The 109,675-nt window shown below is 38.5% G+C and overlaps 4 protein-coding genes and 1 long non-coding RNA gene across 9 annotated transcripts; 1 reads left to right on the top strand and 4 right to left on the bottom strand.

Moving 5' to 3' along the window:
* The first annotated feature begins 19,047 nt into the window (after nt 1-19,047).
* Nucleotides 19,048-84,308, top strand: LOC115753678. Its single transcript, XM_048277929.1, has 8 exons — nt 19,048-19,150; nt 19,644-19,790; nt 20,248-20,301; nt 20,577-20,670; nt 20,761-20,890; nt 82,899-83,093; nt 83,640-83,728; nt 83,894-84,308. Exons 1-8 carry the CDS (start codon nt 19,048-19,050, stop codon nt 84,105-84,107), a joined length of 1,026 nt encoding a protein of 341 aa, XP_048133886.1. The 3' UTR covers nt 84,108-84,308.
* On the bottom strand, nt 32,661-36,772 carry LOC115753680 (disease resistance-like protein DSC2). Of its 2 annotated transcripts, XR_007197247.1 has the most exons (5): nt 36,489-36,772; nt 35,878-35,936; nt 33,917-34,500; nt 33,235-33,379; nt 32,661-32,896 (listed from the first exon to the last, which is right to left on the bottom strand). XR_007197247.1 is itself a non-coding variant. In XM_048273267.1 (3 exons), the coding sequence occupies exons 1-3, from the start codon at nt 36,612-36,614 to the stop codon at nt 34,272-34,274; spliced, it is 414 nt and encodes a 137-aa protein (XP_048129224.1). In that variant the 5' UTR covers nt 36,615-36,772; the 3' UTR covers nt 33,930-34,271. The 2 variants fall into 2 exon arrangements, 1 of the variants encoding a protein (XP_048129224.1); XM_048273267.1 differs by lacking the exons at nt 32,661-32,896; nt 33,235-33,379 and having other exon boundaries at nt 33,930-34,500.
* Nucleotides 37,299-40,373, bottom strand: LOC115753677 (disease resistance protein RUN1-like). 3 transcript variants are annotated; one of them, XR_007197246.1, is made up of 5 exons: nt 40,115-40,373; nt 39,603-40,081; nt 38,138-39,233; nt 37,562-37,902; nt 37,299-37,481 (listed from the first exon to the last, which is right to left on the bottom strand). XR_007197246.1 is itself a non-coding variant. In XM_048273247.1 (3 exons), the coding sequence occupies exons 1-3, from the start codon at nt 40,235-40,237 to the stop codon at nt 37,660-37,662; spliced, it is 1,974 nt and encodes a 657-aa protein (XP_048129204.1). In that variant the 5' UTR covers nt 40,238-40,373; the 3' UTR covers nt 37,488-37,659. The 3 variants fall into 3 exon arrangements, 1 of the variants encoding a protein (XP_048129204.1); XR_007197245.1 differs by having other exon boundaries at nt 37,301-37,481; nt 39,603-40,373; XM_048273247.1 differs by lacking the exon at nt 37,299-37,481 and having other exon boundaries at nt 37,488-37,902; nt 39,603-40,373.
* A 4,222-nt stretch (nt 84,309-88,530) lies between the features above and the next one.
* Nucleotides 88,531-89,431, bottom strand: LOC115730633. Of its 2 annotated transcripts, none has more exons than XR_007197250.1 (2): nt 89,244-89,431; nt 88,531-88,943 (listed from the first exon to the last, which is right to left on the bottom strand). It is a non-coding gene; the product is annotated as an uncharacterized LOC115730633 (long non-coding RNA). The 2 variants fall into 2 exon arrangements; XR_004014163.2 differs by lacking the exon at nt 89,244-89,431 and adding an exon at nt 89,128-89,172.
* Nucleotides 89,432-90,986: 1,555 nt separating this feature from the next.
* LOC115731593 (disease resistance protein L6-like) lies at nt 90,987-94,786 on the bottom strand. Its single transcript, XM_048277924.1, has 4 exons — nt 94,308-94,786; nt 92,827-93,928; nt 91,098-92,065; nt 90,987-91,011 (listed from the first exon to the last, which is right to left on the bottom strand). The coding sequence occupies exons 1-4, from the start codon at nt 94,784-94,786 to the stop codon at nt 90,987-90,989; spliced, it is 2,574 nt and encodes an 857-aa protein (XP_048133881.1).
* Between the last annotated feature and the right edge of the window lie 14,889 nt (nt 94,787-109,675).

Below are 109,675 nucleotides of genomic sequence, written 5' to 3'. Positions count from 1 at the left end.
ACCATGACCCCTGTTCTTTCCTCTGCTCCTCCCTCACCAATCGGTCGCATTTGTCTTTAGCTATGGCCGAAATTACCCAAATGCCCTCGTGAGAGTTGGAATTATTTATCTTTTTTCTCTTTCGGCATTGAGTTTAACGATGAAAGGAGCTGAAGGCCCCTCTCCGTTGCTTAAAAAGAAAAAAAAATCCGAGCGAATTAACTGAGTCGTGCCGCGGCCCATTTACTTTCTACACCCCTCATTGAATGCACCCCCCCCCACCCCCCCGGCCTCTCCTCTCCCTCCCTCACACCTCATGTGAAGAGAAATTCGAACCTCCAATGTAATTAAGATTAATTAATATATTTATGATAAATTTATCTTAAATTATTTTTTTTATCATAAAAAATTTCAAATTAGTGTACATATAATAAATTTATCTCAAACCAATACATCTGTGATGAATTTACCCTTCATCAAATTGTTAAGTTTGATGTTACGTGGCAGTTCGTGGGTGTACCATTCTAGGGTTTTTACCCTTTGTTTGTCACAAATGTATCATTTTGGGATTTTTTATTATAGTAACTCAGTTTAACGTCGGGTAAATTTGTCACATGTGTATCAATTCGAGATTTTTCGTGATAAAAAAATTAATTTGGGGTAAATTTTTTACGGCTATACCAATTTAGGATTTTTTATGATAAAAAAAATCGTTTATGGTAAATTTGTCTTAGGTATACCATTTTGAGATTTTTTGTGATAAAAAAAATGATTTTGGATAAATTTTTTCACGGATGTGCCAGTTTGCGATTTTTCATGGTATTGTGCTGTCTTTGATAGTACCGTAAGTAAATATTTTCTATAAAAAAAAAGGGGGAAAATAGCAGAAGATGCATGGTTCCGAAGTATCCAGGGATATTATGTTATGTTGTTAAAGAGATTAATTAGTAATGCAGGAGGAGGAGGAGGAGACTGGGCGGAAAGTTCATTGTGGCCGTGCGAGGCCAGCGAGCTCCGCCGATCGCAACTCCTATGGACATAATAGGTCCCCGAGCTCCGCGCGGAAAGGAAAAAAGTGATGAAGTCATAGAAGACGACTCTAGCGGTCAAAGTTTAATTTTTTTTGTTTTTTCCTGGAAGACTTGACTCGAGCAAATTTTAGAGATGTAGAAGCGAGATAATCCCGGTGATGGATGGATGAGCAGACCTCCTCAAAGTTGCCGACAAGTGCATGAGCGATGTGAATGCGCCAACACCGGCCAGACTGGACCTTCAGATTTCGATTCGGTACAGATGTTGATTGCACGAACCGATTGATACTTGATAAGGACAGGACAACAACGCGGAAGAGGAAGCACATGGTGGGGCAACTGAGCAGATTAAAAAGAAAACATCTTGCTAGATCCGCAAAAACGTTCCATTCCTTTTTTTTTTTTGGTTTTTTCCTGTAAGACTTGACTTGAGCAAATTTTCGGCACGAACCCAACTCCTCTCTTTTCTCTGCACCATCATAACGCAGTTGCAATTCTTATACTCTTTATTGGTCAAATTTGCGCGGCTACTTCGCACTCAGACTTATCCCAGATTGCAGGGATGACTCTGCACGAGGCACGCTTGCTTCTTTGGCCGTGCATAATTGTACCGTCACTTCCTTCCAGTCGGGCCCGTTTTGGGGAAAACCGCCTTCAATTTGTTCTTTTTTTGCGCAGTCCGATTCTATGAAATTGCCATCCATGCAAGTTTGGAATAATATGGCAATTTCAATCCCGACGTGGGCTGGAAATCCATCCTTCTATTTGGAATAATCTTGTTTAAGTATTTATGTAAATCGATATTTGAAGTGTCGGTAGAGATTTAGGAACTTTGGATTTAAAAAAAAAAAAAGCCAGAATGTACTTGACCATAATGTTTGATGTGCTCAATATAATGACGTCATGACTTTTGATACACGTTCAATGCAATTCATGTACTACATAAAAAGTTTTCAATATTGACTAAATTGATAATGCGTAAATAGTTTAGAAATTATATCGAATCAATTTGAAATTCGGCGATTACATTATATCCCGAATTAAATTTTAAGTAAGTATCATTTAGTTATATCATCACTCTTCTCATCTAACCGACGACGGCTGACCGCTCGCACTGCATCCACCGCCGTAATCACGCGCACCCATCCTTTAGCTTTTATGATACTCCAGTGAACTTTTGTTTTGGTGATCAAAAGTCCAAAAGTCTCGTTGCAGATATTTTGGAATCAGACTTCTTCCATTCGAATTGAAATTGAGCTTTCCTCCATTTACCTCGAAAGCTCCGGTAAAAAATAAAGGGTTAATACCATGAAAAATCCTAAACTGGTACACCTGTGACAAATTTACCCTAAATTATTTTTTTGACCACGAAAAACCCCAAACTGGTACATCTGTGACAAATTTACCCCAAAATATTTTTTTGACCACCAAAAATCCTAAACTGGTATATCTATGACAAATTTACCATAAACTAATTCTTTTGACCACGAAATGCCCTAAACTGCTACACCTGTCACAAATTTACCCAGTTAAATTGATTTAATATAACGAAAAATCTCAAATTGATAAATCCGTGACAAGCAGATGGTCAAAACTCCATACTGGTATACCCGTCAACCGTCACGTGTCACCAAATCAACAGTTTGACAGTTAAATTTAACGAAAATTAACGGAGGGTAAATTTGTCACATATGTACCAGTTTAGGGTAAATTTGTCACAGGTATACCAATTTGGAGTTTTATGTGATCAAAAAAATAATTTGGGGTAAATTTGTCACAAGTGTACCAGTTTGGGGTTTTCCTTGGTATTAACCCAAAAATAAAATAAAGGAAACTAGGTGGAATCCACTGCCTAACTCCTACTCTTTCAAAGGAAAAAAAAAAAAGGCCTTTCGGATTGATGCGGGGCCCACTATCAAGACCTTTGCTCCTCCACCACAGAAACATTAAGGAACCGAAAAAAAAAATCGATGCATCTATTAAGGCTTAAGACCTTTTGTATTGATGTGGGTCCCGCTATCAAGACCTTTGTTCTTTCACCACATAATTTTCATTTTTGGTCTAACACCATAGAAATATTAAAGAACTAAAAAATGCATCTTATTAAAGAATATATATATACTAACCAGCGTATTCATCTATAAGTTTAAGATCTTAAAAGATTATATGGTATTAGAGAACGAGATTCTGAGTTTAAATCTTTTCACCGTTACCAAACAGGCCCTTAGAAGACCTTATTATCTAAGTAAGTCTTTTTTTAATGGTTTGATTTATCTAATTGAAGCAATTGCCAACCATAATCGCACCAATAATGCAAATGCCATATATAAATTGATAAGTCATTGTCCAGGATCAGTATTCACGCGCTTAGAGTCATCCAAGAAACAATAAAAAGAAATGAAAGAAAAAGGACAAGTGCTGTCATAGGTCAGACATTCTGAATCGATCTATTAAAATTATTTGTCAAATCTACCTTATCGACATCCTTCTGTAATATCTAAACTAACTTGAAAAAGTTAAAATGTCATGAGATTTTTAAAGAAAATTAAGATTTCATCACATAATATTAACTGAAAGCTTATATTCTTCGTGATAACATCGAATGTTTAGGACAATTTTAGCAGCAAGCGGAAAGTTCAAGATTCTCTAGAACATTAGGCTAATGCGATCCGGAAAAGTTTCACTTCTTCCAAAAATGATTTTTTTTAAGTATTAATACGATGAAAACCCCAAATTTATATATTTATGATAAATTTATCTCAAATTATTTTTTGATTGTGAAAAATCTCAAACTAGTACATTTATTATAAATTTATCTTAAACTATTTTTTGACCATAAAAAATCCTAAACTGGTACACTTGTAGCAATTTTATCCTAAACTAATTTTTTGACCGTGAAAAATTTCAAACCTGGAATACCTGTGATAAATTTACCATTCGTCAAATTGGGTTAATACTATGAAATCTCAAATTGATATAACCGTGATAAACAGAGGATAAAAAACCTAAATCGGTACACTTATGAGCTGCCACATGCTATCTAACTTAGCAATTTGACTGTTAAATTTAACAAAGACTAACGGAGGGTAAATTTGTCATAAGTGTATCAGTTTAGATAAATTTCTCACAAGTGTATCAATTTAAAGTTTTTATGATAAAAAATAGTTTGGAGTAAATTTATCATAGGTAGTTTAGGATTTTTTGTGGTATTAATCTCTTTTTTTATAAAGAAAAGAAAAATATTCAAATTTTCACGCTTTTATAATATCTAGGTTCATAGATTTGTATATTTACTTGCTAAATTCTAAATTAAGGTTTGATCATATCAATTAATATAACCTATACTTATTTGTCAAACTTCAAATGATGGAGACCGTGTAAAAGTGCACATCTTCTCGAACAAAATTGGAAAAGAAATCCATAATTGTTAGCTTGAAGCCATTTATTGGCAGACCACAACCGTCGTTCACGGCGAAATTGCCCCAGAGAATCCCGAGGAAAGATCTTGTTAAAAGCAAAAGTGGTAGTGGAAAAGGTACAAAGCAATAAAGCAAAGGAAAAAGAAGATGGGACATCCTAACGTGGAAAAGAAGGGCCACCAGTACTTTCGCGTGCCCTTTGTGCTGTCCCCAACATTTTAGTCAAAAGAAAGTTTCTTTAAGAAACGCACAAGTATAAAGATTCATATTTGTTTTTTTGGGTCAGAAAAGGTTCATAATTAAAGTACTGTCACTTTCTTCATTTTTTTTTTATTTTGACTAAATCACCTTCGAACAAGGGAGATTTAATATCACAAAAAATCGGTATATTTATAATAAATTTATCCTTCAATTAATTTTTTGATAAAAAAATAAAAATACAATTACCGGGTAAATAAACTAGTGGGATTCTACAAACATCGTCAATTGGATCTTCTATTTTGCTGTTGTCATATTCGAAGCAAATCATCAAATTATCAATGGTGATAGAAATTTTCCTACTACATTGGTAAATTCGGGGAGGAGTTGCTAATTTACTATTTCATTGGGATGTTACTAAATTTTGAACAAAAATGGTAATATTGTTCTGACTTTTATCAATCATTTCTATTTTTCAGGAGTATCATGATCATTCAATTATAATGCTTTCAAATTATTTTACAATTTATTTAGTAATTTATGACTTCATTGGACTGTTGATAAGTTCTTAATATTGCCAGTAATTTACTTATGACAGTGATAAAATCTTGGAAGATTTGGTAATTTCTTACTTCATCGACACATAGGTAAATATCTACTAGTGTTGGTAATTCACTAGGGATTTGCCCGGCAATTAAGTTATTGCTGACATTTTCTTTATCAATAAGGAAGGCTTCGGACTCCAGCTTGCTTTCACAAGTACTCAAAGCCCAAGTTTTGAAGTTTCTCGAATGTTTTCGAATAAAAGCGACAATCCTCATAATCATACGAAAGAATGTAGATGGTTTTGGCAATAGCCGTCTTTTCAATGCCACCCATCTCACGGAATCCAACCATCCATGTTTCACTTGTCAAAGTGCCTATTGTTTCCATGATCACATCCACATGTCGCTCGACACCGATCAAGTAGCCTGTTACTAGCGAGATAAGCCTGTCTCGAACTTATTGAAATCCTTTTGGGCAAATCTGTTTGTGGACTCGCCTTCTCGCCTAATGTCTGCCTGAGATAAAAGGAAAAAGGAATTAAAAGATTGTGTTGAAACAAACTATGTCCCGACATGACGAAATTAGAAACTGCAAGCCTAGATGAAATGAATTCCCTAGATAAAACAATTTGGTCATGGATGAATTAGCCCTTGTAGCGAGAGTTAATGAATAAGGATATGTACCGGAAAAATGCGGTTTGAATTAAGATCAATCCACGCTTCTTTATCAGTGTGATTTAAGGTGTCTTACTTCAATAAGCAAAACCCAAGAAAAGGTTCAGCTAAAACGCATCAAACTTTAATGAAACAAGGCACACATCGCACGTCATTAAACTTAGGGCCTGTTTGATAATGTGTTTTTTTCCAAAAATGTTATTCTAATTAGAATCAATTTTTTTGATTCTATTCCTTGATAAATTTTAGAGAATCAAAACGTGTTTGTCAACAACATAAAATTTCTTTTCGTGGAACAGAACCCGATTGGTAAATGCACAAAATTTCTATACCGAAAAATAATTTATCTTCCCAATTTATCATTTAAATCGAGTAATTACATAATTATATTTGATGACATTCCTTAGATTCCACAATTGTAACCCTCTTACACCATGACATATTTTTGGCCAAAATAGGGATGGTTCGGATTTATTCTTTGGAAGGATAATACACTAAAATTGTTGTTTTCCCAGACTTCTTATGAGGCTATGCATATACCAAGGATGAAAGATGCGTCTTTGATTATCTTTTATTGCTTAGAATGAATAAAATCCATCTTTTCCACATAGGTGAATTAGTTTTATCCTTGGATACTATGCAGATGATCACTAATGTAGCACGGTACTTTAGCAACAAATCATGTAAAGTTTAGGAAAAATTGAAAGGCAAAATCACAAAAAAAAAAAAAAAAAAAAAGATTGGCCAGTTAAATGGACTCATTTCTTATTTTTTGATAATTTTTTGGAAATTTTTGGAACGATTTTCCCATGAGAGAAAAAATCGTATTTTGGGGGAAATCGGAAGGCAAAATCATCACAATGACCAGTTGAAATGACCCATTTTTGAGAATTTTTTGGGATATTTTTTTTTTATGTTTTCCAATTTTTTAGAATTTTTATGAATTTTCCATTTATGAATTTTTTAATCATTTTTTAATTTATTTTTTATTAATGTTTTAAATTTTTTATTAAAAATTATCCAAACTAGGTCGAGTTGACCTAGGCCACACCTCGTTGGTGCCCAGCAAAAGTGAGAGAAGACTACCGTTATCTTGTTATTCTAAAATGCGTCCTTTTTTTAAAGAAATAATTTTTTTTTGTTTCTTATATTTTGTTCAAAAGTATTTTCGGGAGCATAATCATAATCATAATCAAATGCGTTATCAAATATATTTCTGATTTTTTTTTTTTTTTCGGGAACATAATCAGAGGAACAGAAATTACCTTACAAACCCTTAGAAGCCAGAATTGGCCAAACATGCTGAAAGTCGAATTTGCTACAATTGGTCAATAAAAATGATTAATTGCAACATCACTCCGACCCGTCAAAGTTGACTAATGCACTTTGTTTGACACCTAATGAATGAACTAAGGTTCATCTGTGCAACAATATGGACAGATTCTTCCATGCTTTTCAACACCTAGTGCATATTTGGACAGTCCTAGATTAACATCGTTGGGCATTCCTTTCTAGCGTTTGTTCACATGGCATAAAGTCTTAAGTCTTCAGAAAATCATTAGCAGAAGGCTCCAAGCTCATAGACTTTGATTAAGAAAAGACTTGATTCCTACAGAATGTCATGAAGTTTCCTCTTCCAGATGAAGTTTTCAAAGATGCCGATGAATTGGTCACATAAGAATGATTTATTGCAGCCTGTCAAAGTCAACAAATGCAGGTTTTTCGACAGGAGATTGGGCCCTTTCCAACCCAACTCTTCTCTTTTCCCGGGAAAATTTCAAGTGCTTTTATTTTTTCAAATAAAAATATGAGATAGATTTTATTTCAAATGAAAACATAAAGTGTCGTTATTATCTAAAAAAAAAGGGTCTGAAGTGGCTATGGTTATTTCAAACAAGGACTTGACCTAGCCGAACGGCCAAATTTTCCGGCCGATCAAGGATATTTTTGTAAAAATATAAATTTAATTTTTTGTTAAATCAAATTAAAAAAGAAAAATAGAAAGTAAAAAAAAAAAGAAAGAAAGAACAAAGGCGAGAGGACTGACCTCCCCGCTCATGGCCGTCGGGGTCGCTGGAGCCTCGGTGAGGGCCTACAGGTCGGCGGGATCACCGGCCCTCGTCGAGGCACCGACGACCCCGACAGCCTTGTGTTCTTTCTTTTTTTTTTCAATTTTTTAAATATCCTAAAAATAGAAAAAGGAAAAAATAAAATAACATAGTAAATTATCAAAATGCCCCTCAGTAAAGTAACTCAAGTCCTCTTTTTGATATTAATATAGTCACTTCGAGTCCTTATTTAAAATAATATGTATTTTAGATCCTTTTTTGTGACAGTGATGGTATTTTATGCATTTATTTAAAATAAGGTCTATTTCGTGTTTTTGTTTGAAAATATGAAGGCAGTTAGAACTTTTTTTTTTGGGAATTTTTCCTCTTTTCTCTGCACCATCATAACACAATTGAAATTCTTCTCCTTCTTTCTTATATTTTTGAATTTTGATTATCCTGTCTTTGTCGGGCTACTTTTTTTTTTTTTTATTGGTCAAATTTGTGGGGCTACTTCGCGCTCAAACTTATTGCAGATTGCAGGGATGACTTTACACGAGGCACACTTGCATCTTCGCCCGTTCATAATTGTATTGTCACCTCCTTCCGGTCGGGGCTGTTCTGGGGAAAATCGCCTCCATTTGTTTGTGTTTCTTTTTTTTTGTTTTTTGCGCTGTCCGATTCTATGAAATTGCAATACAAGTTTGGGATAATATGGCAATTTCAATCCCGACGTGGGCTGGAAATCCATCCTTTTAATTTGGAATAATCATGTTTAACTATTTATGTAAATCAATATTTGAGTATTGGGAGAGAGAATTAGGAACTTTGGATTTGGAAAAAAAAATCAGAATGTACTTTACCACAATATTTAATGTGATCCGTAAACTATTAATTTGTTCAATATAATGATGTCTAGACTTTTGATACGTATTTAATGTAATTCATGAACTACATGAAAATATTCAATATTAACTAAATTGATAATGTGTAAATAGTTCGGAGATTATATTGGATAAATTGAGAATTCGACGATTACATTATACCCCGAATTAAATTTTAGGTATCATTTAGTGATATCATCACCCCTCGTCTAACCACCAACGGCTGATAGCGCGCACTCTATCCACCAAAATCACCTACGACTCATCCTTTTCCTCTGCTCCTCTCTTCGCTAACGATTGAATTCTGTCTTTTGCTGCTGCCAAAATACCCAAATGCCCTCATGGCAAGGACTCTTTCCCCCCCTTTTTTGGCATTGATTTTAAATGGTAAACAGGGCTGAGGGCCTCTCTCTGATGTTCAAAAGTTCGAGCGAATGAACTGAGTCGTTTGACCCCAAAAAAAAAAAAACTGAGTCGAGCCTCGACTCGGCGACCACCGTCCGTCGCGACTTCCATGGACATAGGTTACGAGCTCTACACTAGCTCATTTGACTAGATTAAACATGTATAAATAGTACAGGAAGCCAAGGCAGTTTCAGATCTCAAGGAGAAATGAATGGGCAAGTGTTGTGATTGCCCGAGTTGGTCAAATAAGAACGATTTGATTCATTGCAGCCTGTGAAAAGTTGACAAATGCAGGTTTTTTAACGCATCAAAAAAGACACAGTAGGGCCCTTCCCAACCAAGCCTTTTTCTTTTCTCTGCACCATCACAAGTAAAGGAGAGAAAATGACATGGGATTTTTCATAACAAAAATTAATTTAAAATAAATTTATAACAAATACATTAATTTAATTTTTTTTGTAATAAAAATTTAATTTTTAAATAAATTTATATTTAACGTACCGATTTGAAAAATTGCATGGTATATCAATTATTTTAATTATTGTGTGATTAAGTTTACATGCACCGACAGATTAGGTGAATTATCAGTCGGGTCCATCTCATCCACTGATATACGTGAGCCCGGACGGACAACATCATCGGTCATCCCTCAAGTCGCATTTGTCTTTTGCTACGAGAAAATTACCCAAATGCCCTCATGAGAAGAGTTAGTCTATTTTTCTCCTTCGGTATTGAGTTCAACGATAAATAGGGCTGCAAAAAAAAAATCATCGGTCATCCCTCAAGTTAACAAAAAGTTTTTTTTTTCTCTTTCCTTCATTTTAAGGGAGTGCTCCAAATTTTATGTCTCATAGTTTAGAAGAAGCAATTTAGGAACTTACTCAAATCCAAGCTCACACAATTTCTAATTTGGCAGCATACATGAACAACCGCGGATAAATAGAGCTAACGTGGATGTGATGTGAGTTTGGCATAGTCCAAAGTGACTATAGACAAATTATCAAAGTTTAGTTTTTTGTTTTTTCCTGGAAGACTTTTTTTTTTTTTTTGGTCCAATTCCTGGAAGACTTGACTTGAGCAAGTTTTAGAGATGTAGAAGCGAGATAATCCCGGTGACGGATGGATGAGCAGACCTCCTCAAAGTTGCCGGCAAGTGCATGAGCGATGTGAATGCGCCAACACCAGCCAGACTAGACCTTCAGATTTCGAGTCGGTACAGATGTTGATTGCACGAACCGATTGATACTTGATAAGGACAGGACAACAACATGGAAGAGGAAGCACATGGTGGGGCAACCAAGCCAAGGAGATTAAACAAAAAAAAATTTCTTGCAAGATCCGCAAAAATGTTCCGTTCTTCTTCTTTTTTCTTTTTTTTTCACAAATGCACTTTGTTTAACACCTGAGGAATGAACTAAGGTTCATTTGTGCAACAATATGGACGGGTTCTTCCATGCTTTTCAACACCTTATGCATATTTGGACAGTCCTAGATCGACATCGTTGGGCATTTCTTTCTAACGTTTGAGAGGAGAGGGTAATCCCTCCTACCCGGGATGAAAAATATAGGGTGGGAACTGGTGGGGTGCTGATCTAATCCAGTGATGCTGGTCGGCCGCTAGCCTCTGCTTGCACAGCTAGACGCCTTGCCCCTAAAAAAAGGCTTCTTAACAGGGGCTCCTAAAGACAGTGTCACCTAACCAGAATTGACTAAACATGCAGAGAATCGAATTTGCTACAATTGGTCAATAAACATGATTAATGGCAACATCACTGCAGCCTGTCGAAGTTGACAAATGCAGGTTTTTCGCCACGAACCCAACTCCTCTCTTTTCTCTGCACCATCACGACGCAATTGCAATTCTTCTCTTTAGGTCTTATACTTTTTATTGGTCAAATTTGTGCGGCTACTTCGCACTCAAGACTTATCGCAGATTGCAGGGATGACTCTGCGCGAGGCCCGCTTGCTTCTTTGCCCGTGCATAATTGTACTGTCACTTCCTTCCGGTCGGGCCCATTTTGGGGAAAACCACCTTCAATTTGTTCTTTTTTGCGCTGTCCGATTCTATGAAATTGCCATCCATGCAAGTTTGGAATAATATGACAATTTCAATCCCGACTTGGGCTGGAAATCCATCCTTCTATTTGGAATAATCTTGCTTGAGTATTTATGTAAATCAATATTTGAAGTGTTGGTAGAGATTTAGGAACTTTGGATTTGACAAAAAAAAGTCAGAATGTACTTTACCATAATGTTTAATATGCTCAATATAATGATGTCGGGACTTTTGATACATGTTCAATGTAATTCATGAACTACATAAAAATGCTTAATATTAACTAAATTGATAATGCGTAAATAGTTAAGAGATTATATTGAATAAATTTAAATTCGGTCATTATATTATACGCCGAATTAAATTTTAAGGAAGTATCATTTAGTAATATCATCACTCTCCGATCTAACCAACGACGACTGACAGCTCGCACTGCATCCACCGCCGTAATCGTGCGCACCCATCCTTTTCCTCTGCTCTTCTCTTTCCTTATCAATTGCATTCTGTCTTTTGCTGCTGCCAAAATACCCAAATGCCCTCACGGCGAGGACTTCTTTTTTCCTGCCCTTTTTCTGGTATTGATTTTAAATGGTAAACAGAGCTGAGGGCCTCCATCCGTAACCAGTGATCACGACCCCCGTCCGTTCCTCTGCTCCTCCCTCTCGTACCAGTCGCATTTGTCTTTTCCTACAGCCAAAATTACCTAAATGCCCTCATGAGAGGAATTATTCTCTTTTTCTTTTGCGGTATTGAGTTTAACAATGGACAAGGGACTGAAAAAAAATCGTCGGTCATCTCCCAAGCTAAGAAAAAGTATTTTTTTTTCCTTTCATTTTTAAGAGAGTGTTCCGAATTTTACGTTTCATAGTTCAAATGAAAAAGTTTAAAGACTTATTCAGACCTAAGCTATCAAGAAGCATCGTCGATCACAGCTTCAACTAAGAGACTGGGAAAATCTAATGTCTGCGGCATGGCCGAACAACCGCGGATAGATAGAGCTAAAGCGGATGATGTGAGTTTAGCATAGTCCAAGGCTGATGGATGAGCTGACCCCCTCAAAGTTGCTGGCAAGGGCATGAGCGATGTGAATGCTCCGACACTAGCTGGACCAGACCTTCAAATTTCGAACCGATTGATAATTGATAAGGACAAAACAACGCGGAAGAGGAAGCACATGGTGGGGCAGCCAAGAAGAATTTAAAAAAAAAAAACTTTCTAGATCCGTAAAAATGTTCCATCTTTTTTTTTGGGATCGAAAAAAAAAATGTTCCACTTTGGAACTCATAAATTCTTAAGCTGACCCTTTTCTTCAAAATGATATAGAGGTGAGGAGGGAAAAATAGAATAGGGTTGAAATCCAGGTGAAGACATTAGCATGAGCAACCTAACGTTCAACTGGGATTCGGCAGGGGAAAGAAATTCCTCTGCCGAAGATGATGCTCGACAAATGAGACTCACATCACCCAACCAAAGCAGAGAGCTTTTATGATCCCGCAAGTGTCACTATATGCAGAAAAATTCCTTAAAGCTTGTTGATTATGCAGTACAAATCTAAGAAAGAGATTCGCGACTTCTAGAAGTCCTGAGTGTTAGTAAATGTGAGCTTTGGCAAGATTACAGAAGCATCTCTGCAGAAAATGATTCATGACAACCAAAGCAGTCATTGGATTGCAACAGAAGAGCACTATAATAAATCCCCGAGAGAGTGATTATTGGAGATAAAGATCCTAAGGCTAGTTTAACATGGAACACTGTTAGGGCTTCAGTGCAGGCTTCTATGAGACTTGAGTTGAAAATGTCCGCAGGTTGCCTCATTAGAATTGAAAAACTGTTAATCTGTCCGAGCCTTACTTAACGAGTTTAGATCATGTCCGCCAAAAATTGATCCATTTGGATTGTTCCGTAAACAGTCAGGTATTCCGGTTCGGAGACTTGAATTACCGTCTCAGTATGTTGGATGCGGAAGTGAGAAAGCTTGTTGCTAAGGAACAGTGGGATGAACTCATGAACTATGATCGGGCGAGTACAGAAAACTGTATTTCGCGAAAACCAACACGCTTCTTTTCAGCGTTTCTTGTTTCCTTTCCCACTTTATGGAAGGTGTAGCCTTATAATTTCAAAGAAGAACTTGTTTTCCCACCGGCTATCTCAACTGTACAAGGATTAGGCAGTGCCAATGATATATGGAAATGCTGAATGATACATTTCATTTGCAGTTAAGCAGAGAGCTCCGTGGAGGACAACCAGTAAGGAAAAAAAATACCTGTCTCTCTTATTTTATTTATGGGTTTTGCAATTGGTGTTTGTTATGTAAATGTGTTTTTACTTTCTATTATTTTTGTACAATGATGTCGTCTTTAAGAGGGTTTTCGCACAATAAATGAGCTGGGTGTCTGTATTAAGTCGTATGTGATGGATGAGAGGTGCGTGGATGGCCAGTAGACATATTCATATGACCATGGTAGAGTTTAGTTTTGCTTTTGGCCGTGTCTGTCACGTGATAATTATTATGCTTCCTCTTTCTGTCAACCTCATGCTCCAGATGATGCGGGACCACTTTGAATATCAGTCCTCGGTGGGGAATAGTCGTGGGTCAGTACCGTACTGGTCCTATCTGTCCCTTTGTTTTTTGGACGGTGAGGTGGCAATTATTATGTTTCGTCGTTTGTCAACCTTATGGCAGTACGACTTCGTACAAGTGGACCACAATAAGAGGTCTCGGTGAATAGCCGTGGGTCCCCACCCTAACGCTCATCCTGTCCGTCTTTGTATTTGGTTAATCACAGTATGGAAATTTTAAGATTTGAGTTATTAATGACGATGGCGCAACCAGTAAGGAATAAAATACTCACATAAAGTATCAAATTTCTTAAACTGAGACCAGTGAAAGATCAAATTTTTTTCTCCAATAGCTTTAGCTTTGATGATACTCCAGTGAACTTTTGTTTTGGTGATCAAAAGTCCAAAAGTCTCGTTGCAGATATTTTGGAATCAGACTTCTTCCATTCGAATTGAAATTGAGCTTTCCTCCATTTACCTCGAAAGCTCTGGGAAAAAAAATAAAGGAAACTAGGTGGAATCCACTGCCTAACTCCTACTCTTTCAAAGGAAAAAAAAGAAAACTTTCGGATTACCTTTGCTCCTCCACCACAGAAATATTAAGGCATTTATAAAAAATTCAATGCATCTTATTAAGGCTTAAGACCTTTTGTATTGATGTGGGTCCCGCTATCAAGACCTTTGTTCTTTCACCACACAATTTTCTTCTTTGGTCTAACACCATAGAAATATTAAGGAACTAAAAAATGCATCTTATTAAAAAATATATATATTAAACAACGTATCCATATATAAGTTTAAGTTTTTGAAATATTACATGATATCGGATAACGAGATTCCGAGTTTAAATCTTTCTCCCGTTGCCGAATAGGCCCTTAGAAGACCTTATTATCTAAGCAAGTCTTTTTTTAATGGTTTGACCGCAATCGCACCAACAATGCAAATGCTGGATATAAATTGATACCTCATTTTCCAGGATCAGTATCCATGCGTTTAGAGTCATCCTAGAAGCAATAAAAAGAAATGAAAGAAAAAGGACAAGTGCTGTCATAGGTCAGACATTCTAAATGGATCTATTGAAATTATATGTCAAATCTACCTTATGGACATCCTCGTATAATATCTAAACTAACTTGAAAAAGTTAAAATGTCAGGAGATTTTTAAAGAAAATTAAGATTTCATCATATAATATTAACTGAAAGATTATATTATTCTTGATAACATCGAATGTTTAGGACAATTTTAGAAGCAAGTGGAAAGTTCAAGATTCTCTAGAACATTAGGCTAATGCGATCAGGAAAAGTTTCACTTCTTCCAAAAGTGATTTTTCTTTTTTAGGATTAATACGACGAAAATCCTAAATTGGTACATTTATCATAAATTTATCTCAAATTATTTTTTGATCGTGAAAAATCCCAAACTAGTACATTTATTATAAATTTATCTTAAACTATTTTTTTTACCATAAAAAATCCTAAACTTGTACACTTGTAGCAAATTTACATTAAACTAATTTTTTTACCATGAGAAATTTCAAACTAGGACACTTGTGACAAATTTACCGTTCGTTAAATTGGATTAATACCACAAAAATATCAAATTGATACACCTGTGATAAACAGAGGGTAAAAAAACGTAAATCGGTACACTTATGAGCTGCCACGTGCCATCTAACTCTGCAATTTGAGTGTTAAATTTAACGAAAACTAATGGAGGATAAATTTGTCATATGTGTATTAGTTTAGGTAAATTTATCACAAATGTACTAGTTTTAAAATTTTTTATGATAAAAAATAATTTAGAGTAAATTTGTCATAGGTAGTTTAGAATTTTTCGTGGTATTAATCTCTTTTTTTATAAAGAAAAAGAAAACTATTCGGATTTTCACGCTTTTATGATAGCTAGGTTCATAGATTTGTATATTCACTTGCTAAATTCTAAATTAAGGTTTGATCATATCAATTAATATAACCTATACTTATTTGTAAAACTTCAAATAATGGAGAGCGTGTAAAAGTGCACACCTTCTCGAAACAAAATTGGAAAAGAAATCCATAATTGTTTGCTTGAAGCCATTTATTCTGAGACCTCAACCGTCGTTGATGGCGAAATTGCCCAGAGAATCCGAGGAAAGATCTTGTTAAAAGCAAAAGTGACAGTGGAAAGGTACAAAGCAATAAAGCAAAGGAAAAAGAAGATGGGGTCCATCCTAACGTGGAAAAGGAGAGCCCCCAGTGCTTTAGCATGCCTTTTGTGCTGTTCCCAAGATTTTAGTCAACAGAAACGCGCAAAGACAAAGATTCATCATTTAGTTACTGTCGCTATCTTTATTTTTTTTTTACTAAATCACCCTCGAAAAAGGGAGAGTAAATATCACGAAAATTCCGACATATTTATAAAAAATTCATTTCAAATTAATTTTTTAATTACAAAAAATATTAATATACTTATAATAAATTTATCTCAAATTAATTTTTTGAACAATAAAAAAATAAATTAATACACTTGTGACAAATTTATCATATATTAATTATCGTCAAATTGAGTTAATACCATGTAAAAATCTAAAAAAGTACACATATGACGATTGAAAATAAAAACTTCAAACTGGTACCTATCAATTACCACGTGTAATTTAATTTAATAATTTGATAGTAAAATTTAATGAAAGTTAAAAAATAATAAATTTGACACATATGTACTAGTTTGATATTTTTCGGTATTAATCTAAAAAAATAGACCTATGCCCAGGCATTGGTGGAGCCCCTTCTTGCTAACAGGCCTGGTCTAGCATGGCCTCTCACGGGCTCGAGTCCAACCTATGCTGGGTTAGGGCCGGCATGGCCCAATTACCATTCGTAGGTTATAATTTGTTAACGTACATGCTAGGGAAAAGTAAAAATGTCGAGGTTCAAGTCTGTTGCAAACTTTGTTCAAAGCCAAAGAAATGTAATGCACGAGTACGAGGAGTCAAATTCAGATTTTGAGGGAGAAAGAAAATTTCAATGTGCAGTTGCTGGTGTAGTATAAATACTGATAAGTTATGGTCTTGGTAATGAACCACGAATATGTGATGGGATAACTACCAAAAAAATTCTAAACTTATTACAAATGTGTCAATACAATCCTAAAGTTTTTTTTTTAGCATATTGAGTCTTAAACATTTTGCATTTATGCCAATTCATTTTATTCGGCCAAACTTTGCTTGCAAGCGTTGACGTGGATAAATTTTATTAATACTTTTTTTATTAATTTATCTTTTTTCTCTACTTTTTTCTTTCATTCTTTTTTTTGCCTTCCTTATTCCGCTAGCCAGTCACCAAACCTCGCGGTCGGCCAGAGGTGAGGCTTCCCCGGCAACTAGTGGAGCCTCGCCTCGCCCGTCCTCGTCTCTAGCTCGTCGCCGAGGTTCGGCGATCGGAGAGAGGAAGAAGCAAGGGAAGGAAAAAAATAAATAAAAATAAATAAAAAATCACTTGCTGAAGACCAACAATTGCAATGTTGGTCTTCAATAAAGAATTCCTAGTCAACACGAGCTGATGACTCGCGCTTACTAAGCTCTTACTAGGACAGCCTTTGCATTCGTGAAAAGTAAATTTGTGACGGTTGTTGTCTAAGTTACGAAATCTTTCTTCTCCGCACATAGTTGACGAAAAAGTCTAACGATTTTGTTCCACCTTTTCTTTTGGGTTAATACCACGAGAAAACCCAAAACAGTACACCCGTGATAAATTTACCATAAATTAATTTTTTTTAACTACCAAAAACCCTAAACCATTGCACCTTTGATAAATTTACCCAAAACAGGTACATCCGTGATAAATTTACCGCAAACTATTTTTTTTAACTACAAAAAACCCTAAACCGATGCACCTTTGATAAATTTACCCTAAACTGGTATACCTTTAATAAATTTACCCCAAACCGGTACACATATGATAAATTTATCCTTCGCCAGTTTTCGTTAAATTGTATCGTCAAATTACTGAATTGGATGACACATAACAATTGTTAGATGAATACGTTTAGGGTTTTTACCTTTTATTTGTCACATAAGTGTGAATTTGAGGTTTTCGTGATATTAATCCAATTTCGTAGGAACTAACGGAAGGTAAATTTTTTACATGTGTGCCGGTTTGAGATTTTTGATGATCAAAATAATTAGTTTGAGGTAAATTTGTTACAAATGTATTAGTTTAAAATTTTTGGTGGTTGAAAAAATAGTTTTGGGTAAATTTGTCACATGTATATCGCTTTGAGATTTTTGGTGATCAAAATAATTAGTTTTGGATAAATTTATCTCGGATGTACCAGTTTGAAATTTTTGGTGGTCGAAAAAATAATTTGAGATAAATTTATCACGGGTATATCATTTTGAAAATTTTTTTGTAGTTAAAAAAATAGTTTAGGGTAAATTTGTCACTTGTGTACTAGTTTGAGGTTTTTTGTAATATTAACTTTTTTTCTTTTATATCATATTCTTTGCACATACAATATTCAATTCCCGATGATCCAATTCCCGATGATCGTACGGCGCCTACACTCAGATCGAGCAATTATGGGATGACGATGTCGTGATTTTTAAGATAGCCATCAGTTCCAAATGTACTCATATTATAAATATTTCATAAAATTTAGACAAATTGACTCAAGTCAAAATTTGATAAGTATGTTTAACTAAAAGAAAAAACAAAAGCTGTTGCATCCTACACAAGATGAGTATTCTACAAATTATTTGAGACTCGATATGTAATAGTAAGTTGCAATCCAAGCCCTGTCTCAACCACAAAGGAATCGGTTCTATGAATCGCACCTAAGCTCAATTCGCCCGTCACTCAAGTTCAATTAGTTTTGCTTCAAGTTTGAATAACACGAATTATTAAAATTTGAGATTGAATTTGAAAATATTTGACTTCGGAACCTTGCCACTGTAATGGAGTAATTGCACTTTCATATACCTCCACTAATATAAATAAACAAACGAATGATATCAACATTAATTTTAGTGTATAGTTTGAACCAATTAATTGAACCTTAGAACACACATTTGTCCCAAAAGCACGCCTCATTCTCTCGGCGAAAGTACAACGGAAGACATTGCTGTTGCAGCCTTTCTAAACGTCCCTATTTTAAGCAAAACTTCCTTCAGTGCCCTCACGCAAATGACAAAATCAACAAATGTGACGCTGAATATGCTTGACAACAGAATAAGCGCTCGAGGGCCAATCAGGAAAGATCATAAAGAATATGGAGCGGAACAGGTGGTGGTTGGACAGTGAGATTTTTATTGTGAATATGGAGGACTATGTATTTCCAGGTCGGGGCGAATCCTTGACTGGGTTGTGGAGCTGTAGTGCCTGTTTGAATGGGAGGGAAAACTATGGCTGAATGATTCCGGTGGTGTACAATTGGCTGTTTTCAGAGCATACAACTGACGAGCATTGTGTTATGATTGGTTGGACTTGTTAAGCTCTTAAATTCCCTTATATTTGTTCGAAACAAATCTTATTCTGCTGTTTCTAGTTTGGAGATAAAATTTGTTCAGTGTCTCAACGATTGAACATCAACTAAGCAGCTTTTTCTCCAGTCTATTAGCACTGTAGCCTCATGTTGTCTAGTTAATACCCTTTTCTCGCATTGCATTGTGTGTATAGTTCGTTAAGTTCACGAAGAAGGAAGCCAAAAATAGGCTGAAATATTGTTTTGGGTTGATATTTCCTCATGGTGTCCCCGTTACTTGATTTCTCGAATAGTTTGCAAGAGACATAAGAAACTTGCTTCATTGCTTGTAATTCAATGAGCTTGTGACGGCATTTTCAATCTGAAATTTTCTCAACCGGTAGATGCAGAACTTAGAGTGAGGCTCAAGGCTCATGAAGCTGTTTACAATCACATTCTTGCCACAATATTGGGGGATTATGCATCTGCCATAAGTGCTCTTTATGAAGATTTTTTGCCTGTACCTAGAGCTTCTTGTTATTACCCTTCAGGTTTCACCATTTCAATACAAGAACATCTTAACTAGATTCAAAGCTTTTTATTTTGCAGGTTTACATGTCAGATTTGACAGACCTTTTTAGTTGGACATGTCCTAGATGTGAATAGAAAGACTAAGGTAATTTAATATGTTTTAGTATGACATTGTTGCTGAGGTGGCTTGAAGAATAGAAACTCAGTAGTCAGTACTAAATGGGCAGTTCTTGAAATCAGATTTTGTGGTCATATGCTGCCTCCTATTAGTAGCTTCTGAACTAGTTATTAATGCCTTTTGATCTGAAAGGAGGGGTTCAAAGTCGTTGAACTGATAGCTGACATTCAGAACTGCTTATAGTTATATAATTCGTGTAGTAGTTGCCTGGCAATTTGTGATAGTTGTGATGCCTCTTTGTTGAATTGCATCTAATCATTTGTCTCTATTTCTAAACCATATATATGTGTTGTTTGTAGGCATATATGTTGGGGTGGCCAAGGACCTTAATGCTATGGTTACAGCTTTCAGAGGTACTCAAGAACATCAGAATGCATGTTAACCTTAGCAATTCTTTCCCTTACAATTGACATGCAAAGGATTTGATGAAAATTTAAGCTAAGAAGAGCGGCCTCAGTGAATTCGTACACAAGGCACATGGTTCTGCTATCCATACGAATGGAAAAAATGGGTGAATTAGTTCCACCAAGACACCAAAGTAACTTTCTTGTAATTTTAGATACAGTCATGAGAAGATCACATACTCTGAAAAATTCTGTCTTGCCTCTTTATCATTTGAGCTTTTCAGTTGGTGATTACTTCTATTTATGTCTACAACATACAAAATTGGATTCAAGATCTCCACCGGAAATAGCTCGACATAAACTACCCTGGCATGCCTGGTGCGATGGTGAGTTCTAGAGATGATAAACCTCTCTGACTCTATTAATTGTTGCCTAGGTTCATCATGTATTTTATCATGCTTATCACAGTATGACAATTCGACCTGGTATTTTGGATGCTATCATAAGAGCCGATGATTTATATGGAGACAACAACGTCATGGTGACAGGGCATTCTACGGGAGGGGCTATGGCATCCTTTTCCGGACTTGATCTTGTAGTAAGATAAATTACAAAATTATCATGGCTGGGACTTGTGAATTTTATTGGTTTTTTTTTTTTTTTCTTTCTATCGAGTTTTTCCAACCGTTCAGTTTTGGTCTGCTAGGAGTTATTTTGAATTCTCTACCAAACTCTACCTTGAAGAGTCCAGACTCTTTATGTGGATCTTGAACTTTCTATGGCTCTCATATTTATATTTACAACTCGTCATGCGTAGTGTCACGCCCCGACTCTCGAGTACGCGGTATCCCTACCAAAACGCCTCTGGTCACAAAAAATAACGTCCCGTGTACGTTATTGACCGTCCATACTATAGCGCACATGCGGAAACGCGAATTCTCTCAAATCAAGAAAAACAGTAGGGATAGAAATATAGTCAACATCATCAGTCATATACCGGAACAATCGTCAATACAATACTAAAAGCAGATGATCATTAACCCTACAGAGCTATAGTCACATACAATCCCATTCTTAGGGGCGGCTCTCTAAGACCAACAAAAAGATATAAAGGTCGGGTAGGGTTAAATTCTCATCTACTCCCAAAATCCACATCAGTACCTATCCAAAAGACTACGAACCCTCAAAGTCGGGGTGAAGGATCGCGATCGGAGGTCAATGAACGCTCTGAAGAAGGCTCAACGATATCCTCCTCAATCGGGTCGGGGTCGGGATCGGAGTCGTGTTCGGGGTCTCCGACCTCACCGTCCGGCGTATCGAGCTCCATCAGAACCCGGGATGGAACAGGTGGAACCGTATTAGGCAGCCCCTCGAAGCCACGAAGTGGGGCCCAAGTTTTCACCCCATCATCCAAGAACCAGGCTTTGAAGACATGTGCCACACGTTGCGGCAAGCCTTTGTCCACCCGGATCGTGGTGATGTGAAGTTCCCGAGTCCTATTCATACCCGGTTCCGGACGATACACGATATCGTAGGACTAGTCAACTGGGACCCCGAACCCGACGGGTCGCTGCATCACCGTGAACCCGAAATGGTTAACACATGGTGAGAAAAAAATCTCCGTGAGTCAACGCCTAAGCCCGGCTAAGGCATTAATTCGTCCGGAGGGTCCTAACAGTCAATCACATACAATATATATTTATTCCAATCACATGCAACTCACTGCTTGGAAATCACGCGGTATGCAATATTTGACATAATATGCCACATATAACAAACAAAGATTGTCACATCAATCACACACGCAGACACCACACGTGATCCGATTATTAACGGCCATTTGGCCCAATTGCACACTACTGGTGTGACTTTACACTACGACCGGCCGTGTCTACTAGCGGGACCAAGCTTCGTCCCTTACTTCCGGCGACGGCATCTCATAGCCCGTGTGATTCGTACGACCGGCACGACACGGCACTACCAGGAATCCCCGTAGGGGCTTCGGTCTGTCACAAGCTGCGACCGGCATCCGACAACCCGTGTAGTCCGTACGACCGGCACGGCACGAATTGACGTGCATTTGACAAGTCGTATGGTTCCGTACGACCGGCACGGTAACTTGACAGGAATAATCCATCGTGTGACCACTCAAGCATACTCAACAAATAGCCAGTTTATAATCCATATTTAGTCAAATGCTCACGCGATATGCTTACACAACAAAACTCTTGAGTAATCACACAAATGCACATGTTATCCATGCGACCTCGCATCCATAAATCGAGTGATCGAACTCCAACCAATCAATCAATTTGACTAGCCATCCGTCAAGGCGTTTCATCAATTAATCCATATAAATTATAATCGAGCGCAGATAAATAATTCCATGACAAACATTCAATCCAATCGTACGTAATTAAATCCAAATCACCAATCAATCATACACTCACCCTCGACCTATTATTCACTCGCGATCAAGCAAGACCAATCAATTAATCAATTATTCCATCCAAACTAGCCACAATCCAATTAACTTAAGTAATTAGGGCCATTTAACCTAAACCGAGTCTCTAGCCTAAACCGGCCCTAATTAATCTACCTAAACACCCTAATAATCTAATTAAACTAATCCAAACGTAATTAACGACTTAGCCAAGGATTAGAGGTCGACTCACCGTTAATTGCGTGAGATTAGGCCAATGACGATCCTCCGAAAAATCCTTAGCACGAACTTTGGGCTCTAACGGGTTGCGAATCAAAATCCTCGAACTACGGACCCAACTTCTGATTTAATGTGTCCACGGGTCTAATATAAGGCCCAACTTTGTGCCCAAATTAATTGGGCCTCAGCCCAGTTCATGAGCCCACAGATTTGGGCTTAACAAATTCGGCCCAGCCCAAAAACAGAGCACTCACTGCAGAAACAGGGCAGAGCACGGCTGAGGGGGCTGGTCTGGGGAGTCTACGGGCTGTGGTTGGCTTCGGGGTTGGTGGTGGAGGTGCAAGGTGGTCGGAGGAGGATGGTGGTAGCCGGTGGTGGCTCACGGTGGCCAAAGCAGGCATTGGCGACCAGCAAACAGCAGCTGCAGCAACAAAACAGAGCAGGGGAAGCTGAAACAGGGCAGCTGGTCAGGGCTGTTCCGGGGCTCCAGCTGCGTTAGAACTTTGCAAGGCTGGTGGTGATGGTTCGAGAGGGTGTCGGGGAGTCTATGGTGGTCGGATTTGGGCGGAGGAAGGCGGCGTGGTGGCGGATGGGGGCTGAGCATAGAACCAAGTATCACAGGGGTCAAAACAGGGCAGGCCGTGGTTCGGGGCAGTTCCAGCCTTTCCGGTGACTTCACGGTGACTGCAAGCGGTGGAACGGCATCACAGAAGGTCAGTGAAGGTGGTTGGAGGTCGAGGTGGTGGTCGTTGGGGTGGCGGCAGCTCGGAGCAGCCGCACCAGCTCTGCAACCCCAATCCTGACGGAAAACAGAGTATGTTGCTGAAGCTTCTTGCAGCCGGCTTTCCGGCAATTCCGGCCGTACGACGGCGGTCCGGCGGTGTCGAGGGAGTTCTGTAAGTGTCTTAGTATGTGGTGGTAGCTTAGGATGGTGGAAGTTGTCGCTAGAAAATGAAAAAAACGAAGAGAAGAAGAGGGCTGCAGTAAGTTAGTTGTTAAAGAGAGGGGGTGCACGTGTGCACGAAAGGGAGAGAGAGATATAATTCTAGAGAGATGACTAAGGGCTGAGCAGATCAGGTGGGTCCCACTAAATTAATGTCTTTGTCCATTAGTTCATAAAACCATAGGGCATTTTCGTAATTTCACACTTTGGCCGGGGGTATTTTGGTAATTTCACACCCTAGGTAATTCGGGCGTCCGGAAACCTGACGGTGGGTTATTTAATCCGAACTCAAGTCAAAATAGCCCAAACGAGGATCAATATGAAATTTTCTAATTCTAAGACGCAATTACTCATTTAATCGGAATTTATTCCAATTCGAGTAACGGTCCCGGAAATTTCCGATTTCTAATTTCTTAACATCCAACCTTGCGTATCAAATTAAAATTTTCTAGTCGTTCCATAGACCAGATTTCACTATTTTGATCGTCCGATTTTCGGGGTGTTACCTGTAGGATCTTGTTTTCTTACATTTGTGGTAAATCAACCCATGGACAAAACACAAGAAGAATGGGCTGCAAACTGTCACACCCGATTCTCCGAGAAAAAGGGCATGACACAGCCATCCTTTTTAATCAAAGGACGCAGCCTCAAACATAGCTTGAACTAACACCTGATATCGAAATATATACTTTCGTATATATTTGATAAAAAGGTCACATGTCCACAAAATCAGAGCTCATCTACTATAACAAAAAAGATATACATACATATCTTTCCACCTCCAGCTCGAAACTTACCAACTATAAACAACTTATCTCAAAAATATAAATCCCCACTATCCCAAAAGTCCTGCGATTAACGGACGCTCGATCCTACTTACGGCTCGCCGAAGAACCCGAAATGCAAAAGAGATAACGAAGTGAGCAACCACAGCTCGGTGAGAAGTATAATATCTTCTAAGCGGATCGAGAAAGCACTATGCAATCGTCAAAGTAAGTCAAATAGCAATTCATAGTAATAACAAACCATCAATGGCTTAATCCATTGATTAATCTCATAAAACCAACTTTCGATGGTCCATTCATCGGATAATCTCATACTCATCATCAACTATGGCCACGTTTAACGTCGTGACTAGGCGACCAAATTTACCCCTCTTGGTTAGGTCTACCACCCATTTTAGTCGGTGATTCGGCTCAAAGACGTCCCGACAGTATGCATACTACCCCCACCTTAGTGGGTTCTATTCATAGGGACATGAGTATTAATCCCAATACCAAAACTCAGAAAACCACAACAATCTAGTTTCACAAATTGAATACATTGCCTTCCTCAGAAACATATTTGTCAAACAACATTTCGGTAAGACAATCGTCAACAAATCATATCAAATAATCAAAAGGATAGTGAGAGCTCGATCCTGTATATGCAAAAATAATGCTTTAATCATCACCTTTCTTTATCTTGTCAAGAAATCAAACCATCATACACGTGCTTATCTTTAAGGCATGAGTTTTATAAATTTTTAGAAGAGAAAGTACAACTCACCTTAAAATGTCGCAGTCCAAACATATAGTCACTCGAACCGCAAAGCTCGAAATCCTAAAATTAATTGAAAATTAACATTAAAAGCTGGAAAAATGCTATGCTAGTGAAAAACTTGACTAAATGACGTATAAATGTCAATAATCCGACACCTATGGATTAAAAAGCTGCTGGTCGCTCACTTAGACAGCCCGCACGCTGAACTTTAGAAATTTCGTTCGGACAAACTGTAAATCCAATTCACAAACCGTCAAAAGTATTAGCTCCATAACATCCTTAAGTTTATTTCGTACAATAATCATGGCTGACCGACACCAAAATCAGGCCCCACGACATCAAAACCTCCAAAACTCAGATTTTCCAGCCCTAATTGTGAGAACTTACCCAACTCAATCAAACGAAGTCTGATTGATGCAATATTATAGTCAAAACGAAGCTTATTTAACGTGCTACAAAAGTCTCAACAGGCTCAACCTCAACGGACAACCAGAAACTAAAGAAAATAGCCCTCAAAGACTACTGTTCGTGCAGTAAGTTCGCGCACCAGATTTGAATTACTCGCTTCGGGCAAACCACAATGTTAAATCGAGATCCGTTGAATCCTATGGCTTCATAACATCCTAAAGTTTCATTCCCAAGTAAAAACACGGCCAATCACTAATGGGATCGGACACAGCAACTCAGTTTTCCTCAAGATCCGAATTTTTCCCTTAATCTGAAAAATCACTTCAATAGGAGGGAAGAGGGGGCAAGCACTTCCACGCGCTGCGACACGTAGTGAAACGACTTCACCGAGGCGCTCGTGGAGGATGGTGCGTGCACGTTACTATTTTTTTTTCTCTCTTTTTCCCTTTCTCCTTTCTCCTTTTTTCTTCTCTTCTTTCTCTCCTTTTCTTCCTTTCCCCTTTCTGTTTTCTTTTTCCTCTCTTTATGCAATGGAAGACTTCCGATCCCTCTTTTTGGAGAAACCATCTGCTCTCTTTTTTTTTCTTTCTTTTTTTACCAGTGGGTTCTGTCACTTATTTTGACCTAGTAAAAAAAACTCAAATATTACACAAACAGCTCTTTACGCAAACCACCAATTATTGAAGTCTCTAGTTGTGTGAATTAAGTTGTTGGTTGGAGCCAATTCTAAGATGTCCAAATTATGCTTTTTGTCTCTGCTTTAATAAATAGAGTGGTCCAGTGTACTTTTCTAGGGACTTGTTGCGAAATGGGTACCAAAAATGGTAACCTACCCAAAGTCGTCCCATTGCTTCTCTCTCCATGACAAGTGGTAATTCTTTCAGAGCCAGACATTTATGTGGCCCATGATACGATCATAGCTTGCATGAACTTTAGACTATAACTTTTCTCAAAGAATTAGTAGCAAGTAGAACATCTTGTCCTAACACAGATGATCTAGAATTTTACTTTTGTTTTCTGGTTTCTTGATGAAAATTGTTCTTAGCCAATCGTGACATCATGGCCATTCGTCGTGGCCCTCCTTTTTATTTAGTTTCTCATTCGTTATTTATGACAGTAAATTTTGGAGTTCAAGGGTTATTTTCACCATAAACCTGGTATTTTATGTTTAGGGATAAGTGCATTAAAAGTCCTAAAACTTATCAAGTGCAATTGAATCCCAAAACTTTCAAAAAGTGTAATCAAGTCCTAAAACTTGTTACAAAAGTTCAATCAAGTCCTAAAAATTGTCAACATTTTCCGTTAGTCTAGTTGGACGGAGTTAATGAAAAGACTAATTGCACCAACTTGACAAGCTTTGGGACTTGATTGCATTTTTTTAAAGTTTTAAGATTCAATTGTACTTTCTTGACACGTTTTAAAACTTGATTGCACTTTTAAAAAGTTTTAGTACTAAATTGCTCTTTCATGATAAGTTTTATGATTTTCAGTATACTTATCCCGTTTGTTTATGTCATTAGCAGGATGTGACTCACCCACCAACATCCAATGCTTCTTGTGGGAGCCTCGTTTGTAAATTAAACACCTTTTCTTGGGGCTGACGGTGGGGTTGTTTTTTTTGTGGGTGTGTGGTTTGGTGTTAGGGAAATTATGAATGGGGGTATTGACAGAGTAACGCTAGACCTTCAACCCTCATGGAGACAAAGGGCTGTTCTATTGTTCACCATCGTATGCGAAATGCAATATATGGTTATTGATGCAGAGTGTTTTTGTTTTTTCCCCGTCCTGAAAGGGCGATTGCTACATTAACATTCAAGTTATTTCCAGGTCTAATTATGTGTGCTGAAGCTGGTTTTTCCAGACCAGCATTCGCTTGATTTACTTATTGCACTGGGGACACTTCATTTCCAGGTCAATCGTGAAGCACAGAATGTTCAGGTTTTAACATTTGGACAACCGTGTAGTGGCAATGAAGTGTTTGCATCTAACTACAGTGACCGCGCGCCAAATGCAATTCGTATTACTAATGGACATGATATTGTGCCTCATTTGCCTCCGTACTATTCTCGGTTCCCAGATAAGACTTACCATCACTTCCCTAGAAAGGTAGGCTGTCATCTTGACGGAATATCATGTAAATTATGGGGAATTGTTGCTGACTGAATTTGACATCTGCTTTGCATTTCTTTGGACCTATCTAATTGGTGAAGTCTCATTTATTCTAACAATGTATGTACTTTCTCTTTTTGCAGCGTATATAATATAACTGCCTTGTTTGTATCTTCTTAGTAAAGCAGGGAAGTTCATAGTACTTGTATGACTTTTCAGAAATATTTGAGTTACTCTCATTGCTGCAAGAGCCATCATGAGTTTTGTCGTACCAATTCTGAAATTTGAGATGTGTAATTTGGTTTGCTATATACTCTCTCTCTCCCTCTAATGGCTGACAACCTAGTCCTAAGCTCTGTGCAATTATACGCATTTTGATAAATGTATGTCTATCAATGCTTAAACTTACAGGCAACTAGCTCAAAGACATCCACGGGCAAACATATTGATGTGAGAGACTGAAAATGATTTGATTCCACCTGCTTCTTTGGTGACTAATCATAATCTTTTCTATGTCAGGGTTCACATGTAATTGGAATGTTCCCTCCGTTGCAGGCATGGCTGTAAAATATACGATTTGGTAGCCTGGTTTATCGGGTTGAGAAAGTTTGTGATAGCTTTGAGAAGATCCATCATGCAGCAAGTAATGAGGTAGTTTCAGTTGTAGCTACTTGTTTAAGCAATTAGTTTGGGGACCTGTCGTGCTAGATGTAATAAGTCGCGTGATAGATCAGCTTTTTCTATAGAATGTCAGTCCTTTGTCACCAGGATTATATGTGGACGACTGATGAGAGTGTGTCTGCAGATCAGTAACTGGCAATGGCATCGCGCACCATTCAGTCTAGTATGGTGTGGGATTAATGGCTGAAACATGGAGATCGTGCAAAATCGTCATGGACACACAATTGAAGGAATATGGAGGTGAAGATGGCAAAGGAAATCTCATGCTTACCAAGAATCCTTTTGCGTCTGCATTGAGTCTGCCTTCAGTCGACGATGCCAAGAGCAACTTCAGTTAAAATGCTCCTGGGTCAGCACCTGGTTTCTCAGAGATCATCAGGGACCTCTGTGATGGTGGTCATGAAGTGCAGTCAGTCAGTCTGTTGTCCATATCCATCACAAGATGCATAAGAGCTCTACTCAAATTCACTCTGAATGTACATAGCAAGTGTCATACTTGTAAGTACAACTCCGTGATTTCCATCGAATGAATGCGTTTGCAACTTTACCTGTCAATCTAATCTTGCGCCTGTGGCTTTGTTTACCAGATATGATAAAACCTAATAAGGATGCGTGGACGCTTAGCTGAGCTATTTATAGTTTACTCACGCTTTTTTGTCCTTTTTTTTTTGGGTGGGTTCGGAAAAAGGGGGGGAGGATGGGGCGTTGAACTTGGTCGAACTTCGACAACCAAAAAAAAAAAAAAAAAGAACTTGTATCGAACTTCACAAAATTAGCAGACGTGTGAACTTTGGAACTGTGACACTTGCATGTTTAGGCAATTAACCTGCTCTATAAGGTGAACCAAAGAGTGCCTTGGGAGACCACCACTCAATCTGTGACCTTACCTTCTACTATAGGCACATTGTAACAAAAGACTTCTTGGCACAAGTACTTGAACTGTGTCCTGGCAGGGAGTTATGCAGATTAACTGTTCCATAAAGCCATCTTGGAAACAGATGATGACCTTGTCTTGCATCGTTTCCACTGGCAACCTTAGATAAATCTTAACTTTTAGGAGGTAAACAACTTATGTATCATATTGGCTTTTGACATGTAACACTGATCAGCCTTTGGAACGAGAGTTTAAAGCTTTTACCTTCTTTTTTCTCATATGCAGGAATTAACATCAGTGGAAACCCGGAAAACTAAATTTCCTTCATCATTTCAAATGATATTATTGCAAATTATGGCCATTCAAAGCACATTGTGGAACCGAGTCCTTGACATCGTAGGATAAGTTAGAGTTTGTACCTTACGGTAAAAGCCAGGGGTACCACACCAAAGCCTTGGGAAAGATATATTGTCGTCTTGTTTTTACCTTCCTTTACTTGGTGAGCTGGTTGTCAATTTTCCACATCAACTGAGTTAGCCACAGCTTACTTGCACAGAAAGATCCTGTAAATTTCTCTGACTTGTTACCGAGAGAAAAAGCTCAGGCTATATCATATAGGACGTTTGTCAGGGAGCGGTTCCCATTATCAATGTTTAAACCTAAAGCTCCATTCCTAGGATAACTAAGAAGTGGACGACAGAGTTTCTGTCACCGATTAGAGCCTTATGAATATTTCCTACATTGTTTAAGGTGTAACAAAATTAATATTTACAGTGCATGTTCCGAGGATCTCACATAAAAGACCAACATGTAAATTGACAAGATTTTCGACAAAAATTTTTTTGACAAGATTAATGCTCAGCTGTAGGAAACTAGCGCCAATTTGACTTGTCTTTTTCCTAAAAAAGAAATAAAATTGGCCAACCAAAACTGTCAAAAGGGAATATATCTAAGCCAAATCAAACTAATGAAATAGATCGAAAGAAACCATGGTTCCATTTCATGAGGAATTTACAGACATCACATGTTAAAGGTAGAAAGTGGTTGCAAAAACGACCAGTAATTAAATATCCAAGGGTACAAATTGCCAAATTGTGATTCTAATTTAGTATAAAGAACATGACTCCAGGAAAGACAATAACGAATGTCTGCTAGAATGACATAGGGCAATAAGCAATTTGTTCAAGTTTCAAAGCTTCATCGACAATAGATCTGGTTGTCAATGCAGGACCTTTCAGGAATCGCATGCACTTCTTATTGGAAAATGTACTCCTCGGCAGAGCATGTCTTCTAAATTTTCCGAGAAATGGAAGAATCTCCTGAGCAATGCCAGACATCACATCATTTGAAACTCTTCAAGTTGAAACAGTCAGGCCGCACACATGTTATCCCCTCTCTGCAAAGTATACTGACCCGATCAACTTACACCAGGTGTGGCAGGGATCTTCAATCAACAATTCTTCCAGAGATTCTGGTACTTTGCGATGAGCAAAATCCACATTGCAACAATAATCTAGTGCACCTAACTTCAACTTTTTCGAATGAGTTGGATAAGGAAAACTCTCCCCTTTTCAAGATCGAAGAGCTCCAGAGTTCGTAGATTCTCCGGTCAGTCAAAGCCTTTTATCTCTGTTACAGCAGAGTTCTCCATTCTTAGTTCAGACAGTCTCTTCAAATTTGAGTGATCCACCGCTGTTCTCATCCACCAGCAAGATTCAACGGATAAACTCGAGGGAAGCCTTGTGAGGCACAACAAATTAATTAGCACACAGGACTTCTAGTCTTATGAGTTGAGAAAACTGACCAATATCTGTTGATAAGGTGGTTACAACAACAGACAACAAGGTCAAAGACTCCGATTTATTTGTTCTCACAATGCACGGGGTAAGCATCCGGTCGAATGGCCAAATACAAATCGTTCAAACTCGTTGTGTTTGAGAAATCTGGGAATGTTGTCGTGGATGTATCAATGTGTAAACTGACGAGACTTTCTGGAGGCCTTGGTACTTCGGCAAGCTTTAATTAGAGTCAATTTCAAGATCCTCAAAGACGATTGTCTGCAAATGTCATTTGGAATTTCCGGTTGCAAGCTTCCACCTGGCGTCGCAACTATTTCTTCAAGCCTTTATAGCAACCATAAGGCACTAGGTATGTTTCCAATGAAACAATTATTCATCCTCACTACTTTCAAACTTTTCATGCTTCCCATCAAGTCAGGTAGCGCTTTAATGCACGTGTACGAAATATCAAACTCAAGTAGCAATTACAGATTGCCAATCTCTATACACACACGTTCTTTCAAAGGCAAGTATTCAAGGCTTGAAAGAGCTCCGATTGACAGGGAAAGTAGTGCAATTATGGTGCTTCTGGAAGATAGTCTCGATAGAGATGTTGAATGACCAATGGAAGAGATCTTCTTCAATGATGAACAATCCGAAGCACTAAGAATTTCAAGATCCTTTAGTGCTTGATATTTAACGTTGAAGAACTCAGCGATGCCTGAATATCATAGATATTTTCCTATGAGCGCGCATTGACTTGTTTCTTCTGGTCTAAATCATGAAAAAGGAGGAGAACTCTTTTATTGTCTTGATCCCTTCATTTTTTTTGGTCAAATTGGTCCCTTCATTAACATTACTTATTCTGTCAATTTCCTTGGCTAGACGTAGGAGATGAGTTGATTCTGCAAGTACTGAATGCCCTTGCTCTGAAGTATCACAGTTATTAGAAACAAAGCAACAGTGCTCAAAATGTGAAAATTGATTGTAGATAATTTTGGCGATAGTCGACTTTACAACAATTTGTGCTTACTGTGTTGTGAGTGCCTATCATGCTCATGAAGAAGACTATCTTGTAACACCATTTTCCACATGGAAGGTCCATGAACTGGTTTTGGCAGGCGCAACTAATACTACTGTGAATACTTAGCGCACACAATTTTTTCTCCACGTCCAGACAAAACCTTCTAGTGTTTCCACGTAAAAGAAGATTTGGGCGCTGATACGCAGATAAAATGCTGGAAAAAAAGGGCCCACGAAAAAGATTAATAAACAATCAGGTTTGCTTTGAGTTTCACCCCCAAAAACATTACATGATGCCCCAAATTGCACAACGAATCCCTCTGCCCTGCTCTAATGATTTCTCTTCTCTGGAAAAGAAGGGCAAAATATTCAACTGAAACTTCACATTGAGTTCAACAGATTTAACTATTTCATCAATAGGCAACGCCTTCCCTCACTAATATTCAAGTTTCTGTCTCTCAACAGATCAATGCACAGTTTACCACCCGAAGATTGCGAAAGGGAAGTTAGTTGACGTAAAATGTCATCTTCATTTTCCTTTATTCGGTCTTCATTTGTGCAGCTGCCCAATTAGCCACAGCTCCCTGCACAAAATGATTTCTGTAAGTTTCTCAAAGTCTAATTCCTCTCAGCAACATTAGAAACCAACCGGCAAAAAGGCCGGTCATTTGGGATATCTCCCTTAGCACTTCTTGTCAATCTTAAAACCTAAAGAGTCCTCTAGTATAGCTTGATGTGAATGGAAAGGCTTCTATTACAGATAATCTCCGAGGCATAACCATTTCTAGAAAGATGTAGGCCGTAATGGAGATCACACAAGATTCCATTTACATGATTTCGGACCCCAGTGAGACTTATCATATGTCCTACACACCAGTAATACTGAGATATTAGCCTTTGACTATAAGATGATTTATGATACCTCGGAGAAGCTAAATAGCTCCTCTCTCCTGTCACAGATGGAAGTTTTGCCGTGCGAACCCAAGTGAGATTGTCTTTCCTCATTTTATGACTTCTCCCTAACATTTGCAAACCCCAGAAGAAGCACACCTTTCCTGGAAAATAAACTGAACATAAGGTTATCAATACAGAGTGTCTGTTTGCTTCACAATTGCAACAATTGAGTTGATTATGCTGCAAAGTTCCAGGATGAGAACCATAGTTATATGACCTTTCAACACACCTTCCATCTAGTTTACAGCATAACGAAGTTATCTCCAATGCGAAGCGAGGTTATCAACTTCGAAATATGTGAAGCAGAAAATCGACTAGGATCTCTAATAATTTGTTACATATCAAATAACAACGATGCAATCGACATGCATACCTACACCTGGGAAACATAAAAGCAACGAGAAACCATCCAAAGAGAATATAGCTAAAAAAGTCAAATCAAACTAGGTAAAGAGAGCGAATATATGTACATAATTAGGAATCCTCTGGTTGTAAGGAGATATCATAATTTCACTACCTTGATCAGATTTTCAGTCATCAAATCGTGAAAATGTAATTAAAAAGTTCATGCGAAACTTCTCTGTTCATATCTGTGAAACAATTTGATTGCAAAAAGGGGAAAACATTAGTTATCAGATGAAATAAGTTACCTCGATTTGTTTAAAGTTTGAACAAAAGAGAACAATTTATGGTCTTGAATAAAGAAGCTTTCAATAGGAGTGCACTTATTGCTCTTCTCCCTCAGATTCATATTCAGATTCCTTGACTTCTCCCTTAGATTTCATATTGAGATTTGTCTTGTCCTCCCTCCAGTACAGATTCAAATCTGTTGTCTTCTCCCTCCAGTTCAGATTCAGATTCAACGTCTTCTTGCTCAGATTAAGATTCAGATTCGTTGTCTACTCCCGCAAATTCGACTGACTTCTCCGAGCAAAGCGAAGAAATTGCCTCCACCTTTAATTTCCTGCAACGATTTTTCACAACCTTTCGCAGTCCCATTGAGCTTCATAGATCAGGCAACTCCTGTAAAGATTCACAGGAATCAATCTCCAGTTCATACAATTGTTGCGGCAATTCGGCTTGAATTTCAACCAAATTTTCAGGTATGACAACATCTCGCAGTCTCATCAAGCTTGACAGATCAGGCAACTTCCGTAAAGATTTACAGAAAGTAATCTTCAATTTTTCCAAATACTGTGGTAGTTCGCCTTGAATCTCAACCAGATTACCACATCTACTTATGCAAAGATCTCGCAGTCGTATTGAGCTTGACAGATCAGGCAACTTCTGTAAAGATTCACAGGAATTAATCTCCAACTTTTCCATTAATTGTGGTAGCTCACCTTGAATCTCAACCAAATTATGACATCTCCTTATGCAAAGATCTCGAAGTCCTATGGAGCTTGATAGATCATGTAATTTCTGTAAAGATTCACACGAATTAATCTCCAACTTTTCCATTGATTGTGGTAGTTCGCCTTGAATTTGAACTAGATTACCACATCCTCTTATGCAAAGATCTCGCAGTCCTATCGAACTTGATAGATCAGGCAACTTCTGTAAAGATTTACAGTAATAAATCTTCAACTTTTCCAATGATAGTGGTAGCTCGCCATGAATATGAACCAGATTATCACATCCACTTACGCAAAGATCTCGCAGTCCTATCAAGCTTGACAGATCAGACAACTTCTGTAAAGATTCACAGGAATAAGTCTGCAACTTTTCCAATGATAGTGGTAGTTCGCCTTGAATCTCAACCAGATTATCACATCCACTTATCCAATGACCTCGTAGTCCTATCGAGCTTGACAGATCAGGCAACTTCTGCAAAGACTGACAAGAATTAATCTCCAACTTTTGCAATGATTGTGGTAGCTCACCTTGAATCTCAACTAGATTACCACATTCGTTTATGCAAAACTCTCGCAGCCCCATCGAGCTTGATAGATTAGGCAACTTCTGTAAAGACTGACAAGAATTAATCTCCAACTTTTCCAATGATTGTGGTAGCTCACCTTGAATCTCAACCAAATTACCACATTCTTTTATGCAAAACTCTCGCAGCCCCATCGAGCTTGATAGATCAGGCAACTTCTGTAAAGACTGACAAGAATTAATCTTCAATTTTTTCAATGATTGTGGTAGCTCGCCTTGAATCACCACCAGATCACGACATTCTCCTATGACAAAATCTCGCAGTACCATCGAGCTTGATAGGTTGGGCAACTTCTGTAAAGATTCACAGGAAGAAATCGTCAATACTATTAAAGATCGTGGTAGTTTACCTTGAATCTCAACTAGATGACCACACCTCTGCACATTAAGATCTGTAAGCTTGTTTAAATTGCCTAGATCAGGTAGCCTCTCCATCTGTTCAAGGCCCCACATCTGCAAATCTTGCAAGCTCTCCCACAAATTAGGCTGACTTATCCGAGCAGAGCCTAGAATTGCCTCCACCTTTAGTTTTGTGCAATCTTCGAAGATAACCTGATACAGTTCCTTCAAGCTCGACGGATCAGGCAATTTCTCTAAAGATTCACATGATTTAATCCACAATTCTTTCAAAGATTGTGGTAGTTCACCTTGAATCTCAACCAGACTACCACACTTTTCTAATGCAAGACGTCTTAGTTTGTTTGCATTACTTAGATCGGGTAGTATCTTCACCTGTCTAAGACCAAAAAGCCGCAAATGTTGCAGGTTCCTTCGAGCAAAACCAAGAATTGCCTCCCCATTTAATTTTTTGCAATGTCCTATTTCAAAACGTTCTAGTTCCTTCAAGCTCGACAGATCAGGCACCGTCTGTAAAGATCCGCATGAATGAATCTCCAAGCATTTCAAAGACTCTGGCAGTTCTCCTCGTATCTCAACCAGATTATCACACCTTCGTATTTGAAGACTTGTTAGTTCGTCAAAACTACTTAGATCAGGTAGGATATGCAGCTGTCCAAAGCCTTCAAGCCGCAAATCTTGTGGATTCTTCCAAGCAAATGCAAGAATTGCCTCCTCACTTAATTTATCGCAATTGTGCATATCAAGCCGTCCCTTACCCATGAAGCTTGATAGATCAGGCACCTTATGTAACGAACCACAGTCATAAATATGGAAATCATCCAAAAACCGTGGTAGTTCGCCTTGAATCTCAACCAGATTATTACAATTCTCTATTGCAATACGCCTTAGATTGTCTAACTTGCTTAGATCAGGGAGTATCTTCACCTGTCCAAGTCCACGAAGCTCCAATTCTTTTAGGTTCTCCAAACAACCAAGGGCTTCAATCTCTGAAATTGCAGAGGATTCAATCTTTAGAGACGACAGCTCCTTCAATTTCGATAGATCCTCCATCGAGTGAAGTGACTTGCAATTGTACAAATGTAAGGAGGATAAACCAGCGGGAAGCTTCGAGAGGCGACGCAGTTTAGAGCGCCGGAGGCGAAATGACTTGAGTTGAGGAGGGAGGCTAACGTCTGTTGGTGAGGTGGTCACATAATGAGAGTGCAGGCGCAGACCTTCCACGGGCCCATCAGATTCCCCTTCAGAAGCACGTTTGCTGAACGTCAGATCCAACTCCTTTAAATTAGTCAGGTGTGAGACTTCTGGAAACGCGTCCACGTTCAGCTTAGACAACTCTAATTCCACAAGACTTTTAGGAAGCCTCGACAGTGCGCATATATCCGCATTAATCAACCTCAAGATCCTCAAGTGGTTGCAATTGCCAATGTCCACATAGACTCTACAAGAATGTGCACAGAGGGCAACTACTTCTTCGAGATTCTCAATCGTCCAGAGGGCATCAGGTATTTTGCTTATGCGACAATACCACATCCTCAATTTTGCCAACTTTTTCAACTTTCTAATGGAATCGGGCAGTTCTTTGATCGCCGTGATGGATATATCCAACTCAATCGGCGACCGCAAATCTCCAATTGAATCCGGAAGCCTCTTCAGCAATTTGCACCCTCCTAGAGTTAAGCGTTCAAGGCTTGCAAGATTTCTACCCGGCTCATCAGGCGGTTCTTCGATCGCCGTGCCGGATATATCCAACTCAATCGGCGACCGCAAATCTCCGATTGAATTCGGAAGCCTCTTCAGCAATCTGCACCCTCCTAGATTTAAGCATTCAAGGCTTGCAAGATTTCTACCCAACTCGTCTGGCAGCCTTTGAAGATTCCGACAGTGGGACAGATTTAGAACTTTCAAATTCCTCATTACCTGTAAAAGAAAAATCATGCTGAGATTACTTTTGAATCTAATAATACAGAATATTAAGTGTTGTCTAGCATATGACATACCTTCATGTGGCTCCACCCCTTCCAATCATCCGTAATTTCACTCTTAGATAGATTAAGAATAACCACATCTTCCATGGAGAAATTTGTAATGTTAAGTATCAGGGGGATACCAGGCCATGAAATCCATCGTAATTTTGGGAGGAGATTTGAATGCTCACTAGTTGGAAGAACATTTGATGTCGATTCGCGCCAAAGAAGCCCTTTTCTGCATGAAAATTTTCCCTCGAACCGCGCACTTGAAGGAACCTTAGATCTGGTATGCATTCAAAGTCCTCATAGGTAAAATGATACTGCTTCTGACAGTCCAAGTCTAGACGAAGAGCTTCCGCTTCTTTTTTTCCCTGCCCAAAGGAAAAGTTAAAAAAAAAAGAAGAAGAAAAAGTTAAAGAGAAAGGCACTGTTTTAAGTGGTTGAGTTCAGTCCTATGATTCCTTTAATCTTAAAAGAGCAAAAATTTAAGTTGAGGAAGTCGTAATGGTGCTAGACAAAACAGAAAGTAATTGGCTTTTTTTTTTTTTTTTTGTATATAAAAGAAAAGTTCAGAAATACTGTGAATTTATATTGGGGCGATTTTACCTTATGTTTCCTCAGCAAATCCGATCCTACCTTAGGATCCCACACCCTACTTTGCTTCTCTACTTTGGTGCCACCTTTTTGACGAACCATTTCTCTTCCGAGGTCTACGAGTTGATCGTGCATCCATACTTCATTATCCTCACTAATCTTTATCAAAGACATGTTCCGCAAAACTTCCATGGCTACTTCTGGGAAAAAATCAGATTCACTCCAAAAATGAACCAGATTGTCTTTGTCATATCCAACGAAAAGACAAGCTATATCGAGGAACATATGTTGTTGCCGAAAATTTAATGCATCATAGCTTACTTTTAGCTTACTTTGAATTTTATCATGAGGAACACTTTCTAGCATCTTCAATGTGGCATCCCACATTTCCTTTTTAGTGCGACATAAAAGTGAACCTATGACCTCAAGAGCAAGCGGAAGACCCCCAGCAATATCTATCGCCCTGTTGGATTGGTCGATATACTCGTCTAAAGGGGAACATCTTCTGAAGGCATGTTTGCTGAAAAGTTGAAGAGATTGATCGGGATTCATGCCCGTAAGCTCATACTTATAGTCCACTTCCGGAACACAAAGAACATCTATCCTTCTGGTAGTAATAATAATTTTGCTCCCTTTGCCTAAGCAATCACGATTACACACAAGTGCATCAATATGATTCTCGTCTTCCACATCATCGAGAAGCAGGAGGACTCTTTTATTGGACAACCTATCTTTGATGATCTCAATCCCATCATCAGAGTTTCTTATATTTGTATCTTTCGTTTTGAGGATGTCGGAGATGAGCTGATTCTGCAAGAATTCAATGCCCTTGGTTTTTGACATTTCACGGATGTTGGAAAGAAAGCAATGGTCACTGAAATCTTTCGAAAGCTGATTATAGACGATTTTGGCCGTAGTCGTCTTTTCGATGCCACCCATCCCGTGGATTCCTACAATCCGTGTTTCACTTGTCCTAGCACCTATCATTTTCATGATTGCATGTACATGGTTGTCGACACTGACTAAGTAGTCTGATACTACAAGAGAAGCCTTTTTCAACTCATTGAAAACCTTCTGCGTGAATGCTTTCACGAACTCACCTTCTCGCCTAGTGCATGTTGGAGATCAAAAGGGCAATGAGTTAGAAAACTGAGTTGAAACAAACTATGGTCTGACAAGACCACAATGAAAACTACAGACCTATTCTAACCGTGTTCTTCAACGATTTTTTCCATTTTGAGGAATCAGCTGTGGAACTTAGGGTTAACGAATGACCTGAACTGACTTTAAATGTTGCTGGGAATGAAAGGGGACAAACTTGGGATTGCGCCATTATTTAGTGTGATTTTGCAGTACAACTTCAATTGCATACAATTCAATTTCCACAAGACTAACACAAATCCAGAAAAGAAACCAATTGAAATGCAGCGAGTTTAATGTTTAAAGGCACATGAGGTGGAATGCTAAAAGCAGTCACCTGTTGGGCATGCTTTGCAGGTCGCATCCATTTAGAAATGATACTTCTTTGAGAGCAGTCTTCCACTCACGCATAGTCTCTTCATCATATCGCTTCTTGTTTTCATATGAAAGAAAGGCATCCCCATAGCCCCCAGTTTGGTGCCTAACCTCTGCAGGTGCCACGTCGTAAAAAATGGGCATGATCTTTTGTCCCCCTGTTTTCTTACACTTGACCATTTCGGCTAACTCCTCGAGACACCAGGGACTAGAGGCATAATTTTTCGAGAAGATAGGTATTAAGATCTGCGACTGCTTAATTGCTTGGAGAAGTTGTGGTGCAAACTCTCCCCCAATCCGGAGACTTTTGTCGTCCTTAAATGTGCAGATTCCCGCCTCTGTAAGTCTAGTGTAAAGGTGGTCAGTAAAAGTTTCTCGAGTATCCTTTCCATTGAAGCTCAAGAATACTTCATGGTCATATTGTGACGAAGTATCTATTTCAGGTACTTCTGTTGGAGTGTGAGTGCCAGAATCGCCTCTTGCTGTTCCATCATTTGCAGCTGCATTGATCTCCCTTGATCTTCTATACAAGAAGTAAAGGAACAGCAAAGCAGCAAAAGCAGGGGCAGCAAGAGATGAAAAAAGTTGGGAAACCATGATCACAAGGGTGAGTACGAGAATCACAAATGGAGATCTCTGTGGGTCGTAAAACGCAGAAGACAGGATTGGCTCAGTATGCAGAGGGTCGAGGGCCAGTTTTGCTAGAATTGGTCAATGATCCAGTACAGCCTGTCAAAGTCAAAGTTTAACACCAAAAGGGCTCCCTCGCAACCCGATCAATGCTTCTCCTTTATCTTCACCGTCATAACACAATTGCGATGAAAAAAAAAAAAAAACAATTGCGTGCTGGCAAATTATTTACGATACCGGTAATAAGAGCTGGTAATTAACCGCTCAATTGGGATGTTGGTGAATTCAGTACGAAATTGCAAGGTAATTGGACGGTGACAAAATCAACAATGCACCGTACGACCTTCCATTGTTTCCCATTGTACAACTAAACAGTAGTGTGGTTTTGTGTGTTTCAGCATCTAATGCATTATATAAGGTTCAACGGCAATTTCATTGGATGCTTCCTATATAACTTTTTACTCAATAATTCAATCGCGGTGGGTAGGCACATGCCAACTTTGTCAGCCATCTTCACATGGAATGATTCTTAAAAATGCAATTAATCTATCCGGCCAGGAATGGACACGTAAATCCACTTTCTTATAATTAATCTATCAAAATTAGGTCATGCACATGCCCACATTGTCAGGCATCTCAGAAATAAAGATGCACACATGAAATGATCTTTAAAAAAATGATAGCACTAGGCTCCAAACTCATGTGGACTACGGTTAGCAAAAAAAACTACACCATTTCCCTAGACAATTTTCACATTTCAGTAGAAAAGTTAGTATTGGTATTACCAACTTTTCACGTGCTGTGATGCATTAGTTGGTCTCCAAGACCGATCAAGCTCGGCCGCTTCAATAAAAGGGCGACTCTTCTCACATCTCGAGAACGGAAATTACCCCTTTCTAAGGTTGGTTTTGGAGATTCGGCCCTTCACTCTCCTTTCTCATTTGAGAGGAAAAATTAGAATTAGAATCTGCACTATTTGAATTCTTGCCAAGGTTTTCAAATTACCAGAAAATCAATGTACTTAATAGGTACTTCAGCTGTGCTTTCTAGCAAGTGGAAGTATTAAGGTGACAGATTGTTATTGGTGTTAGTGCTAGCGTTATCACCTAGAGGGGAGTTGAATAGGTAATTTCAAGAAATAATAGGAATCAATGCGGACTATAAACAAACACGCTCAAAGCTTCGTTTAAACGATACTAGCTAATAAGATCTGAGATACCCTCACATGCAACGGCATGCACAATTCTACTATCACAATATATAAATAGAGAGATTAAGGGATAGAGAATCTGCATAGAGAGTTAATAGTGGTTCAGCTTTGTTTAAGCCTACGTCCACTTCTTCACGTTGGTAGCCAATCGGCTACATTCCACTAGTGAATAGCTCAAAGATTACAACTCAGTGAATGCATTTCCCGTCTAAAACTCTTACACTCAAATGTTCTCCTTTAAGTATTATAGTTTTTGTATCAAAGGTATGTAAAGACCGTGAAGCTCTCTTGATCTTGGAATTTAGAATTTTTCTCTTTTATCTTCTTCGCTCTTCAACCTTGAGGTCTCCTGTTATACTTCTCCATCTACAACTTCCTGTTGCAAGATCTCCAGAAAATCACTCTTCACACTTCCCATTTGAACGAGATTGTATACAAAGGATTTTGTAACCATTGAGATTGACAAAGGAAAGAATACCACGTTAGATAAAATCGCTCATATAATTATGATCTTAGGTTCCATATATAGAGTTTTTCATTAGGTGAGTCATCATCATCTCCCTTAATCCACGTTCTTGTTTGATCTTCATGATTGGTAATATTTAAGAACGAATCCAGCTTAATTTGCTACCCGTTGTGATGATATAATATATCAATAAAATCATCTTGAATATATCTATTAATAATCTGGTCGTTTGCACGTGAAATACCCTCTCAAAGTTTGAGCTTTATTCCAATGCTCGAGCTCTCTGCTCAACGTATAACGTCTGAGCTACCCGTTCAACGTCCGAGCTCCATACAGCGTTTGAGCCCCTCAGAACATCATCCGAGCCTTTGTTAACAGATTCAATCCCTTGTACCTATTCTTTAATACAATGTATGTTAGAACAATCTGCAAAACAGTATTTAATTGTATTAACTCAGATATTAGAGACCATGGATTGTTTTTTATTATTAATTTTTTGAATTTTAATAATCTTGTCTTTGTGGAGTTTCTTCACACCATAAATATCTCATCCAGTGGACGCATCACGATGAATGCCCACTAGCTTGCTCGTTCGTCCTTGCCTGTACGTAACTGATATAAGAAAAATGATTATGTAACAGTTTTTAATCTGTTGTGAGATTAGCAATCTGTTTTGGATAACAAAGAATCAAATAAAAAAATAATTAGAAATTATTGCGGGATTCACTCTTTCAAGAATTTGTGGTTTGAAAAAACATGATTTGGAATGTAAAGATTTAACGTGGAGTTACGAAGAGCTTGAATTAAGATCAAACCGTGCTGCTTTTTCAGCTTGATTTATGGGGTCCTGCTTCAATGGACAAAAACCCACGGCACACTTTGTAGGTTATTAAACTTAGAAGCCAGAATTGGCTAAGCATAAAATAAGGTTCATCAGTGAAATAATATGGTCGGATTCTTCCAAGTTCAACGTGGACTTATGAAGAACTTGAACTAAGATCAACATCGTTAGGCATTTCTTTCAAACGATTGTTCCCATATTACGATTAAAAAAAGGAAAAAAGACTTAGATTTTGGGGGTTTCTCTTTTCCATGTACTTAACTAGCACGGTGGTAGATTCACTTAGTTATCAATTACGTAAAGCCACTTTTTTCAACTTGTTTTCCAGCGCACAAAAACAATAGAAAATGGTTCCCTTTTTTGAAAAATAAGAAATTGAATTCCTAAAAATATTTTCGGGGACGACAATTTTCCGGTAAAATAAATTAATTTCACTACTGTGCCACACACTCTGATTGTGTGTAAGCCCCCATGATTTTTCTTATGCTCTTATCCATTTTCGGCCGAGGATGACATATATGAAATTTTTTTATTAATTTATTTGATCTCTACTGTTGGTTCTACGGAAATGTTAAATTCACTAATTCATCAAAAATGGCGATAAATTCTTGAAAATGTGCTGGCAACTTATTTACGATACTGGTAATTACCACTCGATGTTTGGTGAATTCTTGATAGTGCTGGTACTTAACAAAGTGGTAAAATTTTTTAAAAGTTTTTTCTTTTTCTTTTTTTTGAAGGCAAATTCAACTCTTCTTGGATCTCGAGACCATACATCATCCCTAGGAGTTTTAATTCTTAAGGGAAGAGCGTCAATGCATTCACCTTCGTCGTTGGACAGTGCAGAGTTTTCTTTGAATGGGGTAGGTGGGTCTGACATCTTCCACGTTTCTAAATTCCGTTCCGGAAAAACGGAGTTTCGTGACTTGCGAAAAGCACGGCCCCATCATTTTCTTGACTCTCAAGAACATGCTGTTTCTACACCGCGAGTGGCCCTGGACGCCGTCACTGGAGGACATTACCGTTTTCTTTTTCCTCCTCGGAAGGAAAAACCTGTACAGTCTAAAGCCTCGCTCAGCAACAGCAGGGCCTTCAGGGTCGAGAACCCCGTCGGCTCGTGATTCCATCGCGCCAAAGCCATGCATGCTGCCTCGAGAGATTGCAGACTCCACCGCATTTCGGGCCTCCTATTCATTTCAGCTCAGCTGGATTCATCTCTCCGAATGACTACAAGTTGTGGAATGAGCTCAGACTGGAAGACTATCAGTTCTTCAGTCCTGCTGAGGAATATGTTTGCATATCTTTTGAAACAAGGATATCGCAAGTGCCACTACTTTCGTAAAGTTGTCACTTGATTGCCATAACTTCTTAATTTCCAATCAGTTGAATATCTTAGCTTTTGTTGCGATGCTAACTTGACTATTTATTACTTTTCTCACGATCATTTAAATGTTATAGTCAATTAACTAAGTGCCATAACTTTTTGAAGGTTCTATTACTCAAGTGATCAATCAAAAGTTATGACATTCACGTGAACGTTTCTTATAAATCACGATACCCAAGTGATCAGAAAAAAAATTACAACATGCAAGTAAAGGCCGAAAGAAAATCATGGGATATAATGTAATTGCCCTGTCTGCCTCTGGTCCATCCATATTAGTTCTCTCAGGCCCATTTGATGACTTTTCCCCAGTTATGTAGGTCCCATTTTTTTTTTGGTCGAAAAAAAAAAGGAGGCCTTTTTGGTAATTTTGGAAAGCCGGGAGTAAAAGTCCATTCAAGAAAATTTATCCTCCTTTTTTCTTTTTATTTGCTGAATTCTCTTTTCTCAGAGGTGAAAAAAGGAGGCCTTTTTTTTTTTTTTTTAGCATTTATATTACTATATTGCCTCGTCAAGATTGAGGATCCTCGTCTCTAGTTTGAGATGGTTTGGAAAAATGCCCGTAGTCTAGTTGTCACACTTTAGCGAGATTTCTAGTTATCACACTTTAGGGAGATTTCTAGTTAATAAGAACTTATTGTTTTTAAAAAATAATTGACACTTAAGTGATCGTTTTGAAAGTTTTGGCACTAAAATGAGTGCCGTACACAAGTCTTATCACTTGTAGTGTACTTTAGCCCCTAAACAGTAGTGTGGTTGTGTGTTTCAGCATCTAATGCATTATATAAGGTTGATCGGCAATTTCATTGGATGCTTCCGATATAACTTTTTACTCAATAATTCAATGGCGGTGGGTAGGCACATGCCAACTTTGTCAAACATTTTCACATCGAATGATGTTCTGAAAAATGCAATTAATCTATCCGAAGAGGAATGGACATGAAAATCAACTTCCTGTATAATTAATCTATCAAAATTAGGTCTTGCACGTGCCGGCATTGTCAGGCATCTCAGAAATAAAGATGTACACATGAAACGATCATTACAAAGTAGTAGCATTAGGCTCCAAACTCATATGGACTACGGTTAGAAAAAAATTACTACACTTCCCTAAACAATTTTCACACTGCACCAGCTTTCAGTAGAAAAGTTAGTATAGCATTCAGTAGAAAATTCGTATTGGTATTGTGACATCCTGAATTCCGACTCACTTTCGAAGCTTTGAATAAATGAAAGGTCTCATTGATGTATTTCAGTATAATCTCACTCGGAGTTGATCCCTCTCGAGCAGACTAACCAAATGGGAATGGCTAGCTAGGAAAATCAAGTACGTGGACCTAAGAACTTGATCCTGGATTGACTCTTTGGCCATGAAAATTGTCGAGGGAATATTCTGGACTAATACAGATCGATCCTAGAATGATTAAGGAACAATTTGGATAATACCCTACGCTTGGATCACGGGTGATTCCGTTTGACCTCGTATGGGTTCCAAACGTCCCTAAATTATTTTCGAACGATCACGACCATCGGGACTAGTGATTGACCCTCACAATTGAATGACAACCAAGGCCGCCATGGCTCGAGTAATTCTTAAACGTGATTTTTAATCACGGGTTGATACGCGTAACTCCTAAAAGCCGCCCGTTAGTTTGAGATACGCTGAAAATTCTATCGATCGAGATTGATCGCGGATCGAGCTTCGTAATTTGACGTCAGACCTTTAGGGGTTTTAATAAATAAAAATTTTGGACGTTTCCTCATCCTATGTGCAATTCCTTCGCAGTTTACCCCAAAGAGGTTCAGGAAAAGTAGATTTGGACTGGATATGGGAAAGGACCCATTTGCCCTCGAAAAATACCCCATTTTTCACTTGGACCGAAGGGTATTTTGGTCATTTTTCCCTTTGGCCGAGTTTGACTAGTCAATGTGGGGAGAAAATTATTTGTCCCTCTTGACTTTGTGGACATAATTAATTATTCTTAACTTATATTAATTATTATTTAGCCTTCTTCTTCATTTTTTTCAAGAACCCACTCTCTCTCTAGCTCACTTTCTCTCTCTTGCTCACTCCCTCTCTTGGCCGAACCACCATTGTTGTCTCTCTCTCTCTCTCACCGAAAATTTTTCTAAGCTTCCGCCGGTGTCGCCTTGAACCGCCGGAGCTCTATTCTCTACCGTGAACCGCCTAGAATCACCGGAGTAGCTTGAGCTTTGGCCGACCAAGAGGAGTCGCCGGAGCCGCCGGATTGGAATCAATTTTTTTCTCGGTTTCTCGCTAGAAAACTTGCTAAAATAGTGGTAAGTTGGTCCCTAACCTTATATTAGGTATCTAGGATGCTAATGGACTTAAGATTTGGTAGATTTGGGTGAAAAATTGGTTGTTTTTGGCCATTTTTATGCCTTGGCCGAGAATGAATATTTGGAGGAGAGAGAAAGCTTGTTCTTGCATGAATAGTAAAGTCAAGAAGATAATAGTGGTCAAAGTTTAACTATGGTTACTTTATGCCCTAACTAGAGTTACTTTATGCTATTGTTTAACCATGGTTAGGTTAATATTTGACTCTAGTTAATTTTTGAACCATGGTTAGTTAATATATTAACTAGGGTTACTTTTATGTGACATAAAGTCGTTATGCCACGGTGCTAATTAAATGTGACATTATTATAGTATAGTACTATAGTTGTGAATTAGTTATGTGTTAGAAAATTATTATTGTTCGCCCGTGATGAATTTCTACGTTAGTATAATTTTAGTGGCGCGTGATTTATAAATTGTTACGTTAGCATAATATGGACGCATTGCGTGGATTGGATATTATGGTAGTATTAATTGATCGGGTAGTCTGAATTACTATTTGGATTAGTGTGGATTAATCGGGTGATCCCGAATTATTAATTCTCTAACGTGAGTGAATCACGTGGTCCCGAACTATTCTAAGAAAATGATAAGGTCGTATTCAATCAAGTCGTCCGAGGCCAAAGTGAGCCGTATTCGTCCGATTGTCCGAGACCGAGGAAATGTGAGGGTCGTATTCAATCAAGTCGTCTGAGGCCAAAGTGAGCCGTATTCGTCTGATTGTCCGAGACCGAGAAAGTAAGAAAGTCGTGTTCAATTAAGTCGTCCGAGACCAAAGTGAGTCGTGTTCGACTAATTGTCCGAGACTTGATCCGGTCATGTTCCTATGTGTCCGAGACCGAGATCCGTGGGTCGTATTCCTATGTGTCCGAGACCCTGGTATATATATAGAGCCGTGTTCCATAAAGGTCCGAGGCTCAATGTTATGAACTTATTTGATGGCGGTGGAGTAACGTGGAATATTTCTGGAGTAACGTGGAATATTCTGGTGTAACGTGGAATATTTCCGGAGTAACGTGGAATATTCTGGAGCAACGTGAAATACTTTCGGAGTAACGTGGAATATTTTCGGAGTGCCGTGGAATATTTTCGGGGTAACGTGGAAATTTTTGGAGTAAGGTGGACATTTATATTATGGCCTGGTGTGCTAAAAACGGGCCCTGGGAGCACGTAGAATATTTTATTGTTAGACTGAGGCGTGGAACGCCGAAACGGGAGTAATGTAGAATATTGGAGAAGGTGTGAGAATTTTCGGAGAAAGAACGGAATTTTCTGGAATTAAATTGTGGAATTTTTGGGAAGAAAGAAGAATTATTGGAAATTGTTCACTGAAAAATGTGTCTGGAGGCACTAGAGCCCTAATCTAGGATTATGGGCTAGCTTACTGAGATTTTATCTCACCCCGTCGTGGGTTCGTTGTTTTTCAGACCACCCGCCTCAGCCATGAGTGTTCCGCCCGGGAGATTCGGTATTCCCTGATGTCATGGTGCCGGGAGAAGATGGGGAGGTTGTAGAGCCATCGGATGCGGAATAGCCACCTGAGCTTGACGAGGATGAGCTGGAGGCGAGAGATGATATAGTACCGGATAGCGAGAACGAGGCCTAGGGTAGTTGGCCTCTTGACTTTTGCTGGCTGTTTTATTTGGGATGTATAGTAGGCTTCGACCACGTAATCTTTTTATTTTAGTGGTCATAGGCTTGTACAGTGGCCTCCGAAGCCGTAGATTTGGAAAATTGTATAGAACACGTGGATATGTATATAAGTTTGTTTTTACCGTCCCAAGTCATCGTGATGTTAATTGTTTCTGTACGGGGATTTGTTTTTGCTTCCGCATGAATGATGTTGGCCTTTGGATCCTGGAGAACTGTACATAAGTGTGGCCAGGTGGGATGTCGATGAGCTCGCGGGGTTCGGGTCGTGACAGGTATTACCAACGTTTCACGTGTTGTGATGCATTAGATGGTCTCCAAGACCGATCAAGCTTGGCCGCTTCAATAAAAGGTCTACTCTTCTCACATCTCGAGAACGAAAATTACCCCTTTCTAATGTTGGTTTTGGAGATTTGGCCCTTCTCTCCTTTTCAATTGATAGGAAAAATTAGAATTAGAATCTGCACTACGGTGATTGTTTGAATTCTTGCCCAGGGTTTTCAAATTACCGGAAAATCAATGTACTTTATAGGTACTTCAGCTATGCTTTCTAGCATGTGTCAGTATTAAGGTGACAGAGTGTTATTGTTGTTAGTGCTTACGTTATCACTTAAAAGGGGCGAATAGGTGATTTCAAGGAATAATAGAAATCAATGTGGAATATAAACAAATATACTCAGAGCTTTGTTCAAGCGTACGCCCACTTCTTCATGCTGGCAGTTAATTGACAGGATTCTACTAATAAATAGCTCAGAGGTTGTAACTCAGTGAATATACTTACCGTCTAACGCTCTTACACTCGAATTTTCTTCACTAAGTATTACAGTGTTTAGATCAAAGATATGTAAAGAATGTGAAGCTCTCTTGATATTGAAATTTACAATTTTGCTCTCTTATCTTCTTCGCTCTTCTACCTTGAGGTCTCCTTTATACTTCTCCTTCTCCAACTTCCCGTTGCAAAATCTCTAGAGAATCATTCTTCAAACTCCCCGTTTGAACGAGATTGTATATAAAGAATCTCGTAACTGTTGAGGTTGACAAATGGAAGAATTCCCTATTAGATCAAATTGCCTATACAATTATGATCTCGGCTTTCCATAGATATAGTTTTCTATTAGGTGAGTCATCCTCATCTTCCTTTATCCACATCCTTCATTAATCTTCATGATTAATAATCTTCAAAAATAAATCCAGCTTGATTTGTTAGCTGTTAGAATATCTTTATTGGAGATTGCCTTTCTAAAGACAAGATAACTTTCATAAATGAAGGTATCTACTTATGAAAATCAAAGATTTAGTTGTATAGACGAATGAATCAGAGGGGTTTATGTTCAACACTCAACGGCTACTATATCTTCTAAATACAGTCTGGTTCAATCAAGATTAGTGGCGTCCAATCAAAGGTTGAAGAGTGATTCTTTGAAGACTAGTTCAACGGCTAGTTTGAAGGTGAAGGAGTATGAAGAGGATCAATAGTGTTGTCACGAGTGTGCGATCATAATCAACAATTCCAAAGTTCAAAGAGCACTTCAGATTCTAGGCACTTGTCTTTGTGAGAAATTTGTTACAATCATTGGAGGCTTTGTAAGCGTATTTGAGAGAAGATAGTATGATCTGTCAAGGAAAGCATCATCACTTATTGTAAGCTCTCATTGATTCATCTAGTAGAATCCAGCCTCTTAGCTACTAGCATGGGAAGTGAACGTATGCTTGATCTAAGCCGAACAACTACAATCATTATGTGCAGTCTATTCTATGTTTATGATTCTAATTCAGCATTTTAGTTGACTTGAATATTTTAGTTCCACAATTTCTTGTCAAATTTGTTTAAAATCACATATTCAATCCCTCTAGTTTTTATTGCTAATTACAATATTGTTTAGGCAAGGTGAGTTGAAGGATCAAACGAGGGAGCTTAAAACCTTTTTCTGTGGAGAAATTGATGAGCTAAAGGATTCGATGGCATTCGGATTTCAGAACTTCAAGAATGAAATGATAGCCAATGCCAGTTTAGCTTCATTGGAGATGGATTATTTAGGGAAGAAAATTGACAAGCTGGCAACTACTGTAGATCAAAGGATGGATAAGGTCTCTCGTTATGCCTTGGTCCAACTTCCAAAAGATTTCCAACCCTCAACATCTACTCAAGCTCCATCGACATCTACTCTAGTTCCAATTTCTCCGAAATAGAAATCATTTTATTAACTTATTTTATCAAACTTGAAATTATTTTTTGAGCTGGATGTTTTTGAGTTATCTGCTAGTGTTTTGATTGCTTTTGAACAATTATTATTCTCTATGTTTTGGAATAACTTTGACTCGTTAGAGCTGCTTATTTGATAGTTGTTTTTGTGCTGATGACAACAAAGGGGGAAAGATATTATACTTGCTAACTTTGTGTCTGCTGAATGATAATGATACAGGTTCTAAAGCAGAGGACGAAATTGAAACTCGTTCAATTCTGAGAACAAATTCAAATTCTGAGTTTGTTGTTACATGACTCATAATTTCTCTTGCTTACACATTAACTTATATATCATTAAGAAGGAAGTTAACATTGTTACTCACAAATTTTTTTTTTCCTTTTCAAATTGATATATTTGTGTGGATAGTTTTGTCATCATCAAAAAGGGTAAGTTTGTTGAGAAAAACTTCTGTTTAATTTTGAAGTTGACAAAACAATCTATATTCTTTAATATCTGAGTTAATGCAATGTAATACTTGTTTTACTAATTGATCTTTGTACATTCAGAAGCTAAGGAATGGTTATACATGAATTAATCTTGTAAGTGAAGCTCAAACGCTGTTTGAAGAGCTCAGAAGTTGTCACATAGCTCGGGCTGAGGGAGTATTTCAAACGTAGCAATCAGATTATTATAAGATATATTCAAGACGTTATGTATTAGATATTACATTATCACAATGGCCAGGAAATGAGATTGGATTCGTTCTTGAAGACTATTAATCATGAATATTATTGGGTATCTATCAAGGACGTGGGTTAAGGAAGAAAAAGATTAGTTAACAAATAACTAATTCTATCTTTGGCAAATCCGATAAGGTTTACTCTATGATCATCTAAGAGAGAGCCCAAGTCCAAGTTCGTTAACATATGCAGTTGGACCCACCTTCACTCAAAAGTTTAAACCAATGAGTTATGAGCGAACTTAGATACACCACACCACTTATTTGATGTGAGATTTTCTCTAACACAACTCAATTGCACCCTAATAGTCTCCCCTTCAAATGTGAACTTTAGTGTTAGGTTTACTTTTCCTTAATTCAAGTATCATTCCGCATAAACTTATCTAAATTTGAATATCTAAGTCATTGCAATGCCCCCGTAACTAGCACAACAATCAACTAACATTAATTGCTGACTTGGGATTGCATCACCTATGGTCATTTTGCGTCACCAGAATAGCTGTCCATGGTCTCTTTTTGTCGAACTAACTATGATGACAATTTTCACCCTAAACAAGTGTCAATCACGAGATTTCTTTATTGAGACATTCACGAAATAGAGGAACATATTGGGCCCCACTAGAGCCGTCAATATGGGTCAATGACCTATTTTTGACCCATATTTTATACAAATGGGCTGTATATGGGTTCTAAGTTGTTAAAGGGCTAAATAAAAATAGGTCAAAAAAATTAATTCGAATCAGGTGGGTCAAAAATAGGTCGCATACTTAAACCCATTTTTGACCTATATTGGACCCATTTTCGACCCATGAGGCCAGCCCTCACGAGTTGCAAATGGGCCAAAGGCCACAAAGGCTTGGTTATTATTATTTTTTTAAATTTTCTATTTTTATAAGTGAATGAAAGAAATCAAAAAAGAAGAATATAATTTAAAATATAAAAATTATTGGCGGACCGTCTGCCACCCACCTCCGCCTCGACCGCCGCCCACCGCCGCCTCGACCGCCTCCCGTCGCCGTTGGCCCTCGCCGCCTGTCGCCCTCCGCCACTAGCCCTCGCCACCGACCACCGCCATACCACCACCGGTTGCCACCGATCGCCTTCACTGAAGAAAATGAAAGAAGGGATAAATAAAAAATACTTTTTAAAAAATTTTAAAAATATTTTTGAATAAAAATATTAAAAAAAATAAAAAAATCCAAAAAAATAGAAAAATTAAAAAAAATAGAAAAATAGGAAAATTTTCACTTGATTTTTTATTGCATGAAAGTATTTTAGTAATATCATTTTTATTATATTTACTACTTTTTTTGCTTTGTTTAATTGACGTGAAGTTTTTATCCGATAACATATAAATGTGAACGACTTAAAATAGGTTAAATAAGTAATATAGATTTTCTTATAATATTAGTGTGATTTGGTAATATGGATCAAAATAGGTCGAGTCGGGTCGGGTTGGTTGTGAGTCAATTGCGGGTTGGGTCGGGTATAGATCATTGAATATGGGTCAAAACGGATTAAACATGTTAATATGGGTCAGACCCACCAATCGACTATGTACTACGATACCATTTGAGAATTTATGGAATCACTGCCAACTGTTCTAAAAGTTTAAGTTGTTAGATGAATGTGTGATATAACATTTTGGTTATTCCATCAAGAATTTATAATTTACGAATATTATGTGAGGTCACAACGAGAAGGTTTCAAGCTCGAAATTCTGGCGATCGGTGGAATGGCAGAGATGAGAGCTAGCGCTCAAGGGGTAGCCTCGAATCTCAAGGAGTGAAAGTGCAAGTCTTCGGGTTCACACTTCAATGTGCACAATGCACATTTTTTCTCCCCCTGAATGCCTTTTGAGTTTGATAAAACTGCAATTTCATAAAAGCAATACTCTCTCGGATTCGGAAAAGGCCACTCTCCTTCATCTGGAATTTCCTAAACAACGTTCACACTGCACTGCCTTTGAGGAAGGAAAAAAAAAAAACCAATAAAAATAGCAGCATTTCAAGTGCTGTGATGGTCTCCAAGACCAGCCAAGCTCATCTGCTTCGATGAAAGATTGTCTCTTCTCAGATCTCAAGAACGAAAGAATTGCCCATTTCTAAGGTTGGTTCTGGAGATTTGGCCCTCCACTCTCCTTTTTGAGTTCATATTCAATTACTGATATACACCCTTCAACTTGATGGGCAAAACCAAAATAAGAATCCTGCGCTTTGATGGTTGTTTGAATTCTTGCTCAAGGTTTTCATATTACCAGAACATCAACGTACTTAATTAGTAGGGAGAAGGATGTTGTTATTATGTAGCACGCTATTAAAGCAATTAACTACTAACTATGTGACAAATAGTACTTAGTTGTCAAGCAATTTATCCAACTTGTAGGTGTCTTCTCATATACGAATAAAGTCCACCCTTTTTTTCGTATCATTTTGTCTGCATTGCTACTCTTGATTTATTGGTTTACTCATGTTATTTGACACCCTTTTTCGGAAAAAAAATTTCCTACCGAAAATTTTTGAAGCGTTTGTTTTGATGCGAACATTAGGGTTTCTCACAAAGTGCTCGAAGGGATTTTTCAAGGATGGAGTGAAATTGCATAAAGCTGCATTTGACATCCGAATATAAGTTTTCTGTCAAAGCAGGTAAGAAAAATACTCCGTCTCCCCTTCTCGCTCTCGCGACCTTGTTCCACGGCAAATTTTACTTTCATTTTATTCCCGAAATAGTTTGCTCATCCAGGTCCCGCCACCTACTACAAAAAGTGAAAATCAACTCCGAAACATAGAACCCAGTGGACGGGATCCTTACTTGGGCTTGACCTTCGTCAATGTTATCCCAACGATCAAATTAATAAAAGATCATGTTTTTGTCGGGTTGAATCATGTTTTGCATTTATTAGTTTCGAAAGTAACCAGCCATGGTGTATTTATGTTGTTTCACTGCCCTTAAGATTTAACCCTTGATTAGTGTCTACAGATTTCCCATCACAAAGCGTTGTAGTTAGACACACTCAATGCTTTGTTGTTGATTTTTGTTCGGGTTCGGTTCATACTCCCCATCAACAGAAAAGCACGTGGGTCCCATAATTTTTCATTAGTAGTTGTAGTTAGACATTAGAGGGTTTTTTTAGTTTGAACTTGCAATTTTTTATTAGTAGTTTGGGCTTGTGCCAATGAATAGCTATGATTACATATACTTTTTTTCGCTTGTAATTAAGTGATGTAACGAAAGGTGCGCGGTATTAATTATAATGGAATTCTTTGCTACACGTAGCCCTAGTTTAAAAGTGAACCAAGATAAAGCTTATGTCGATTTCTCTTTCTTGCTTTACATTTTACTTCAATTTGATTCAGCGCCGATTCTTAACAATTTTCACGACATATACATTTATGTCTATGTATACATTATATGAAATTACAATAGTGCATGCAAAATCTATGTGTGAGCACCGTCTTATGTGAATGGAGATGAGAAAAATTATACGAGAGAGTCGTATTAAGATTTTGAGCAACTATAAGTGCAATCATACAAGTTCGCAAACATGATGCGACTTATTAGAGGTGATGCCATAAGTGTCGAGATAGTTTTCATGCTCACTATAACAGCTACTAGGGGTAGCAATATTAGGAGTGAGCATGGTTTCAGGATAGAACTAGGGTCCAATTCCAAGTTCCGATGAACTAGGATCCGATTTTTTATTCCATTTTGGAGGAACCACCGGTTCCAAGTTCAATTCCCAGTTCCGGGTGGAACTAAATTGGAATCTAAACAAAGAAAACTCTGAAATAAGACATTCGAACTTAAAGAATTTGCCCATCGTTTTGAGAGTTCATGCCTCCTTTTGCTTGCTCAAAACGCAACATTCCCCTATCGTTCTTTTGTCAATTGGGTTCCTCTAGACGTAATTTTCTTCTTTTTGATTTCCACTATTTATTTCATTTATGCTCTGTTTGTGTCACAAAAAATGAGCGATTTGAAAAATATTTTTCAAAAAGTGATTGCTTATATCATTTAGAAAAATTAGTCAACAAATAATATTTTCATCATCAATAACAATCAATGCCTAATTATTTTCATAGGTGATTAAAAAATTTCAATTATTTATTTTTTTAGACGACATATAAATCCTTAGTTTTTGGCGTTTCATCCCATGTGCTATTACTTTTTGTAAAAAATTTGAGACGTGAGGGGGAGTGAAAATCTCTTTGAACCGCAAAATTTCATTGGATGCTGACTGAGATCTTTCATTGTTATTGTCAATTTTGCAATCTTATCATCCTTCTCAATTGTACTGGACTTGTTTCATTGATATTACATTACATTCTTTTGCTGGGATCACTGCTTATTGGGATCCGCTTTTACAGCCCGTTAGCGATTGTTACATTTACTCTCGTTTTGCTTAACTAAACAAAAAAAGAAGGAAAAATTGGCAGGTTCTTGGATATCCTAGAAACGAGATGGGAACCTATCATAGGTATGTTCCAGGTTCCACAATATGACGGGTAAGTTCTAGGTTCTAAAAAATGATAAAAATGTTCTGACTGGTAGGTTTTAAGTTTCAGATGGAATTTGCAAAAAAAAATTGGAATCGCTCACCTCTAGGCAATATGGGTCAGCAACCCATGTTTTTACTCGGTTTTCGTGGGCCTAGGTTGAACTTGGGTCTCTTAAAATATTAAAAACAGGTCAAAATGGGTTTGAATTGTTAAGGGCTAAGTTTACATGGGTCGAATACGGGTTTGCAACAAACACATATTCAACCAATTTAAGTTATTAACTTAAACCCAAAGTGCACCTGCGAGGCTCCAACTCCAAGTGAAAGACTTGCCACCGTTGCTCTTCCCTCGAGGAGCACCATCTCGCCGGATGCCGTTGGCGGAGCAAGAAGTAAATCCAGCGATATCCTAGAAGAAAAATAATAAAATAATAAAAAATAATAAAAGAATTTAAATTTATGAGAAACAAGTTTTTTGAAAATTAGATTAAATATAGAAGAACAACATAGGTTGGGTCGTGTACGAGTATGAGTATGGGTTTGGTTGTACATGAATCGTTAGATTTGTATTGTATGAAATGTGTCAATATAGGTCGGACTATTTTCGACCCGACCCGTCTCACTCGTTTGACAGGTGAAAAGAAATGATTTAATTTTTTGAAGAAAGAAATTGTAGCTTCAGTGGGTTTTCGTTTGAGCTAATCCTAGTACTTAAGCTCTTCATTATCACATTTGGATGCAGTTTGCTACCAAAGCAGGTGAAAAAACTTACTTTGTTCCCCTATGCCGCTTTCGCACCCTTGTCCCTCAGTAATTTTTGGGATAAGTATACTATCGGTGTCATAACTTTTGTACGGCGTTCACTTGAGTGCCATAACTTTCAAAACGTTCACTTAAATGTCATAACTTTCAGAAATCGTTCACTTGAGTGTCATCGCTGACGTGGACGCCGGAAAAGTTGACGTAGTACTCAAGTGAACGATTTTTGAAAGTTATGGCACTCAAGTAAACGTTTTGAAAGTTATGACACTCAAATGAACGCCATACACAAGTTATGACACTCACGGTGTACTTATCCCGCAATTTTCACTTTCGTTTCTCCCCATAAATGGTTTCGGCTACCAAGTCAAGGAGAGACTCGGCGCCAATTCGTGGATCCTCCGAACCTTGGCATTTGGGCATATCCTCCGTCCATGTCCCATCAGTCAAGAGTCTTGCCTTGTTACCAAGCTTTGGGTGGCGGCGGATTTTGTTGCAGAAATTCAAATTTAGTAAGACTATATGCCGTAACTGTGCGATGGACCTGTCAATTTGGACCAGGTTAACGCATTTCTCTAGGATCAATCTTTCTAAATTCACATGTGCCGATAAGTCGGGTGTTCTCTTCAATTTTTTTTTTCAACATTTGAATAAGTCTTGGGGAAGAACATTCTGCAATTGAAATATATATTCTCTCCCATCGGATCTCTAGCGTGTCAAAATGAAAATTAAAAAAAAAATTCTCTCTTTTGAACAAATGGTCATGGCCCTCATGGGCGTAGCTGCTTGCGGACCCGCTCAAGCCTGATGCAAGGGCTCGAAGGATTTGGATAATGGATTGAGAAAAACCAGCCTTGCCCGGTGCAATACTACGCGGCATGGCATTGGCATGCACCGGTGCAACCGTTTCTCTTCTTTTGCTTTGACTATTTGTTCACTTGCTTATTGAAAACATTAGATTGAACCCAATTAGCCCAATTAAAAAGTTTCGAACAAAAAAAGCACAAAAGCCTTTCATAATACTTCGCCGTATTTGCTTTTGGTCAATATAAGTCATTGAAGGCGTACGGACCATTGCTTTCTTATTTTATAACCATGATAAATACAATCATTTTTTTTTGTGTGTATTCTCTATAGTATTGTAAAATATAGGAAAGGCTACCCCCACTTTCTTATTTGAGTAAGGGGAGTTTTCGTTTAACTTCAATTTCCCAATTATATTTCCATCGAACAATAAATTTCTTTTTTGAGTTTTTTTTTTTTGGTAAGGTCTTTTTTGAGTTCGTAAATTGTAGTTTAGTTATTTTTATTTGTTTTAGAATTAGATATGCCCTGTTTTGTCCTTTCTTCATATTGGAGTTTATGTCAGGCTTACGTTGGTTTAACTGGAAACGTGCTCATGTGCAAGAATGATAAATGTAGGAGGAGGACTTTCGGGAAGAAGGCTCGATTCTTACATGTGTAATAAGAGCACGTTCCATTCTCCATCGTCCTAAACGCATGGGACTCTGATTTTCCATACATTCAAAATTTTAGGCAGCCCTTCGATACCGGGGTCGGATATATCCAACTCAATTAGCAATTCCAAATCCCGATCGAAATCAGATGCCTCTATCCAATAACTCCCAGAAGTTCAGTGAAGCCTCTCCAGTGACTATGACGACTAAGAAAAAATATATATAGGGAACAACTAAGAAAATATTGACTCCTACGAATCTCAAGTATGAAGTTTTCTACTTTAGATGATGTTTTTCGGAGGTGTGGCTCTTCACTCTTTCATTCGAACCATTGGGCACTCCGAACCTTTCCATCATCTTCGTCTTTGAACTGCAATTCAAAACAATTCCTAACGAAATTGGATCTAAACTTGAAATCATACTCAACATTTATGAACTACTTAACAATAACACATTGTCCAAGGACTGTGAGTATGATAAGCAATGATGTAAAATAATTTGCGTGGCTTCTAGTACCCACCGGATAGGATATGATTCAATATACCTCCGCTGGTCCATCAATGGAATAATTGTAAACTCTACTTAAATATCAAAATTTTAAGTGTGGCAGTACTTTAAAGTATTCAATTTAGACAACTGAATGGATACTCATAAGGTAATTTTTCTTGCAATATATTTTCGATTCAAGACTCCGTGCTCACCTTGTGAACTAACCAACACTTTAGTTCTTTTAGATGGTACTTAAACCTCACAGATACTAGAAGTAATTTGTTACCCTTTTGGCAGGAAAATACCAAATTCGAGGTTCCTTGAAGTTGACATAGCAAAACCTGAAAGATAAAGTTATGGAAATGTCTATACGCAAGCGAAGAACGTTCTCCCAAACAATGTTTGTCGGAAGATGTCAATTCTCCTTCCAAAGTTTCACTGGCTTGCTCTGAATGAATTCCCTCGAATGCTTAACGTAGCGAATTTTCCCTTGGTGAATCTAGTTATTGTCCTTGTGGGCGGTTTTGCCATGAAAATTCAAGCAGAGACCCCTCTCATAGCCGAAACCCTAGCCATGAGAGAGGGTCTTCGTTTCTTGAAGGGGTTCAAGCGTGAAAGAAGTAGATCTGAGAGAAGTAGTGCTTTTGGAAGTGATATGCACAGAGAGAAGGTTGAGTTAATCTCTGATTGCTTATCAGTGGTTGATAGCTTAGTTTCCTTATCAGATCTAGCCCAAGCTCTGTCACGACCCGAACCTTGCGAGCTCATCGACATCCCACCTGGCCACGCTTATGTACAGTTCTCCAGGATCCAAAGGCCAACAAATTCATGCGGAAGCAAAAACGAATCCCCGTACAGAAACAATTAACATCTCGATGACTTGGGACGGTAAAACAAACTTATGTACATATATACATAACTGCTACAACTCATCAGCCTAGGGCTTCGGGGGCCACCGTACAAGCCTGTGACCATCTATAACAAAAGACACGTGGTCGAAGCCCGCTACACAACCAAAATACAACACTCCACAAAACTGAGGGGCCGACTATCCTAAGCCTCATCCTCGCTATCTCAGCCAGCTACTCAGCATCCAAAGGCTCCACAACTTCTCCCGGCATCTCGATCTCCGGGTCGGATCATTGCGGCGGAGGGTCCGAAAACAACGAACCCACGACGGGGTGAGATAAAATCTCAGTAGGAAAATCTCTAACCCTAGATCAGGTCGCTAGTGCCTCCAGACACAATCTAGGCGAGCAACAATTTCCAACAACTCTTTCTTTCTTACCTAAAAATTCTCCAATTAAATTCCAGAAAATTCCATTCTTTCTCCGACAATTCTCACACCTTCTCAAATATTTTACGTTACTCCCGTCTCGGCGTTCCACGCCTTAGTCCGACAATAAAATATTCTACGTACTCCGGGGCCCGTTTTTAACACATCCGGCCATAATATAAATATCCACATTACTCCGAAAATTTCTACGTTACTCCGAAAATATTCCACGCTACTCCAAAATATTCCACGTTACTCCGAAAATATTCCACGTCACTCCAGAATATTCCACGTTACTCCAAAATATTCCACGTCACTCCAAAAATATTCCACGTTACTCCAGAATATTTCACGTTACTCCAAAAATATTCCACGTCACTCCAGAATATTCCACGTTACTCCAAAAATATTCCACGTTACTCCACCGCCATCATAAGTTCATGAAATTGAGCCTCGGACCTTTATGGAACACGGCTCTATATATATATACCGGGTCTCAGACACATAGGAATACGACCCACGGATCTCGGTCTCGGACACATAGGAACACGACCGGATCAAGTCTCGGACAATTAGTCGAACACGACTCACTTTGGTCTCGGACGACTTAATTGAACACGACTTTCTTGCTTTCTCGGTCTCAGACAATCAGACGAATACGGCTCACTTTGGCCTCAGACGAATTAATTGAATACGACCCTCACACTTCCTCGGTCTCGGACAATCAGACGAATACGGCTCACTTTGGCCTCAGACGACTTGATTGAATACGACCCTTCTCATTTTCTCAGAATAGATCGGGACCACGTGATTCACTCACGTTAGAGAATTAATAATTCGGGATCACCCGATCAATTCACACTACTCCAAGAATTAATCCAGACTACCCGATCAATTTATGCCACCAACGTATCCAATCCACGCCATGCGACCATATTACGCTAACGTAGCAATTTATACATCACGTGCCATTATAATTATACTAACGTGGAAATATATCACGGCCGAACAATAATAAATTTCTAACATATAATTAATTCACAACCATAGTACTATACTATAATAATGTCACATTTAATTAGCACCGTGGCATAACGACTTTATGTCACATAAAAGTAACCATAGTTAATATATTAACTAACCATGGTTCAATAACTAACTAGAGTCAAATACTAACCTAACCATGATTAAACAATAGCATAAAGTAACTCTAGTTAGGGCATAAAGTAACCATAGTTAAACTTTGACCACTATTATCTTCTTGACTTCACTATTCATGCAAGAACAAGCTTTCTCTCCCCCTCAAATCTGCAATTTTCGTCCAGCCCCTCCACAAGCTCAAATCCAACACTTTTCTTCATCAAAAATTCACAATTTCATGGTCTTTTAGCAACCTAACCACCTAATTTAGGTTTAGAAACAATCCTACCTCAAAAACTCGCAAAAATTCCCGTTGAACGGTTGAGGAAAAGCCCGAACCAAGCGGCGGTTCCGGCGATCCTTGCACGGCCGGCGACTCGGCGACGATCTAGCGATTCCAAGCGCTCCAAAGCGACACCAAAGAAGGCTTGAAGAATTTTCGGCAATGGAGGGTGAGAGAGAGGGTGTTCGGCCAAGTGAGGGAGAGGGAGAGTGAGGTAGAGAGAAAGTGAGCTAGAGAGAGAGAGAGAGTCTTTGGATAATGAAGAAGAAGATGCCAATATAATAATTAATATAGGTTAATAATAATTAATTATGCCCACAAAATCAAGAGAAAAAAAATAATTATCTCCTCCCATTGACTAGTCAATCTCGGCCAAAAGGGGAAATGACCAAAATACCCTTCGTTCCAAGTGAAAAATAGGGTATTTTTCGAGGGCAAATGGGTCCTTTCCCATATCCAGTCCAAATATACTTTTCCCGAACCTCTTTGGAGCGAACCGCGAAGGAATTTCACACAGGATGAGGAAACATCCAAAAATTTATTTATTGAAACCCCTGAAGGTCCGATGTCAAATTTTGAAGCTCGATTCGCGATCAATCTCGATCAATAGAATTTTCAGCGTATCTCAAACTAACGGGCGGCTTTTAGGAGTTACGCGTATCGACCCGTGATTAAAACCACGTTTAAGAATTTCTCGAGCCATGGCGACTTTAGTTGTCATTCAATTGCGAGGGTCAATTACTAGTCTCGATGGACACGATCATAAGAAAATAATTTAGGGACGTTCGGAACCCATACGAGGTCAAACGGAATCACCCGTGATCCAAGCGTAGGGTATTATCCAAATCGTTCCTTAATCATTCTAGGATCGGCCTATATTGGTCCAGAATATTCCCTCGACAATTTTCATGGCCAAAGAGTCAATCCAGGATCAAGTTCTTAGGTCCACGTACTTGATTTTCCTAGCTAGCCATTCCCATTTGGTTAGTCTGCTCGAGAGGGATCAACTCCGAGTGAGATTAGACTGAAATACATCAATGAGATATTTCATTCATTCATAGCTTCAAAAGTGGGTCGGAATTCGGGATGTCACAAGCTCCATGGTCCATCCGCAACCTCTTGGTGGATTGCAAAGAATTATTAGCCCAACTTCCATGGGTATCTATAGCCTTTAATCTACGCGAAACTAATTCATGCGTGGATTGGATTGTAAAAGCACATCGTTTAGATCTTCTCCCTCCTAATTGGCTGACTAAGCCTCCCTAACCTCTTTGGGATTTACTTTGCTTTGATGTCATCGCTGGACGTTCTGCCTACCCTTCCATCTAATGAAAGCTTTTGTTTTGACAAAAAAAAAAAAATCTAGTTATTGTCTATCTATCTTGAAGTGGAATTACACATAATTAGTAAGGGGTGGAGCCACATGAAGACAAGTTACTATGCAAAGGGGACATTTATGATCACCGTTTTATTAGATCGAACACGCATATAATTCACAACCAAAAAGAATTTCTTTACAAGAACGTCGAAATAGAGTGGAAAATGGTAAATCTGTAGTCATGTAAAGCGCTTAGCGGAATACCGAACGGGCATCTACAGAAGTTCATCTCTTCATGAAATTGACACGTGCTCAAATACGCTTCCGGAAAGTCTTCAAAGACTTGCAGTTGTCAAAATTGAACATGAAGACGACTTCCAGACCTCTCCAATCTGATTAAATTTAAGAGGGTTGAGTGTGGGCCTTTGTGGAAAATCCGACGAGCAAACTGGAGTCCCTGTAATTTGTTCTCTTAAATTTCAACTACCTTATCAATAGATATGGGTCTCCTTTCTCGACTCAAGACATTCTGAATTGCGTTTCAAGAATCTGCATTACCTCTTGAGGCTTGTCTCAAGTTCATTATCCTTGAGTCTCTGGGATTGCATGTCAATCCATGCGGTTGATCTATCGAAGTTGAAGAAACTATGGAAGCTTACCTTCATCAATCACAGAGACTCGTGTTCAGAAAACAACCTTAACGAAATTAAGAGTAAAAGCGAGAAATAGAAATCGACATACATGATTTATCCTGGTTAACCTTCAAACTAAGGCCACATCCAAGAAAGATCCTGTTAAAATTAACATCTCTCACATCTATGTTGTGTTGCTACATTACAAGTGAAAGAGATAGTATATGGTAATAACTATTCATGGGCCAAGCCCAAACTATCAATAAAATACGAGCTATAACTATAAAAGCTCTCTAGTATCCCAGGTTGCTGCCCAGGAGGCATCAATCGGGGTGGCCCACTAGGAAGTGGGATCGATGCTTTTGTAACGATGGAGAGTATGAACCACACTCAACAGTTTGGGTGAGTCTTCAAATTTTGTGGTTTGGTTTACCTTGGATATTTGGAGGCACTACCTGATTCGAGTAAATTAAAGGGACTAAGGGCAATATGTATAAGAAAAATGTGATTGTCTGGTTGAGATACAAGGCGAAATACCGGCATCTCTAGAAGTATTGGCCATAGATGAGAGTAAATTAAATGCGGAGGCGATTCCTGGCTATGCTAAAAGAGTGAATTTCCGAAGGAAATCGGCAAAGAGGCGTTGGTTGTCGTCCGGAGCTTCTTCATCCACCCCCGCATTGGTCCCCTCGTTTTACAACTCTCAACCAATTGTTGTAAGATATTCCATCGGACAGCAAGTGGTTGTTTCCGAAAGTCTGATCGGGTCCTTGTAATGTCCACGTGCATCTAGAGAACTAAACTCTAGTATTAGCTTCCTTAGACAATTCAAAGTACCTTTTGAGAAACTACATTGTTCTGCTCTCCTGTTTCAGCTGGAACATATGCTTCAGCACCTGGCCATTAGAAATCAACCTTATTCACTACTAAAATTCCTTCTTCACATTGGGATGTGGATCACATTGTCATTGCTTCCCCCCTCCCCCAAGGGGAAGAGAAAGAAAACACAAGTATATCAATGCAGAGTCATTTCTTTGAAGTTACTGGCCTCGGGTTGATTGTGCTGCAATGGTATGGTATGAACATCGTGAATACTGTCATTTACACAGACATTTGAACAAGTGTTTGATTGTTTACAGCATAGTGAAGTAATTTCTCCAGTCTAAGACATGGGTATCAGCTTCAATTAAATATTTGAAGTAGCAATCTGCAAGATGTATGCTTATCACCGACAAATTGACAAAAGAAAGCACTTGAAAGTTAAAATACTATTGATTCAACTTGTCTTAAATATTAAGTCGATCAGCAATCCGAAACTGTCAGAAGGATATATGTATGCACAAACAGGATAGCAAAATGAAGCAATGACACTATGGTCCTGTTTCTTAAGCAGTCGTATGATCAACACAAATTAGCCAAATTTTCTAAGTGACGCCCCAAATTGTTTCATTTGAATCTCCGTTAAGGCCCTCCACCAGTAATTTCTTGCAGTTCTGGAGGGTAACATCTATCAGTTTCTTCAAGATTGATAGATCTGGCAACTTCTCTAAGGACGTGCAAGTATTTTTACAGAGATGCAGGTAGTTTCCCCTGAATCTCAACTGCATTTTCAGTCTTCTAGCCCAAACGACATTAGTTTCTTGAAGTTAGTCAGACCAGATAATCTCTCCAGTCAATTGAGGCCAGACAGATCCAAAGTCCTTAGATTGTCCAAACAATGAAGGCTTTGAATCTCTGTTATTATGGGAGAGTAACTTCTAAGTTCTGATAGTCTCTTCAATTTGATAGGTCTAGTGTTGCACACATTGACAAGCAATGGCTGATACTCAAAGATGATAAACTTGAGGAAAGCCTCGGGAGGCGCTGCAAATTTGGGCACGAGAGCACGAGTATCCATCGATCAGTTGTCGATGACCATCACAGGATGCGGAGGAGCTCCACTGAAATTCACTAAGAATGTAAGTGGCATGAAGTTGAATGTATCATCTTCCCTGTAAATAGGACGAAGTTGGATGTGTCACCCTCGTAAGTACGGTTTGATTTCTATTCAATGAATGCGTTCGCCAGCTTATCTGTCCATTTTATCTTGGGCACGTGGCTTTGTTTACCAGACTAGAGAAAACCTGATAAGGATGTGTGGATGCTGAGATGAGCTATTGGCAGCTGAATCATCAGCTATTTGCCTTGTTTCTTTGTTTTCTTTTTGGGGGGTTGAACTCGTGTTGAAATTCACAAAATCTGCAGATGTGAGACTTTTGGACGGTTCGGAAATTAACTGCTTTTTTAATATGAGACAAAGAACCACTTGGGAGACTACTTCTCAATCTGTGACCTTACCTTCTACTTCAGGCACATGAGACTTCCTGGCACTCATAAGGACTTCAACTTTTGTACAGATTATGACCATACAATTTGTATCAGCCTTCGAACGTGAGTTGTAAGCTAGCTATTAACACATTAGTAGAAACCTGAAAAACTAGAATTCCTTCATCGTATCAAAGCACATATCGCCATTTATGAACATTCAAAGCACATTGTGAAGAGATCAACTAAGTCTTGACACGTGTGAAAATGCAGAGTTTGTGCATTACTTGGTGAGCTAGTTGTCAATTCTACATATTAACTGAGTTAGCCACAGCTTTACCTCCACAGAAAGACCCCGTAATTTCTCCTATTTGTTACTGAGAGAAAGAGCTCAGACTGTCATATAAGAATTTTGTTGGGGTGCGGCTCTCCTTGTCAACGTTGAAATCTAAAGCTCCATTCCTAGGATAACCAAAATGTGAATGAAAGAGCTTCTGTCATCAATTAAGACCTACAGATTTTGAATATATCCTTCATTGTTTAGGGTGTAACAAAGTTAACTTGTACAGGGAATGGATATCATCTTCAAATTTAAAGAACAACCCAGGAATGGATATCATCTTCAAATTTAAAGAACAACCCAACAAGTCTTGAGGATATCACATGAACCGCCGTGTAAATTGACAAAATTATGCACTTTTCTTTTTGGGTCGAAACAAAATTAATGCATTTGAATGTAGTTTAACTAGCATCAATTTGACACGTCTTTTACGGGAAACTTAATTCGCCAACTAAAACCGTCAAAAGGGAATATATCTAACCAAATCAAAATCATGAAATAGATAGAAAGAAACCATGGTCTGATTTCATGAGGTTTACACCATCCATCTAAAGGTAGCAAGTGGATACAAAAAGGGCATGTAATTGACTATAAAAGGGTACAGGAACATCATATGTCAAGTCAACTTGCCAAATTGTGATTCTAATTTAGTATAAAGAAATACGAATTGCTGCTGAAATAACATAGGGCAGTAAGCAATTTGTTTAAGTTTCAAAGCTTCCTTGACAATAGATCTGGTTGTAAATGCAGGAATTTTCAAGAACAGCATGCATTGGAGTTCTCGTCTTTTGAGTTGAGAAAGCTGACCAATATCCATTTGGTAAGATGGTTTCAACAACAGACAATAAGATCAAAGACTCCACTTTGTTTAATCTGACAATGCACCTTGGCCTTGGATCTTCCAAAAGTTGACATTGTCCACGGTTAAGCATTTGGTTGAATGGCCAAACACAAATCATTTAAATTTGTCAGGTTTGAGAAATCTGGAGATGCCGTCATCGATGTATCAATGTGTATACTGACGAGACTTTGTGGAAGCCTTGGCACTTAGCATTTTTTAAACAATGTCAATTTCAAGATCCTCAAAGATGAATATCTCGAAATATCATTTGGAATTTTCAGTTGCAATTTCTCATCATGTGCTATATCTATTTCTTCAAGCTTTTACAACATTTATGAGGTAGTCGGATTTTTCCAATGGAACAATTATTCATCCTCACCATTTTCAAACTTTTCATGTTTCCCATTGAGTCAGGTAACTCTTTAATGCACGTCTAGGAGAAATCCAACTCAGGTTTCAATTGCAGATTGCCTATTGAGTTTTGAAGCCTCTCTATACATCAAGTGTTCAAGGTTTGTAAGAGCTCGAATCAACAGGAAGTTATGTAATTACGGTGCTTCTGAGAGACAGCATAGAAACATCGAAATGTCCATGAACTGATTTTGGCAGGTGCAAAAAAGACTACCTGAAACACCACTTTAAGCAGACGCAATTTTTCTCCTCACTAGACAAGCCCTTCAAGTTTTTCCTCGGTGTTGGTTTTTTAGTCAAGAGAGGAAAGACAGCAGACTTGAGAAAAGCGTATGGAAGGGAAGAAAACTTCACTACATAACTTCAGCAAACATTACAATTTAAAGGAAAGAAAAATAACCAACCACTAACAACATGGCCCTACAAATAAGCCACAATAAACAGCACTAAAAACTTAACTGCTTCCTAAAGACTAGGACAACCATTTAACAAACTGAAATGACTAAAACATAAGCTGTACGTGGACATGTTTCAGTCCTGAAGCATATTCCTAACACTCCTCTTTGCTTTAGGAGCTGCAAACACCAATTTTCTGCCTCAGAAACTCGAACTTGCTGATTGGAAGGGGCTTTGTAAATAGATCTGCCAGCTGATCTTCAGACTTGCAATAAACCAAAGTCACAGATTCTTCTTTTTGCACTTCTCTCAGAAAGAAAAGCTTGATGTTGAAATGCTTAGTTTTCCCATGAAACACAGGATTGTGGGATATAGCAATTGTAGCTTGGTTGTCAACAAATATCTTAGTGCTTTCTTTCTGCTCAAGATTGAGATCCATTAGAATTTTCCTCAGCCACAAAGCTTGATTAACAGAAGCTGTTGCAGCAACAAATTCTGCTTCAGCAGTGGATTGAGCCACAGTTTCTTGCTTCTTCGAGCTCCAAGAGAAAACACCAGATCCAAGAACAAAACAGTAGCCTGAAGTGCTTCGCATATCATCAATGGAGCCTCCCCAATCACTGTCAGAAAAACCAACCAGCTTGAACTCCTTGCTTTTCGTGAATTTGACACCAAAATCACTTGTCCCTTTAACATATCGAATCACTCTCTTGGCAGCCTTGAGATGCAATTCACTTGCGCAATGCATAAATCTGGACAAAATACTTACAGCATTCAAAATGTCAGGCCTTGTTGCTGTGAGATACATTAAGCAACCTATCAAACTCCTGAAATATCCCTCATCAACTTTATCCGCACCATCTTCTTTGCATAGCTTCTCCTTTTGATTCATAGGAGTGCTTACTTCCTTGCATTCTTCAAGCTTAAACTTCTTTAAGATCTCCTTCGCATACTTCTTCTGGCAGATGAAAACCTCATGCTCAGCTTGCTTAATTTCCATTCCAAGAAAGAATGACATTAAGCCGAGATCTGTCATCTCAAAGACCTTCATCATTTCATGTTTAAACTCCTCAACCAGCTTTGCATCATTTCCTATCAGCAAAAGATCATCAACATAGAGAGAAACTATGAGGACATCATTGCCTAGACGTTTGACATAAAGAGTGGCCTCAGACATGCTTTTTTTAAAGCCTAAGCTCAGCAAATGGTCATCAATTTTGCTGTACCAAGCTCTTGGAGCTTGCTTCAAACCGTAAAGAGCTTTCTTGAGAAGAAACACCTTGTCCTCCTCTCCTTTCTTCTCAAATCCTTCAGGCTGTTCAACATAAATTTCTTCCTGCAAAACACCATTTAGAAATGCCGATTTTACATCAAGTTGATATACTCTCCAATTCATTTGAGCAGCTACAGCAAGCAGAATTCTTATGGTGTCCAATCGAGCAACTGGTGCAAAGGTATCCGAGTAGTCCACGCCAAACACTTGAGCATAGCCCTTTACCACAAGTCTTGCCTTGTGTTTGTTGATAGAGCCATCAGCATTGAGCTTGGTTCTGAACACCCACTTGACTCCAATTACTTTTCTATCTTGAGGCCTTTTCACTGGAATCCATGTATTGTTCTTCTCTATCATGGACAGCTCCTCCTTCATTGCAGCTATCCACCTTTGATCATTTTTTGCTTCTTCATAATCTGCACGTTCACACACAGCAATGTTGCATCTTTGATAAATGTCAGAGAGCAACCTACTTCCTCTCACAGGAACATTATCTACAATTTCATTTTGTCTTTCTTCATCTTCTTCAGTGCTTGAACCAAAGAGCTTGAATTTTGGCTCTTCCACGATCTGACTTCTCTTCTTTGCATCATCCCAGTTCCACTCTTCATCCTCCACGAAGTGAACATCCCTGCTAACTATAATATTTCCAGTTTGTGGCTGAAAAATTTTATAGGCCTTGCTGACTGTACTATAGCCTATAAAAATACCCAGTAAAGCTCTTCTATCTAGCTTGTCACGCTTACTCTGTGGAATATGAGTGAAGCACAAGCAACCAAAAACTTTAAGATATTTCAGAGATGGTTTATAACCATACCATGCCTCATATGGTGTCTGATCTTTCATTGCCTTTGTGGGAAGTCTGTTTTGAAGAAACACTGCCGTACTTGCTGCCTCTGCCCAAAACTTCTTTGGCAAATTCTTCTCGTGCAGCATGCATCTTGACATTTCCATGATGTACCTATTTCTCCTCTCACTAACTCCATTTTGCTGAGGAGTGTAAGGGGCTGTAAGCTGATGCTCAATGCCTGCATCTTCACAAAACTTGTTGAATTGTACCGAAGTGTACTCCTTCCCATTGTCAGATCTAACAATCTGAATTTTGCAGCCACTCTCATTCTCTACTCTTACCTTGAACTTCCGAAAAACTTGAGCCACTTCTGATTTGAACTTCAAGAAAAAAATCCAACACATTCTGGTGAAATCATCAATAAAGGCAATATAATAGAGACTACCCTTTAGAGAAGGTGCTCTTTGAGGGCCTGAGACATCCGTGTGGATCAGTTGCAGCTTTCTTGAAGCTCTACCAGTTGACTTTGAGAATGGTTTTCTATTGAGCTTGCCGAATTGACATGCCTTGCAGCTTGAAATCTGATTTTCAAATTCTGGAAGACCTTCTGCCATTGTCTTGGATTTCATTTGCAACATCCCGTGGTGATGGTAATGCCCGAGTCTCTTGTGCCAAATCTCAGTGACATTCTCCTTAATTGAGAAGGCTGCCTGCTCCTCCTCCAATGGATTTAGAGCAAAACTTTTGCCTTTCATTCTTACTTTAAAGATTTCTTGGTTGGCTGCATCTCTAATCAAGCAAAAATTGTCTTCAAAGACAACTTTAAACCCTTTTCCAATTAACTGACCAACACTCAACAAGTTTTGTTGAATTTCAGGAACAAAAAGAACATCAGGAATGAACTTTGTACCTGAACAACAGGTTATTGCAACTGTTCCCTTGCCTTTAACTGAAATATAGTCGCCATTCCCAATTCTCACTTTGGTGATAGTGGTAGGCCTCAAATCACTGAAAAGCTCCTTATCATTGGTCATATGATTGGTGCAACCACTGTCAATCAGCCAGCTCTCACTTGCTTCACTGCTTGCAAAACACGTGGCTACAAAAAGTTGATCCTCCTCCTCTTGATCAACAAGTTTAGCCTCTTCTCCTTGCTGTGGATTTTTGTTTTTGCATATGATGGCTTCATGTCCTGTTTGATTGCATTTTCTACATTTTGCATCAGGTCTTCTCCAACATTTGAAAGGTGGATGACCTTTTTTCCCGCAATGTTGACAGGGAGGATAGTTCCCTTTCACTCCAACTTTCTTATCTCCGGCCTTGCTTTTGCTACCCGATGTTGAACCTTCGCCTGTTGCTTGAGTCTTCTTGCTTTTCTGCCATCTAAATTTGCCATCACCTTGATGCTTGGCTAATAAGGCTCCTTCAACAACTCCCTCTTGCCTCATTACATGTCTTTGCTCTTGTGCTTGCAGGGCACTTAAGAGTTCTGCCAGTGTGATCGCGGACAAGGTCTTCGTGTTTTCGAAGGTGGTTATTGTAGCCTCAAACCTTTCAGGCAGTGTCACAAGAATTTTTTCGACAATTCTTGAGTCTGTCAATGAAGAACCCAGCAACCGAACTCGATTGGCTATCCCGAGAAGTCTGTCAGCATACTCCTTTATGGTCTCAGTTTCCTTCATTTTCTGCATCTCAAAATCACGGATTAGATTCAACACCTGCATTCCACGAATTCTCTCATCTCCTTCATACTCAGACTTGAGAAAATCCCATATCTTCTTTGCTGTCTTGAGAGACATAATTCGAGAAAAAATGGTGGCTGAAACTGCAGCAAACAAGCAAGCTTTGGCCTTTGACTTCTTTGTCTTCTTCTCCTTATGAGCTTTGATCTGAGCCATGGTTGGATTGGCAGGAAGTGCAGGGATTTCATAATCTTCTTCCACTGCTTCCCAAAGATCCAAAGCATCCAGGTATGTCTCCATGCGTACTGCCCATATCTGGTAGTTATCTCCATCGAACACTGGTGGAGCAATTGAAGAGAGACCAGCTTCGGCATCCATGGCTTGTCAGACTCACACAAGTCCCTTAAGAAGAAAGCTCTAATACCAATTGTTGGTTTTTTAGTCAAGAGAGGAAAGACAGCAGACTTGAGAAAAGCGTATGGAAGGGAAGAAAACTTCACTACATAACTTCAGCAAACATTACAATTTAAAGGAAAGAAAAATAACCAACCACTAACAACATGGCCCTACAAATAAGCCACAATAAACAGCACTAAAAACTTAACTGCTTCCTAAAGACTAGGACAACCATTTAACAAACTGAAATGACTAAAACATAAGCTGTACGTGGACATGTTTCAGTCCTGAAGCATATTCCTAACACTCGGAAAAGAATACTAGAGTAGTGATAAGCAAGTTCTATTGCTTGTCAATGAAGAGTGCACACTTCTAGATGAAATGCAATGTTCATTTGTATGGCCCCACAAAAGAGGGGGAAAAAAAAACAAAACAATCAGGTTTGCATAAATAGCCCCTTTATGCCCAATTACATTACGTATTGTGCCCCAAATTGCACAATGAATCCCTCTGCCCCGCTCTAATGAAATCTCTGAGAAAAGGGGAAACCATTCAACTGAAACTTCACATCATGTTTAACATATTTAACGATTTCATCAATAGGCAATGACTTCCCTCACTAATCTCCAAGTTTCTGTTTCTGAGCAGATGAATGCACAGTTTACCAACCCAAGATTGCTAAAAGAATTTGGATATCATCTTCATTTTCCTTTGTACGGTCTTCATTTGTACAGCTTCCCAATTAGCCGCAGCTCCCTGCACAGACAGATTTCTGTAAGTTTCTCAAATCTAAATCCTCTCAGCAGCATCAGAAACCAGCTAAAAGCATGTCGTTTGAGATGTCTCTCTTGGCACTTCTTGTCAATCTTTAAACCTAAGAGTCCTCTAGTATAGCTTGAGGAGAATGGAAGGGGTTCTATCACTGATAATCACCTAGGCATTACCATTTCTAGAAGATGTAGGTGATAATGAAGATCACACAAGAGTCCATTTACGTGATTTCTTAGCCCAGTGATACTTATCATATGTCCTACAAGATAATATTATACCTCGGAGAAGCAAAATCGCTCCTCTCTCCTGTCACTGATGGAAGTTCTGCTGTGCCAACTATTGATGCCGCTACCCAAGTGAAATTTGTCTTTCTTCATTTTATAACTTCTCCCTAACATTTGCAAATCCCAGTAAGAAGCACAACTTTTGTGGAAAATAAACTGAACATAAGCATGTCAATATAGAGTGTATGTGTTCTTCACAGTTGCAACAATGAGGATTATGCTGTAAGGTTCCAGGATGAGAACCATAGATATAAGACCTTCCAACACACATTCCATCTAATTGTTTACAGCATAACGAAGTTATCTCCAATGCGAAGCAAGGTTATCAACTTTGAAATATGTGAAGCAGCAAATCGACAAGGATCTCTAACAATTTGTTACATATCAAATAAAAACGATGCAATCGACATGCATACCTCCAGCTGGGACACATAAAGCAAGGAGAAACCATCCAAAGAAAATATAGCTTAAAGAGCCAAACCAAACTAGGAAAAGAGAACGGATATTTGTACATAATTAAGAACCCTCTGGTTGTACGGAGGTATTATAATATCAAGACTTTCATCAGATTTTCAGTAATCAACTCATGAAAAGGTAATTAAAAAGTGCATGTGGAACTTCTCTGTTCATATCCGTGAAAGAATTTGATTGCAGAATAGGCAAAACATTGGTTGTCAGATGAAACAAATTACCTCAATTTGTTTAAAGTTAGAAGACAAGGGAACAATTTGTGGTCGTGGATCAAGAAGCTTTCAAGAGCAACGTGCACTTATTCCTTATCTTCTCCCTCATGTTCAGATTAAGATTACGCATCCTCCCTCAGCTTCAGGTTCGAGTCTTCTCTGTCACATTTGTCAGTCTTCCAAAATGAATTCAACTGAATTCTTTGAGCAAAGCAAAGAAGTGGCCTCCATATTTAATTTCTCACAACCATATATTTCAAACTCTCGCAGTCCCTTCAAGCTGGACAGAATAGGCAACTCCAGTAAAGATTCACAGAAAGCAATCATCAATTTTTCCAATGATTGTGGTAGTTCGCCTTGAATCTCAACCAGATTATCACAACTATCTATGCAAACCTTTCGCAGCCCTGTCAAGCTCGACAAATCAGGGAACTTCTGTAAAGATTTACATAAAGAAATCCTCAATGTTTTCAACGATTGTGGTAGTTTGCCTTGAATCCCAACCAGATCAGCACACCTATATATACAAACCTCTCGCAGCCCTGTCAAGCTCGACAAATCAGGGGAATTCTGTAAAGATCCACAAGATCGAATCTGCAATTTTTCCAATGATTGTGGTAGTTTGTGTTGAATCTCAACCAGATCACCACATTTACCTAGGGAAAACTCTCGCAGCCCTGTCAAGCTCGACAAATCAAGGACCTTCTGTAAAGATCCACAAGATTGAATCTCCAATTTTTCCAATGATTGTGGTAGTTTCCATAGAATCTTAACCAGATCACCACATTCACCTAGGGAAAACTCTCGCAGCCCTGTCAAGCTCGACAAATCAGGGAACTTCTGTAAAGATCCACAAGATCGAATCTCCAATATTTCCAAAGACTCTGGAAGTTCGCCTTGAATCTCAACAAGAGAATTACATAAAGAAATCTTCAATATTTCCAAAGATTGTGGTAGTTTGTCTTGAATCTCAATCAGATCACCACATTCATTTATTGAAACCTCTTGCAGTTTTATTAAGCTCGACATATTGAGCAACTTCTGTAAAGATCCGCAGAAACGAATCTTCAAAATTTTCAAAGATTGTGGTAATTCGCCTCCAATCTGAATCAGATTACCACATCCATCTATTGAAACCTCTTCCAATCTTATCAAGCTTGAAATATTGGGCAACTTTCGTAAAGATCCCAAGGAAGAAATATTCAATTTTTCCAAAGACCCCGGTAGTTTGCCTAGAATCTCACCCAGATCATCACAGCAACCTATGGAAACCTCTCGCAGCCTCGTCGAGCTCGACAGATTGGGGAGCTCCCATAAAGATTTACAGTCATAAATCCCCAATTTTTCCAGAGACTCCGGTAGTTTGCCTCGAATCTCGGCCAGATTGTCACAACTTCTTACCTGAAGACTTGTTATTTCGCTCGAATTTGTTAGATCACTTAGATCAGGCAGGAACCACAGCTGTTGAACGCCTTGAATACGCAACACTCCTGGATAGTTCCGAGCACTTGCAAGAATTGCATCAACATTTAATTTTTAGCAGTTGTTCATCCAAATCCTACTCTTACCCACTATGTTGGACAGATCGGGCAACTTCACTAATGAAGGACAGGTATCAATACGAAGTGTATCCAAAGATAGTGGTAGTTCGCCTTCAATCTCAACTAGATTACCACAATCTCTTACGTGAAGACTCCTCAGTTTATTTGAATTGCGTAGATCAGGTAGTACCTTCAACTGTTCAAGGCTACCAAACAACAAGTCTTGTAGGTTCTCCAAATAACCAAGGCCTTGAATCTCTGCAATTCCAGAGTATGTAATCATGAGAGATGATAGTTTCTTCAAATTCGATAGATCCTCCATCGAGCGAAGTGACATGCATTGATGCAAACCTAAGGAGGATAAACTTGAGGGAAGCCTCGGGAGGCGACCGAGATTAGGGCAGTCGAGAGGAGGAGCGAGGCTATGCACTGTTGATACGACGGGGGCCACATAATAAGAGTTCAGGCACAGGGTCTCCAGTTTGGTCAAGTCCACGATCCACCGTGGTATCCAATCTTCCCCAAGCCCATTAGATTTCCCACCATCACCAGATCGGGCGAATGTCAGAACCAATTCCTTTAAATTAGTGAGGTTCGAGATATCTGGAAACGTCTCCATGCACAATCTTTCCAATTGAAGAATAGTAAGACTTTCAGGAAGCCGCGGTAGTTTGTATATATCCGCCCGCCCCAATTTCAAGATGCTCAGGGATTTATTCTCGCCGATGCCACGACCTATGTTTCCATGTAAACACTTGTGAATTCCTCCGGAGGCTTCTACTTCTTCGAGCTTCCCAATCTTCCAAAATGCATCGGGTATTTTGCTTATGTTAGTGAACTGCATCTTCACTACTTTCAGCGACGTCAATTCTCCGATTGAATTCGGAAGCATTTTCAACAATAGGCACCATTTCGTAGATAGGTATTCAAGGCTTGCAAGACCTTTACCCGGATCGTTTGGTAGACTCTCAAGCCTATAACAGTTGGACAAATCCAGAACTTTCAATCTCTTCATTGCCTATAAAAGAAAAATCATGCAAAGGTTACTTTTGAATCCAATAAGACGAAATAATAAGTGTCGTCTAGTATGTGACGTACCTGTATGTGGCTCCACCCTTTCCAATCATGCGTAATAGTACTCCCCGATAGATTAAGAATAACCACATTTTCCGTGAAGAAATTTGCAATGTTAAATGTTGGGGGAATATCGGGCCACGAAAGCCAACGTAGTTGAGGGACGAGAACCGACTTCTCAAGACCATTTGATGGGGATTCGTGCCAAAGAAGCTTGTCTTCTGCACGAAAATTTTCTTTCAGACCGCCCACTTCAAGGAATTTTAGCTTTGATAAGCTCTCAAAGCCCTCGTACGTAAAACGACGCCGCCACTCATGGTGCAACTTGAGACGAAGAGCTTGAACTTCTTTACATCCCTGCCCAAAGGAAAAATTTAATAACAAAAAATAAAAGTTCAAGGGGAACGCATTTATTCAAATCCACTATATTAGGCAAATGTGTTCGGTACAATCATTCTTTTCTCCCTGTCCGAAGGGAAAATTTAAAAACAACAAAGTTGAAGGGAAACGCATTTATTCAAGTCCACTCTATTGAGCGATTGAGTTTAGTGCTATTATTCATATAATCTTAAAAGAGCAAAAAAGGGAAAGAGGGGGGGGAGAAGATTGGGGAAGTCGTAAAGGTGCTAGACAATACAACAAGGAACTGCCTTTTTTATTAAAAAAAAAAAATCATCCGTAAACTTTTAAATGGGGAGGATTATAATGTTACCTTATATCTCGTGAGCAAATCTAATCCTTCCTTGGGATCCCACACTCTACTTTGCTTCTCCATCCGCATGTCACTTTTTTGACGAACCATTTCTCTTCCAAGGTCTACGAGTTGATCGTGCATCCACACTTTATTATCCTCATTAATCTTTATCAAAGACATGTTCTGCAAAACTTTCATGGCTACTTTTGGAAAAAAATAAGATTCATCCCAGAAATGAACCAAAATGTCTTTGTCATATCCAATGAAAAGACAAGCTATATCGAGGAATACAAGCTTTTGCCGAAAATCTAATGCATCATAGCTTATTTTCAGTTTACTCTGAACATCATTATGAGGAACACTTTCTAGCATCTTCAATGTGTCATCCCACATTTCCTTTTCAGTGCGACATAAAAGTGAACCAATGACCTCAAGAGCAAGCGGAAGACCTCCAGCAATTTCTACCGCCCTCTTGGATTGGTCGATATAATTGTCCAAAGGAGAATCTCTTCCGAAAGCATGTTTGCTAAAAAGTTGAAGAGATTGATAGGAATCCATGAGGCTAACCTCATAAAGGTTGTCCTCTTTGAGAATGTTGAGAACCTGTTTGTTTCGTGTTGTAATAATAAGTTTACTTCCTTTACCAAACCAACCATGGTTTCCAGCAAGTGCATCCAGATGTTCCGTGTGATCCACATCATCGAGAAAAAGGAGGACTCTTTTATCAGACAACCTTTCTCCGATGATCTTAATCCCATCACCAGAGTTTCTTATATCCGTGCGTTCAATTTTGAGGATATCACGGATGAGCTGTTTCTGTAAGAATTGAATGCCTTTACCTTTTGACGTTTCTCGAATATCGCCAAGAAAGCAAAGATACTCAAAGTCGGGTGAAAGCTTATTGTAGATCAATTTGGCAATAGTAGTCTTCCCGATGCCACCCATCTCATGGATTCCTATAATCCGTGTTTCACTTGTCTGAGCACCTATCATTTCCATGATATTATCCACGTGGTTGTCGACACTGACCAAGTAATCCGATACCACCAAATAAGCCTTTTTCAATTCTTTGAAAACCTCCTCGGTGAGTTCTTTTGCAAACTGTCCTTCTCGCCTGCTGTTTGTATGAGGTCAAAAGGCAACAAGTTAGAAAATTGGGTTCAGCCATTCTATATTCTGACAAGACCAAATTGAAAATTACGGACCTATCCGACATGTGCTCTTCGAGGATTTATTTTTTATTGTGCATGAATTAGCATTGGTACTATGGGTTAATGAGTGACCTAAACTAAAAATATGTTGTTTGAAATGAAAAAGGGACAAATTCAGGACTATGCGATTATTTAGCCGGATTTCTGCAACATAATTTTAACAGAAAAAAAAAATTCAATTTCAACCGATCTAACACATATGTAGAAAAAGAAAGCAATTGAAATTCATACAATTGTAAAGATAGAAGCCACATCAGATGAAATGCCAAAAACAGTCACCTGTTCTCCCCCTTGCTATGCAGGTTCCATCCGTTTATTGCCCCAACTGCAGTGAGAGCAGCCTTCCATTGACATATATCTTTTTCGTCGTACCGCTTCTTGTTTCTATGTGAACGAAAGGCCTCACCATAACCATCAGTTTGGTATTGAACCTCCGAAGGCGCCACGTCATAGAAAATGGGCATGATCTTTTGTCCCTCAGTTTTCTGGCACTCGACCATCTGAGCTACCTCCTTGAGGCACCATACGCTAGAGGCATAGCCTTTCGAAAAGATAGGAATTGAGATCTTTGATTGATTAATTGCTTGGAGAAGTTCTGGGCCAAACTCTTCCCCCTTGCGGAGATCTTCGTTGTCCTTATAAACGCGGATTCCTGCACCTGTCATACAAGTGTAGAGGAAGTCAGTAAAATCCGATCGAGTATCTGGTCCTCTGAAGCTCAAGAATACTTCATAGTCATGTCCGGACGAAGTAGCCATTTGGTGACTACAAGAAGAGCCTGTCCTTGTTTCATAGTATTCACAGGCGCGTCGTTTTTTTGCACTTCTCTCCATTGATCTCACTTGATTTCCCCTTCAAGAAAGAAATTGAACAGGATAGCAGCAAAAGCAGTGGGAGCCAGAGATGGAAAAGTTTGGAAGCCGAAACTGAAAAATGGAGATCTCTCTGTAGGTCATTGAACTTGAAAACGAGGATTGGCTCAAAAAATGCAGAGTCGAGGGCCAGTTTGCTCGAATTGGTCAAAACAAGAAAGGTTGATTGCAGCATGCGAAAGTTTGGCAAAATGCAGGTTTTTCAACACATCAAAAAAGACAGAGTGGGCCCCTTCCCAACCCAATTCCCCTCTTTTCTCTGCACCATCGTAGATTCTTTTCTTGCTCGTTCTCTTTGAATTATAGAATTCTAATTAAAGTTAATATAATAAAAAATTCTAAACTAGTCAATATGCGAAAAATTTATTTTAAATTAATTTTTTAATCATGAAAAATCTATATACCCGTGATAAATTTTTTAAATCACAAAAAATCTCAAACCGATATACTTTTAATAAATTTACCATCCATTAGTTTACGTTAAATTTTACCTTAAATTGTTGAGTTGGATGACACGTGACAGTTGACGGTCGTACTAATTTAGGTTTTTTATCTTATATTTGTTACAAATATACCAGTTTAGGGTCCGCAATTTAACGTACAAGAGGGAATGGAAAATTTGTAGCAACTGTACCAATTTGAAGTTTTTGATATTTAAAAATTAATTTAAATAAATTTATCACAAGTGTATCGGTTTAAATTTTGTTGTGATCAAAGAATAAATTTTAGATAAATTTATTATTAATGTATTACTTTGAGATTTTTGGTGATATATCAACCCTTATAATTATCTTGTGATTGAGTTCACATGCACCAATACATTAGGTGAATTATCTATCGGGTTTACATGATCCATCGGTATACATGAGCTTGGACACGCGATGTTACCGCTCCCCCATGGCCAAGTGACCATCGACAGACGGGTGACAGCACGCGCTCCATTCATAATCAGTGACCATGACCCCCGCACTTTCCTCTGCTCCTTCCTCCCCCATCAGTTGCATTTGTCTTTAGCTATGGCCGAAATTACCCAAATGCCCTCATGAGAGTTGGAATTATTATCTTTTTTCTCTTCGGGTATTGATTTTAACGATGAACAGGGCTGAAGGCCCCCTCTCCGTCGCTTTAAAAAAAAATTGAGCGAATTAATTGAGTCGAGCCATGACCCCGCCACTGCAGCCATGCAAACACAATTCCGTGGCCGTGCGAGGCCAACGAGCTCTGCCAATCGCAACTCTTCTATGGACATAGGTCGTGAGCTCCGTGCGCAAAGAAAAAAAGTGATGAAGTCATAGAAGACGACTCTAGCGGTCAAAGTTTAATTTTTTTGTTTTTTCCTGGAAGACTTGACTTGAGCAAATTTTAGAGATGTAGAAGCGAGATAATCCCGGAGATGGATGGATGAGCATACCTCCTCAAAGTTGCCGGCAAGTGCATGAGCGATGTGAATGCGCCAACACCAACCAGACTAGACCTTCAGATTTCGATTCGGTACAGATGTTGATTGAAAGAACCGATTGATACTTGATAACAACATGGAAGAGGAAGCACATGGTGGGGCAACTAAGGGGATTAAACAAAAAAAAAAGAAAAGAAAAAATCTTGCTAGATCCGCAAAAATGTTCCATTCTTTTTTTTTTTTTTTCACAAATGCACTTTGTTTAACACCTAAGGAATGAACTAAGGTTCATCTGTGCCGATCCAGTGATGCTGGTCGGCCGCTAGCCTCTGCTTGCACAGCTAGACGCCTTGCCCCTAAAAAAAGCTTCTTAACAAGGGCTCCCAAAGACAGTGTCACCTCCCGCAATTGACTAAACATGTAGAGAATCGGATTTGCTACAATTGGTCAATAAAAAAGATTAATTGTAACGTCACTCTAGCCCGTCGAAGTTGACAAATGCAGGTTTTTCGCCACGAACCCAACTCCTTTCTTTTCTCTACACCATCACAACGCAATTGCAATTCTTCTCCTTCCGTCTTATACTCTTTATCAGTCAAATTTGTGCGGCTACTTCGCACTCGGACTTAACGCAGATTGCAAGGATGACTCCGCACGAGGCACACTTGCTTCTTTGCCCGTGCATAATTGTATCGTCACTTCCTTCCGGTCGGGCCCGTTTTGGGGAAAACCGCCTTCAATTTGTTCTTTTTTTGCACTATCCGATTCTATGAAATTGCCATCCATGCAAGTTTGGAATAATATGGCAATTTCAATCCCGACGTGGGCTGGAAATCCATCCTTCTATTTGGAATAGTCTTGTTTAAGTATTCATGTAAATCGATATTTGAAGTGTCGGTAGAGATTTAGGAACTTTGGATTTGAAAAAAAAAAAGTCAAAATGTACTTTACCACAATGTTTAATGTGCTCAATATAATAATATCCGAACTTTTGATACATATTCAATGTAATCCACGAATTATATAAAAGTGTTTGATATTGACTAAATTGATAATGTGCAAATAGTTCGGAGATTATATTGAATAAATTTAAAATTTGACGATTATATTATACGCCTAATTAAATTTAAGTAAGTATCATTTAGTAATATCATCACTCTTCTCATCTAAACGGCTGATCGTTCGCACCGCATCCACCACCGTAATCACGCGCACCCATCCTTTTCCTCTGCCCTTCTTTTTTCTTATCAATTGCCTTCAGTCTTTTGCTGCTGCCAAAATACCCAAATGCCCTCATGGCGAGGACTTCCACCCACACACCCCCCCTCTCTTTTTCTGGTATTGATTTTAAATGGTAAACAGGGCTGAGGGCCTCTCTTCGCTGTTAAAAAAAAAAAAAAAAACTGAGTCATTTCATCAAAAAAAAAAAAAACCGCGAGTCGATCCTCATCTCCATGGCCATGCTATAACAAATTTGTGACCGTGCAAAGGCTAGCGACCATCGTCGGTTGCGACTTCCATGGACATATGTCATGAGCTCTAAATTGAAAAAAAAATTCTTATGGATGGCATTTCATTGGTTTCTTTTCTATCGTGTTCTTCCAACTGTTCAGTTTTGGCCTGTTAGGAGTGTAGACTCTTTATGTGGATCTTGAACTTTCTATGGCTCTCATATTTATATTTACAACTCGTCATCCTTAGCATCTTGTTTTCTTACATTTTTGGCAAATTCAACCCATAGACAAAACACAAGCAGAATGGGGTACTAACAGTCCTTTACGCAAACAACCTATCATAGAAGTATCAGTTGTGCGAATTGAGTCGTACATGTTAAGCTTTGGAGCTTTGATTTGATTGAATAATTAAATTTCGTGGGTAAAGATATCCAAATATTCATTACAATTTCTACTTGCTGGAAAATCTATGGGATTGTTGATATGTTTATTGTGCGGACATATAACTTTTTTAGGCACTTGAAGCACAAATTTAAGTCATGTAATCTTAAAGTGCTAATACATTTTAATATAGATTATGTATCAATCCTAAATTGTGTTTTGAGTTCTCTTTCTGTTTGTCTCTCTCTAATCAAATGAAGCAGCTCCTCTTCAGTCGCACTACTGGGCCATATATGTTATTGGTTGGCTGGAGCCAATTCCAGTATGTCCAAACTATGCCTTTGTCTCAGCTGTATTATATAGAATAGTCCAATGACGTTTATAGGCACCTGTTGCTGAACCGGTACCAGAAAGGGTACCCACCCCAAAGTCATGTCCTATTGGTTCTCTCTCCATGACGAGGTGATTTTTTGAGAGTCAAACTTTCATGTGGCCAGTGATAGGATCTTAGGCTGCGCAAACTTTAGACTATACCTTTTCTCACAGTATTAGTAGCAGGTATATATCGTCCTAACACCAATGATTTGACATTTCACTTTTGTTTTCGGGTTTCTTGCTAAAATTTGTTCTTAGTTGGTTGTGACATCATGCCAATGTGTCGTGGCCCTATTTTCGATTTAGTTTCTTCTTCGCTATTTACGACAGTAAGTTTTGGCGTTCAAGGGGCATGTTGACCATGAACCTGGAATTTTTGTTTATGTCATCAGCAGGATGTGACTCATGACACCAATATCCAATTGCTTCTTGTGGCCTCATTTAAATGTGCCTTGTTTGTAAATTCGCCCCCAATCCCACTATTCCATATTATTGGCACCTTTTCTTGGGGCTGAGGGTGGATTGGCTTTAGCGTGTGTGGGGTTTGGTGTTGGGAAACTTATAGATGGGTTCTTGACAGAATAAGACTAGACCTTCGACCCTCATGGTAAGAAAGGACTGTTCTATTTTTCACCATTGTATGAGATATGCGATATATCGTTATTGATGCGTAGTGTTCTTTTACGGTCCAGAAAGGGCTATTGATGTATTAACATTCAAGTTATAGCATTCGCTTGAGTTGCTTATGTAACTGGGGACACTTCATTTCCAGGTCAATCATGAAGCACGAAATGTTCAGGTTTTAACATTTGGACAACCTCGTATTGGCAATGCAGCATTTGTGTCTTACTACAGTGACCGCGTGCCAAATTCAATACGTATTACTAGTGGACATGATATTGTGCCTCATTTGCCTCCGTACAATTCTCGGTTCCCACAGAAGACCTACCATCACTTCCCTAGAGAGGTAAGACTTTGATCTTGACGGAATATCATGTAAATCACGGGGAATTGTCGCTGACTGAATTTAACGATTGCTTTCATTTCTTTCAACCTATCTAACCCGTGAATTCTCATTTATTTCAACAATGTATGTACTCTCTCTTTGTTCAGCCTATCAAATGTAACTGTCTTGTTTTTTATCTTCTTAGCAAAGCAAGGTAGTTCGTAGTGCTCATGACTTTTCAGATATACTTGAGTAACTCTCATTCCTGCAAGAGCAATCATGAGTACTTTCGTGATTGCAAAGTTTGAGACGCGTGATAATGTTTGCTATATACTCTCTCTCTCTCTCTCTCTGACGACCTAGCCTTAAGGTCTGTCAATTATACACGTTTCAAATATTGTAAGTCTACTAATGCTTATGATTATTGGTGACTAGCTCAAAGACAGCTGCGGATAAACATATTGATGTGTGATAATGAGAAAATGATTTGATTCCACATGCTTCTCTGATGACTAGTCATAATCTTTGCTGTGTTCACATGTAATTCGACTGTCCCCTTTGTTGTAGGTATGGCTGTACAATATAGGATTTGGTAGTCTGGTTTATCAGGTTGAGAGGGTTTGTGATAGCTCTGGCGAAGATCCATCATGCAGCAGGTAATGAGGTAGTTTCAGTTGAAGCTACTCGTTCAAGCAATTAGTTTGTAGATTTGTCATTCTAGCAGCAATAAGTCATGAGACAGACCGGCTTGGTTTTGAGAATATCAGTCCTTTGTTACCAGGAATATATTGACGACTGATGAGAGTGCGCGTCCTCTGCAGATCGGTAACTGGCAACAGCATCGCGGACCATGTAGTCTACTATGGTGTGGGATTAATGGCTGAAACATGGAGATCGTGCAAAATCGTCACGGACCCACGATTGAAGGAATATGGAGGTGAAGATGTCAATGGAAATCTAATGCTTTCCAGGAATCCTTCTGCTGCTGCATTGAGGCTGCCTTCAGACTCCGATGCCAACAGCAACTTCAGTTAAAATGCTCCTGGGTCCGCACCTGGTTTCTCAAAGATCATCAGGGACCTCTGTGATGACGGCCGTGAAATGCATTCAATCGATCTGTTGTCCATATCCATCACAAGATGCATAAGAGCTCTCTACTCAAATTCACTCTGAATGTAAATAGCGCAAAGTTGAACGAGTCGTACTTGTAAATACAACTTCATGATTTCTGTTGAATGAATGCGTTCACAACTTTACCTATCAATCTAATCTTGGGCCTGTAATTTTGTTTACCAGACTTGATAAAATCTAGAGGTATCAAACGGTGGGTCGGGTCAGATTTGGGACGGGTCGAATATGGTTTGATCTATATTGATTCATTTAATCCGTTTTGACCTATTTTTATACAGTACAAGTTTAACGATCTATATCCGACTCGATTCTCATTACTTAAATACTTTTATATTTAATCAAATCATGGAATACTTATTTCTTATTATTTATTAAGAAAAATGATATTACCGAAACAAACAATTAATTCTTTAAATTTTTCTAAAAAATCAATTTTTTTACAAAGAAATTTCTTATTATTACTCGTTGCCCGCCCGCCAGCCCCTTGCCCACCACTGCCGCCCCCCATCGCCGCCTGACCACCCCCATCTCTACTTGCCTCCGCCTACCCCCACATAGAATACATATGTTGGCTTTGTTTAGTGGGTTTGATTTAGCAATCCCAAGGGGCTTTCAGCCCCCGAAGCCCTATGCTGAAGCATTTGACCAAATGCTGGCCTTGGGAAAGCTGAAAGCCCAATGCTGATGGGGTCAGCATTGGGCTTTCAGCATTTCGCCAAATGCTACAAGATTTTTTTCCTTCCAAAACTAACCTCATCAATTCCCTATATTTTCGATTTTGTCTCCCTTTTCATTGTTTATCTTCTTCGCCGGTATGAGTAATTTTTTAATTAAAAGTTAAAAAATTGCATTTAAAGCCCTTTTGAAATATTCTTTTTACCAAACGCCATTCAATCCAAAGCCCATTTTCAAATGTGATCTTACCAAACACAATTGGTATTTTCCTAAATTCCTTTAGATAGAAGGTATTTGCATTTCTTCAAAGCTCATTTCAGATGCTGAATGAAACCCACCTAAACGTTCGGAGGAGTCAATTTTCTGTCCCAATGGGCTTGGCGCCTCATGCTGGTTTTTGTCTTTGCTCCATAAGTCCAGCTTCTCTCGTACATGGGCCACATCTGTATTCCACGGGGCTGTACAGTATCATTTCATTTGTGTTTGTTTTCTCGTTGCCGCGGTGGAGCGGTGTTGTTTCTTGGCACAACCTGATTGATGACGTCCTCGACGATCGCGGGTCTCGTCTCGTCTAGCGTTGGTCCGACAGCGATGATGATGGCGTTCGATCGAGGGGCCCGAGTCGTGAAAGAGCAGCGAAGCAGGACCACGTGAGCTCGAACATGGTTAGTTATTGCGTGCATTGGTAGTGCTCTTGTCGCGGGTGGCTTCATTTGAGAGAAGGGAGTCATGCAGATTAACTGTTAAATCAAGCCATCTTGGGAACAGACGATGGCCTTGTCTTGCATCATTTCCACTGATCAGCCTTTGGGACGAGAGTTACAAGTTTTTACCCTCTTTTTTTCTGACATACAGGAATTAGCATTAGTGGAGACCTGAAAAACTAAATTTCCTTCATCATTTCAAAAGATATATTGCTAGTAACTGTTACCATTCAATGCACATTGTGCAAGAGACCGGCTAAGCCCTCGACACCTTATGATAAGTTAAAAGAGTCTGTATGTCAAGATAAAAAAGCTAGAGTACAAAACCAAAGTGTTGGAAAAAGATATATCGTCCTCACATCTATATATTTTTTTACTTGATTGAGTTTGGTTGTCAATTCTACGCATTAACTGAGTTAGCCACAGTTTACCTGCACGTAAAGATCATGTAAATTTCTCTTTCTTTTTATAGAGAGGAAAAGCTCAAGTCATCACATAATACTTTCGTCGTGGAGAGATTTTTCTTCCCGAAGCTCCATTCTTAGGATAACCAGAAGGTGAATGACAGAGCTTCTGTCCCCGATTAAAGCCTACACATTTGAGTATGCCCTTCGTTGTTTAAGGTGTAACAAATTTAACGGGGTATGGATATTAGCTTCAAATTTACAGTACAACCCAGCAGATTTCGAGGATCTCACATAAAAGATCAACGTGTAAATTGACAAAATTAATGCACTTGAATGTAGTAAAACTAGCATCAATTTGACCTTTTTTTTAAAAAAAAATATATGTCGGCAACTTAATTCGCCAACCAAAACCATCAAAAGAGAATATACCTAAAGCACATCGAGCTTATGAAATAGATCGAAAGAAACCATGATCCCATTTCATGAGTAGTTTACAGCCATCCATCTTAAGGTAGAAAGTGGTTGCAAACATGGCGAGTAACTAACTATGCAAGGGTTCAAGTCTCAAGTCGACTTACCAAATTGTGATTTTAATTTAGTATTTAAGAAAAAAAACGATTCCAGGAATGACAATAACGAATGTCCGTTGAAATGACATAGGGCAATAAGCAATTTTTTTAAGTCTCAAAGCTTCCTAGATAACATATCCGGTTGTAAATGCAGGACCTTTCAAGAATCGCATGCACTTCTTATTTGAAATTGCACTCCTCTACGGAGCTTGTCATCTTAAATTTTTTGAGAAATGGTTGATTCTCCTAAGCAATGCCGGACTTCGTATCATTTGAACCTCTTCAAGTTGGAACAGTCGGGCCTCACACGTGTTATACTCTCTCTGCTAAAGTACTCCAACCCCATCAACTTACATTGAGGATGTCAAGGCCTTCAATCAACAATTCTTCCAGAGATTCCGGTAGTTTGCGATGAGCAAAATCCACATTACTACAATATTCTAGTGCAACCGACTTCCAACTTTTTCAAACGAGTTGGATCGGGGAAAATCACCCTTTTTCGGGATTGAAGAGCTCCATAATTCATAGATTCCCCAAAATCCACATTACTACAATAATCTCTGCTATTGCAAAGTTCTCCATTCTTAGTTCTGACAATCTTTTCAAGCTTGAGAGATACATCACTGTTCTCATCCACCAACAAGATTCAACGAAAAAACTCGAGGCAAGCTTTGGGAGGCACAACAAATTAGCGCACCGGAGTTCTTGTCTTTTGAGTTGAGAAAGCTGATTAATATCTATTGATAAGGTGGTCGCAATAGTAAACAACAAAGTCAAAGACTCCAGTTTATTTGATATGACAATGCACCATGGCAATTGTTCAACAGGTAAGGATCCAGTCGAATGGCCAAATACAAGTTATTCAAACTTGTCGGGTTTGAGAAATCTGAAAATGTTGTCATGGATGTATCAATGTGTAAACCGACGAGACTTTCTGGAAGCCATGGCACTTCGGTATGTTTCGATCAGAGTCAATTTCAAGGCAGAATCTGCAAATGTCATTTATAATTTCAAGTGGCAAGCTTTCAACGTGTGCTACATTTAGTTCTCCAAGCTTTTAAAGCAACCATAAGGCACTAGGTATCTTTTCATTGGAACAGTTATTCGCCCTCACTTGTTTCTAACTTTTCATGTTTCCCATTGAATCGGGTAGCACTTTAATGCACGTGCAAGAGACATCGAACGCTAGTAGCAATTGCAAATTGCCAATCGAGTCAGGATGCCTTTGTGCACATCTACATTTGTCTTCAAGGCTTGTAAGGGCTCCAGTCGACAGGGAAAGTTGTGTATTATGGTGCTTCTGAAAGATGGCCTTGGTAGAGATGTCAAATGACAAATGGAAGAGATTATCTTCATTGATGAACAATGCGAAGCACTAAGAATTTTGAGATCCTTTAGTGATCAATATTTAGCATTGAAGAATTCAGTGTGCCTGAATATCATAGATATTTCCCACGAGTGCATTCAATTGTTTCTTCTGGTCTAAATCATGAAATGGAAGAGAACACTTTTACTAGATAGTCTCTCTTTAATTGTCTTGATCCCCTCATTTTTTTGTTTGGTCGAATTGATTCCTTCATTAACATTACTTGTTCAGTCAATTTCCTTTTCTGGAGATAGGAGATGAGTTGATTCTGCAAGTACTGAATGCCTCGAGCTCTAAAGTATCAAATTGTTAGAAACAAAGCAACAGTGCTCAAAATGTGAAAGCTAATTGTAGATAATTTTGGCGATGGTCGACTTTACAACAATTTGTGCCTATCATCTTCATGAGTAAGACTACCTTGAGTACCATTTTCACATGGAAAGGTCCACGAACTGGTTTTAGCAGGCGCAACTAAGACCATATGGGAACTGACAAGCCTCTCTCTATACACTTGAAGCACACAATTTTTTCTCCCCATCCAGACAAGACCTTTAAGTATTTCCTGGTTAAAGAATATTTGAGAACTGATAAGAAAGTTCTATTGAATATCAATGAAGAGAGCACACGTGCAGATGAAGTGCAATGTTCATTCTTATGGCCCGACAAAAAAGATTAATCAACAATCAGTTTTGCTTAAATAGCCCTTTGACCCCCCAAAAACATTACATGATGCCCCAAATTGCACGACGAGTCCCTCTGCCCTGCCCTAATGGTTTCTATTATCTGGAAAAGAAGGGCAAAACATTCAACTGAAACTTCACATCAAGCTCAACAGATTTAACAATTTCATCCACAGGCAATGACTTCCCTCACTAATCTCCACGTTTCTGTCTCAACAGATGAATCCACAGTTTACCACTCCCATGATTGTGAACGGGAATTTAGTCGACATTAAATGTCATCTTCATTTCCCTTTATTCAATCTTCGTTTGTGCAGCTGCCCAATGAGCCACAGCTCCCTGCACAGAAAGATTTCTTTAAGTTTCTCGAACTCTAATTCCTCTCGGCAACATTGGAACCAACCAGCAAAAAGGCTGGTCATTTGAGATATCTCCCATAGCACTTCTTGTCCATCTTAAAACCTAAAAGATTCCTCTAGTATAGCTTTAGGTGAATGGAAGGGTTTCTATTTCTGATAATCACCTAGGCATAACCATTTCTAGAAGTTGTAGGCCATAATGGAGATGAGTCTTATCATATGTCCTACTCACCAGTAATACTGAAATACTAGCCTTTGACTGTGAGATGATTTATGATACCTTGGAGAAGCTAGGTAGCTCCTCTCTCTTGTCACAGATGGAAGTTTTGCTGCGCCAACTATTGATGTCGCTACCGAAGTGAAATTCGCCTTTCGTCATTTTATAACTTCTCCCTAACATTTGCAAATCCCAGTAAGAAGCACACCTTTCCTGGAAAATGAACTGAACATAAGCATATCAATACAGAGTGTCTGCTTCTGCACAGTTGCATCAATGAATTTGTCTTTTTTTTTTGTCTAAACATTGATGAGTTAATTATGCTGTAAAGTTCCAGGATAAGAACCATAGTTATATGGCCTTCCAACACACATTCCATCTAATTGTTTGCCGTGTAATGAAGTTATCTCCAATGCTAAGCAAGGTTATCAACTTCGAAATATGTGAAGCAGCAAATTGACAATGATCTCTAATGATTTGTTACATATCAAATAGAAAAGATGCAATCGACATGCATACCTCCAGCTGGGAAACACAAAAGCAAGGAGAAACCATCCAAAGAAAATATAGCTAAAAAAGAAAAAACCAAACTAGGGAAAGAGGACGAATATTTGTGCATATTTAAGAACTTATGGTTGTACAGAGCTATCATAATTTCGATACCTTCATCAGATTTTCAGTCCTCAACTTGTGAAAAGGTAATTGAAAAGTGCATCTGAAACTTCTCTGTTCATATATGTGAAAGACTTTGATTGCAGAAAAGGGAGAACATTGATAGTCAGATGAAATAAGTTACCTCAATTTGTTTAAAATTTGAGCACGAGGAAACAATTTGTGGTCATGCATCAAGAAGCTTTCAAGAGAATATGCAATTATTCCTCGTCTTCTTCTCCCTCAGTTTCATATACAGTTTTGTCCACTTCTCCCTCCAGTTCAGATTCAAATTCCTCTCTCTTGTACCGCAGATACAGATTCATGACGTCGGTCAGACTCATATCATAAAATTTGATCGACTTCTCCGAGCAAAGAGAAGAAATTTCCTCCACATTTAATTTCTGGCAACCATTCACTGCAACCTTTCGTAGTCCTGTCAAGCTCGACAAATCAGGGAACTTTTGTAAAGATCCACAAGATTGAATCTCCAACATTCCCAATGATTGTGGTAGTTCGCCTTGAATCTCAACCAGATTACCACATTCTTCTATGCAAACCGATTGCAGCACTGTCAAGCTCGACAAATCAGGGAACTTCTGTAAAGATCCACAAGATCGAATCGCCAATAATTCCAAAGACTCTGGAAGTTCGCCTTGAATCTCAACCAGATCACCACATTCTTCTATGCAAACCTCTCGCAGCCCTGTCAAGCTCGACAAATCAGGGAACTTCTGTAAAGATCCACAAGATCGAATCTCCAATATTTCCAAAGACTCTGGAAGTTCGCCTTGAATCTCAACCAGATCACCACATTCACCTAGGGAAAACCATCGCAGCCCTGTCAAGCTCGACAAATCAGGGAACTTCATTAAAGATCCACAAGATCGAATCTTCAAATTTTCCAATGATTGTGGTAGTTTCCATAGACTCTTAACCAGATCACCACATTCACCTAGGGAAAACCGTCGCAGCCCTGTCAAGCTCGACAAATCAGGGAACTTCTGTAAAGATCCACAAGATTGAATTTCCAATATTTCCAATGATTGTGGTAGTTCGCCTTGAATCTCAACCAGATTACCAAATCCGGCTATGCAAACCTCTCGCAGCTCTGTGAAGCTCGACAAATCCAGGAACTTCTGTAAAGATCCACTGTCATCCAAAGACAGTGGTAGTTCGCCTTCAATCTCGACCAGATTACCACAATGTGTTACGTGAAGACGCCTCAGTTTGTTTGAATTGCGTAGATCAGGTAGTACCTTCAACCGTTCAAGGTTATCAAGCGACAATTCTCGTAGGTTCTCCAAACAACCAAGGCCTTGAATCTCTGCAATTCCAGAGTGGACAATCTTGAGAGATGATAGTTTCTTCAAATTCGATAGATCCTCCATCGAGCGAAGTGACTCGCAATGCTCCAAACATATGGAGGATAGATTCTTCAAATTCGATAGATCCTCCAATGAGCGAAGTGACTCGCAATGCTGCAAACTTAAGGAGGATAAACTTGAGGGAAGCCTCGGGAGGCGACCGAGATTAGGGCAGTCGAGGTGAAGGGACTTGAGATGAGGAGGGAGGCTAAGGTCTGTTGATACGGTGGCCACGTAATGAGAGTTCAGGCTCAGGGACTCCAGTTTGGTCAAGTCCACAATCCACCGTGGTATCCAATCTTCCCCAAGCCCATTAGATTCCCCACCATCACCAGGTCGGGCGAATGTCAGGTCCAATTCCTTTAAATCAGTGAGGTTCGAGATATCCGGAAACGTCTCCATCCGCAATTCACGCAAATGAAGAATAGTAAGACTTTCAGGAAGCCGCGGTAGTTTGGATATATCCGCCCGCTCCAATTTCAAGATGCTCAGGGATTTATTCTCGTAGATGCCAGGACCTATGTTTCCATGTAAACGCCCGAAACGTCCGGAGGCTTCTACTTGTTCGAGCTTCCCAATATTCCAAAATGCGTCGGGTATTTTGCTTATGTTAGTGCACCCCATCTTCACCACTTTCAAATTCCTCAACTCTCCGATGGAACGGGGTAGTTCTTTGATCACCGTCAAGGATATATCCAACTCAATCAGCGACGTCAATTCTCCGATTGATTTCGGAAGCCTCGTCAACGAGTGGCACCGTGCCGGAGATAGGTATTCCAGGTGTGTAAGACCTCTACACGGATCGTTTGGTAGTCTCTCAAGCCTATTACAGTTGGACAAATCCAGAACTTTCAATCTCTTCATCGTCTGTAAAAGAAAAATCATGCAAAGGTTACTTTTGAATCCAATAAGACGAAATAATAAGTGTCGTCTAGTATGTGACATACCCGCATGTGGCTCCACCCTTTCCAATCATGCCTAATAGTACTCTCTGATAGATTAAGAATAACCACATTTTCCATGGAGAAATTTGCAATGTTAAATCTTGGGGGAATATGGCGCCATGAAAGCCATCGTAGTTCGGGGACGAGAAACGACTCCTCAAGACCATTTGATGGGGTTCCGTGCCAAAGAAGCTTATCTTCTGCACAAAAACTTCCTTCCCAACCGTCCACTTCAAGGAATTTTAGCTTTGACAGGCTCTCAAAGCCCTCGTATGTAAAACGACGCCGCCACTCATGGTCCAACTTGAGACGAAGAGCTTGAACTTCTTTACATCCCCGCCCAAAGGAAAAATTTAATAACAAAAAAAAAAGTTGAAGGGGAACGCATTTATTCAAATCCGCTATATTAGGCAGCTGTGTTCGGTACTATCATTCTTTTTCTCCCCGTCCGAAGGGAAAATTTAAAAACAAAAAAGTTGAAGGGAAACGCATTTATTCAAGTCCACTCTATTAAGCGATTGAGTTCGGTGCTATTATTCATATAATCTTAAAAGAGCTAAAAAGAAGACGGGGGAAAAAAAGATTGAGGAAGTCGTAATGGTGCTAGACAATACAACAAGGAACTGCCTTTTTATTCCAAAAAAAAAACATAAACTTTTATGCGGGGAGGGGGGATGATTTTACCTTATGTCTCGTGAGCAAATCCAATCCTTCCTCGGGATCCCACACTCTACTCTGCTTCTCCTTCTGCGTGCCTCTTTCTTCACGAACCATTGCTCTTCCAAGGTCTCTTAATTGGTCGTGCATCCATACTTTATTATACTCGTTGATCTTTATCAAAGACATGTTCTGCAAAACTTTCATGTCTACTATCGGGAAAAAATCAGATTCATCCCAGAAATGAACCAAAATGTCTTTGTCATATCCAATGAAAAGACAAGCTATATCGAGGAATATAAGCTTTTGCCAAGAATCTAATGCATCATAGCTTATTTTCAGTTTACTCCGAACATCATCACGAGGAACTCTTTCAAGCTTCACCAATTCGGCGTCCCACATATCCTTATCCTTTCCAACGCGACCCAAACGTGAACCAATGACCTCAAGAGCAAGCGGAAGACCTCCAGCAATTTCTACCGCCTTCTTGGATCGGTCGATATAATCGTCCCAAGGAGTATCTCTTCCGAAAGCATGTTTGCTAAAAAGTTCAAGAGATCGAGTGGGATTCATAAGGCTAAGCTCATAACTCTTGTCCACCTCGGGAACATCAAGAATACCTTTGTTTCTTGTAGTAATAATAATTTTGGTCCCTTTGCCAAACCAATCACGCTTACCTATAAGTGTGGATATATGATTCCCTTCTTCGGCATCATCGAGAAGGAGGAGGACCATTTTATTGGACAACCTTTCTTTAATTGTCCGAATCCCTTCATCACTGTCTTTTATAACCACACATTTCTCTTTGAGGATGTCAGAGATGAGCTGTTCCTGCAAGCGTTGAATGCCCTTACTTTTTGACGTTTCTCGAATATCGCGAAGAAAGCAGCAGTTCTTAAAGTTGTCTGAAAGCTTATTGTAGATAATTTTGGCGATTGTTGTCTTTCCGATGCCACCCATCCCATGGATTCCTATAATCCGTGTTTCACTTGTCTCAGCACCTATCATTTCCATGATTGCATCCACTTGGTCGTCGACACTGACCAAGTAATCAGATACCGCCAAATAATCCTTTTTCAATTCTTTGAAAACCTCCTCGGTGAGTTCTTTTGCAAACTCTCCTTCTCGCCTGGTGTTTGTATGACGTCAAAAGGTGCCGAGTTAGAAAATTGGGTTCAACCATCCTATATTCTGACAAGACCAAATTGAAAATTACAGACCTATCCGACATGTGCTCTTCGAGGATTTATTTTTTTATTGTGCATGAATTAGCGCTGGTACTATGGGTTAATGAGTGACGTAAACTAAAAATATGTCGTTTGAAATGAAAAAGGGACAAATTCAGGACTGAGCGATTATTTAGCGCGATTTCTGCAACATGATCTTTAACAGAAAAAAAAAAATTCAATTTCAACCGATCTAACACATATGTAGAAAAAGAAAGCAATTGAAATGCATATAATTGTAAAGATATAAGCCACATCAGATGAAATGCCAAAAACGGTCACCTGTTCTCCCCCTTGCTATGCAGGTCCCATCCGTGTACAAACGATACTTCTTTAAGGGCAGCCTTCCACTCACTTATAGTCTTCTTGTCATATCGCGTCTTCTTTTCATGGGAACGAAAGGCCTCTTCGTAACCCCCGGTTTGGTATCGAACTTCTTTAGGATCCACATCATAAAAAATGGGCATGATCTTTTGTCCCTTAGATTTCTTGCACTCGACCATCTGCGCTACCTCCTTGAGACACCATATGCTAGACGCATAATTTTTGGAAAAGATAGGAATTGAGATCTTTGATTGATTAATTGCTTCGAGAAGTTCTTGGACAAACTCTTGCCCCTTGCCGAGATTTTTGTCGTCCTTATAAACGCGGATTCCCTTACCTATCATATTAGTGTATAGGACGTCGGCAATACCTGATCGAGCATCTGGTCCTCTGAAACTCAAGAATACTTCGTGGTCATATCCGGACGAAGTAGCCATTCCGTGACTACAAGAAGAGCATGTCCCTGTTGCAAAGTAATCACAGATGCGTCGTTTTTTTGTACTTCTCTCCATTGATCTCACTTGATCTCCCCTTCAAGAAAGAAATTGAACAGGATAGCAGCAAAAGCAGTGGGAGCGAGTGATGGAAAAGTTTGGAAGCCGAAACTAACAAATGGAGATCTCTCTGTAGGTCACTAAACTTGGAAACGAGGATTGGCTAAAAATGCAGAGAGTCGAGGGCCAGTTTGCTCGAATTGGTCAAATAAGAAAGAAAGATTTATTGCAGCCTGTCGAAGTTTGGCAAAATGCAGGTTTTTCAACCCATCAAAAAGACAGAGTGGGGCCCTTCCCAACCCCATTCTCCTCTTTTCTCTGCACCATCGTAACGCAACTGAAATTCTTTTCTTGCTCGTTCTTTTTGTATTATAGGAATTTTAATTAAAGTTAATATAATGAAAAATCCTGAACTGATAAATAAATTTATTCTAAATTAATTTTTTAATCATAAAATATCTCAAACTAATGTATTCGTGATAAATTTTTTTAATCATGTAAAATCCTAAATTAGCATATTTGTAACAAATTCACTATTCATTATTTTATCCGAAATTTTACTGTTAAATTGCTGAATAGAATGACATGTAGAAGTTGACAGACGTACTAGTTTTGGAGTTTTCATCTTATGTTTGTTACGAGTGTACCAATTTAGGATCCGCAATTTAACGTACAATAAGGCAGGGAAATTTTGTAACAACCGTGTTAATTTGGAGTTTTTGGTGTTTAAAAATTAATTTACAATAAATTTGACACAAACGTATCATTTTAAAATTTTTCAAGATCAAAAAATTAATTTGAAATAAATTTATCATTAATGTATTAATTTGAGATTTTTCATGATATATTAACGTATTAATTATCATGTGATTGAGTTTTTTTTTTTTTTTGTCAGATGTGATTGAGTTCACATGCACCGATTTGGGGTGAATTGTTCGTCGGGTCCCACCCCATTCATCTGTATACATGAGCCCAGACACAGGATATCACCGCTCCCCTATGGCCATGTGACCACCGACAGACACGTGACAGCACGCGCCTTCCATCCGTGACCATGACCCCTGTTCTTTCCTCTGCTCCTCCCTCACCAATCGGTCGCATTTGTCTTTAGCTATGGCCGAAATTACCCAAATGCCCTCGTGAGAGTTGGAATTATTTATCTTTTTCTCTTTCGGCATTGAGTTTAACGATGAAAGGAGCTGAAGGCCCCTCTCCGTTGCTTAAAAAGAAAAAAAAATCCGAGCGAATTAACTGAGTCGTGCCGCGGCCCATTTACTTTCTACACCCCTCATTGAATGCACCCCCCCCCCCCCCCGGCCTCTCCTCTCCCTCCCTCACACCTCATGTGAAGAGAAATTCGAACCTCCAATGTAATTAAGATTAATTAATATATTTATGATAAATTTATCTTAAATTATTTTTTTTATCATAAAAAATTTCAAATTAGTGTACATATAATAAATTTATCTCAAACCAATACATCTGTGATGAATTTACCCTTCATCAAATTGTTAAGTTTGATGTTACGTGGCAGTTCGTGGGTGTACCATTCTAGGGTTTTTACCCTTTGTTTGTCACAAATGTATCATTTTGGGATTTTTTATTATAGTAACTCAGTTTAACGTCGGGTAAATTTGTCACATGTGTATCAATTCGAGATTTTTCGTGATAAAAAAATTAATTTGGGGTAAATTTTTTACGGCTATACCAATTTAGGATTTTTTTATGATAAAAAAAATCGTTTATGGTAAATTTGTCTTAGGTATACCATTTTGAGATTTTTTGTGATAAAAAAAATGATTTTGGATAAATTTTTTCACGAGATGTGCCAGTTTGCGATTTTTCATGGTATTGTGCTGTCTTTGATAGTACCGTAAGTAAATATTTTCTATAAAAAAAAGGGGAAAATAGCAGAAGATGCATGGTTCCGAAGTATCCAGGGATATTATGTTATGTTGTTAAAGAGATTAATTAGTAATGCAGGAGGAGGAGGAGGAGACTGGGCGGAAAGTTCATTGTGGCCGTGCGAGGCCAGCGAGCTCCGCCGATCGCAACTCCTATGGACATAATAGGTCCCCGAGCTCCGCGCGGAAAGGAAAAAAGTGATGAAGTCATAGAAGACGACTCTAGCGGTCAAAGTTTAATTTTTTTGTTTTTTCCTGGAAGACTTGACTCGAGCAAATTTTAGAGATGTAGAAGCGAGATAATCCCGGTGATGGATGGATGAGCAGACCTCCTCAAAGTTGCCGACAAGTGCATGAGCGATGTGAATGCGCCAACACCGGCCAGACTGGACCTTCAGATTTCGATTCGGTACAGATGTTGATTGCACGAACCGATTGATACTTGATAAGGACAGGACAACAACGCGGAAGAGGAAGCACATGGTGGGGCAACTGAGCAGATTAAAAAGAAAACATCTTGCTAGATCCGCAAAAACGTTCCATTCCTTTTTTTTTTTTTGGTTTTTTCCTGTAAGACTTGACTTGAGCAAATTTTCGGCACGAACCCAACTCCTCTCTTTTCTCTGCACCATCATAACGCAGTTGCAATTCTTATACTCTTTATTGGTCAAATTTGCGCGGCTACTTCGCACTCAGACTTATCCCAGATTGCAGGGATGACTCTGCACGAGGCACGCTTGCTTCTTTGGCCGTGCATAATTGTACCGTCACTTCCTTCCAGTCGGGCCCGTTTCGGGGAAAACCGCCTTCAATTTGTTCTTTTTTTGCGCAGTCCGATTCTATGAAATTGCCATCCATGCAAGTTTGGAATAATATGGCAATTTCAATCCCGACGTGGGCTGGAAATCCATCCTTCTATTTGGAATAATCTTGTTTAAGTATTTATGTAAATCGATATTTGAAGTGTCGGTAGAGATTTAGGAACTTTGGATTTAAAAAAAAAAAAAAGCCAGAATGTACTTGACCATAATGTTTGATGTGCTCAATATAATGACGTCATGACTTTTGATACACGTTCAATGCAATTCATGTACTACATAAAAAGTTTTCAATATTGACTAAATTGATAATGCGTAAATAGTTTAGAAATTATATCGAATCAATTTGAAATTCGGCGATTACATTATATCCCGAATTAAATTTTAAGTAAGTATCATTTAGTTATATCATCACTCTTCTCATCTAACCGACGACGGCTGACCGCTCGCACTGCATCCACCGCCGTAATCACGCGCACCCATCCTTTAGCTTTTATGATACTCCAGTGAACTTTTGTTTTGGTGATCAAAAGTCCAAAAGTCTCGTTGCAGATATTTTGGAATCAGACTTCTTCCATTCGAATTGAAATTGAGCTTTCCTCCATTTACCTCGAAAGCTCCGGTAAAAAATAAAATAAAGGAAACTAGGTGGAATCCACTGCCTAACTCCTACTCTTTCAAAGGAAAAAAAAAAAGGCCTTTCGGATTGATGCGGGGCCCACTATCAAGACCTTTGCTCCTCCACCACAGAAACATTAAGGAACCGAAAAAAAAAATCGATGCATCTATTAAGGCTTAAGACCTTTTGTATTGATGTGGGTCCCGCTATCAAGACCTTTGTTCTTTCACCACATAATTTTCATTTTTGGTCTAACACCATAGAAATATTAAAGAACTAAAAAATGCATCTTATTAAAGAATATATATATACTAACCAGCGTATTCATCTATAAGTTTAAGATCTTAAAAGATTATATGGTATTAGAGAACGAGATTCTGAGTTTAAATCTTTTCACCGTTACCAAACAGGCCCTTAGAAGACCTTATTATCTAAGTAAGTCTTTTTTTAATGGTTTGATTTATCTAATTGAAGCAATTGCCAACCATAATCGCACCAATAATGCAAATGCCATATATAAATTGATAAGTCATTGTCCAGGATCAGTATTCACGCGCTTAGAGTCATCCAAGAAACAATAAAAAGAAATGAAAGAAAAAGGACAAGTGCTGTCATAGGTCAGACATTCTGAATCGATCTATTAAAATTATTTGTCAAATCTACCTTATCGACATCCTTCTGTAATATCTAAACTAACTTGAAAAAGTTAAAATGTCATGAGATTTTTAAAGAAAATTAAGATTTCATCACATAATATTAACTGAAAGCTTATATTCTTCGTGATAACATCGAATGTTTAGGACAATTTTAGCAGCAAGCGGAAAGTTCAAGATTCTCTAGAACATTAGGCTAATGCTATCCGGAAAAGTTTCACTTCTTCCAAAAATGATTTTTTTTTAAGTATTAATACGATGAAAACCCCAAATTTATATATTTATGATAAATTTATCTCAAATTATTTTTTGATTGTGAAAAATCTCAAACTAGTACATTTATTATAAATTTATCTTAAACTATTTTTTGACCATAAAAAATCCTAAACTGGTACACTTGTAGCAATTTTATCCTAAACTAATTTTTTGACCGTGAAAAATTTCAAACTGGAATACCTGTGATAAATTTACCATTCGTCAAATTGGGTTAATACTATGAAATCTCAAATTGATATAACTGTGATAAACAGAGGATAAAAAACCTAAATCGGTACACTTATGAGCTGCCACATGCTATCTAACTTAGCAATTTGACTGTTAAATTTAACAAAGACTAACGGAGGGTAAATTTGTCATAAGTGTATCAGTTTAGATAAATTTCTCACAAGTGTATCAATTTAAAGTTTTTATGATAAAAAATAGTTTGGAGTAAATTTATCATAGGTAGTTTAGGATTTTTTGTGGTATTAATCTCTTTTTTTATAAAGAAAAAGAAAAATATTCAAATTTTCACGCTTTTATAATATCTAGGTTCATAGATTTGTATATTTACTTGCTAAATTCTAAATTAAGGTTTGATCATATCAATTAATATAACCTATACTTATTTGTCAAACTTCAAATGATGGAGACCGTGTAAAAGTGCACATCTTCTCGAACAAAATTGGAAAAGAAATCCATAATTGTTAGCTTGAAGCCATTTATTGGCAGACCACAACCGTCGTTCACGGCGAAATTGCCCCAGAGAATCCCGAGGAAAGATCTTGTTAAAAGCAAAAGTGGTAGTGGAAAAGGTACAAAGCAATAAAGCAAAGGAAAAAGAAGATGGGACATCCTAACGTGGAAAAGAAGGGCCACCAGTACTTTCGCGTGCCCTTTGTGCTGTCCCCAACATTTTAGTCAAAAGAAAGTTTCTTTAAGAAACGCACAAGTATAAAGATTCATATTTGTTTTTTTGGGTCAGAAAAGGTTCATAATTAAAGTACTGTCACTTTCTTCATTTTTTTTTTATTTTGACTAAATCACCTTCGAACAAGGGAGATTTAATATCACAAAAAATCGGTATATTTATAATAAATTTATCCTTCAATTAATTTTTTGATAAAAAAAAAAAAATACAATTACCGGGTAAATAAACTAGTGGGATTCTACAAACATCGTCAATTGGATCTTCTATTTTGCTGTTGTCATATTCGAAGCAAATCATCAAATTATCAATGGTGATAGAAATTTTCCTACTACATTGGTAAATTCGGGGAGGAGTTGCTAATTTACTATTTCATTGGGATGTTACTAAATTTTGAACAAAAATGGTAATATTGTTCTGACTTTTATCAATCATTTCTATTTTTCAGGAGTATCATGATCATTCAATTATAATGCTTTCAAATTATTTTACAATTTATTTAGTAATTTATGACTTCATTGGACTGTTGATAAGTTCTTAATATTGCCAGTAATTTACTTATGACAGTGATAAAATCTTGGAAGATTTGGTAATTTCTTACTTCATCGACACATAGGTAAATATCTACTAGTGTTGGTAATTCACTAGGGATTTGCCCGGCAATTAAGTTATTGCTGACATTTTCTTTATCAATAAGGAAGGCTTCGGACTCCAGCTTGCTTTCACAAGTACTCAAAGCCCAAGTTTTGAAGTTTCTCGAATGTTTTCGAATAAAAGCGACAATCCTCATAATCATACGAAAGAATGTAGATGGTTTTGGCAATAGCCGTCTTTTCAATGCCACCCATCTCACGGAATCCAACCATCCATGTTTCACTTGTCAAAGTGCCTATTGTTTCCATGATCACATCCACATGTCGCTCGACACCGATCAAGTAGCCTGTTACTAGCGAGATAAGCCTGTCTCGAACTTATTGAAATCCTTTTGGGCAAATCTGTTTGTGGACTCGCCTTCTCGCCTAATTTCTGCCTGAGATAAAAGGAAAAAGGAATTAAAAGATTGTGTTGAAACAAACTATGTCCCGACATGACGAAATTAGAAACTGCAAGCCTAGATGAAATGAATTCCCTAGATAAAACAATTTGGTCATGGATGAATTAGCCCTTGTAGCGAGAGTTAATGAATAAGGATATGTACCGGAAAAATGCGGTTTGAATTAAGATCAATCCACGCTTCTTTATTAGTGTGATTTAAGGTGTCTTACTTCAATAAGCAAAACCCAAGAAAAGGTTCAGCTAAAACGCATCAAATTTTAATGAAACAAGGCACACATCGCACGTCATTAAACTTAGGGCCTGTTTGATAATGTGTTTTTTTTCCAAAAATGTTATTCTAATTAGAATCAATTTTTTTGATTCTATTCCTTGATAAATTTTAGAGAATCAAAACGTGTTTGTCAACAACATAAAATTTCTTTTCGTGGAACAGAACCCGATTGGTAAATGCACAAAATTTCTATACCGAAAAATAATTTATCTTCCCAATTTATCATTTAAATCGAGTAATTACATAATTATATTTGATGACATTCCTTAGATTCCACAATTGTAACCCTCTTACACCATGACATATTTTTGGCCAAAATAGGGATGGTTCGGATTTATTCTTTGGAAGGATAATACACTAAAATTGTTGTTTTCCCAGACTTCTTATGAGGCTATGCATATACCAAGGATGAAAGATGTGTCTTTGATTATCTTTTATTGCTTAGAATGAATAAAATCCATCTTTTCCACATAGGTGAATTAGTTTTATCCTTGGATACTATGCAGATGATCACTAATGTAGCACGGTACTTTAGCAACAAATCATGTAAAGTTTAGGAAAAATTGAAAGGCAAAATCACAAAAAAAAAAAAAAGGATTGGCCAGTTAAATGGACTCATTTCTTATTTTTTGATAATTTTTTGGAAATTTTTGGAACGATTTTCCCATGAGAGAAAAAATCGTATTTTGGGGGAAATCGGAAGGCAAAATCATCACAATGACCAGTTGAAATGACCCATTTTTGAGAATTTTTTGGGATATTTTTTTTTATGTTTTCCAATTTTTTAGAATTTTTATGAATTTTCCATTTATGAATTTTTTAATCATTTTTTAATTTATTTTTATTAATGTTTTAAATTTTTTATTAAAAATTATCCAAACTAGGTCGAGTTGACCTAGGCCACACCTCGTTGGTGCCCAGCAAAAGTGAGAGAAGACTACCGTTATCTTGTTATTCTAAAATGCGTCCTTTTTTTAAAGAAATAATTTTTTTTTGTTTCTTATATTTTGTTCAAAAGTATTTTCGGGAGCATAATCATAATCATAATCAAATGCGTTATCAAATATATTTCTGATTTTTTTTTTTGTTTCGGGAACATAATCAGAGGAACAGAAATTACCTTACAAACCCTTAGAAGCCAGAATTGGCCAAACATGCTGAAAGTCGAATTTGCTACAATTGGTCAATAAAAATGATTAATTGCAACATCACTCCGACCCGTCAAAGTTGACTAATGCACTTTGTTTGACACCTAATGAATGAACTAAGGTTCATCTGTGCAACAATATGGACAGATTCTTCCATGCTTTTCAACACCTAGTGCATATTTGGACAGTCCTAGATTAACATCGTTGGGCATTCCTTTCTAGCGTTTGTTCACATGGCATAAAGTCTTAAGTCTTCAGAAAATCATTAGCAGAAGGCTCCAAGCTCATAGACTTTGATTAAGAAAAGACTTGATTCCTACAGAATGTCATGAAGTTTCCTCTTCCAGATGAAGTTTTCAAAGATGCCGATGAATTGGTCACATAAGAATGATTTATTGCAGCCTGTCAAAGTCAACAAATGCAGGTTTTTCGACAGGAGATTGGGCCCTTTCCAACCCAACTCTTCTCTTTTCCCGGGAAAATTTCAAGTGCTTTTATTTTTTCAAATAAAAATATGAGATAGATTTTATTTCAAATGAAAACATAAAGTGTCGTTATTATCTAAAAAAAAGGGTCCGAAGTGGCTATGGTTATTTCAAACAAGGACTTGACCTAGCCGAACGGCCAAATTTTCCGGCCGATCAAGGATATTTTTGTAAAAATATAAATTTAATTTTTTTGTTAAATCAAATTAAAAAAAGAAAAATAGAAAGTAAAAAAAAAGGAAAGAAAGAACAAAGGCGAGAGGACTGACCTCCCCCGCTCATGGCCGTCGGGGTCGCTGGAGCCTCGGTGAGGGCCTACAGGTCGGCGGGATCACCGGCCCTCGTCGAGGCACCGACGACCCCGACAGCCTTGTGTTCTTTCTTTTTTTTTTCAATTTTTTAAATATCCTAAAAATAGAAAAAGGAAAAAATAAAATAACATAGTAAATTATCAAAATACCCCTCAGTAAAGTAACTCAAGTCCTCTTTTTGATATTAATATAGTCACTTCGAGTCCTTATTTAAAATAATATGTATTTTAGATCCTTTTTTTGTGACAGTGATGGTATTTTATGCATTTATTTAAAATAAGGTCTATTTCGTGTTTTTATTTGAAAATATGAAGGCAGTTAGAACTTTTTTTTTTTGGGAATTTTTCCTCTTTTCTCTGCACCATCATAACACAATTGAAATTCTTCTCCTTCTTTCTTATATTTTTGAATTTTGATTATCCTGTCTTTGTCGGGCTACTTTTTTTTTTTTTATTGGTCAAATTTGTGGGGCTACTTCGCGCTCAAACTTATTGCAGATTGCAGGGATGACTTTACACGAGGCACACTTGCATCTTCGCCCGTTCATAATTGTATTGTCACCTCCTTCCGGTCGGGGCTGTTTTGGGGAAAATCGCCTCCATTTGTTTGTGTTTCTTTTTTTTGTTTTTTGCGCTGTCCGATTCTATGAAATTGCAATACAAGTTTGGGATAATATGGCAATTTCAATCCCGACGTGGGCTGGAAATCCATCCTTTTAATTTGGAATAATCATGTTTAACTATTTATGTAAATCAATATTTGAGTATTGGGAGAGAGAATTAGGAACTTTGGATTTGGAAAAAAAAATCAGAATGTACTTTACCACAATATTTAATGTGATCCGTAAACTATTAATTTGTTCAATATAATGATGTCTAGACTTTTGATACGTATTTAATGTAATTCATGAACTACATGAAAATATTCAATATTAACTAAATTGATAATGTGTAAATAGTTCAGAGATTATATTGGATAAATTGAGAATTCGACGATTACATTATACCCCGAATTAAATTTTAGGTATCATTTAGTGATATCATCACCCCTCGTCTAACCACCAACGGCTGATAGCGCGCACTCTATCCACCAAAATCACCTACGACTCATCCTTTTCCTCTGCTCCTCTCTTCGCTAACGATTGAATTCTGTCTTTTGCTGCTGCCAAAATACCCAAATGCCCTCATGGCAAGGACTCTTTCCCCCCCTTTTTTTGGCATTGATTTTAAATGGTAAACAGGGCTGAGGGCCTCTCTCTGATGTTCAAAAGTTCGAGCGAATGAACTGAGTCGTTTGACCCCAAAAAAAAAAAAACTGAGTCGAGCCTCGACTCGGCGACCACCGTCCGTCGCGACTTCCATGGACATAGGTTACGAGCTCTACACTAGCTCATTTGACTAGATTAAACATGTATAAATAGTACAGGAAGCCAAGGCAGTTTCAGATCTCAAGGAGAAATGAATGGGCAAGTGTTGTGATTGCCCGAGTTGGTCAAATAAGAACGATTTGATTCATTGCAGCCTGTGAAAAGTTGACAAATGCAGGTTTTTTAACGCATCAAAAAAGACACAGTAGGGCCCTTCCCAACCAAGCCTTTTTCTTTTCTCTGCACCATCACAAGTAAAGGAGAGAAAATGACATGGGATTTTTCATAACAAAAATTAATTTAAAATAAATTTATAACAAATACATTAATTTAATTTTTTTTGTAATAAAAATTTAATTTTTAAATAAATTTATATTTAACGTACCGATTTGAAAAATTGCATGGTATATCAATTATTTTAATTATTGTGTGATTAAGTTTACATGCACCGACAGATTAGGTGAATTATCAGTCGGGTCCATCTCATCCACTGATATACGTGAGCCCGGACGGACAACATCATCGGTCATCCCTCAAGTCGCATTTGTCTTTTGCTACGAGAAAATTACCCAAATGCCCTCATGAGAAGAGTTAGTCTATTTTTCTCCTTCGGTATTGAGTTCAACGATAAATAGGGCTGCAAAAAAAAAATCATCGGTCATCCCTCAAGTTAACAAAAAGTTTTTTTTTCTCTTTCCTTCATTTTAAGGGAGTGCTCCAAATTTTATGTCTCATAGTTTAGAAGAAGCAATTTAGGAACTTACTCAAATCCAAGCTCACACAATTTCTAATTTGGCAGCATACATGAACAACCGCGGATAAATAGAGCTAACGTGGATGTGATGTGAGTTTGGCATAGTCCAAAGTGACTATAGACAAATTATCAAAGTTTAGTTTTTTGTTTTTTCCTGGAAGACTTTTTTTTTTTTTTTGGTCCAATTCCTGGAAGACTTGACTTGAGCAAGTTTTAGAGATGTAGAAGCGAGATAATCCCGGTGACGGATGGATGAGCAGACCTCCTCAAAGTTGCCGGCAAGTGCATGAGCGATGTGAATGCGCCAACACCAGCCAGACTAGACCTTCAGATTTCGAGTCGGTACAGATGTTGATTGCACGAACCGATTGATACTTGATAAGGACAGGACAACAACATGGAAGAGGAAGCACATGGTGGGGCAACCAAGCCAAGGAGATTAAACAAAAAAAAATTTCTTGCAAGATCCGCAAAAATGTTCCGTTCTTCTTCTTTTTTTCTTTTTTTTTTCACAAATGCACTTTGTTTAACACCTGAGGAATGAACTAAGGTTCATTTGTGCAACAATATGGACGGGTTCTTCCATGCTTTTCAACACCTTATGCATATTTGGACAGTCCTAGATCGACATCGTTGGGCATTTCTTTCTAACGTTTGAGAGGAGAGGGTAATCCCTCCTACCCGGGATGAAAAATATAGGGTGGGAACTGGTGGGGTGCTGATCTAATCCAGTGATGCTGGTCGGCCGCTAGCCTCTGCTTGCACAGCTAGACGCCTTGCCCCTAAAAAAAGGCTTCTTAACAGGGGCTCCTAAAGACAGTGTCACCTAACCAGAATTGACTAAACATGCAGAGAATCGAATTTGCTACAATTGGTCAATAAACATGATTAATGGCAACATCACTGCAGCCTGTCGAAGTTGACAAATGCAGGTTTTTCGCCACGAACCCAACTCCTCTCTTTTCTCTGCACCATCACGACGCAATTGCAATTCTTCTCTTTAGGTCTTATACTTTTTATTGGTCAAATTTGTGCGGCTACTTCGCACTCAAGACTTATCGCAGATTGCAGGGATGACTCTGCGCGAGGCCCGCTTGCTTCTTTGCCCGTGCATAATTGTACTGTCACTTCCTTCCGGTCGGGCCCATTTTGGGGAAAACCACCTTCAATTTGTTCTTTTTTTGCGCTGTCCGATTCTATGAAATTGCCATCCATGCAAGTTTGGAATAATATGACAATTTCAATCCCGACTTGGGCTGGAAATCCATCCTTCTATTTGGAATAATCTTGCTTGAGTATTTATGTAAATCAATATTTGAAGTGTTGGTAGAGATTTAGGAACTTTGGATTTGACAAAAAAAAGTCAGAATGTACTTTACCATAATGTTTAATATGCTCAATATAATGATGTCGGGACTTTTGATACATGTTCAATGTAATTCATGAACTACATAAAAATGCTTAATATTAACTAAATTGATAATGCGTAAATAGTTAAGAGATTATATTGAATAAATTTAAATTCGGTCATTATATTATACGCCGAATTAAATTTTAAGGAAGTATCATTTAGTAATATCATCACTCTCTGATCTAACCAACGACGACTGACAGCTCGCACTGCATCCACCGCCGTAATCGTGCGCACCCATCCTTTTCCTCTGCTCTTCTCTTTCCTTATCAATTGCATTCTGTCTTTTGCTGCTGCCAAAATACCCAAATGCCCTCACGGCGAGGACTTCTTTTTTCCTGCCCTTTTTCTGGTATTGATTTTAAATGGTAAACAGAGCTGAGGGCCTCCATCCGTAACCAGTGATCACGACCCCCGTCCGTTCCTCTGCTCCTCCCTCTCGTACCAGTCGCATTTGTCTTTTCCTACAGCCAAAATTACCTAAATGCCCTCATGAGAGGAATTATTCTCTTTTTCTTTTGCGGTATTGAGTTTAACAATGGACAAGGGACTGAAAAAAATCGTCGGTCATCTCCCAAGCTAAGAAAAAGTATTTTTTTTTCCTTTCATTTTTAAGAGAGTGTTCCGAATTTTACGTTTCATAGTTCAAATGAAAAAGTTTAAAGACTTATTCAGACCTAAGCTATCAAGAAGCATCGTCGATCACAGCTTCAACTAAGAGACTGGGAAAATCTAATGTCTGCGGCATGGCCGAACAACCGCGGATAGATAGAGCTAAAGCGGATGATGTGAGTTTAGCATAGTCCAAGGCTGATGGATGAGCTGACCCCCTCAAAGTTGCTGGCAAGGGCATGAGCGATGTGAATGCTCCGACACTAGCTGGACCAGACCTTCAAATTTCGAACCGATTGATAATTGATAAGGACAAAACAACGCGGAAGAGGAAGCACATGGTGGGGCAGCCAAGAAGAATTTTAAAAAAAAAACTTTCTAGATCCGTAAAAATGTTCCATCTTTTTTTTTGGGATCGAAAAAAAAAATGTTCCACTTTGGAACTCATAAATTCTTAAGCTGACCCTTTTCTTCAAAATGATATAGAGGTGAGGAGGGAAAAATAGAATAGGGTTGAAATCCAGGTGAAGACATTAGCATGAGCAACCTAACGTTCAACTGGGATTCGGCAGGGGAAAGAAATTCCTCTGCCGAAGATGATGCTCGACAAATGAGACTCACATCACCCAACCAAAGCAGAGAGCTTTTATGATCCCGCAAGTGTCACTATATGCAGAAAAATTCCTTAAAGCTTGTTGATTATGCAGTACAAATCTAAGAAAGAGATTCGCGACTTCTAGAAGTCCTGAGTGTTAGTAAATGTGAGCTTTGGCAAGATTACAGAAGCATCTCTGCAGAAAATGATTCATGACAACCAAAGCAGTCATTGGATTGCAACAGAAGAGCACTATAATAAATCCCCGAGAGAGTGATTATTGGAGATAAAGATCCTAAGGCTAGTTTAACATGGAACACTGTTAGGGCTTCAGTGCAGGCTTCTATGAGACTTGAGTTGAAAATGTCCGCAGGTTGCCTCATTAGAATTGAAAAACTGTTAATCTGTCCGAGCCTTACTTAACGAGTTTAGATCATGTCTGCCAAAAATTGATCCATTTGGATTGTTCCGTAAACAGTCAGGTATTCTGGTTCGGAGACTTGAATTACCGTCTCAGTATGTTGGATGCGGAAGTGAGAAAGCTTGTTGCTAAGGAACAGTGGGATGAACTCATGAACTATGATCAGGCGAGTACAGAAAACTGTATTTCGCGAAAACCAACACGCTTCTTTTCAGCGTTTATTGTTTCCTTTCCCACTTTATGGAAGGTGTAGCCTTATAATTTCAAAGAAGAACTTGTTTTCCCACCGGCTATCTCAACTGTACAAGGATTAGGCAGTGCCAATGATATATGGAAATGCTGAATGATACATTTCATTTGCAGTTAAGCAGAGAGCTCCGTGGAGGACAACCAGTAAGGAAAAAAAAAACTTGTCTCTCTTATTTTATTTATGGGTTTTGCAATTGGTGTTTGTTATGTAAATGTGTTTTTACTTTCTATTATTTTTGTACGATGATGTCGTCTTTAAGAGGGTTTTCGCACAATAAATGAGGTGGGTGTCTGTATTAAGTCGTATGTGATGGATGAGAGGTGGTTGGCTAGTAGACATATTCATATAACCATGGTAGAGTTTAGTTTTGCTTTTGGCCGTGTCTGTCACGTGATAATTATTATGCTTCCTCTTTCTGTCAACATGCTGCAGATGATGCAGGACCACTTTGAACATCAGTCCTCGGTGGGGAATAGTCGTGGGTCAGTACCGTACTGGTCCTATCTGTCCTTTTGTTTTTTGGACGGTGAGGTGGCCATTATTATGTTTCGTCGTTTGTCAACCTTATGGCAGTACGACTTTGTACAACTGGACCACAATAAGAGGTCTCGGTGAATAGCCGTGGGTCCCCACCCTAACACTCATCCTGTCTGTCTTTGTATTTGGTTAATCACAGTATGGAAATTTTAAGATTTGAGTTATTAATGACGATGGCGCAACCAGTAAGGAATAAAATACTCACATAAAGTATCAAATTTCTTAAACTGAGACCAGTGAAAGACCAAATTTTTTTCTCCAATAGCTTTGATGATACTCCAGTGAGCTTTTGTTTTGGTGATCAAAAGTCCAAAAGTCTCGTTGCAGATATTTTGGAATCAGACTTCTTCCATTCGAATTGAAATTGAGCTTTCCTCCATTTACCTCGAAAGCTCTGGGAAAAAAATAAAGGAAACTAGGTGGAATCCACTGCCT

Source organism: Rhodamnia argentea, chromosome 1 (genome assembly GCF_020921035.1).
Source record: "Rhodamnia argentea isolate NSW1041297 chromosome 1, ASM2092103v1, whole genome shotgun sequence".
In the NCBI taxonomy this organism is placed as follows: domain Eukaryota; kingdom Viridiplantae; phylum Streptophyta; class Magnoliopsida; order Myrtales; family Myrtaceae; genus Rhodamnia; species Rhodamnia argentea.
Note: the sequence above shows the minus strand (reverse complement) of the source record. Positions and strands in the feature narration are given on the sequence as shown.

Excerpts from the sequence above, each read along its gene's own strand:
- LOC115753678 (XM_048277929.1), top strand. The coding sequence starts at position 19,048 with ATGGAGCGGAACAGGTGGTGGTTGGACAGTGAGATTTTTATTGTGAAT. Across the intron at positions 19,151-19,643 it reads CTTGACTGGGTTGTGGAGCT|ATGCAGAACTTAGAGTGAGG; the intron begins GTAGTGCCTGTT and ends CTCAACCGGTAG. Across the intron at positions 19,791-20,247 it reads TTCTTGTTATTACCCTTCAG|GCATATATGTTGGGGTGGCC; the intron begins GTTTCACCATTT and ends TGTTGTTTGTAG.
- LOC115753680 (XM_048273267.1), bottom strand. The coding sequence starts at position 36,614 with ATGGAGGATCTATCGAAATTGAAGGAGCTGTCGTCTCTAAAGATTGAA. Across the intron at positions 35,937-36,488 it reads AGCTTCGTGGACTTGGACAG|GTGAAGATACTACCCGATCT; the intron begins GTGAAGATACTC and ends GGTCTTAGACAG. Across the intron at positions 34,501-35,877 it reads AGACGTCTTGCATTAGAAAA|ATGTGGTAATCTGGTTGAGA; the intron begins GTGTGGTAGTCT and ends TTGCATAAGTAG.
- LOC115753677 (XM_048273247.1), bottom strand. The coding sequence starts at position 40,237 with ATGGTTTCCCAACTTTTTTCATCTCTTGCTGCCCCTGCTTTTGCTGCT. Across the intron at positions 39,234-39,602 it reads CTGCAAAGCATGCCCAACAG|GCGAGAAGGTGAGTTCGTGA; the intron begins GTGACTGCTTTT and ends AACATGCACTAG. Across the intron at positions 37,903-38,137 it reads ATTTGCTGAGGAAACATAAG|GGAAAAAAAGAAGCGGAAGC; the intron begins GTAAAATCGCCC and ends TCCTTTGGGCAG.
- LOC115731593 (XM_048277924.1), bottom strand. The coding sequence starts at position 94,786 with ATGGCTACTTCGTCCGGATATGACCACGAAGTATTCTTGAGTTTCAGA. Across the intron at positions 93,929-94,307 it reads CATAGCAAGGGGGAGAACAG|GCGAGAAGGAGAGTTTGCAA; the intron begins GTGACCGTTTTT and ends TACAAACACCAG. Across the intron at positions 91,012-91,097 it reads TCGCTTGATAACCTTGAACG|GCGAACTACCACTGTCTTTG; the intron begins GTTGAAGGTACT and ends TCGAGATTGAAG.